Source organism: Oncorhynchus tshawytscha, linkage group LG13 (assembly GCF_018296145.1).
Source record: "Oncorhynchus tshawytscha isolate Ot180627B linkage group LG13, Otsh_v2.0, whole genome shotgun sequence".
Taxonomy (NCBI): domain Eukaryota; kingdom Metazoa; phylum Chordata; class Actinopteri; order Salmoniformes; family Salmonidae; genus Oncorhynchus; species Oncorhynchus tshawytscha.
The window spans coordinates 24,833,006-24,971,933 of NC_056441.1; the positions used below are offsets into that span (position 1 = coordinate 24,833,006).

General features: G+C 45.0%; 1 protein-coding gene across 7 annotated transcripts; it reads left to right on the forward strand.

The window, feature by feature from the left end:
• The first annotated feature begins 13,983 nt into the window (after positions 1-13,983).
• On the forward strand, positions 13,984-121,043 carry LOC112264585 (PHD finger protein 14). 7 transcript variants are annotated; one of them, XM_024441286.1, is made up of 21 exons: positions 13,984-14,091; positions 14,810-14,926; positions 16,081-16,395; positions 16,493-16,935; positions 17,561-17,708; positions 25,939-26,098; positions 28,070-28,181; positions 28,850-28,987; positions 31,703-31,849; positions 32,351-32,526; positions 34,151-34,257; positions 34,688-34,794; positions 39,887-39,982; positions 43,532-43,638; positions 45,284-45,415; positions 49,565-49,727; positions 50,236-50,298; positions 54,584-54,646; positions 54,858-54,982; positions 82,709-82,826; positions 119,522-121,043. In XM_024441286.1, coding segments are annotated over exons 1-21 (2,922 nt in total). In that variant the 5' UTR covers positions 13,984-14,090; the 3' UTR covers positions 119,606-121,043. The 7 variants fall into 7 exon arrangements, with proteins under 7 accessions (XP_024297054.1, XP_024297056.1, XP_024297057.1 ...); XM_024441288.1 differs by having other exon boundaries at positions 49,565-49,715; XM_024441289.1 differs by having other exon boundaries at positions 32,363-32,526.
• Positions 121,044-138,928: the final 17,885 nt, after the last annotated feature.

Genomic DNA, 138,928 nt, shown 5'->3' on the forward strand with positions numbered 1-138,928 from the left:
ACATTCTGAGTAGCGTAGTGCGCTAGCTAGGCTAGTCCATATACAGCTAGAGTCCTGCTAGAGCCCTGCCAAGCCAGCGCATTACCAGCCCTAATCCCACAAGCTGAAGCAGGGGATCTTACATCTGAGAACAATGGCTCTCCTTCCCAAATCTGACAGAGGCACAGGCACAGCAGACACAGATTTGTGGAGACAGCATTAGGGTTGGCAGGGAGGGAGGGTTCATGGGGAGGAATGGAGGGGTGATGGATGGAGGTGAGGGAGAAGGAGCTAGCTACTAATAGACACAAACAGTGCTGCGAGAGTTGGGATAATCCACGGTGAACAACTGACCAACTATAGTAACAGATATCTCTATGTTATTAAAGGAAGAGGTTCTTTGTCTAGTCAATAGAAAAGGACCAGTTGACTAATCATACAGCACTATTAGAACACCTGAATACATGAGACATGCTCCAACTGAGTGCTTGAACAACCTAATGAAATGACTGGACATGTAAGCCAGACAAAGTGTGGAATGGACTTATGCTTGATCATGTTTTTATCTGTGTTGGCATAGTCTATTGTAACATGCTTAGCAAAACCTAGTAGCTGGCCAGGAAGCATGTGAGATTTTGTTCTGGGTGCCAAGATTAGTTTTAGCAATCCGAACTAGCTACAAGCTCTTTTGCAGATTGTCGATGGATACCTGTATTCACGGAGTATAGAAATGTGATGTTCAGACTAAAGCCCAAGCATGCAGATTTTCTTCTTTCAAACGTGTGTCTCATATCATCCCTCTCTCTTATTTCACAGAACTTGTGGAACAGAAATGTATGATGTGTGGCGTGCCAAGGACCTAATTTGCCGTGGTACAGACATCTGGCAGAAGTGATACCTGTTTTGATATTGAAGTAAATGGTTGGTGTTGTATGTGTTTGAGGGGCTGGAGGAAACATGCCTTTTATGCACGCACACCTCACACACACACACACACATTCCACACAATCTCTGCAGTGTGTGCAACAGATGGATTTTCCCCTCCAGGAGCTGACTGAACAAAAAGAACATTCAATATGTAATTACCTTCCTTCTCTCCATACACACAGCAGCCAGTCACGCTGTTGTAGAGAATTCAATATGCACCCATGACACTTCCTAGTGTAATGCCATGGAAATAAATGTTTGTTTTGCTACTGTGTGTGTGGAGGAGGGAGAAAGCCACCTGCATTGTTAATCATGAGATGTGGGTTGTCCGTCGAACGCTAGCCAAACGCAAGACTGCACGGCTGGTTGGTGAGGGAACATGTGATGTTGGCTCTTGTAGAGAGCCACCGCCGAGAAGATGGAGTTTCTTTAATACCAAACTTTTCCCTGCAGATGTTTCCATGCAGTATTTTTATGGTTGCATGAGCAAACTTCACTCACAATATTTTGTATTCTTATTAACTGCTTGGGTACAATTTACTGTCCTCTAAGGCGATGGAGGTGGTTGGGAGAGGGAGAGGGAGAGGGGGACTCTGGTCGGAGCTGATAAGCCGCTGCTCACAAGCAGGCCTGCTGGAGGGACCAGATTTTCCAGGAAGACAATGTCCACTAGGTCAAACACACACATACAGGCGAGTGTGAGCGCGAGCAAACACACACACACACACACACCAAATTGTTCAGACACATACACACGTCACATAGGCCCTAGCCTGACAACTCACACTAAATTGTTCCGCTGCTCTGTTGTTCACTACATTCTTTAGACTGAGACTGCTATCGTTGACGTCGTTTGTGGTGACGAGGGTCTCTAACCAATCAGCATATCAAAGCCAATGACACAATTTCAAACCGCAGATTTACCCGCGTGTGTTATGGCTCTGGCCCTACCCATCGGTTTCTGTGTTTGCATTCGGTGAAGGGTCGAAGGGGTACTCAGATCCAGACTCATTGAGGAGAATAAACTAACGTCCGTGTCCGTGGCATAGCGTTTGGCTGGAGCATGGAGTCTGGGTAGCCAGGCAACATAGGAACCGCATAGCACTACACACACAAACACTCACGGCTCTACCCAACACACACACAGACTCCCGTTTCCAGCCTCACACACTACATCCACACATGATAATACAAATACCCATGTACTGTAATTACCCTCTATAATATAACTAACAGAGTAATGATGATTATAATACACTGCACGTGAACGACATCAAAGCGAAAGTTGAAAACAGAAAAAAATGATGATATTCTGTCCCTTCTAGTTGCTGTGTGTTGGTGCTTATATCTGGGAGACTGGGGAAGGAAACGGCAGGGTAGCGATAAGGGGAGAAAAACGATGGTGGCTCAGCGGTGAGCTGGGCTGGGATCCACTCCACAGTGCAGACAAGAGCACAGCAGAGACGTGCGTCTATAAAGTAAAAGAAGCACCTTTCTGTGGGGATATGACAGCCAATCCATCAGGGGAAATGGAGCCTCTGTCTCTGGCACCAAGGAGAGAGGCCCCCAAGCTTTAGAAATAGTTGCGCATTTTTAAAGGAAATTGGAAGTTGTCAGACATATGCCATCCTCTTAGATTTTTTTTTTTAGGATCTCTCCTTCTAGACTTGTTGACGTGCGGCTCGGGGGAACATGATAGAAACATCACAGAATACCAAGTAGCAAGGGTTTGAAAGGCTAACCTGCAAGGTGCTGAATCTCCTTGGAGCAGGAAGATGAGTGTATTCCTGGTCAAATGCCACCATGTCAAGGAGTGGCACTCTAGTCGGGCTGGAAAATAGAGTTTTACTGCATTTTGTAGTGTCTCCTTTTCAGAGCTTCAGCTTCGTTGCATTATGGTGGTGTGTGTGTGTGTGTGTGTGTGTGTGTGTGTGTGTGTGTGTGTGTGTGTGTGTGTGTGTGTGTGTGTGTGTGTATGTGTGTGTGTGTGTGTGTGTGTGAGATCCTGCTAAGTACAGTTGAAGTCGGAAGTTTACGTACACCTTAGCCAAATACATTTAAACTCAGTTTTTCACAATTTCTGACATTTAGTCCTGGTAAAAATTCCCTGTCTTAGGTCAGTTAGGATCACCACTTAATTTTAAGAATGTGAAATGTCAGAATAATTGTAGAGAGAATGATTTATTTCAGCTTTTATTTCTTTCATCACATTCCCAGTGTGCCAGATATTTACATACACTCAATTAGTATTTGGTAGCATTGCCTTTAAATTGTTTAACTTGTGTCACACGTTTCGGGTAGCCTTCCACAAGCTTCCCACAATAAGTTGGGTGAATTTTGGCCTATTCCTCCTGACAGAGCTGGTGTAACTGAGTCATGTTTGTAGGCCTCCTTGCTCGCACATGCTTTTTCAGATCTGCCCAAAAATCTTCTATTGGATTGAGGTCAGGGCTTTGTGATGACCACTCCAATACCTTGACTTTGTTGTCCTTAAGCCATTGTGCCACAACTGTGGAAAAGCTTAAAAATTCCTGACTGATGTCTTGAGATTGCTTCAATATATCCACATAATTTTCTTACCTCATGATCCCATCTACTGTGAAGTGCACCAGCCCCTCCTGCAGCAAAGTTATATTAGTATTTCATCAGATCAGAGGACATTTATTCAAAAAGTACGATATTTGTCCCCATGTGCAGTTGAAAACCGTAGTCTGGCTTTTTTATGGAAGTTTTGGAGCAGTGGCTTCTCCCTTGCTGAGCGTCCTTATAGGACTCATTTTACTGTGGACATAGATACTTTTGTACCTGTTTCCTCCAGCATCTTCACAAGGTCCTTTGTTGTTATTCTGGGATTGATTTGCAATTTTCGCACCAAAGTATGTTTGTCACGCCCTGACAGTAGAGATCTTTTTATTCTCTATTTGGTTGGTCAGGGTGTGACTCGGGTGGGAAACTCTATGTTCTTTGTTTCTATGTTTTGGCCGGGTATGGCTCTCAATCAGGGACAGCTGTCTATCGTTGTCTCTGATTGGGAATCATACTTGGGCAGCCTGTTTTGTGGGATGTTGTTTTTGTACAGCTCTGTGTAACCTACCGAACGTTACGTTCTCTTTCCTTTTGTTGATCATTTTTAATAAAGATAAAATGTACGCCTACAACGCTGCACCTTGGTCCGATCATTTCGACGAGCGTAACAGAACATCCCACCAAAGAAGGACCAAGCAGCGTGGACAGGACGAGTGGACGTGGGAGGAGATCCTGGACGGTAAAGGACCCTGGACGCAGGCTGGAAAATATCGCCGTCCAAAGAAGGAGATAGAGGCAGCGAAGGAGGATCGGCGACGATATGAGAAGGCAAGTCATCGATGGAAGCCCGAGGAGCCACTCCCCCCAGAAAATTTTGGGGGGCACACGGGGAGGTTGGCGGAGCGAACTCCCCGTGCTCACGGAAAGGAGTGTGGTACTGGTCACGCACTGTGTTATGAGGTAAAGGGTACGGTGTCTCCAGTGCGCGTGCACAGCCTGGTGCGCTTGAGCCAGCTCTCTGCAAGTGCCACGCTAGAGTTGGCATCCAGCCAAGGAAGATTGTGCCAGCTCAGCGCTCTTGGTCTCCCGTTTCGGCCCAGGGTATCCTGCGCCGGCTCTGCGCACTGTGTCTCCGGTTCTAAGCACCAGATCTCCAGTGCTCCCCACAGCCCGGTTTGACCTGTGCCTGCACTCTGGAGGTGCTGGGCTAAAGTGGGCATTCAGCCTGGAAGAGTGGTGCCAAGGATAAGCACCAGATCTCCAGTGCTCCCCCACAGCCCGGTTCATCCTGTGCCTGCTCCACGGACCAGGCCTCCAGTAGGTCTCCCCAGCCTGGTGAGTCCTGTGCCTGCTCCACAGGTCAGTCTGTGGAGAGGGTCCCCAGTCCGGGGCTTGCAACGAGGGTCCCCAGTCCGGGGCAGGCAACGAGAGTCCCCAGTCTGGGGCCTGCAGAGAGGGTCCCCGCTCCAGAGGCGCCACCAAACTGGGGGAGCCAGAGGTGGAGCGGGGTCTGCGTCCCGCACCGAAGCCGTCACCAGGATAGATGCCCACCCAGACCCTCCCCTATAGTGTCAGGTTTGCGGCCGGAGTCCGTACCTTTGGGGGGGGGGTACTGTCACGTTCTGACCATAGAGATCTTTTCATTCTCTATGTTTGGTTGGTCAGGGTGTGACTTGGGTGGGAAACTCTATGTTCTTTGTTTCTATGTTTTGGCTGGGTATGGTTCTCTGATTAGGAATCATACTTAGGCAGCCTGTTTTGCCACTTTCGTTTTGTGGGATGTTGTTTTTGTACAGCTCTGTGTAGCCTACCGAACGTTACATTCGTTTTCCTTTTGTTGTTTTTAGGTGTTCATTTTTAATAAAGATAAAATGTACGCCTACCACGCTGCACCCTGGTCTGATCATTTCGACGAGCGTAACAACATTCATCTCTAGGAGACAGAACGCGTCTCCTTCCTGAGCGGTATGACATCTGCATGGTCCCATGGTGTTTATACTTGCATACTATTGTTTGTACAGATGAACGTGGTACCTTCAGCCATTTGGAAATTGCTCCCAATTATTTTTCTGAGGTCTTAGCTGATTTCTTTTGATTTTCCCATGATGTCAAGCAAAGAGGCACTACGTTTGAAGGTAGGCCTTGAAATACATCCACAGGTACACCTCCAATTGACTCAAATGATGTCAATTAGCCTATCAGAAGCTTCTAAAGCCATGACATAATTTTCTGGAATTTTCTAAGCTGCTTAAAGGCTCAGTCAACATATGTATGTAAACTTCTGACCCACCGGAATTGTGATACAGTGAATGATAAGTGAAATGATCTGTCTCTAAACAATTGTTGGAAAAATGACTTGTGTCATACACAAAGTAGATGTCCTAACCGACTTGCCAAAACAATAGTTTGTTAACAAGAAATGTGTGGAGTGGTTGAAAAACGGGTTTTAATGACTCCAACCTAAGTGTATAAACTTCCGACTTCAACTGTACACATGTCAATCACAATGTGCTACAACTACATGCAGTGAATAATCAGTCTAAATACTCATACCAGAGATAGTTTCAGCATGGATTCTGAATTCCATCATGCCTTTAGGTTACTGAAAACCAATGGTCATTGTGAAGGTAAATTCGGGAAGGACTCCCAATGTTGAACTTCAAAGAGGCAGTGCACTGTGTCTAATTCAGATGATAATGTCGGTCGGAGTGGTTGATTAAAGTTTGCTTTCGCTGCACATGGAAATGGCAGGGGGTCTGTATGAGTGGCCTTCATGCTGAGAGAGATGAGAGGAGGTATAGCCAGAGGGCTCAGACAGAATGTCCTGTATGGATCTGTAGTCTTCCTCCCCTTTCATCTCTCGTGTAGTGGAACAAGCCACAGACACAGAGACAAGGAACATCCTACAGAGAGAGTCCTTTACACTCAGAATCATAGTGGAACAACCTGTTGTACACTCTCTGGGTATTCAGTGTCTCATTACGCCATGCGGACTGGGCATCTGACACACACAAAAAAACACAAATAAATCATTGTAAATCATACTATGAATGTAAATGGCATTGAATCATCTGTGAGAGTGAGATCACCATTATCATTATACTTTCTTTTTTTTGTTGATCACATGCACAGGGTCACAGATGTAGTTGCATTGTATAGTGAAATACTTAATGTTCAAGCTCCAACACTGCAGGTGTGAATGAAACAATGATGTCCAAAGCAGCAGGACGACAGGGGGAGCAGCAGGAAGACAGTGGGAGCAGCAGGAAGACAGGGGGAGCAGCAGAAAGACAGGGGTGAAGCAGGAAGACAGGGGGAGCAGCAGGAAGACAGGGGGAGCAGCAGAAAGACAGGGGTGAAGCAGGAAGACAGGGGGAGCAGCCGGAAGACAGGGGTGAAGCAGGAAGACGGGGAGCAGCAGGAAGACAGGGGTGAAGCAGGAAGACAGGGGGAGCAGCAGGAAGACAGGGGGAGCAGCAGGAAGACAGGGGGAGCAGCAAAAAGACAGGGGTGAAGCAGGAAGACAGGGGAGCAGCCGGAAGACAGGGGTGAAGCAGGAAGACGGGGAGCAGCAGGAAGACAGGGGTGAAGCAGGAAGACAGGGGGAGCAGCAGGAAGACAGAGGGAGCAGCAGTAAGACAGGGGGAGCAGCAGGAAGACAGGGGAGAAGCAGGAAGACAGGGGGAGCAGCCGGAAGACAGGGGTGAAGCAGGAAGACGGGGTGCAGCAAAGACAGGGGTGAAGCAGGAAGACAGGGGGAGCAGCAGGAAGACAGGGGGAGCAGCAGGAAGACAGGGGAGCAGCAGGAAGACAGGGGTGAAGCAGGAAGACAGGGGAGCCGCAGGAAGACAGGGGTGGGAGCAAGACAGGAAGACAGGGGGAGCAGCAGAAGACAGGGGTGAAGAAGACAGGGGAGCAGCAGGAAGACAGGGGAGCAGCAGGAAGACAGTGGGAGCAGCAGGAAGACAGGGGCAGCAGGAGCAGCAGAAAGACAGTGGGAGCAGCAGGAAGACAGTGGGAGCAGCAGGAAGACAGTGGGAGCAGCAGGAAGACAGTGGGAGCAGCAGGAAGACAGGGGGAGCAGCAGGAAGACAGTGGGAGCAGCAGGAAGACAGGGGGAGCAGCAGGAAGACAGGGGTGAAGCAACAAGACGGGGAGCAGCAGGAAGATAGGGGTGAAGCAGGAGGACAGGGGGAGCAGCGGGAAGACAGGGGGAGCAGCAGGAAGACAGGGGGAGCAGCTGGAAGACAGGGGTGAAGCAGGAAGACAGGGGGATCAGGTAGCTGACTAGTGCCTTGCGGTCAGTGGTGGTGGAGTTACCATACCAGGCTGTGATGCAGCCCAACAATATGCTCTCGGTGGTGCTCCTGTAGAACACTGTAAGGGGCCCTCGGGACAGTACAGATTTCTTCAGCCTCCTGAGGTTAAAGAGTCGCTGTCGTGCTTTTCTCACCATGTTGTCCGTGCTGTTTAACCATTTCAGCTCCTTGGAGATGTGTACGCTGAGGAACTGAGGAAATTTGTTGACCATCTCCGGGGCGGACCATTGATGAGGATGGTTGCATGCCCAGCATACATTTTTGTCTGAAGTCCACAATCAGCTCCTTTGTTTTGCTGACGTTGAGGGAGAGCGCCTCCTCCCTGTAGGCCGTCTCATCGTTATTGATAATCAGGTCTACTACTGTCGTGTCGTCAGCGAACTTGATGATAGAGTTGGAACTGTGCCACTTTTCTACTTACAAACGTACAATAATTGCAAAAAGCCAGAAAAAAACATATAATTGAGCCAGTGTGCATCAGTCGCATTCGTAGCTTAGATTTGCTCCTGCCCAAGGTGAAAATAACCTGTAATAATACTTGAAATGACAATTAATCTGTCCGTAGTGAGGAGAGGAACATTAAGATAACACTTGATAACATCTCCTGTCGCCTCTCACAACGAGTCACTGTGTTGGTAATCACATTTCCCCACATTTCTTTGCAGATCTAAGCTACGGAGGTGGGGAGAAAGAGAGAGAGGGAGAAGCAGAAAGGCAAAGAGAGTCTCAGGGAGGTAAAGATAAATGCTACAGACTATGTTGTCACATGATTTGCAAAGTAAGAATGGATAAATATTTCAATTTAAATGCAAAACGCTGGTGGTAGTGGGGGGTTGTATCAACTGCTGCATTTCAGTTACATGCTACTGGAGGATTCATAAATAATAATTCACTGTAATTATTCCTATTCAAATGAGGTTTTAAGCCTTCTGTGGCATGCAGTGTTCTTTACAGTAATGTTTTTATTTCCTAAACCCTGTGCTGTTCTTGTTCTTAATGTAATTGATTCTGTCCTCTGGCTCATCGAGTTGACAGATATCTGCAGCGGGACAATTTCTCAAGATCCCAGCAGGAACACACTCAGACGTAAGGGGCCTGTGTGTGTGTGTGTGTGTTTCCTTCCAGAGGCCAGTGAACCCCTCTACCTCCTCCTCCTCCACTCCTAAATCACCCTCTACACTCCCCACACCTCATCTCCTAACCTGGTTTATCAACATCAACCACCTCTAGCCTCCACCATTTCTGCTTTCTGATGTTTATGCAGTTTGTCCTGTCTAAGAGAGAGAGAGGGAGATATAGCCTACAGAGTGCTGACTTGGTGAGAATCTTTGTGATGGTATAGTATTTTATTATACTTTGACTGACTTATGAGAGGGGTACTGTGGAAAGGTTTGCAGCATGGGGTCACAGTCAGGATCCAATAAGACATGCTTTACAACTCCTCTCCATAGCCGTAAATATATGTTCAAATGTGACATGACTGCCTTTGTCAGGGCCATATATCTCTATATGGCTCAGGCCTTTGTACATTCTCTAGGCTTACCTATAGTGCCTACGATTCCAGTTACCTCTCATCATCCAGAAAGTCAAGGCTTTCATATGATTCCTTTCTAGGACTGAATATAGAGCCTACAATTCAACTTACCCAATCTGTGAAAACAAAGCTTCCAGAAAGTAAGGGATTCCATATGATTCCCTCTCTAGGCCTACATACACTGAACACCTTCCTAATATTGAGTTGCCTTCAAAACAGCCTCAATTCGTTGGGGCATGGACTCTACAAGGTGTTGAAAGCGTTCCACAGGGATGCTGGCTCATGTTGACTCCAATGTTTCCCACAGTTGTGTCAAGTTGGCTGGATGTTCTTTGGGTGGTGGACCATTCTTGGTACACACGGGAAAAAGTTGAGCTTGAAAAACCCAGCAGTGTTGCAGTTCTTGACACAAAACGGTGCGCTTGGCACCTACTACCATAGCCCTTTCAAAGGTACTTAAATCTTTTGTCTTGCCCATTCACCCTCCGACAGACAAACATACACAATCCATGTTTCAATTGTCTCAGTGCTTAAAAATCCTTCTTTAACCTGTCTCCTCTCCTTTATCTACACTGATTGAAGTGGATTTAACAAGTGACATCAATAAGGGATCATAGCTTTCACCTGGATTCACCTGGTCAGTTTATGTCATGGAAAGATTTGGGGTGGAATTATATGACATTTAATCCATAGAAGGTCCTTTGAAGGAAGGATTGCGCACATATATTTGACATTTGTATATTACAGCATAATTGAGAAATAATTTGTATGTAGTTGGAGCATTTGATAAATATTGGCCTTCCTCAGGCCTCCTTTAAGACTCCATGCATAAAGTTTCATCTGTCATACCGCTTGCTCCGTAATAGGAAAAGTATTTTGATTTTTAATTTCTTACAATAATTGTTCAATATTGACAAATATAAACATGAATATTGAAAATAAAAAATGTTTATGCAATAATACAAACTAAACTTACACAATAACACAATAACTACATAATCAGGCCAAAATGGCTCCCTTGTTGTTTTACCAACTATAGCAATGAGGTCAGAATAAAGGATTGTTCTGGGCATATTCATATTATCATATTGTATTGACCTTGACTAGTTTAGTGTGAATTCTTTTCACTTCTTCACTTCAGTCAACAAATGCACATAGGATGTATGAGTGAAACAAAACAGTGTGGAAATAGGGAGAATGGTGACAATGTTGATGTCATTGATGATGACGCTGGTGGTTATGATGATATCCCAGAAGTGTTTTGATGCCAGGCAATAGATACAAATCTAGGGCTTTAGAGACACGATACAGTGCCATTTGTCATCGGCGGGCAAGGACAGCCATAATCATCCTTTCCGCTCACCTCCCCCATCAGTCTTCCCCTCGCCGTATATCAGGATCAATCTAGGCTCATTTATTTTAATCATCTCCTGTTTGCTAAACTGCCAAAGTCAAAGGAGGACAATAGAAACAAACCTGTCTGCAAACAAGCCAAAACAGGCTTTTATTAGCCTGTGTTTGCTATTTTTACATTTTAATTGTAACCTTTATTTAACTAGGCAACTCAGTTAAGAACAAATTCTTATTTACAATGACGGCCTACACCGGCCAAACCTGGACGACGCTGGGCCAATTGTGCACCGCCCTATGGGACTCCCAATCACAGCCGGTTGCCATACAGCCTGGAATTGAGCATGGGTGTCGGTAGTGACGCCTCTAGCACTGAGATGCAGTGCTTTGGACCGCTGTGCCACTCGGGAGCCCGCTATTCAGGTGACAATTTTTTCGAGAATATGGCTTAGGTTGAACTAAGACATGAAATAATCTAATGTTGTTGCTATTGGCATTTCTGACATAGAGTTAAATGATATTTTAAATTAATGTAGCTATTACAGTGTCTGCGGTTGTGATAACTTGTCAAAAATGTCATGTTTAAATAGAAATGATATAACCAATGTTGGTTTTTTAAATTAAACAGCTCGCCACCCGCAGGCAGGAAAAACCTTTTAAATGTAATGCATATTTGATATTAATCACTCAACACACAACATGCTTTCCCCAAATGGCACCCTATTCCCTATGTACCGCATTACTTTTGATCAGGGCCCACAGTGTTTTGGTCAAAAATAGTGCAGTATATAAGAAATAGGGTGTCATTTTGGAAAGCAGACCTAGCCTACTGGAAGTCTGTGAAATTATGTGACAGGCCTAAATCTCAAGTCATTTATCCTTCAATATCCCTCATCAGTTGACAGTAAGAGAGACACTCATGTGGAGAGAATGAGAGAGTGAGAGATAAGGCAATCACCAGCGGACCCTATTGACTCCCACATCTTATTTTGGTGGCGACAGGTTGTGCAAACACGGGAGGCCAGTAATCATGATACATCAGAACTCTCAGGACCTGCTCTTTAAGTTGATTGCCAAAAGCAATTAAAGTGAAGATCAAATCCAAAGTACACTCAACAAAACTATAAAGGGAACATGTAAAGTGTTGGTCCCATGTTTCATGAGCTGAAATAAAAGATCCCAGAAATCATAAAAAAGCTTATTTCTCTCAAATCTTGTGCACAAATTTGTTTACATCCCTGTTAGTGAGCATTTCTCCTTTGTCAAGAAAATCCATCCACCTGACAGGTGTGGCATATCAAGAAGCTGATTAAACAGCATGATCATGGGCCTCCCGAATGGTACAGTGGTCTAAGGCACTGCATCGCAGTGCTAGCTGTGCCACTACAGATTCTAGGTTTGAGTCCAGGCTCCGGGAGACCCATGGGGCGGCGCACAATTGGCCCAGCATTGTTCGGGTTAGGGGAGGATTTGGCCGGCAGGGATGTCCTTGTCCCATCGAAAAATAGTGAATCCTGTAGCGGTCCGTGCACACTGACATGGTCAGCAGGTGCATGGTGTTTCCTCCGACACATTGGTGCTGCTGGCTTCCGGGTTAAGTGGGCATTGTGTCTGTAGTATCTGGGATCTACATCTGTTTATTTTAGTTACTGTGCTGTTACTAAGCAGTAATGCATTACGGCAGTGTTACGTTACTACAACTAATAGGAAATGCACATGCGCACTGGGGTGCCGGGAACTGTAGAGCACGAGAGGTTTTGACTAAACGAAAACTAACTGTACTCCCGTCTCCTGCCTGGTCATTTCTCCACAACACAAATATTACAGTGTCAAGAAGCAGTGCGGCTTGGTTGGGTTGTGTTTCGGAGGACGCACGGCTCTCGACCTTCGCCTCTCCCTAGTCCGTATGGGAGTTGCAGCGATGAGACAAGACTGTAACTACCAATTGGATACCATGAAAATGGGGTAAAAATAAATAAATAAAAACAAATAAGAGCATGATCATTACACAGATGCACCTTGTGCTGGGGACAATAAAATGCCAATCTAACCTGTTCCATTTTGGCACACAATGCCACAGATGTCTGAAGTTTTGAAGAACTGCAACATTTACCTGGGGGTAACTCTGCAAATAGCACTGCTTGATGATTTAAAAAGTCATAGTCAATCGATTAATAGGTGTCACCTGTTTTCCCCATTAGTCCCTGGGTATGTATTCCTGTGTTCTCTGTTTGTCTGTTGCCAGTTGGTCTTGTCTTGTCAAGTCAACAAGTGTGGTTTTCTGTGCTCTTGCTTTTCCTTATCGCCATTTTTCTAGTCCTCCCGGGTTTTGACCCTTGCCTGCCCTGACTCTGAGCCCGCCTGCCTGACCATTCTGCCTGCCCTGACCTCGAGCCTGCCTGCCATTCTGTATCTCCTGGACTCTGACCTGTTTAAGATATTTTGCCTGTCCATGACCCGTCTCTAGCCTGCCCTTTGGATTATAATAAACATTGAAGAGGAGTAGGACAACATTCCACAGGCCACAATCAACAGCCTGATCAACTCTATGCGAAGGAGGTGTGTCGTGCTGCATGTGGAAAATGGTGGTCACACCAGATACTGACTGGTTTTCTGATCCACGCCCCTACTTTTAAAAAAAAGGTATCTTTGACCAGCAGATGCATATCTGTATTCTCAGTTATGTGAAATCCATAGATTAGGGCCTAATTTATTTATTTTAATTTCCTTATATGAACTGTAACTCAGTAAAATCTTTGAAATCGTTTCATGTTGTGTTTATATTTTTGTTCAGTATAATATGCATCTAACCAACCAGCACCAACACAGTCATGTATGGTCCATCAACAGAAAAAGAAAAGCATCTGGTACCTTCAGGAAGACTTGCTCAGAGAGTTGTTTCTCTACCTACTCACCATCAACTCAGAAATAATCATTCATAAGTTAATATGAATGTCAGAGAATAAGGTTAACGAAGAAGAGGGTACATGAGAGTTGTAGTATTTGTTCCCCCACAACATTCTGCTTAACCCAGATAAAGATATGGTGGTTTTGTTCTATCAGATCTGGTTTTGACAGACAAAATGTTGGTGCCAATGTGACATATTGGCAGGACTTTGGTTTAAAGTAACATCACTGAGGTGTATTTGATCCTATCAAAGAAAATACTGCCTACAATGTTGAACATATTTTTTCATGACTATTGAGGGTTATGGGTTTATGTCAAATGCCATTTAAAAAAAACAACGTATTTGTGTTATCTCATCATACTCTACCCTCGATCATTTACACACGTTTTCTTCATAATCTGAGACACCGTTCGACGGCTACCATGGTTACAACATCACTTTGTGCCGAACGTCACCACTTCTTGTGGCTAACGTTGTGCACATAACATGTTGAGGAGGCGTTCTTTGTGCCATTGTTCAATCAAGTAAAAACGAGAAAACGGATAAAGTGAGTGATAATTTCAATATAAGGAATAATTGACAAAATAAAGTAGTATGCTTTTATGCAGAGAAGCCCACACAATTTGTTTTATTGTCTGAAGATAATAAATACTACTAGCGGGTCGAGTCATTGCTAGCTAGTTGAATGCTGTTTAGCTAACTAGCCAATTTATAAACAATATAGTTATCTACTGAGCTAGCTAATGTTAGTTACATGTTTACTGGACGAGCAATTCCGCTAATGTTACAGTTGTAACTAATAGCTATGTATTTCCATTACCTGTCAAAACGTGTTCCCGAAAGCAGCTAGCGTTAGCATTGTTCCCATAACAATTGAATGGATAATGCTAGCTAGCTAGTTTAGCTAGCTATATCCCTGCAGGTCAGGCTGTGATGCCTGCATAGCAACATGTACTTTACTCTTGTCTCAACCACCACAGCCACTATCATTGTGACTAGTTAGTTATGTGCATTGCTATGATTATCAACACCACGACACCTGCTTGCATAGGCTAGCCTATATTCATATTATATGTCTGATACCGAGATCATGGCAATTACTGCAATATGGCTTTTGATCAGTATAAAATAGCAAAGGAAGGCAATGGCAGCTGAAAATTTGCAGCAAAATCCAATTCATTGTTGATTTGGTTTGTTGAGCGTAGAGGAAGGTGGTGGTACTTCTCTACCATGGCACTGAATCTCCTCTGTTCTCCTCTTCCCAGTGGACCGTGGGTCGAAGCACAGGCAGGTGAAGCCTCTGGCTGCCTCTCTGCTGGACGCCTTAGATTATGACAGCTCAGACGACAGTGATTTCGAAGTGGGAGACGCAGATGCCTCAGGTAACCAACCGCAGTGGGGGTCCTCTTCCATCCACTCCCCCTGTAAATGACACCTTTTCTTCCCCCACACACTCAGTTCATTCCTGTTATGTTCTTCTGTCAGTTCAGATAGAACTGGAGAAGAGAAAGATGGAGCTCAGAATTAATTATTCAAACCAACTTGAAATATACCCAAAAGCAAGGCATGGTTTTCTATTGTTGTTTGTTGCTATTTGGTTGTGTATCCCTTTTAGAAGTTGGCCATCATGGACTACTCATAGTCATGAAGGCTCTATTTAGCTGTGGCTTGAATAGCTTTAAATGACACTTCAATGTCCATCTTTGAGATTTTCCTAGCTGTGATATTCTCCATGTCAACACAGCTTTCAGAAGACTATCTCCACCATTACTTTCTGCCCGGTCCGTCTGTCAGTGCCGCCCCACTCTCAGATGCAGGCATTCCAAGGTTTAGATGAAATCCTCATCACCCTGCTTGTCTGTGTCTTGTAGTGACCTTGTAGAGCGGTGTTTCTCACTGACTCGGCATGATCTAGAGAGGCTGTGGCCGCTGAGGTGATCTCGGGCCTGCCACTCTGCCTGGGCTGGATTTATCACTCTGTTGGCCCTGAGGTCTTCATCCACCCTATCTGAAACACACACACTGAAGCCAGAAGCTGATAATGAGATTCTACAGTACCGTGAACCTCCTGGGCTCTGTGGTGTTGGAGTGTTGGACTCTGGACCTGTCACCTGACACCTTGAAATCCAACAGCTCATGTTAATCTGCATTGCAGATTAGACTACATGATATAATGTTAGAGAGCTGAATTCAACTTTGTTTTTATCACTTAGCAACATGATTTGATCATGTTAATCTTTATTTAAAGTGTCAATACAAATGAGATTAAGACAGCAGACATGCCCTCATTCATACTCCATGTTGAACATGCCCTCATTCATACTCTTATGTTGAACATGCCCTCATTCATACTCTTATGTTGAACATGCCCTCATTCATACTTCATGTTGAACATGCCCTCATTCATACTCCATGTTGAACATGCCCTCATTCATACTCCATGTTGAACATGCCCTCATTCATACTCCATGTTGAACATGCCCTCATTCATACTTCATGTTGAACATGCCCTCTGTCCTTCTCTCCTCTGTTCTAGGGTCAGAGGGTAGTGCCATTGGGAGTGATGAGGAGGGGTCCAAGGAGGAGAGCGCTGCTGAGGACTCTGACAACGACAGCGACTCTGACAACATCGGCTATGCAATGGACGGTGAGGAACAGACCAAGGAACTGACAGGTGACGACACCCCCACAGAGGAAGAGGAGAGGACCAAGGAAGAGCAGCCGTCCTCTGACACTAGCATCACCACCACTAAAGACCCTGCTCAATCAGGGGTGCCCAGGGGCCGACGGAGGAGAGAGGAGAAGGCCTCGGACACAGAGGCTGGGAGTGGAGGAAGTGGGAGTGGCACAGGTAGGCTATGTTTTAAAATGTTTTTGTTACATTCATGTTTTGAAATAATAATATTTTTATAAACGTGAAAAATAAAAACCCTTGAACCTTGATCCAGGTCGTGGTAATGTGGGTAGTGGTAATGCGGTAGTGGTAATGCGGAGGACGGCCACGACACAGGAGCCCAAGAAGTGGAACCTGCGTTGTAAACGCCCCATGCTGGACTTCACCACCATGGAAGAGCTCAACGAGATGGACGACTACGACAGCGAAGACGACAATGACTGGAGGCCCACCTCCGGCAAGAAGAAAGCCAAGACGGCGGCCACTCAGAGAGGAGGAAGCGAGGGAGAGGAGGAGGCGGAGGAGGAAGATGCCGACGGAGGGAGCGGTAGTGAGGATGATGACAACGATGGTGGTGATGATGAAGATGAGAACGAAGAAGGGAGCAGTAGCGACAGTGATAAAGAGGTGAAGAAACCCAATAAGAAAGTGATAAGCAGCAGTGTGTTTGACAAGGAGCTGACCAATGACAGCATGTCACAGGGAAAGAGCAACAAGGTAAACGCAACTTTATGTCCTCTGTATCACACTTTATTGTTCGCAAACTGCCTCTCGCCCTCAGCATTTAGCATGTAGTCCTGAAAGTTGTTAGTGAAGTTTATATAACTCTCTGATCCCTTCATTGGATCCAGTGTGTTAGCCAGCCCAGCGCTGTGTTGCTATGTGCCACAGAGTTATCATATAATCCAATGAGGAGATTGGATGGTATCAGAGTGAGAGAACCACAGAGACTGCTAGAGAGATACAGCTTTGTGTTAGGCTAATCGACTTAGCTTAAGAGTCCATCCGTGTGAATGGGATTTAGCCTACTGCTGTCTATCAATAACGATCTGTGGTCAGATGAGAGGGGAGATTGTGAGAGGCTTTAGATTTAGGACTTGGAGGAACTTTGTTTGCAGAGTCTGGAAACTTTATTTTTTGCGGTCTGTTGTATACAAGCATATTAGAATCACATGTAATAGTGTATTACATTCAGAAACGGAGATGAAGACATTCGAGACCTATACATTCCACCTAGTTAAAAACAGAACATGTGTACAACAGCCGCAATATAGTGTATAAGGGTGCATTGATAATGGTTTTACTGAAACTTTACTGTGTCTCCCACTTCCTGTCTACCCAGGATGCCCTGCTGGAGCGTGCCCAGGCGTGGAGCGCGGTGGCCCAGAGGATGGAACACATCCTGATCTGCTGCGTGTGTCTGGGAGACAACAGCGAGGACGCTGACGAGATCATCCAGTGTGACAACTGTGGTGTGACTGTACACGAAGGTAAGAGATATGTAGCTTTTTCCTGTTTTACTTCTACGGTAAGCACAGGTCAGAAACACAGCTGTTCAGAAGGGCTATAGGAGTACCTTGGTAGCTGTTCAGGTTTGGGTCAGAAGGTTTGTGTTTTTTCTGTAAGGCAGAGATTTAAAGATGAGCTGGTGTTTTGGGTGCCAGGTTGGGTTTTGGTACCATGTTCCATATACCCACAACCAGAAACAAACACTAAATTATCACCACTTCACTGTCTACACCACACCTAAACATAGCAGGGAAACCAGAAAACCAGAAGTGCATTCTCCCCATACAGCTCTGGCTGGGGAACTAACAGACTAACCCTATTCCTCTTCATCTAGCATTATTAGCTCATTGTGTCTCCCTCTGACTGGTTGGAAACAAAATCAATGGCTTCTTAAATCGTGTCTCAGATGTGGCCTTCTCCTCTGGACAGGCGTGGTAACGCTGCCCATGCACACCCCTGAATCAATGTGACAGCGCTAATTTTCAATTACAATCACTTTATTTATTTATTTAGATGTTTTACTGATTTTAAACCACCTATAAATGGAATGCATGCAGGCACAGGGTCTTTCAAGTGCATCCCCACTCTCTCTCTCCGCCTCAGTTCTCATTCTCACCCCAACACAACACACACCTCACACATACACACACACTTATCTCTCCCTCCCTGTGTTAATAAGTGCCTGGTCAAACACTGCATATTCTTGTTCTACTATTCTACAGTGCCACAGAACAAGTTGTGCTCCATAAGAAAATGCAAGACTACAAATGTTTTTGCTTTTACTAACATGCAGCATCTAATTATTTGGGTCCATTTATTCCTAATGTCTTGCTCAATTACAGTTGATGCCAACCACCAAGCAGACTTTCTCCAGGTATTATGAAATGTATTTAATCAGAATTGCACGCATCAGGCAAACGGCTTGTATTACAAGCTTTCCTTTTCTTTCTGTTGCAATGAGAGATGGAGAGGATGCAAGTTTTGAGAGAGAGAGATAAAGGGAGTGGGAGGACTGTAGAAAAGGCACAGTAAGACACGCATAGAGGTTGGAGGACTGTAGAAAAGGCACAGTAAGACATGCATAGAGGTTGGAGGACTGTAGAAAAGGCACAGTAAGACACGCATAGAGGTTGGAGGACTGTAGAAAAGGCACAGTAAGACACGCATAGAGGTTGGAGGACTGTAGAAATGGCACAGTAAGACACGCATAGAGGTTGGAGGACTGTAGAAAAGGCACAGTAAGACATGCATAGAGGTTGGAGGACTGTAGAAAAGGCACAGTAAGACATGCATAGAGGTTGGAGGACTGTAGAAAAGGCACAGTAAGACATGCATAGAGGTTGGAGGACTGTAGAAAAGGCACAGTAAGACACGCATAGAGGTTGGAGGACTGTAGAAAAGGCACAGTAAGACATGCATAGAGGTTGGAGGACTGTAGAAAAGGCACAGTAAGACATGCATAGAGGTTGGAGGACTGTAGGAATGGCACAGTAAGACACGGAGGTTGGAGGACTGTAGAAAAGGCACAGTAAGACATGCATAGAGGTTGGAGGACTGTAGAAAAGGCACAGTAAGACATGCATAGAGGTTGGAGGACTGTAGAAAAGGCACAGTAAGACATGCATAGAGGTTGGAGGACTGTAGAAATGGCACAGTAAGACACGCATAGAGGTTGGAGGACTGTAGAAAAGGCACAGTAAGACATGCATAGAGGTTGGAGGACTGTAGAAAAGGCACAGTAAGACATGCATAGAGGTTGGAGGACTGTAGAAAAGGCACAGTAAGACATGCATAGAGGTTGGAGGACTGTAGAAGAGCAAGAAAGTGACAAGTAGGAACTCTTTCTCCTTCATTAGCCTCACAGGCATTTTCTCCTCCCGTGGTGGAGAGAGGCTGGCAGGTAGGAGTGTTGTGTCCGCCCCCTGACTGAACAGACAGCTGTTCCATACTGAGCACTGCCCCTCCCTCGCAAGCCATTTCTTAGACCCCCCTCTCTTGAGCCAGCAGCACCACAGTGCCAGGCGCCCTGAGGGAGAGGGAGGTTGGTTGATTCAGGAGAGGGTTGGCCCACACGGTTGCCTTCATGTCTCACCTGCAGCTCTGCGCAGCAGCTCAGAAAGTTGACACACACACACACACACATCAAGGCAGAACCTTTAAATTACCCAATTTTCCCCAAGCCTTTATAATCTATCGTCTAGTTAGGCTATAACATGTCATATGCATGGGATGGTGCTGGCATGAAATGGGAATAGCCAGGGCCTTTCTACAGATTCTGTGCCCAGTGACCTACGCACCCTGATGAGAGGAGGGTGAGCTGGTGTTTTGTCAACTCAGGAGTTTCAACTGTAGTGGGAGGAAGAGAGGATGCTGGATGCTAAAGCTATGCATGGATTGTTCTGTTAGCCTTTTTGGCTCCAACTAGCTCATGTTTAGCTCATCGTTTTGCGGTCAAAAGGTGCTGGGTTATCCTCCATCCTCCTCTGGGCTTTAGAGGCACAGTGCTCTTTGTGATGTTCCTGACTCACTATTCTGAGAAAATAAGAGAGTGAGGGTGGAGGGAGAGCAAGGGATTGTAACAGGAAAGAGAGCGAGAAAACTAGGGAGTGACTGTGAGGAAGAGATGAGAGATGAGCTGTCATTATCTGCATTTTGGTTGAGTCGTCCGACCACCTCGTCTCTCTGCTTGACTCCAGAACTCTTTGTTCACATTCCCTCGTTCAGACAGACACTCTCCTCCTCAGACCAGAGGGAAGGAAGGATGGATGAAAGGAGAAGATGCATGAAGTCCAGTGCAGGGGGGGGGGTAGGTAGAGGGTAGAGGGGGAGAGAGAGATCAAAAGCCTTGGAGAGCACAGCAGAGGCTCAGATAGCCAGTTGTCTGTACAGACACAGCCTGTATCTGTCACCGCCCTGCAACCTGCAGACTAGCTGCTTTTGATTAGCATGGGCTATTGTGTGTTGAATGATCACAGACATCATTAACTGCACCGCCATTAAAAAAGCTCTGATTCTTTCTCCCTCTCTGTGTCTCTCTCTCTCTCTGTCTCTCTCTCTCTCTCTCTCTCTCTCTTGCTCTCTGTGTGTCTCTCTCTCGCTCTCTGTGTGTCTCGCTCTCTGTGTGTCTCTCTCTCGCTCTCTGTGTGTCTCTCTCTCGCTCTCTCTCTGTCTCTCTCTCTCTCTCTCTCTCTCTCTGTGTTTCTCTCTCTCAAGCCTAAATGCTCCTTCTAGCTTTTCAGTAGAGAAGACACTCACTTCTTGATTGTTTTTATGTCCCTTTACAATTTCTAGTCTCTTTTGTTTTGCAGTTTTCCTGTTTCAGCAGTGTGCTGGTATCCCAGTGTAATTTTAAAGCAGCGTGGCTGTTAAAATGCTCTCCCCTAATATAAGAACATGACATTGTCATTAATAGGCCTTGCTTGCATCCCAAATGGCACCCTATTCCCTACATAGGGCTCTGGTCAAAAGTAGTGCACTAATAAGGAATAGGGTGCCATTTGGGACATACATCATTCCACCACCAATTAAATCCCTGTGCTATTGATTTCACTCGGCTACCTAACGAGTTCTGGACCGTAAAGTTAATTATTTTCTCAAATGTGCTTAATTCATTTAGGCGCTACTGTTTGGGCTCATTTGTTTAAATGCATATTCAGTAGGAAACTATCTTTAGGAGCGCTGTTTTTTGTTGTCGCTGCGATGGACAGCGACAATGTGTGACTAACTGGTCTGGCGTGTGTCATACCGTAGTACCAGCAGATGACACAGGTCCTCTCTCTCTGACACTCTGACAGTGTCCTTGGGGCCTACTACTGTAAAACAGATCCAATTCAAGGCACAAATCATACACTGTTTCCTTCTATCCCCCTTCACTGTAAGGGTGCTAGTGTATGGCTGCGTGTGAAATGGCACCTCATTTCCTATGTATTGCATTACATTCAACCCGTGGTCCATTTCATATGACATCGTTTAGTCTGTTACAGAACTGTAAAGAGCCTACCCTTCGTACTGTTTGAAGTATAGGCCTGGTAGCTTTAGCATCGTCAATACCCGCTCTTGTTGTTTCTCTGTCACGCAGTCCTCTTAGTAGTGCCATTTGAAGGCAGCCTTGCCTTAGACGAAGTTCATGAAGTTCTTAGTGCTTAGCAGACATATGGCCTTATCCATGGCAGTGAGATGCCTTCTGTACATCCTCCGTATCTCCTGTTATACACCAGGGTAATTATCACATTCATGTGGGTTAAGAGCTCAGCTCAAGGTTAAAAACCATGTTTTCCCTCATGCTGTTTCAACTAACTGCAGAGACCTTAGTGCCTCAAGGGCAGCTCCCGAAGCCCCTGAAATGCATTTAAAGGTCCACACCTTAATAAAATAATGACAAGATGCCAGCCCTGCTACTTGATTTTCTATAATGAGGCTGGAGAAATGTGGCCTAACCACTCTGAAATTCATAGTAAATATCACAGAGTGAGCCTTTAAGTGATCCACAACATATTAAGCTGGTATTGTGTTTATATCCAGTGTTTTCAGATGAATTCAATCCTAGAGGAGAAGTGCAGATGATGAATGAATGAATGGGACCCATAGAAGAAAACAATGCATTGTGAAGCTGCTTATTGACAGTTCATTTTTATTTTAGAAAAAGCGTTGTAATCCATTATCAGGCCTTTGTCAGACGAGAACATTGAATTATACTTATTATTGAATTACTCCACTCTTTCTCCCCCTCTCTGTCTTTCGCTCTCCCTCTCTCTGTCTTCCTTTCAAAACAGGTTTGGAATGTCCAATTGAAATGAAAACGCTATCAAGCCGTAGCAGCCTTTTGGTTTTTCTCCCCCTTACAACGAGGAAATGATTTATTCTATGGTTTACTGGCCATGAGAATGATTGCATTGTTTTTAAAAAGGAGCAGAATAAAGTCATGTTTTGAGAGATCGGTCTCCATCTTATTATGGAGTTTTAATTCAGTGCCGGTGATTTAGAGGAAGACAGCTGGCAGTTGTTTTCTGCTCATTCCATCTGAAAACACACACACACATCTGTCATGAAAACCGTCAATTACATCATATGTAATTGGTGTTATTTAGTGAGATCTGGGCTCTGTGTGTGTGGGTGTTGTCTCTGTGATGCTTCATTTTGCACATAGGCTCTGCTTATATGAGTGCTTTTGAATAGGTCCACTTAATCGTGGAATCGAAAGTGTAACCATTGAGGGAGAAATTGAATTGAACTAATCTAAGAGCATCCACCTTGAAAACGCTGGATGCTGGAGTTTTTATTTCTGGGGGGAGAAAAGGAAATATTTTGACAGGTAGCCACAGAGTGAATAGATGAGATGGAGATTAGAATAGAGGACATTTGACTTAAACCTCATTAGTTAAATGGCAAAAAGATTCTCTTTTCAGACCTGGTTTTACATAGGATATTAGTTTATTGAGTTGTTTTTACCTAGGATATTAGTTTATTAAGTTGTTTTTACATAGGATATTAGTTTATTGAGTTGTTTTTACATAGGATATTAGTTTATTGAGTTGTTTTTACATAGGATATTAGTTTATTGAGTTGTTTTTAAATAGGATATTAGTTTATTGAGTTGTTTTTAAATAGGATATTAGTTTATTGAGTTGTTTTTAAATAGGATATTAGTTTATTGAGTTGTTTTTAAATAGAATATTAGTTTGAGTTGTTTTTACCTAGGATATTAGTTTATTGAGTTGTTTTTACCTAGGATATTAGTTTAAGTTGTTTTTACCTAGGATATTAGTTTATTAAGTTGTTTTTACTTAGGATATTAGTTTATTGAGTTGTTTTTACCTAGGATATTAGTTTATTGAGTTGTTTTTACCTAGGATATTAGTTTATTGAGTTGTTTTTACATAGGATATTAGTTTATTGAGTTGTTTTTAAATAGGATATTAGTTTATTGAGTTTTTACCTAGGATATTAGTTTATTGAGTTGTTTTTACGTAGGATATTAGTTTATTGAGTTGTTTTTAAATAGGATATTAGTTTGAGTTGTTTTTACCTAGGATATTGGTTTATTTAATTGATTAAACAATTAATTAACTGCATGTATGAAGAGACAGCTGTTATGTACATTTCTCACAATATTCAAACAATATTGATTTGTTCGACTTCCATCTGAAATAATTTGTGTCTGAAATCTAAATGAGATGTACTGATGGAACAGTTAAGACTGAAGCAGCATCGATAACACTGAACTGAATTCCCCTTTAATGGCGCTGCTCTGACAGGTGTGTAGGTGTTCTCTCTCCACCTCACTCTCAGGAGGAGGCAGAGATGGACATTATGTTGGGTGTGTTGAGAACCGTACAGAGATGATTAGTGTGACATCGCTGCCAACATGAAAATAGGAACCCATCTCTGCACTGTCAAAATAACTGATTGCTCTCTCACCAAAATGATGTGTGCCTATTAGTTTGATCCTGGGGAAAAAGAAAAACACCCATCTTCATATTAGAACAGATGGAGATTCAGAACCACACACGCACTCATATTCACACTTATATGTTAACACCTAATGTCTTGTAAGCACTACTGCATCCTTCCTTCCTCAGCAGCACCATATACCCAGTGAGACCTTTCATTCACTTTAAAATCGTAATACAGTTCAAATGACTTCTTCTTCTCTTGATTTAGTCAACACTATACCCTACCCCCTATAACCTCTTTAACTGCCAAGCTCGTCATTTGTGACAAGGATAATCTTCACTTGGAGGATTATGAAGCTACCCCGTAGTCATCACTTTTGGTCAGCTTAGCTCACATTAGCCAGCACCCCATGGCTTAGTGCTTCCAGCTTTGTATCTCGGTTCAAAAGGAACATCGGAGATTTGCGGCGACGGTTCAGCCGTAAGTCGGTAAAACCAGCGTGGTTATCGTTCACAGCTCCCGGTTCCCTTGGTTCAAAGCACCAATCACTATTAAGCACCCAACTGTTGCCAGCAGTATTTTCAGTAATATCTTTTTTTTTGTGGAAAATAAACCTTGAGCTATATTGGAGCACCTGGGGACTTAGCCTCTTGCCCTTGCCTACATACTGTGGGGGGAATCATTGAGAAAGGACATTTATTGTAGTTTGTTGTAGTTAAATGTGAGGCAGAGATCGTAGTTTGGAGGTCAGGATGAAGCTCCAGCTGTGTACTCATTGCCCTATTGAAATAATCAGTGCTTGATTGATTGTAATTCTGATTTAGACTTCCTGACCTGGTCATAAATAATCCTGCTGTAAATTGAACCTTTATTTAACTAGGCAAGTCAGTTAATTAAGAACAAATTCTTATTTACAATGACGACCTGGATACAGCAGTACCCTATATAACCCGCCTATTTTCCACACAGACAAACATTGTTTTCAAGCCACTCTAACCTATCTGTTCACTGTGATGCAAAGCAAATGGTCAAAATCAGAGAGCACATATAGAGGACATGTATGCACTGAGAGAAAAAACAACATACAACTGAATAAACATTGCCGTCTAGTGTGGCTTCTCATTGTTTGCCGTCGGTTGGTCGTCTGACTCGACTGATTCCCGAGTGTGGTCCAGAGTGACAAGCATGCAGAGCATGTACAACATAGACGTTTGATTTGTGAGTCTCCCATCGCTCAGAGAGCCTGGAGGCTGGTTGACTGAATTAGGAGCCAGTGTGTTATCTCTCCAATGGAAGGCAGAGAGGCTGATTGCTGCCCTCATTTGTAGCATGGACCACGTTTGGCCAGTGTAATAGCAGCCATAGAAACCGCATCAACGAAAGTAATTGTTTTGGGAACCCTGGAAAAAATATTAGCGTGCTTTGCGTGTGGCTTCTCTCTCTCTCTTAGTCTGAGGCCTCGACAATATGATAAAATATTCCCTCTTAGAACGCTGGAGTAAAAAGTTTTAGAGTAGACTGAAAGCTCTCTGGAGGTTTTAGGGGAAACAAGTAAACACATTGTGTGCTTGTTCTCGGTCCTAGGTGTGACTCACACCTTTTAAGAAGATCCACCACCTTGTTGTTAGACAATGTAATGGATTCTGCAACCCTTACTCTGATAGAGCTATTGCATGATAGATGTATGATAGTTAGTCATTGAATGTTCGCAGCAAACGTAAAAGCTAATGGAATATGTTAACTGTTCTCAGCTACCGATCAGCATTATTGAAAGCACCTCTGACGATGTGACTGACAGACGTTCTACATGTGTTCCAGGTTGCTATGGAGTGGACGGGGAGAGCGATTCCATCATGAGTTCTGCCTCTGAGAACTCTACGGAACCGTGGTTCTGTGATGCCTGCAAGAACGGAGTCACGCCCAACTGTGAGCTCTGCCCCAATCAGGACGGGATCTTCAAAGAGACTGACGCTGGGAGGTGGGCCATGATTCTACACACAGATTTTATGATTTTTCACATGATTTAATTTGCTCATTTGGGTGAATTACATTGGACCAATCACGCACACTCTTGAAATTGCAATCAACACACTATAGGAATTGCCTACACTATAGGAATTGCCTACTCTATAGGAATTGCCTTCAACCACATCAACAAAAGTAGTTGGCCGTTAATGGCAATTCATTGTAGGCGACCTAAAGCCTCTCTCCATTTAAATTGTGCATGCATTCAGCTTTGGAGAAAGTATAGCAGGTGGAGAGAGGGAAAGAGAAGAGAGGGAAGACCGGGAGAGAGAGAATGAGAGGGAGGGTTAGGGGAAGAAAAAGAGAGAAGGGTAGGGAATGGAGAGAGGGAAAGAAGGCAAGTGAGGGAAGAAGAGAAAGATAGGAGGGGGGAGAAAAAGAGAGGAGAGACAGTGAGGGATAGAGAGAGAGAAAGTGTGTTATGTGAAGCGTGGAGACTCCAGCCACGCTGTCGCTGATAAGGCTCCTCAGCCAGCCTGCACCCGAATTTACTACTTCACTAGAGCATGAAAAACACAGCAAATTAAACTGTGGAGCGCTCGCTTGCTTGCTGGAGATGGATATCTTTATATTGGACTTCGGATTCTCGTCCCCAAAGTCCGCATGTGAAAATGTGTCACACCAAACTGATGCTCAGTCAGAGAGTGTGGCTTGGGCTGCTGAAATCAACTACTGAAGTTTTAAAAGCTTTTTAAGTGTTTAAGTGATTCATTTCTGTTCATTATCTGAGTGAAGTTTTCATATTTTGCTATGTTTACATTTTCAAATTTTGCAGTACCTAATTTAATAGAGCTTTGTCAGCACACATTTACTTGTATAACTTAAAGATGCTTTATAAAGGTTTTGTATAATTTCAGCCAGTAGTGTACAACGTCATACATTTCATATTATATGTTACGTCCTGCAAAAAAAAAATATATATATAGTACCAGTCAAAAGTTTGGACACACCTACTCATTCAAGGGTTTTTCTTTCTTTTTACTATTTTCTACATTGTAGAATAATAGTGAAGACATAACAACTATGAAATAACACACAACACAAAATATATTTTAGATTTTATGTTCTTCAAAGTAGCCACCCTTTGTCTTGATTACAGCTTTGCACACCCTTGACATTATCTCAACCAGCTTCACGAGGAATGCTTTTCCAACACTCTTGAAGGAGTTCCCACAAATGCTGAACTCTTGTTGGCTGCTTTTCCTTCACTCTGTGGTCCAACTCATCCCAAACCATCTCAGTTGGGTTGAGGTCGGGTAATTGTCAAATTCATGGTCAAATAGCCCGTACACAGCCTGGAGGTGTGTTTTGGGTCATTGTCCTGTTGAAAAACAAATTATAGTCTAACTAAGCGCAAACCAGATGGGATGGCTTATCACTGCAGAATGCTGTGGTAGCCATGATGGTTAATTGTTCCTTGAATTTTAAATAAATCAAGACAGTGTCAAGTAATGATGGACTGTTGTTTCTCTTTTGCTTATTCGAACTGTTCTTGCTATAATATGGACTTGGTCTTTTACCAAATAGGGCTATCTTCTGTTTATCACCCCGACCTTGTCACAACACAACTGATTGGCTCAAATGCATTGGCTCAAATGCAAGAAGGAAAGAAATTCCACAAATTAACTGTTAAAAAGGCACACCTGTTAATTGAAATGCATTCCAGGTGATTACCTCATGAAGCTGGTTGAGAGAATACCAAGAGTATGCAAAGCTGTCGTCAATGCAAGGGGTGGCTACTTTTGAAGAATTTTGGTTACTACATATGTGTTATTTCATAGTTTTGATGTCTGCACTATTATTCTACAATGTAGAAAATAGTAAAAACAAAGAAAAACCATTGAATGAGTAGGTGTAGTAGGCACATGCTTCAAATAGCGCCTTTGCTAATGTATCCTTGTTTCTTTTCATGTGTATTTTCTAGATGGGTCCATGTGGTTTGTGCGCTCTACGTCCCTGGTGTAGCGTTTGGGGACATTGATAAACTACGACCAGTGACTCTCACAGAGATGAATTACTCCAAGTATGGGGCCAAGGCAAGTACAAATGACATGTTTTTATATGTTTCAAAGAATAAAGATGATGTAAATCGTGTGGAACAAAATCAATCCATATTACTTCCAACATGCTTTTTCACAGTGGAAGACTGAGGAATGGGTTTTAGATTTTTGGACTCCCTGTTTTTGACAACACAGACAATAGACTTCCGTTGTCTGTGATGAATTAGTCTGGTTTATGAGGAGCAGCACAGTTAAGACAGTAATAAAATGACTCTTGTGTGGTTAGTTTCTGTCAAACTTTACATCCAACTATACAATCAGTGGAGTGATCAATCAGTGGAGTCACTCTGACATTCATTCTAGATAGAACCCTTTTGAGGGTCACTAAGCCAATAGAAGACTTTTGTGGAGGAGAATGATTTTTAGAAGCACTTGAAAAGGCTTCCTGCTGTGGTTCACGGCCTTTTCAAACGGAAAATGAATTGCTGCTGGAAGACTGGTATTACTATATTTGTGAGGAGAATAATTAAAGCATTTGCAATTTTCTCCATGTGGTCACTTTGTTTGTTTGATTGAACTGAGGGAAGTCATTGTCGAAGGTTTCTGAACCTTTTATGGTCTCCTTTGTCCCTGAGTGCAGTTTCTGAGCTCTCTATTGCATAAATGGGGTTTCTGACCAATGTTTTTGCTTCCTCTGTGTCCAGGAGTGCAGTTTCTGCGAGGACACCCGGTTCGCCCGGACAGGCGTGTGTATCAGTTGTGATGCTGGCATGTGCCGATCCTACTTCCATGTGACCTGTGCTCAGAGGGAGGGGCTTCTCTCCGAGGCAGCTGCGGAAGAGGTAAGAGAAGAAAACAGGACATGAATCATGTGACCCTGTGTTTTTTTTTTTTTTGTCAAATTCCTCACATATGGTGTCAGAAGTGGGATTTTATTAAATCTCAGTCTGTTTTCAAAGACCCTGTTATGCGTTTCAACAACATAGCGGGGGTGAGGATGTTCTTAGAGCAGGATAACCATCAGATCACAGTTTCCAGACCTCCCATCAGTAGCCTTAATTCATCTGATCAATTGATTGACTTCCTTACTTGGAATCAGTTTGTCAATGAGACAGTAAGGTATTCATTTACTGTAAGTTCCTCTGGTCCCAAACGAGTAGTCCTTTAAAACAGTCTCTAAAACTGGCCCTGGCTCCTACACCAACCTCCTGCTTACATGGAAATTGTAATGACAAATCTAAGTCTGTATAAGTCTGTACACTATAACGGTCTGGTTATAGTTAGTATTCAGGATCCTTCTGCAGTGCAGCTCATATGCGAATCGCCTCACTTATTTCGGCGGCATAAAGGTGGCCGGCGCACCGATAAACCCAGCCGGCGCACCGATAAACCCAGCCCAGAAAGTGCCTACTCACCGTTATCCACTTAATCCAGTGAGCTGTGGCAAAGGGCCCCTATCAACAGGTGAAGCCTCTGATAAAATCCGCCGAAACACCTTAAGCCTAAACGGTTCTAGGGGAGCCAGGGGCCTGCCTGGGAAATGGCCGGCGGGTTTTGTAGTGTGTTTTATCCCTATGACGGAGGATGAAGAGGAAAGAGCGAGATGAATGTTTTAGGACCTTGAAGGTGAGCTGTATGGTTGTTGTGGATATGGAATATAATTAAGAAATACAGGCTATTATTGTAATTCACTGTTTTCTTACCTGGAATTTGGAAGACCATTACTGAGAAAAAAATCCCCATCGCCATACTCCGTTGTAGGAATAAGATGCACTCTTCTTCACCAGTGAGCACAGTTCATCACTCTATGGGAGCACTACATTGATGTTATTTTGATATCGGATAACAATGAAACCATTAGTATTTGTTAGTTTCTAATTCTCAGAGTAAAAACTCTACAGACACTATGAAAGCTTAACCAAGTTTATTCTTCCCAGAGGGTCAATACAGCTGCATTAGACAAAACATGTTTCCACCAACACTAGTATATATATATATATATATATATATATATATATATATATATATATATATATATATATATATACTATATATACTCAATTTAGATGCACTCTTCCTCTCCAACCCTTACATCTGTTATGGTTTGACAGGAAGACAAAGTGATGGGGTAATAAACCATTCCTTCTCACTTAAGGTGACCTGACCTCAACCCCCTTGATGTCTAATCCAAAGTTCTCCACCCGTTTCACCTATAGCACTCCCTTAAAACCACTTAGGATAGGGGATGGTTGCGTCCCACTTGGGCAAAAAAACAGGGAAAATGCAGCGTGGCAAATTCATTTAAAAAAAATCTAAATCAAACTTTCATTAAATCACACATGTAAGATACTCAATTAAAGCTACACTCGTGAATCCAGCCAACATGTCAGATTTTAAAAAGGCTTTTCAGCCAAAGCATAAGAAGCTATTATCTGATGATAGCACAATAGTAAACAAAGAGAGTAGCATATTTCAACCCTGCAGGCGCTACACAAAACGCAGAAATAAAATATAAACCACCTTACCTTTGACGAGCTTCTTTTGTTGGCACTCCAATATGTCCCATAAACATCACAAATGGTCCTTTTGTTCGATTAATTCCGTCCATATATATCCAAATGTCCATTTATTTGACGCGTTTGATCCAGAAAAAAACAGCTTCCAAAAAACTCAACGTCACCACAAAATATTTCAAAAGTTGCCTATAAACTTTGCCAAAATATTTCAAAATACTTTTGTAATACAACTTTAGGTATTTTTAAATGATCAAATTGTAGACGGGTCTATCTGTGTTCAATACAGGAAGATAACAAACCATGCTACTTTTCACGTCTTGCGCACTCTCAACAGTGTTACCCAGTTCCTAGATGGCCTACTTCTTCATTGCACAAATGAATAACCACAACCAAATTCCAAACACTGGTGACATCCAGTGGAAGCGGTAGGAACTGAAAACAGGTTCCTAAGAAATATCATTTGCCAATGAGAAGTCAGTGAACAGACAGAGACCAAAAAATAAAAATTCTGAACGGTTAGTCCTCTGGGTTTTGCCTGCTATATAAGTTCTGTTATACTCACAGACATGATTCAAACAGTTTTAGAAACTTCAGAGTGTTTTCTATGCAAATCTACTAATAATATGCATATCTTATATTCCTGGCATGAGTAGCAGGAAGTCGAAATTGGGCATGTGATTTCTCCAAAAGTGAAAATGCTGCCCCCTATACCTTAAGAAGTTAACTGCCTCCCGTCCATCCAGCACATTCCAAAGCCATCTGGCTCCTACAGATAACCATTGATGTAAAAAAAAAAAAAAACAGTCTCTATCACTCCTCAGGTACTATAGTATTACTTCTGATGTATCATGTCTCTAGTATAACAGTGTTCCATGTTTAACCCAGAATCTAACATGTTATTTTGAATGTAATTGACTGTATTTTACACAGGGAAATTGATCTCTCGACTTAAGAGTGCTGAAAGGCATGGCATACACGGTACACAAGGAACAATGTTGACATGTGGTCGATCGTGTTTTGAACACGTGTGTGTTTCCCCAGGACATAGCCGATCCCTTCTTTGCGTACTGTAAGCAGCATGCGGACCGCTATGACAGGAAGTGGAAGAGGAAGAACTACCTGGCTCTCCAGTCCTACTGCAAGGCGTCTCTACAGGACAAAGAGAAGCAGCTGGCCCCCGAGGCACAGGTGAGAGGTCAAGACTGGCTCAGACTCACACTGTAAATAAATAGAAATGCTTGTCAGTGTTTGCGTCATTGATTCTTGTACATAGAACAATGACCTGTCTTCGACAGTAAGTTATCCATATATCACTTATTTACTTTTATTTTACATTTACATTTGACATTTTAATCATTTATCAGACGCTCTTATGCAGAGCGACTTACAGTAGTGAGTGCATAAATGTTGGTACTTTTTCATACTGGTCCCTCATGGGAATTGAACTCATAACCCTGGCATTGCAAGCTCCATGTTCTACCAACTGAGCCAGGCAGGAGTGAATTGAAGGAGAACCCAGCAGCAACAATCTGGGGAGGTTTTAAGTTGTAATTTCTGCGTCTAAGATGGCGTCCTATTCCCTATATAGTGCACTCCTTTTGACCAGGACCTATAGGGAATAGAGTACCATTTGGGACGCAGTCAAACTGTCATTAGATAATGAAGTGTGTGTTTTTTTGTGTTGTGTTGAACCCCTGGCAGGCCCGTATTACCACCCGGCTGCAGCAGTACCGGTCCAGGGCAGAGCTGTCCCGTAACACCCGGCCCCAGGCCTGGGTCCCCCGGGAAAAGCTGCCGCGACCCCTGACCTCCAGCGCCTCCGCCATCAGGAAACTCATGAGGAAGGCTGAGCTCATGGGCATCAGGTAGGAGTTAAAACCTATTAATTGATCCAACTCTTTTATTTTAATTTTCGCCTAAAAGTGTCATACCCAAATCTAACTGCCTGTAGCTCAGGACCTGAAGCAAGGATATGCATATTATTGATACCATTTGAAAGGAAACACTTTGAAGTTTGTGGAAATGTGAAATTAATGTAGGAGACTATAACACATTAGATCTGGTAAAATATAATACCATCATCTTTGAAATGCAAGAGAAAGGCCATAATGTATTATTCCAGCCCAGGCGCAATTTAGATTTTGACCAATAGATGGCAGCAGTGTATGTGCAAAGTGTTAGACTGATCCAATGAACCATTGTATATCTGTTCAAAATGTTGTGTCAAGACTGCCCAAATGTGCCTAATTGGTTTATTTATACATTTTTAAGTTCAAAACTGTGCACTCTCCTCAAACAATAGCATGGTATTATTTCACTGTAATAGCTACTGTAAATTGGACAGTGCAGTTAGATTAACAAGAATTTAAGCTTTCTGCCCATATCAGATATGTCCTGGGTAATTTTAATGTTACTTACAACCTCATGCTTATCACATTAGCCTACGTTAGCTTAACCGTCCCGTGGGGGGGACATCGTTCCTGAAGAGGATTTATGTCTGCGGGAAAAGACAGTGTTCAGATCGACCAATAGCTGAGGTGTAGCCCAAATGTAGAATTTACTAGGGTTGTGCCAACATGGCAGTACTCATATTCATAATCGTATCCTTAAATTGACAGTTGATATTCGGATCGGATGATACTCGTGATAGGAAAAAACGTGTTTTATTATGCCTAAATAGGTATTGGCAAAATACCTCCCTGCATGTTCTCACTGAAAAAAAGCTGCAAATTAGGAGCAGTGCCCGGAGGAGTGTGTGTGTGTGTGTGTGTGTCTGTGTGTGTGTGTCTGTGTGTGTGTCTGTGTCCTCAACGTGCAGTGGACCATCAAGTTTGCTGTCACTCAGTCAGAATGTGCATCAGTTTATTGCATCAGTTTATCAGCATATTTTTTCCCTACCCTTGCCCCAATTTTGAGAGATTATGCACATTGATAGCTTGATAGCAAATGTTCTCACCATGTGATTTATCATAGTAGCAGGCAGCAGCAATCTAAATCATCAGACTGAAAACATGCAAGGTAAAGTTAAAATAAAGGTTAAATAAAAAATGTAAAAATAAAGTAATCCAGTGAAATTATCCAATCAGAGCAGCAGGATCAACGTACAGCACGCCCTTCTATTTACAGACAGACAAACTAGCCAGTTGAGTAATTTAGACTACACACATGACTGAATCAAAGACAGTATCTGAATGACATGAGAAAGATGCTTGCTGGCAGCGAAAATAACTGTTTTTCCAATCACGGATAATAACAAAAAATACTCCGATCATAATCGTATCCATAAATTGGCCAAATCAGTTACAATACTCGTTTTGTCCGACTACTCGGCACACCCCTAGAATTCACAAAGATTAGTTTTAACTGGAAGTGCGAGAGCTGCACCTTTTTCCCCTCATCAGGGAGGGGCTTAGAGGTTAGAGAGGTGGACCGGCAACCAGAGGGTTGTCGGTTCAAATCCCGGGTCTGCCCTGTTTTTCTCTTCTTCAGCACGGACATCTTCCCCGTAGACACGTCAGACATCAGCGCCAGTGTGGACGGACGCAGGAAACACAAGCAGCCCGCCCTCACTGCAGACTTCGTCAACTATTACCTGGGTGAGCAGGGAAACCATCTGACGGAGGGCGACATAGACTTACATTACCAACCTAATACACGATTATACTTCATGTTGTTACTAAACGTGAACTGTCTTTGAGAGTCTGTGCCAGAGTTCTATAGGCTCTCAGCATGCATCCCTGGAAAAAAATACATTTTCTCCCCCAAAAGGAATGATGATGATGCCATTGCCAGATGTGTGTTTGCGGGTGTGCGTGAATGTGTGCGCTCGCACGTGTTTGTGTGACGACACAGCGTGCCAGTAACCTTGAACAACATCCCCTAGCTATCTCCCATCAGATCAGTACACCCTGTTTCTCATGTGCCTTTTCCTGTATATAGATGGAGATAGATTGGGATCGGTCCTATTGATGTGTGTGTATAGATTGGGATGGTGGTTTATTGATTGGTGTCCTTATTGCTATGCAGAGAGGAACATGAAGATGGTGCAGATCCAGGACAATATCTCTGAGCAGAAGAGCCTCAAAGACAAGCTGGAGAGTGAGCAGGAGAAGCTGCACGTCGACTACAACAAGGTTAGTAGGGGTACAAGCCTTAAAAACTACCGTGAAAAAATGCTTGCTTGACTGCTCTGTGGTAGTAGACACGGCCAGGGAGATGGTGGACAAAATGTTAATCCATACTGTTATCAACCAGTCACTAGGGGTTTACCAGTGATTCTCCAGCAGCGTTGCTCTGAGTCCTCACACTGAAGCTGTGCTATGTCTTTGTACGACATGGCCTCTGGTCTTCAGAAACACAGACAGTGCGTCATTCATAAACCGACAATGACACATTAACCACTGTTTTACTACATACCGTGAAAAATGGCATTTTAAGAGCGTTCTTGTTCCTCCTCCGTCTAGCTCTCGCCATCTCTCATCTCTGTCTCTCGCTCTATCCATCTCGTTCTCCCTCAATCTCTTGTCCATTGCCTTTTCTCTCTCTCGCTCTGTCTCTCCATCTACCTCCTTTCATCTGTCCTCCCCATGTGACCTGGGTACGGTGGCGCAGGGCAGCTTCGCTCCATCAGGCCCGATGAAGAAGGGAATAAAATAGCGGAGTAAAAGTCAGAGGAGTTAATGTTGCGTTCAGTCTTTCTGCCACACGTATTAGGCGTTATTAATGGAGTGTGTGTTGCTAATTGCACCGCTCGACTTGCTTTTACATGGAGATGGAAAGAGAAAAACAGAGAAGGAGCGAGAAGCGGCCCTGGGAGAGATGGAGAAACACAGAGAGGGAAAGAGGGAGAAGTGGCCCTGGGAGAGATGGAGAAACACAGAGAGGGAAAGAGGGAGAAGTGGCCCTGGGAGAGATGGAGAAACACAGAGAGGGAAAGAGGGAGAAGTGGGAGAGATGGAGAAACACAGAGAGGGAAAGAGGGAGAAGCGGCCCTGGGAGAGATGGAGAAACACAGAGAGGGAAAGAGGGAGAAGCGGCCCTGGGAGAGATGGAGAAACACAGAGAGGGAAAGAGGGAGAAGCGGCCCTGGGAGAGATGGAGAAACACAGAGAGGGAAAGAGGGAAAAGTGGCCCTGGGAGAGATGGAGAAACACAGAGAGGGAAAGAGGGAGAAGTGGCCCTGGGAGAGATGGAGAAACACAGAGAGGGAAAGAGGGAGAAGCGGCCCTGGGAGAGATGGAGAAACACAGAGAGGGAAAGAGGGAGAAGCGGCCCTGGGAGAGATGGAGAAACACAGAGAGGGAAAGAGGGAGAAGTGGCCCTGGGAGAGATGGAGAAACACAGAGAGGGAAAGAGGGAAAAGTGGCCCTGGGAGAGATGGAGAAACACAGAGGGAAAGAGGGAGAAGTGGCCCTGGGAGAGATGGAGAAACACAGAGAGGGAAAGAGGGAGAAGCGGCCCTGGGAGAGATGGAGAAACACAGAGAGGGAAAGAGGGAGAAGTGGCCCTGGGAGAGATGGAGAAACACAGAGAGGGAAAGAGGGAGAAGCAGAGATGGAGAAACACAGAGAGGGAAAGAGGGAGAAGCGGCCCTGGGAGAGATGGAGAAACACAGAGAGGGAAAGAGGGAGAAGCGGCCCTGGGAGAGATGGAGAAACACAGAGAGGGAAAGAGGGAGAAGCGGCCCTGGGAGAGATGGAGAAACACAGAGAGGGAAAGAGGGAAAAGTGGCCCTGGGAGAGATGGAGAAACACAGAGAGGGAAAGAGGGAGAAGTGGCCCTGGGAGAGATGGAGAAACACAGAGAGGGAACTGGGAGAGATGGAGAAACACAGAGAGGGAAAGAGGGAGAAGCGGCCCTGGGAGAGATGGAGAAACACAGAGAGGGAAAGAGGGAGAAGTGGCCCTGGGAGAGATGGAGAAACACAGAGAGGGAAAGAGGGAGAAGTGGCCCTGGGAGAGATGGAGAAACACAGAGAGGGAAAGAGGGAGAAGCGGCCCTGGGAGAGATGGAGAAACACAGAGAGGGAAAGAGGGAGAAGCTGGGAGAGATGGAGAAACACAGAGAGGGAAAGAGGGAGAAGCGGCCCTGGGAGAGATGGAGAAACACAGAGAGGGAAAGAGGGAGAAGGATAATTAAGATTAGAAGTCCCTGACAAGGGGGGGTGTTTGGAGGAGAATGTAGACTCAGTCATCTCTGGGAGATAATGTGAGGTGTTAGTGAACGTTTTCCTTTCACCTCCTCTGGCAGAGCTGATTAAGTAAAGTCCAGAGAGAGGTGGAGAAAGAGGGGGAGGAAGAGAGGGAAGGAGCCAGACAGAGTAATGGAGAAAGAGAGGGGGAGGAAGAGAGAGGAGACAGACAGAGAAATGGAGAAAGAGAGGGGGAGGAAGAGAAAGGAGTCAGACAGAATTACAGAAAGATGGAGAGGAAGAGAGAAGGAGACAGACAGAGAATTACAGAGAGATGGAGGGGGGAGAAGGAGACAGACAGACAGAGAATTACAGAGAGATGGGGGGGAGGAAGAGAGAGGAGGAGTCAGACAGACAGAATTACAGAGAGGTGGAGAGGAAGAGACAGAGAAATGGAGAGGAAGAGACAGACAATTACAGAGAAATAGAGAGGGAGGGAGAGGGAGAAGGAGACAGAGAATTACAGAGAGATGGAGAGGAAGAGACAGGAGACAGACTGACAGACAGAGAATTACAGAGAGATGGAGGGGGAGGGAGAAGGAGACAGACAGACAGAGAATTACAGAGAGATGGAGAGGAAGAGACAGGAGACAGACTGACAGAGAATACAGAGAGATAGAGGGGGAGACAGAAGGAGACAGAGAGATGGAGAGGAAGAGACAGAAGGAGACAGGCAGACAGAGAATTACAGAGCGATAGAGGGGGAGGAAGAGGGAGAAGGAGACAGACAGACAGAGAGATGGAGAGGAAGAGACAGAAGAAGACAGAGAGATGGAGAGGAAGAGACAGAAGGAGACAGACAGACAGAGAGATGGATAGGAAGAGACAGAAGGAGACAGGCAGACAGAGAGATGGAGAGGAAGAGACAGAAGGAGACAGACAGACAGAGAGATGGAGAGGAAGAGACAGAAGGAGACAGGCAGACAGAGAGATGAGGAAGAGACAGAAGGAGACAGAGAGATGGAGAGGAAGAGACAGAAGGAGACAGAGAGATGGAGAGGAAGAGACAGAAGGAGACAGACAGACAGAGAGATGGAGAGGAAGAGACAGAAGGAGACAGAGAGATGGAGAGGAAGAGACAGAAGGAGACAGGCAGACAGAGAGATGGAGAGGAAGAGACAGAAGGAGACAGAGAGATGGAGAGGAAGAGACAGAAGGAGACAGACAGACAGAAGATGGAGAGGAAGAGACAGAAGGAGACAGAGAGATGGAGAGGAAGAGACAGAAGGAGACAGGCAGACAGAGAGATGGAGAGGAAGAGACAGAAGGAGACAGAGAGATGGAGAGGAAGAGACAGAAGAAGACAGAGAGATGGAGAGGAAGAGACAGAAGGAGACAGACAGACAGAGAGATGGATAGGAAGAGACAGAAGGAGACAGGCAGACAGAGAGATGGAGAGGAAGAGACAGAAGGAGACAGAGAGATGGAGAAGAAGAGACAGAAGAAGACAGACAGAGAGATGGAGAGGAAGAGACAGAAGGAGACAGACAGAGAGATGGAGAGGAAGAGACAGAAGAAGACAGACAGAGAGATGGAGAGGAAGAGACAGAAGGAGACAGAGAGATGGAGAGGAAGAGACAGAAGAAGACAGACAGAGAGATGGAGAGGAAGAGACAGAAGGAGACAGACAGAGAGATGGAGAGGAAGAGAGAAGAAGACAGACAGAGAGATGGAGAGGAAGAGACAGAAGAAGACAGACAGAGAGATGGAGAGGAAGAGACAGAAGAAGACAGACAGAGAGATGGAGAGGAAGAGACAGAAGGAGACAGACAGACAGACAGAGAGATGGAGAGGAAGAGACAGAGAGATGGAGAGGAAGAGACAGAAGAAGACAGACAGAGAGATGGAGAGGAAGAGACAGAAGAAGACAGACAGAGAGATGGAGAGGAAGAGACAGAAGGAGACAGAGAGATGGAGAGGAAGAGACAGAAGAAGACAGACAGAGAGATGGAGAGGAAGAGACAGAAGGAGACAGACAGAGAGATGGAGAGGAAGAGACAGAAGGAGACAGACAGAGAGATGGAGAGGAAGAGACAGAAGAAGACAGACAGAGAGATGGAGAGGAAGAGACAGAAGAAGACAGACAGAGAGATGGAGAGGAAGAGACAGAAGAAGACAGACAGAAAGATGGAGAGGAAGAGACCGAAGGAGACAGAGAGATGGAGAGGAAGAGACAGAAGAAGACAGACAGAGAGATGGAGAGGAAGAGACAGAAGAGACAGACAGAGAGATGGAGAGGAAGAGACAGAAGAAGACAGACAGAGAGATGGAGAGGAAGAGACAGAAGAAGACAGACAGAGAGATGGAGAGGAAGAGACAGAAGGAGACAGACAGAGAGATGGAGAGGAAGAGACAGAAGAAGACAGACAGAGAGATGGAGAGGAAGAGACAGAGAGATGGAAGGAAGAGACAGAAGAAGACAGACAGAGAGATGGAGAGGAAGAGACAGAAGAAGACAGACAGAGAGATGGAGAGGAAGAGACAGAAGGAGACAGAGAGATGGAGAGGAAGAGACAGAAGAAGACAGACAGAGAGATGGAGAGGAAGAGACAGAAGGAGACAGACAGAGAGATGGAGAGGAAGAGACAGAAGAAGACAGACAGAGAGATGGAGAGGAAGAGACAGAAGGAGACAGACAGAGAGATGGAGAGGAAGAGACAGAAGAAGACAGACAGAAAGATGGAGAGGAAGAGAGAAGGAGACAGAGAGATGGAGAGGAAGAGACAGAAGAAGACAGACAGAGAGATGGAGAGGAAGAGACAGAAGGAGACAGACAGAGAATTACAGTACTTGAGATTCACATCCAGTTAATAATACTCACCTCTTCTCCTCCTCTCATCTCTCTGAGGAGCTTCACGTCTTATCTATTGTCTGTCTTCAAATATAGACATGACAGGTGTTTTTACGTGTGTGTGTCCTTTGATGTTTCTCTTTGTATGAGTATGTAAGGGGGAGTACAAGGGTATGTGTGTGCATCTCTCTCTCACACTCACACATACACACAACATAACCTGTCTGTCTCTCCCTTTCTGTAGCTGTGTGAGTCTCTGGAGGACCTGCAGAATGTCAACGGTGTTCTGAGGAGTGAGGGCCAGGTCATATGGACCATGCTGGGAGGAATCCTAGGACAGGTCTGTTAATATCACACCACTTTCTCCTCTTCCTCCCCTCCTTCCCTCTTCCTCCTCTGTCCACTTTCTCATTCTCCTCCTATCTTTCTTTTTGAATGTTTATTCGTGAGTTGGCAACCCTCCCACTAAACCAAGCTCCAGCACCGGTCCTTCGTTTGTTGTTTCCTCACGCATACGCAGAACAGAAACGTTGGTTAGAAAGTCAGAGGACTAAACTCCAACCGGACAGGTCTCCCTGCAACATGCCCAGGAGCTGGTGATGATGAGGGATTGAGAGGAATCTAGATTGGCCATAGCAACCCGCCGTAGCAACCCACAAAGTTACCGTGGGGTAATTCTGCAGCCCGTAATGGGCTCCTGTAAAAAACAACATCTTTCATTTACACTAAGTGATTGACCTGTCATTTGCCATAAAGGCAGACCAGACCTGGCTCTGCTTCACTCTAAATGAAGTTAGACACGGTCCGCTTGCTTTCTATCACGTTCCCACTTGCCATGGCAACCAAATCGCCAAGGTGCGTCGCCACGGGTGATGGGTCGTTTAATGAGTGCGAAATGCGGCTCTACAGAAATTGCTCTGTGAGACCTTTTTACTTTTTTAAGTAGCAGAGCCTGTTTGGAAGTGCCATTAAACAATATTTTATTCAGACATTCTGTCCAAAGCAACAGCCATTGAAACATTATTCACACTCAGGTAGTGTGTGGAATGACTGAATCCAAGATGATCGAAATTCAAACGGCGCCCAAGTCAACAATGTTATGTGATAACTGGAACTTAAACATGCAGATATAAACAGGGACAGAAGAGATGAAGAGATGAATAACCAGACAGGCTCTGTACTGTGAGAGGGGAGACAGCAGGGTAATGTACTGACACTGAAGAGGTGAATAACCAGACAGGCTCTGTACTGTGAGAGGGGAGACAGCAGGGTAATGTACTGACACTGAAGAGATGAATAACCAGACAGGCTCTGTACTGTGAGAGGGGAGACAGCAGGGTAATGTACTGACACTGAAGAGATGAATAACCAGACAGGCTCTGTACTGTGAGAGGGGAGACAGCAGGGTAATGTACTGACACTGAAGAGATGAATAACCAGACAGGCTCTGTGCTGTGAGAGGGGAGACAGCATGGTAATGTACTGACACTGAAGAGATGAATAACCAGACAGGCTCTGTGCTGTGAGAGAGGAGACAGCAGGGTAATGTACTGACACTGAAGAGATGAATAACCAGACAGGCTCTGTACTGTGAGAGAGGAGACAGCAGGGTAATGTACTGACACTGAAGATATGAATAACCAGACAGGCTCTGTGTTGTGAGAGAGGAGACAGCAGGGTAATGTACTGACACTGAAGATATGAATAACCAGACAGGCTCTGTGTTGTGAGAGAGGAGACAGCAGGGTAATGTACTGACACTGAAGAGATGAATAACCAGACAGGCTCTGTACTGTGAGAGAGGAGACAGCATGGTAATGTACTGACACTGAAGAGATGAAGAGATGAATAACCAGACAGGCTCTGTACTGTGAGAGGGGAGACAGCAGGGTAATGTACTAACACTGAAGAGATGAATAACCAGACAGGCTCTGTACTGTGAGAGAGGAGACAGCATGGTATTGTACTGACACTGAAGAGATGAATAACCAGACAGGCTCTGTGCTGTGAGAGAGGAGACAGCAGGGTAATGTACTGACACTGAAGAGATGAATAACCAGACAGGCTCTGTACTGTGAGAGAGGAGACAGCAGGGTAATGTACTGACACTGAAGAGATGAATAACCAGACAGGCTCTGTGCTGTGAGAGAGGAGACAGCAGGGTAATGTACTGACACTGACGCAGTCTCAGACAGCCTCTCTCACATGACACTATGGAAACGACAAGGTTTGTGTGAGGTGTGTGTGTGTGTGTGTGTGTGTGTGTGTAAGGTGTCTGTGCGAGGTGTGTGTGTATCTGTGCGAGGTTTGCGTGTGTGTGTGAGGTGTGTGTTGTGCTGTGTTTAGGTGAGAATGAGAACTGAGGCGGAGAGGCCTGCAGAGAGCTGGTGTTCTGACAGGATGCTATAGCTGTACACAGACACCCCTCTGGTTACACCCAGTCTCTCCAAGGTTAGGGGGTAGTCCTAGATAAGACAATCATACAGTTGCCCGTAGACTGCATATGTAATCAGCCCTTTAGAAATCTACGTAAGCGGCTAAGTGAATGCATGATGCTTGATTAAAAGTGTGGCTTGCGATAGGGGTGCGATGGGGGCTGTCTTCAGATAAATGGATGGAGCGATATAACTAGAGGATGTGAAGAAAGAAAGACTGGAAGGAAAGAACCACGTGAATCTGCAACAACCTCCATACATCCCATAATTAGAAACGTAGAAAGGTTTAAGTGGCTACATCAGTCACGTCCCTGAGTTGCTTTGTCATGTATCTGATCCCTTTTCATTTCCTATTTCCCCTGCTTCCGCCCGACCCATCCCTTACATTACCAGAAATGACTGCTGTCCGCAGCCCCAGCCCTCATCCCAGACACTGACTCAGTGTTGTCGTTGTGGGGGACGCCTCGGAGAGAGAGGTACTCTCTAAAAGTGAAGCCATTGTGCAACTTAAAACACCTCGGTCACAGCTTTTTAACCATTGAGATACTTCATTAACATTGCCAGGCAGTGTTCCGTTTGGCACGGAGGTAAAGCATCCCATTTGAAATGCTGTGCACGTGTGTGTCGCACACCGAGACTCTTCCTTGAAGTGTGCCAATCAGCTGACCCTTCCCAGGGTGCCGTTTGTGTGTGTGCTGTGTGTGTTTAGGCTGTGTTAGTGTGTGTGTGTGTGCTCGCCGCTCAGTCCCCCACTGCCTCAGAGCCTGTCTGACTCCCAGTATGAACCAGACAGATGGCCTGAGGCTGTGCTGGTTCTCACTCCCTGTCTCCAATTCTTATTTTAGCAGATACCTTCACACACATACACACACATCTCTTTGATATTAACTCTAACTGACAGGGGACTTCCCTCTATCAGTAGTGGAGGGATTTTTTACTCACTGAGCTATTGCACCAGGAGACTGTGGTCCACAATTAGTAGATAACACACTCCAGACAAACACACACACACCCTGGGGTCCTGTGGCCCTGGCCCCTCTCTCTTAGGTCCCCCTATAGGACCGGTCCCTGGGAGCCGTGGGCGGCGGCGTACTGAGCGTGCTCAGATTAGAACTGCCCAAGTGAGAAGCCTGTCTGTTTAGTGGCCCACCAGTTCCCCAGTAGCTCCCTAACAGATCCGTTTTCTAATTAACCTGCGACAGACTGTAGCCACCATGCAGCCAAAGAGATGCTGGGGAGAAATAGACCCACATCTGACATATGTCGTGCTGTCTGTCTGTCTACTGACCAACAATAGGTTCCCACTCTCTCTCTCTCTCTCTCTCCCCCCCATCCCTCCGTCCCGCTCCCTCCTCTCTGTGGACACCTTTGACCTCTCTGTCCTTCACTGCTTCTCTCTGATGTCTCAACTACTCCTTTGAGTTGATTGTGGGACGTGTCTCTCTCCGTGACAGAAACTGAACTCCCCGTCGGTCCTGAAAGCCCCTAAAGAGAGGAAGCCCAGCAAGAAGGAGGGAGGAGCTCCTGGGAAGTCCTCCAACCTACCAGCTGTCCTCTACAGGTAAACAAACAAACATTCAAACAACAGGCATTACAAACAAGTAAAAGTCTCATATTGAGTGGCTGGGCAATCAGAGAGGTCCCAGTATTCAACCCTGGGGCACTCCAACACTCTACAACCATCACTATTCCTAAGGAGTATGTATTATCATACCTGTTTTCTTTATATGCTCTTTATATCTAGCTTCTCATCTGAGAACTATCCACTTAGAGTTGATTTTGATGTATTTCCTGTATGTACAGGAAATAGACAGTTTGGACACAGATACTCACTCAAGGGTTTTATTTATTTGTACTATTTTCTACATTGTAGAATAATAGTGAAGACATAAACACATATGGAGTCATGTTGTAACCAAAAAAGTGTTAAACAAATCAAATTGAGATTTTACATTCTTCAAAGTAGCCACCCTTGATGACAGCTTTGCACACTCTTGGCATTCTCTCAAACAGCTTCATGAGGAATGCTTTTCCAACAGTCTTGAAGGAGTTCCCACATATGCTGAGCACTTGTTGGCTGCTTTTCCTTCACTCTGTGGCCCAACTCATCCCAAACCATCTCAATTGGGTTGAGGTCGGATGATTGTGGAGGCCTTCTTGGTCAAATAGCCCTTACACAGCCTGGAGGTGTGTTGGGTCATTGTCCTGTTGAAAAACAAATGATAGTCCCACTAAGTGAAAACCAGATGGGATGGCTTATCACTGCAGAATGCTGTGGTAGCCATGCTGGTTAAGTGTGCCTTGAATTCTAAATAAATGTCAGGTAATGTCACCAGAAAAGCACCATCACACCTCGTCCTCCATATTGTACTTCACGGTGGGGACCACACATGCAGAGATCATCCATTCACCTACTCTACGTCTCAAAAAGACACGGCGGTTGGAACCAAAAATCTCAAATTTCGACTCATCAGACCAAAGGACAGATTTACACTGGTCTACTGTCCATTGCTCGTGTTTCCTACCCCAAGAAAGTATCTTCTTCTTATTGGTGTCCTTTAGTAGTGGTTTCTTTGCAGCAATTCTATTCTACCATGAAGGCCTGATTCATGCAGTCTCTGAACAGTTGATGTTGAGATGTGTCTGTTACTTGAACTTTGTGAAGCATTTATTTGGGGTGCAATCTGAGGTGCAGTTAACTCTATCTAATGAATGTATCCTCTGCAGCAGAGGTAACTCTGGGTCTTCCTTTCCTGTGGCGGTCCTCATGAGAGCCAGTTTCATTATAGAGCTTGATGGTTTTTGCGACTGCACTTTCCAGATTGGCTTACATTCATGTCTTAAGGTAATGATGGACTGTCATTTCTCTTTGCTTATTTGAGCTGTTCATGCCATAATATGGACTTGGTATTTTACCAAATAGGGCTATCTTCTGTATACCACCCCTACCTTGTCACAACACAACTGATTGACTCAAACACATTAAGAAGGAAATTCCACAAATTAACTTTTAACAAGGCACACCTGTTAATTGAAATGCATTCCAGGTGATTGCCTCATGAAGCTGGTTGAGAGAATGCCAAGAGTGTGCAAAACTGTCATCAAGGCAAAGGATGGTTACTTTGAAGAATCTAAAATATTAAAAATATAAAGATTTTTTTAAAACACCTTTGACTGGTACTGTATGTGTGTGTGTTCCTATTTAGCTGTGGGATCTGTAAGAAAAACCAGGACCAGCATCTCCTGCTCCTGTGTGACACCTGCAAGCTCTACTACCATCTGGGCTGTCTGGAGCCTCCGCTGACACGCATGCCCAAGAAGACCAAGAACAGCTACTGGTGAGGGAGGGAGAGAGAGAGACTGAGGGAGGTAGATGGGGAAGAAAGAGAGGGACTGGGGGAAGTGGATGGGGAAGAAAGAGAGGGACTGGGGGAAGTGGATGGGGAAGAAAGAGAGGGACTGGGGGAAGTGGATGGGGATGAAAGAGAGAGACTGGGGGAAGTGGATGGGGAAGAAAGAGAGAGACTGGGGAAGTGGATGGGGAAGAAAGAGAGGGACTGGGGGAAGTGGATGGGGAAGAAAGAGAGAGACTGGGGGAAGTGGATGGGGAAGAAAGAGAGGGACTGGGGGAAGTGGATGGGGAAGAAAGAGAGAGACTGAGGGACGTAAATGGGGAAGAAAGAGAGGGACTGGGGGAAGTGGATGGGGAAGAAAGAGAGAGACTGAGGGAGGTAGATGGGGAAGAAAGAGAGGGACTGGGGGAAGTGGATGGGGAAGAAAGAGAGAGACTGGGGGAAGTGGATGGGGAAGAAAGAGAGGGACTGGGGGAAGTGGATGGGGAAGAAAGAGAGAGACTGAGGGACGTAAATGGGGAAGAAAGAGAGGGACTGGGGGAAGTGGATGGGGAAGAAAGAGAGGGTAAGAAGAAGGGGGGAGATGGGGAAGAGAGAGAGGGACTGGGGGAAGTGGATGGGGAAGAGAGAGAGGGACTGGGGGAAGTGGATGGGGAAGAAAGAGAGGGACTGGGGGAAGTGGATGGGGAAGAGAGAGAGGGACTGGGGGAAGTGGATGGGGAAGAAAGAGAGGGACTGGGGGAAGTGGATGGGGAAGAAAGAGAGAGACTGAGGGAGGTAGATGGGGAAGAAAGAGAGGGACTGGGGGAAGTGGATGGGGAAGAAAGAGAGGGACTGAGGGAAGTGGATGGGGAAGAAAGAGAGGGACTGGGGGAAGTGGATGGGGAAGAAAGAGAGGGACTGGGGGAAGTGGATGGGGAAGAAAGAGGGTAAGAAGAAGAGGGGGGAGATGGGGAAGAGAGAGAGGGACTGGGGGAAGTGGATGGGGAAGAGAGAGAGGGACTGGGGGAGGTAGATGGGGAAGAAAGAGAGGGACTGGGGGAAGTGGATGGGGAAGAAAGAGAGACTGAGGGAGGTAGATGGGGAAGAAAGAGAGGGACTGGGGGAAGTGGATGGGGAAGAAAGAGAGGGACTGGGGGAAGTGGATGGGGAAGAAAGAGAGGGACTGGGGGAAGTGGATGGGGAAGAAAGAGAGGGACTGGGGGAAGTGGATGGGGAAGAAAGAGAGGGACTGGGGGAAGTGGATGGGGAAGAAAGAGAGAGACTGAGGGAAGTGGATGGGGAAGAAAGAGAGAGACTGAGGGAAGTGGATGGGCAAGAAAGAGAGAGACTGAGGGAAGTGGATGGGGAAGAAAGAGAGAGACTGAGGGAAGTGGATGGGGAAGAAAGAGAGAGACTGAGGGAAGTGGATGGGGAAGAAAGAGAGAGACTGGGGAAGTGGATGGGGAAGAAAGAGAGAGACTGAGGGAAGTGGATGGGGAAGAAAGAGAGAGACTGAGGGAAGTGGATGGGCAAGAAAGAGAGGGACTGGGGGAAGTGGATGGGGAAGAAAGAGAGGGACTGGAGGAAGTGGATGGGGAAGAAAGAGAGGGACTGGGGGAAGTGGATGGGGAAGAAAGAGAGGGACTGGGGGAAGTGGTTGGGGAAGAAAGAGAGGGTAAGAAGAAGAGGGGGGGAGATGGGGAAGAGAGAGAGAGAACATGTGAATGGGTGCTAGAGGACTCGGTGGTACAAGAGTTGCCAAAGTTGGATCAAGTGCTGTCCATAGCACAAACACACAACCCATCGCAATGACATTCTGCACTGTAAATCTGGTATGACATTGTTTTACCGTTGTTGTATAAAAACATGTCATTTAAGCAATAAGCAATGAGAACCCGGGGATTATTGTGTGATAATTCCCGATTTAGGGCAGTTCTTAGGACTGAGGTGAAGCCAAGAGCTGTGAACAGCCCTTAGGAGGCAGTTATCACACAATAATCTCCTGGTTAGAGGGCCTTATTGCTTTTATAAAACACTTGTCAACATATTTATACAGATATTAATGAAATGTTTTCATTAAAAACATTATTTTAACGAATACATTTGTTTTTGCATTCTGAAGTTGCTACCGAAGCGGGCTGGTCGTTAGATCTTCTCTCATGTTTGACCCAGTCATTAGTTCTAATCATTCTATTCGTTTGACGTGGCTACGCAAATCATTGGCTTGTAGCTAGCTAGCAAAGATTCAATGATGATGACACAAGAACTTCAATAAATAATGATTTAAAAAATATCCAATAGTCCTACGTAGGCAACAACTATCATGGTTGGCGAGTCCCAACTAACCAAGCTAGTTGGTGATGTTAATAGTGACTTCGATGGAAGGACTGTCCGTGGACCTGGCGCTGGTTGGTGACAGCCAGTGCTTGCCTCTTCTTTGGCGGGGAATGGGACGCTCACGTCTTTGCCAGCTAAAATGGCACTCCAGCACTTTCTGTTCTCCATGTTAGAGGCTGCCAATAACTCTTGAGTGAGCTCTCACATCGATGGCCACTCACAGCCATTATTTCCCATGCCTCCAGGCCCACATTGGATAACTTTTGCATTCTGTTCATACGCTAAACAAATCATTGGCATGTAGCTAGCTAGCAGAGATTCTATGATGATGAGAGACAGGAACTTCAATATATCAAATAGGCCGACACAGGCCGCTCTGCGTTGGTTAATGAATTAATGGAATTCTGTGTGTTTACGGTTTCCATGGTGAATTATTAGTTTTCCCAACTGTTGCAAACCAATTAGTAGCATGGGAAAATAATGTGTAGATGCTTTCTTCCCCGAGGGAGATGAAGTTTAGGAATTTCCTGTCTGGGCTGCGGGACAGTGGATTGATGAGATTAACACGTCATGGTATTTTGCGAAGGTTGTCCCACAACTCCCGCATATCAACCAATCAGGATCCAAACAACCCGTTTTACAATAACTTGTAGTAGGAGATGCATTAATGTCCACCATTTATTTATTTATATTTAGTGTGACATTTCAGCTTACTCAGTGGCAGTAGATTTATCAGATAGAGAATGCAGAGATGGTGGAAATGTCCCACTTCACACAGAGCTAGATGTCCTTATCTGGATAGATAGATAGAGGAGCTCTTTTGTGTATCTGTCTCAATAGTTTCAATAGTATTCCATCTCTGTCGCTTAGTGAGATACTTCCACAGTGAGTTATCTCCATAGAGCAGCTAGTCTAATCTTTTTACTTCCGAAGTGAAGGAGGATGGGGGATTGTAGTGTGTGTACATGCGTTTGCATATACGTGTGTGTGTGTGTGTGTGTGTGTGTGTGTGTGTGTGTGTGTGTGTGTGTGCGCATATGCACGTCTTAAATGTGTGTATTGTTTGTTTCTGTGGCACCTCAACCTGCACGTTCCTCGTGTCTGTGATTGGGAGTAATTCATTTAACTATGAAAAAGAGAGGGTGGTGGCGTTCTGCTCCAGCGGGCGGAAATTAGAAAGCATTTGGATGGATGAAATTGTGTGGAGCTGAGGCCAAGTCATAGCCTACCTTATTATCAGGATCTGCACGGCAGGAATCTCACAGAGGCAGAAAGGAAGGTGCAGACTGGGCTTCTCAGTCAGAATCAGAAACACATACAGGATCCACAAGTTCACTTTATCTTCACTTATAATACTGATATTAACCTTTTAAGACTGGTATTAACTTTGTTTAACTTATAATACTGATAGAAACCCATGTCACAGTCTTACGCTTTGCTTGGGTCAGCAGAAACCCCTTTCCTCAAATCCAGTGTCGGACCTCGAGGCTCAGATTTCAGTGCTTTGGGAAACCAGTATTTTTCATAAATTTCAACAGACATTACAGAACAAAGTCTTAGTGTCAGTGTTTTGTTTTTCTCCCCAATATAATTAGCAGCATATAGGTCCTGTTGTTCAGACATGGATAGTAATCAGAGAGAAAGGCTTCCCAAACCTATTTTCCATGCATAAGATGTTCACAGATAGTAAAATCAATACACCTGCATAGGAGAGAACAGTTTCTGGGCCCTGAAACATCTATTTCTTACTCTCTCCCTCCCTTTCTTTTTATCTCTCCCTCCCTCCTATCTCTCTACCTCCCTCCATCTCCTCAGGCAATGTTCAGAGTGTGACCAGGCCAGTAGCGATGATGCCGACATTGCCATGGAGACCCTGCCCGACGGCACCAAAAGGTCTCGGAGACAGATTAAAGGACCAATCAAATTCATCCCTCAGGAGATGTCCCCAGAGCCCAAGAAACGAGATGTGAGGGGCACGGTGTGTAATAACACACACTTTTAAAAAATTAAATTTTTTATTTACAGTGCCTTCAGGAAGTATTCACACCCCTTCACTTTTTACACATTTTGTTGTTACAAAGTGTAATTAAAATAGATTTAATTGTCATTTTTTTGTCAACGATCGAGAGAAAATACTCTGTCAAATACTGTTTTATTTTTTATTAATGGAAAATAAAACACTAATATAGTTTGATTAGATAAGTATTCAACCCCCTGAGTCAATACATGTTAGAATCATCTTTGGCAGCGATTACAGCTGTGAGTCTTCCTGGGTGTGTCTCTAAGAGCTGTGCAAACCTAGATGGTAGAATATTTTTTTAATTCTTCAAGCTCTGTCAAGTTGGTTGTTGATCATTGCTAGACATTTTCTAGTCTTGCCATAGATTTTCAAGCCAATTTAAGTCAAAACTGTAACTAAGCCACTAGGAAACATTCAATGTCGTCTTGGTAAGTAACTCCAGTGTATATTTGGCCTTGCGTTTTAGGTTATTGTCCTGCTGAATGGTGGATTTGTCTCCCAGTGTCTATTGGAAAGCAGACTGAACCAGGTATTCAATGTCTGCTTTTTTATTAGTTTATTTTTTACCCATATTCCTTGTGAGGCATGTAAAACCTCCCTGATCTTTGTCATTGAATCTGTGCTTGAAATTCACTGCTCGACAGAAGGACCTTACATTTGTATTTGCGCGGTACAGAGATGGGGTAGTCATTAAGTAATCATGTTAAACACTGTTATTGCCCACAAATACCCCATGCAACTTATTATGTGACACATTTTTACTCCTGAAGTTCATTAGGCTTGTCATAACAAAGGGTTTGAATATTTATTTACATAAGACATTTCAGCTTGACTTTTTTTAATGAATTTGTAAAAATTTATAAAAACATAATTCCACTTTGACATTATGAGGTGATTAGTGACACACAATCCAAATGTATTCCATTTTAAATTTGGGCTGTAACACAACAAAATGTGGACAAAGTCAAGGGGTGTGAATACTTTCTGAAGGCACTGTATTATTATAAAAAAATATTATTTTGTTTACACAAGCCCGTATAATTGCTAAAAGCATGCTAGTAGATACCCATAGACTTTCAGTCATTGTGCTAACGCTAGTTAGCATTTGTTTGTGAAATGACCTCTAACTTCCTTCATACTGGACACAGAGACATATACAGATAAAGGCATTAATCCTGGGTTTTAAATGCCTCCACTTTGCTAGTTTAGGGGTTGATTGGGTTGATATTTCTGGGGTAGCCATCTACTATATAATCCTGATTTGGAGAAACAGACAGTAATCTGTTAACCTATACCTGGGGTTAAATGTACTCCATCATAGGATGTGTATATCCGGCCAGATTAACAGAGCCCAACAGATATACCAGGCCTGACTAACTGAACCTAACAGATTTGTCAGACTAATAGAGCCCAACAGATAGCCCAGGCCAGACTAACAGAGCCCAACAGATAGCCCAGGCCAGACTAACCGAACCAAACCGATAGATAGCCTAGGCCAGACTAACAGATAGATATACCAGTTCAGACCAACAGAGCCCAACAGATAGCCCAGGCCAGACTAATAAAGCCCAACAGATAGCCCAGGCCAGACTAATAGAGCCCAACAGATATAGATCATAACAGGCCAGACTCACGGGCTAATGGCTGGCCATTCAGCACACATAGGTAACGCTGCTGTACTAAACAGGATTGCTACTGGACATGCCAGTAAACTAGAGCTGGTGGATCCAAACACACACTTCCTCTGGTGTTCATCCCCAAACACCCCCCCGCTGGCTCATTGTTTCAGGTCCGCCATCAGATTCAAACTGATCCAAATGGACGGAACTATTTCCAATCTACAATCATGTAAGAGGAAGTTTAACAAATATTAACAAAGGGGGGAATCAAACATCTCCTTGTTGTTCCTGACACGAGCGAACGAATGATGGAGCCGGGTTGTATGTTTTGTTTTAAAGGAGGAAGAAAAATCAACAACATATTTAAACAGATTGTGAAAACAATTCCATCTGTTGCCTTTGGCTCCTCTGCCACCACTTGGCAGATGGAGCGCGTACCATTAGAAATGCTAACTGCTAAATGCTAGAACCACAGCTACTTGGCTCCTTCACTTCAGCCCTCCCTCCTTCCACTAGCTCCCTCCCTCTCTTCCTTCCTCACGACCCTTCTAAGCCACTTCTGCCTGCCTGCGACGGGTGAGCGGGTGGCACCACCTTACAAAGGGCCCAGAGTATGAGTTTATTTAACTGTTTGGTTTCTATAGTGGTTGACTCCATTAAGGTAATCTATGATTGGCCAGGGAAAGATCAACACATCCAATGCGGAGTTCAGTGCAATGCAGACTAAGGTTAAAAATAAATAAGATATAAGGTAAAGTGTGCAAACACACACACACACACACAGCATACCTAATCAGGGTCTCTGTTCAGGTGAGGAAATTAAAACTGGGGGCAGTTTGTACGACTGAGCTAAATCAATCTTTTAATTAAGTACATCATTGCATCTTTAACAGCCATGAATCATGTCACAGCACCATGCAGGATTAGAGAAGTTAACGGAGCAGAGGACCCAGCAGTAACTAGATGTAGTAACTTCATTCTCATCATCATTCTCACTAGACTAATGGCATATGTTCATACAGGATGTTCCTGTGTAATCATGGAGGGGTGTTGCAGCAGGGCCATGTTTAATCACCACCCCATTACACACACTGTCACACAGAAGATTCTAGAAGAAGAAGCAATGACAACCAAGCCTCCTTGAAAATGCAGGATGGTTTTGGTCTGCAATTATTCTTTTTCGAGATAATAATTAGACATCTTGGCAGTAGATTCTACTAGAAGAAGCAAATACCAAGCTTCCTTGAAAATTAGTTACAGTTTGGGTCCAGGAACTGATGGTTCTGAGATGTAATCATTCAATGAGTGTTGAAAGTAGTGATGCGTTATGGGGTATAGCTGTCAAGCGGTGTGTAGGATGTCTAACAGATATCCTCCACACTCTGTGACCTTGAGGGCACATGTTGAGTTAGAAGAGGGCACTACCCTGCAGTAGGCAGTGTACTCAGTCAGCAGGTCCTGAACAAGGGCCAGAGGAGGCTGAGCTGCACCACAGAGTGGCAGTGGGCCATCTTACCCCTGTGGCCCCGCACACACATACACACACTCCAACACTCGTCCCCATGCAGGGGCCAGCGGGAGGTCGATTAGCCAGCCCTGATAAATTGAAACAGGGCTTTAGAGCGGTGCCAGCGCTAGGGTGCCCTGGTAAAAGCATTAAAAATGCAAAGCAGGGCCCTTTCAGCAGCTGCCCTCGCATTTGAAGATAAATGCAGCATTGAAGCTCCTCGACTGGAGCGGACGCGGCGAGAGGAAATCAGAAAAAGCTGGCTTAATCCCTGAGTACTTCCAGCAGCAGGGTCCTCAGGCCAGCGTACTTCTGGGCACTCTGCTTTAGACGCGCTAACAGAAAAACTCATTAACCCAGACTCACCGCCACAGCACTCTACACCACCTCCCTCTACACCACCTTCCTCTCTCCATCCTCCCTTCACCACCTCCTCCCACTCCCCTCTATCCCTCCTGCCTTTCTCCATCCCTCTCTGAGAGAACATACAGAGAGTGAAAACCTCCAGAAGGAGTAGAAGACGTCTATGGTTGTTTATTATTTATTTTTTATATACTTTTTTTTTGTATTAAGGAGTAGCAGGGTGTTTTGGGGTGTTATCTAAGATGGCGACAGCCAGCCAGCCAACCAGACAGACGCTGGGCTATTCTCTGACTCTTGCCCTTCAGTGAGTGGCCACAGAGAATGAGTGTTCCTCAGGCTTTCTCCTTCCAGGTGTGGAGGGGGTTGGTTATTGACAGTCTAAAAACAAAAGACTGGGGGGAAATAAAATGGAAGAGGACTGGAGAGTGTTTTTCTCCCTTCTTCTCTGATGAATATCTGTTATGTTTTTTTCGGGGAGCTGAGACTGGGAGGGAGAATAGGGAGGCGGGGGGGGAAGCAGGGCTGGGGTGGTATATCGGAGGAGGATCAGGGTATGGTGGCTGTAGATAAGTGGGTTCCATGAAGAGGTGGAGGGAGAAAGGGAGTGAGGGAGGGAGCAGCCATATCGCCACAGCTCTTTCTCTCCCTTCTCTCTCTCTATCGCTCTGTCTATCCCACCCCTCTCTTTCTCACTCTCTCTCGTGCAGTTGAATAGAACCTAGTCCACAGACAGCACTGTGTGGCTCTCCTGTCTTGTATGTCCAGAGGTAAAACAAAACACCAGCCTCACTGGGCAGTAGAGGATTAAATACAGGACAAACAAAACATGTATTTGGAAACAGTTTATGCTTTCTGTTGTATTGTAGCAAAAGGCAGAGACCACAGTGGCTTTTCTTTGTTTGACAATCTGATTAATCAGCTGAGGGAGCAGACGGCGTCATAAACAAACTTCCACTGACTCCAGAATCTTTTCGAGAACAGGAAAGCTACAAATAAAATTAGATTTTTCTGATGCTGCTAATAGCTTGTGGAGCATATCTCTAATTAAGTCAAATTATTATTTTGACAGATTCCCACAGACAAAATACCAAAAACTAAAGATTTGCCTTACCACTCAACAACTCAAAGTAGAGAAATATTGCGACCTTGTTGTGACCTTGTGCCTTGCATGGCTAGCTGATAACCTTTCACAAGGATCATGAGACTGACCAGAGCCCAGGTCAATTATCTCTCATCAATTCACACAGATCAATCAATTAGCACAAAAATCTAGCTTCGTTAAAAGGGTCCGAAATGAACCTAACATGCTGTTCTGTATTCCACAGAGAACCAGAGGGCAGAAGAGGAAGAGGGTGTCCGTCTGTGAAGAAGAAAAGTTTGAGGTGCAGGTATGTAATTGGTCTAAATATGTTACTAAACATTCCTACATCTTCTAACCTCCCTAACACACTCAGAACTAATACATACACATCCCCTGTGTTACTTACGGGACTACTCTATTCACTCTATTAGCCTGCATAGTACTCTTTCTTCCCAGCCATTACCACACACACACACACATGGCAGTGTTGGGTCTAATCAGCCTGTGTGTTTCCATAGGAACCGGCTCTACGGGAGCGGCATCAGCGCCAGTCTGCGATGCAGAAGAAGACACCTAAAGCAGACGACACTAGGACCGACTGTACATCCTGCAAAGGACCTGGGGACAACGAGAACCTCGTCAGGTGGGTCACTGCGTGTGTTTGTGTGTACCAGTCAAACGTTTGGACACACCTTCTCATTCAAGGTTTTTTCTTTATTTTTACTTTTTTCTACATTGTGTAATAATAGTGAAGACATCAAAACTATGAAATAACACATATGGAATCGTGTAGTAACCAAAAAAAGTGTTAAATAAATCAAAATATATTTAATTTCTGAGATTCTTCAAAGTAGCCACCCTTTGCATTGATGACAGCTTTGCACACTCTTGGCGTTCTCTCAACCAGTTTCATGAGGTAGTCGCATGGAATGCATTTCAATTAACAGGTGTGCCTTGTTAAAAGTTAATTTGTGGAATGTCTTTCCTTCTTAATGCATTTGAGTCAATCAGTTGTGTCGTGACAAGGTAGGGGTGGTACACAGAAGACAGCCCTATTTGGTAAAAGACCAAGTCCATATTATGGGAAGAACAGCTCAAATAAGCAAAGAGAAACGACAGTCCATCATCATGAAGGTCAGTCAATACGTAACATTTCAAGAAAGTTTATTCAAGTGCAGTCGCAAAAACCATCAAGTACTGAAACTGGCTCTCATGAGGACCGCCACAGGAAAGGAAGACCCAGAGTTACCTCTTCTGCAGAAGATAAGTTCATTAGAGTTAACTGCACCTCAGATTGCAGCCCAAATAAATGCTTCACAGAGTTCAAGTAACAGACACATCTCAACATCAACTGTTCAGAGGAGACTGTGTGCATCACGCCTTCATGGTCGAATTGCTACAAAGAAACCACTACTAAAGGACACCAATAAGAAGAAGAGACTTATTTGGGACAAGAAACATGAGCAATGGACAGTAGACCAGTGGAAATATGTCCTTTGGTCTGATGAGGCTGTGTCTTTGTGAGATGTAGAGTAGGTGAATGTGTGGTTGTGTGGTTCCCACTGTGAAGCATGGAGGATGAGGTGTGACTGTGTGGGGGTGCTTTGCTGGTGACACTGTCTAGGATTTATTTAGAATCCAAGGCACACGTAACCATCATGGCTACCACAGCATTCTGCAGCGATAAGCCATCCCATCTGGTTTGTGGGACTATAATTTGTTTTTCATCAGGACAGTGACCCAAAACACACCTCCAGGCTCTGTAAGGGCTATTTGACCATGAAGGAGAGTAATGGAGTCATGCATCAGATGACCTGGCTTCCACAATCACCCGACCTCAACCCAAATGAGATGGTTTGGGATGAATTGGACCGCAGAGTGAAAAAGCAGCCAACAAGTGCTCAGTATATGTGGGAACTCCTTCAAGACTGTTGGAAAATATTCCTCATGAAGCTGGTTGAGAGAATGCCAAGAGTGTGGAAAGCTGTCATCAAGGCAACGGGTGGCTACTTTGAAGAATCTAAAATATATTTTGATTTGTTTAACACTTTTTTTGTTACTACATGATTCCCTAGTGTTGATGTCTGGACTTTTATTCTACAATGTAGAAAATATAAAATAGTAAATATAAAATAGTAAAAATAAAGAAAAACTCTTGAATGAGTAGGTGTGTCAACTTTTGACTGGTACTGTATGTGAAAAGGCTGGTGTGTGGGATAATGTGGGTGTCGCCATGGAATGGGAGGTTGGAAGGGTGTGTGTGTGTGCGTGCGTGTGTGTGTGTGGAACCATATCCTCCTGATGATTTAATGTTCAGTCTGCATTAGTAGGCCTTGGTTGCCTTGCGTAGGCAGAAGGCTACGATGAGGGGGGCTGAGGCCAGCAGCTCTGTAGAACACCTTTATTGAACAACCACCTACATTTACACACTTCATCAAGATGTAGTGAACAGTCTAATCTGCCCTGATCTCCTATCAGAGATTCAGCGGTCTCCCGCTGCTTCAACAGGACCAATGCTCTACTAGATCCCTCAGTAGTGTGTGAATTACAGCAGTCAGCATTTACACACTGTAGACTGACTGATTCATCAGAGTGTATTTATTTATGAGGTAGACCACCCTTAATTGCGTTATATTTGGCTTACAAACTGGCACTGTCATTGGCTCATTTCAACAGAAACTGTATGCTTTATTCACTTAATAATTTGTTAGAATTGACTTAATTTATCCACTTAATGTAGGGTTCTTTATGTGAGCTGTATTTGGTATTATTAGTATATGTAAGGTTGAGCTAATAATGTGTGGTTCTGTCAGTGTTTTATAGGTTAAGGAGGTCGGGGCTGTGAGGTGTGCTGCCTGCCCTGACTCTTTCTATCTTTGCCTTGCACAGGTTGTGAGAGCCGGGGCAGACACCTCTCCTCACCTCCCCACACCTAGACACTGCTGGACAGATGAGAGAGAGAGAAGCAGACCTTTGGCTTAGAGACAGAGAGGGACTTAATTACGTGGAAGAATTACAGCTGCGGTGTGGGATCAGATGGCCATCTTTGACCTTCCAACCACGGTTTTCTTCGTGACCCAAATTGGACCTTCTACTGGCCGTCCAATTAAAATTGAGGGAGAGAGGCAGAAATGGACATGAACTTTGATGAATTCTAAAATACTTGTTGAAATTAGCAAATTAAGTTCTGGAAGGTTCAGTATTACTGAACTGGTCATTCTTGGAAGAAAAAACAGGCCCTTTATGATCATCACTGCCAACTCTAAGAGTCCATCTCTAAGGACTAAGGTCTATCTAGAGTAAGGAGTGATTCTGAAACTGAACAATATTACTAGAAGCATCTCATTGGTTACCTGTCTGTCTGCTCCTCTCTATTCCTCTAACAATGGTGCTTCTTCTCTTCCCCTTTTTTGTCTCCCTTGTTCCCTTTTCTGTTTCTCTACCCCTGTCTCTTCACTCTCTCCTCAGCCCCCTTCCCTCTCTCATCCATTCTATGTTGGCACTTCACTCCTTTGACCTCCCTAAGCATCTTATCACCACATCCAATCAGTTGTATTGACTTGAGTCATTTGTGGTCCAATCACATAGTGTTTTCCTCAGTAAAGGCCTTTAATTGGAGATGCACTTGAACTTAAGCTCTCATCATTTTCTTCTAGTGTTGTGTTGTCGTCAAGTAGAACTTTCTAGAGTAGAGGAAAAGTAGTGATTTTTAGTAGAATGATTTTCCTTTCTGGTGTTTGAGAAGTACTGTAAGTAGCTGCTTAGATAAGGTTTAACATATTGAAAATAGCAACATTCGTAGTAATGGTTATTGTAACTTCTAATGTGAATGTGTGTGTACAGTAGGTTTTTAGTCTCCCTTCCTTCCTCTCTTTAATATTTTTAAAGTGACAGTTTAACTCTGAGTTCTATTGGAAGTGTGTGTGTGCACGCGCCTCCCCAGTGCCCCATAGTGAGTGCTGTCAACTGAGCAGCTGCCATGTGGTCTGTCTGTCAGGGTCCTTGACAGAAGTGTCACAGTTTGCCCTCACATGTCACTCCTCCGCTCATCTCCCCCATCCCAGGACCCTCTATGTCACTACTCCTCTCTTCTGCCCATCTGTCTGGGGACCCTATATCCATGGCTCTGGGAGCTGCCAAACCTCACATAATGCTTAGGTCCACTGGAAAATCTGCTGAGGAAATAAATATGGTGGTTTGGTAGTTTTCCTGTGGAGATTAGAGATGCCTGTACAGGATGACCTGGTTACTCACCACGTCATGTCACCCCCACGAGCCCTCATCCCTCATCCTTCTCATCCTCTTCTGTCTCCTCCTCAAAAAAAATTAGAGGACAGCCTCTAGCTAACCCTACTACAGCTAACCAGCTAACCCTACTACAGCTAACCCTACTACAGATAACCCTACTCCAGCTAACCCTAATGCAACTAACCCTACTGCAGTTAACCCTAATTTCAGCTAATCCTATTCCAGTTAACCCTACTAAAGCCAACCCTACTACAGCCAACCCTACTCCAACTAACCCTACCCTACTACAGCTAACTAGCTAACCTTACTCCAGCTAAACCTACTCCAGCTAACCTTATTCCAGTTAACCCTACTAAAGCCAACCCTACTACAGCTAACCCTACTCCAACTAACCCTACCCTACTACAGCTAACCCTACTAAAGCCAACCCTACTACAGCTAACCCTACTCCAACTAACCCTACCCTACTACAGCTAACCAGCTACCCCTACTCCAGCTAACCCTACTAAAGCAAACCCTACTCCAACTAACCCTACCCTACTACAGCTAACCAGCTACCCCTACTCCAGCTAACTAGATACTCCAGCTAATCCTACCCTACTACAGCTAACCCTACCTTACTCCAGCTAACCAGCTACCCTTACTCCAGCTAACCCTACCCTACTCCAACCCTACCCTACCCAGCTAACCCTACCCTACAGCTAACCCTACCCTACTCCAGCTAACCCTACCCTACTACAGCTAACCAGCTAACCCTACTACAGCTAACCAGCTAACCCTACTCCAGCTAACCCTACTCTACTACAGCTAACTAGCTAACCCTACTACAGCTAACCAGCTAACCCTACTCCAGCTAACCCTAACCTACTCCAGCTAACCAGCTAACCCTACTCCAGCTAACCCTAACCTACTCCAGCTAACCCCACTCCAGCTAACCCTACCCTACTACAGCTAACCAGCTAACCCTACCCTACTACAGCTAACCAGCTATCCCTACCTCTACTAACCTTAGCTCTGGTTCTGTATATATATAACCATCAGACCAAGGGTTAGGCTATGGCCAACTGTGTATCTGACTGTAGCCTACAGTAAATGTACTTTTAACATGGCAATACATGGTGTGTTCCATCCGTTTAGAGTGTGTGAATGAACACCTGGTAGCTGTGTTGTGTGATCGGTGTGTACAGTATTTATTGATTGATTGAAATCCATGTCTTTTATTTGTGCATTCATTCTTGATTTTATATCGCAATACGCCTTTTGTTATTACTGTATTGTGAAGAAATTGAGTTAAGCTCACTTTTGTGTAGGAACCTTAAAGGACTCCTTGCTAGTCATATTAATTGTTTACATATTTGTTTACAATACATGCCTTTATGCTACTATTTGTTTACACACATGCCTATATGTGATTAGTATTATTTGTATATTTCTATATGTAATTATTTCTAACATGATGTGGTATTACCACATTTGGTAGAAGTTCATACAGTAACTGTGATATACTGTATGGAGTAAGAATGTTGCTGCTCTCATGATATGTGTGAATGTGAAGTATCCCGAACTCCCAGCCCTTATGGCCCTCAGCATTACAGCGGAGCTTTAATAAACTCTTGACTTTTTCACCTTATTGCCATAGTGATAAATGAGAGTTAGACAGCTAATTAATTGTTGTAAAGGTGTGTCGGCGGCCATGTCGATGGCGGGCAGCGGTCCGTTTGTGCGTCTAACGCCCTCTGCCATCTCTGATTTATCACGGGGGAAGTGCCCCCTCGTCGGCTGCTGACCGTTAACAGGCCAGTAGAGCTGGTGAGAAGAAGAGAGTGGGCGGTGGTCTCTTTCTCTCCCTCTCTTTCTCTCCTTCTCTTCGAGACAAAGTTGATCTGTTTATTTCAGCTAAGCCCCGATTCTGTGGCCTCTCCTGTTCCTGCACCAATTCACCGCTCTCTCTTCTCTCTTTCTCCCTCACACACAGTGCCAGATAGAGAGGGAGAATAGAGGCTTTTGTGTACAATCTGGTTAACAAAAGCCTCCACGGTGTCTGGCACTAGACGGATAGGCAGCAGCAACAGAAAATAGTCAGAGAGATACTCTCCATGCTGGGCCCAGACCTGAATTCAATAGAGATGGGTTTAATTGAGCTTGCCTGGCTTATTGGACCAATAGAATAGTTCCAAAAGTGCAAACCCTGCCCATCTGGCACTCTAGGAAGGCTACAGCAAACGCTGAAGTATTTCAAACATTTCCAATGGTATTTGAATACAGGACTGGAGGGTAAGTACCCTGTGTTGGGCCCAGTAGAAAGACAGACAGACAGGCAGCTGTCTCACATTGAGGTTGAGACTCAGAGAGATGGAATCAGCACAGCGTGGAGAACTGTAAGTGCCCCAATCCCTCATTGCTGCAGCCTTCTCTCAGCCCCTCTCAGCCCAGGGTCCACAGAGACACAAGGGGAGCAGGCCTTGGCAGAGGGATTGAGTGAGGAAGGGTTGCTACAGCTGTGTTCCGACCATGGGGATGAGTGAATTTGAGACGGGCACTGGGTGATGAAGGGAGAGAGGGGAAGGATGGAGAGAAAGGAGGGAGGTTCTGGAAGAGCAGTAACCTTTGGGATGATGAGTGTGTTTCCCATTACCGTCCTGACACAGGATCCACTGAGATGATTTAATGGTGGCATTTTGTTTTTGCTGACTTCACTTTTTCTCTCTACTACCATTAAAAGAGAATAGAAAAGGCATAGGGCTGAGCTGTGCTGCTGTGTGGGTAGAGAAGCCATGCAGCTCCAGTCTATTACTCCCCTGCTAGCCAGCCAGCTAGCTTCTTCCTTCTCTTATCCCACTGATTCCGCCGCAGTGTGTCCCCGCTCCGCTCACTTCCTGATTGCACTTTCTTCCTCTTATTCTTCTCTCCTTTTTTATTCCCTTTTTCCTCTGCAGTGCAGTTGTGGCCCCTCCCACCTCCCCACCTATGGCTCAGTGACTACACACTAAGATTTATCACCCAACCCCCAGAGGTGCCTTATATCCTAATTAGTGTGGGGTTTGCCCCAGCACACAGACAGATGTACACTGTTAAGGGGTGTGTGTACCATAGACAATATCTTTCCTTCCTGTAACATAACATAAGGCCAAGGGGAGACAGCACATGGAGAGGCCCTCAGTGAGCAGGCTGGGGCCTTAGTTAGGTCAGTCAGGGGCTAGAGGGGTCAGGCTCTACCTGGTGCTACTGCTCAAGTCCACACACACACACACACACACACACACACACACTCTGCCTGGCTCTGTATCTGTATGTCTGAGCTCAGCCCACTGAGGCCCCCTACTGTTGAACTAGGGGAATAGCTCCAGACCTGTCTCACAGTTACATTCAGCATTTGCTTGTCTGCCTAGAGTGACAACTGGGTGGGGGTTACACTGTTCTATTGGTTACGTTGCTCCAGGCAGAGTATGAGAACTAGGGCTGACCCCATTTAGTTGACTGTTTTTTTTTTTTTTTTTTAGGGGTGATAACCTGTTGGTCAACCAAGATTTAATTAGTTTGCTTAAACAATAAATAGGCCTACACCCTTCCATTTCGGAAAGTGCATTCACGAATGAATGTGACTATTTTTAGTGTCGTTTGTGTTGTTTACATTGTTCCAAACGGTCAGAAAAAATATATTGTAATCTAGCAGCACCTGTTTGGGATGCATAGCCCTAATATTCACGCAGCGCTTGTCCATTCCTTCTTTTAAATATTCTTTGTCACGTCCTCTGCATCCATTTTGTTTACGGTGTTTGTCACGTGTTACGGTGTTCAGAGTTTGTTCTAACCAATTTATTGATGTGATTAGGATATGCTATAGGTCAGGCCCTAATGGTCACGTGCATTCGAAGCATACATGTGTCACATAAAGAGAGCAAGGGTTGAGGGAATGTTTTTCCTAAACTAATTAGGGATTTCAGTAACATAACTTTTCAGTCAAAAATGGCTGTATTCATGTTGGAGCTGCAGCAGAGAGGACAGGGCTATACACACTGTTATGTGGTGGTCACTACAGCAGAGAGGACAGGGTTATACACACTGTTATGTGGTGGTCACTACAGCAGAGAGGACAGGGCTATACACACTGTTATGTGGTGGTCACTACAGCAGAGAGGACAGGGCTATACACGCTGTTATGTGGTGGTCACTACAGCAGAGAGGACAGGGTTATACACACTGTTATGTGGTGGTCACTACAGCAGAGAGGACAGGGTTATACACTTATGTGGTGGTCACTACAGCAGAGAGGACAGGGTTATACACTGTTATGTGGTGGTCACTACAGCAGAGAGGACAGGGTTATACACACTGTTATGTGGTGGTCACTACAGCAGAGAGGACAGGGTTATACACTTATGTGGTGGTCACTATGGGTTATACACTGTTATGTGGTCACTACAGCAGAGAGGACAGGGTTATACACACTGTTATGTGGTGGTCACTACAGCAGAGAGGACAGGGTTATACACACTGTTATGTGGTGGTCACTACAGCAGAGAGGACAGGGCTATACACACTGTTATGTGGTGGTCACTACAGCAGAGAGGACAGGGCTATACACGCTGTTATGTGGTGGTCACTACAGCAGAGAGGACAGGGTTATACACACTGTTATGTGGTGGTCACTACAGCAGAGAGGACAGGGTTATACACACTGTTATGTGGTGGTCACTACAGCAGAGAGGACAGGGCTATACACACTGTTATGTGGTGGTCACTACAGCAGAGAGGACAGGGTTATACACTTATGTGGTGGTCACTGCAGAGAGGACAGGGTTATACACTGTTATGTGGTCACTCACTACAGCAGAGAGGACAGGGCTATACACTGTTATGTGGTGGTCACTACAGCAGAGAGGACAGGGCTATACACTTATGTGGTGGTCACTACAGCAGAGAGGACAGGGCTATACACTTATGTGGTGGTCACTACAGCAGAGAGGACAGGGCTATACACACTGTTATGTGGTGGTCACTACAGCAGAGAGGACAGGGTTATACACTGTTATGTGGTGGTCACTACAGCAGAGAGGACAGGGCTATACACACTTATGTGGTGGTCACTACAGCAGAGAGGACAGGGCTATACACTGTTATGTGGTGGTCACTACAGCAGAGAGGACAGGGCTATACACTGTTATGTGGTGGTCACTACAGCAGAGAGGACAGGGCTATACACTGTTATGTGGTGGTCACTACAGCAGAGAGGACAGGGCTATACACTTATGTGGTGGTCACTACAGCAGAGAGGACAGGGCTATACACTGTTATGTGGTGGTCACTACAGCAGAGAGGACAGGGCTATACACTGTTATGGGTGGTCACTACAGCAGAGAGGAGAGGGCACTGTTATGTGGTGGTCACAGCAGAGAGGGCAGGGCTATACACTGTTATGTGGTGGTCACTACAGCAGAGGGACAGGGTTATACACTGTTATGTGGTGGTCACTACAGCAGAGAGGACAGGGCTATACACTGTTATGTGGTGGTCACTACAGCAGAGAGGAGAGGGCTATACACTGTTATGTGGTGGTCACTACAGCAGAGAGGACAGGGTTATACACTGTTATGTGGTGGTCACTACAGCAGAGAGGACAGGGCTATACACTGTTATGTGGTGGTCACTACAGCAGAGAGGACAGGGCTATACACTGTTATGTGGTGGTCACTACAGCAGAGAGGACAGGGCTATACACTGTTATGTGGTGGTCACTACAGCAGAGAGGACAGGGCTATACACTGTTATGTGGTGGTCACTACAGCAGAGAGGACAGGGCTATACACACTGTTATGTGGTGGTCACTACAGGAGCTATACACTGTTATGTGGTGGTCACTACAGCAGAGAGGACAGGGCTATACACTTATGTGGTGGTCACTAGGGAGGACAGGGCTACACTGTTATGTGGTGGTCACTACAGCAGAGAGGACAGGGCTATACACTGTTATGTGGTGGTCACTACAGCAGAGAGGACAGGGCTATACACTGTTATGTGGTGGTCACTACAGCAGAGAGGACAGGGCTATACACTGTTATGTGGTGGTCACTACAGCAGAGAGGACAGGGCTATACACTGTTATGTGGTGGTCACTACAGCAGAGAGGACAGGGCTATACACTGTTATGTGGTGGTCACTACAGCAGAGAGGACAGGGCTATACACTGTTATGTGGTGGTCACTACAGCAGAGAGGACAGGGCTATACACTTATGTGGTGGTCACTACAGCAGAGAGGACAGGGCTATACACTGTTATGTGGTGGTCACTACAGCAGAGAGGACAGGGCTATACACACTGTTATGTGGTGGTCACTACAGCAGAGAGGACAGGGCTATACACTGTGTTTGGTCACTACAGCAGTGAGGACAGGGCAATACACTGTTATGTGGTGGTCACTACAGCAGAGGACAGGGCTATACACTGTTATGTGGTGGTCACTACAGCAGAGAGGAGAGGGCTATACACTGTTATGTGGTGGTCACTACAGCAGAGGGGACAGGGCTATACACTGTTATGTGGTGGTCATTACAGCAGAGAGGGCAGGGCTATACACTGTTATGTGGTGGTCACTACAGCAGAGAGGACAGGGCTATACACTGTTATGTGGTGGTCACTACAGCAGAGAGGAGAGGGCTCTACCAAATCAAATCAAATTTTATTTGTCACATACATATGGTTAGCAGATGTTAATGCGAGTGTAGCGAAATGCTTGTGCTTCTAGTTCCGACAATGCAAATCAAATCAAATCAAATTTTATTTGTAATAATGTTAATGCCAACAAGTTCCGAAATGCAGTAGCTAACAATTCCAAAACAACTACCTTATAGACACAAGTGTAAGGGGATAAAGAATATGTACTTAAAGATATATGAGTGAGTGATGGTACAGAGCGGCATAGGCAAGATACAGTAGATGGTATTGAGTGCAGTATATACAAATGAGATGAGTATGTAAACAAAGTGGCATAGTTAAAGTGGCTAGTGATACATGTATTACATAAAGATGCAGTAGATGATATAGAGTACAGTATATACATATACATATGAGATTAATAATGTAGGGTATGTAAACATTATATTAGGTAGCATTGTTTAAAGTGGCTAGTGATATATTTTACATCATTTCCCATCAATTCCCATTATTAAAGTGGCTGGAGTTGAGTCAGTGTGTTGGCAGCAGCCACTCAATGTTAGTGGTGGCTGTTTAACAGTCTGATGGCCTTGAGATAGAAGCTGTTTTTCAGTCTCTCGGTCCCAGCTTTGATGCACCTGTACCCACCTCGCCTTCTGGATGATAGCGGGGTGAACAGGCAGTGGCTCGGGTGGTTGTTGTCCTTGATGATCTTTATGGCCTTCCTGTGACATCAGGTGGTGTAGGTGTCCTGGAGGGCAGGTAGTTTGCCCCGGTGATGCGTTGTGCAGACCTCACTACCCTCTGGAGAGCCTTACGGTTGTGGGCGGAGCAGTTGCCGTACCAGGCGGTGATACAGCCCGACAGGATGCTCTCGATTGTGCATCTGTAGAAGTTTGTGAGTGCTTTTGGTGACAAGCTGAATTTCTTCAGCCTCCTGAGGTTGAAGAGGCGCTGCTGCTCCTTCTTCACGATGCTGTCTGTGTGGGTGGACCAATTCAGTTTGTCTGTGATGTGTACGCCGAGGAACTTAAAACTTACTACCCTCTCCACTACTGTTCCATCAATGTGGATAGGGGGGTGTTCCCTCTGCTGTTTCCTGAAGTCCACAATCATCTCCTTAGTTTTGTTGACGTTGAGTGTGAGGTTATTTTCCTGACACCACACTCCGAGGGCCCTCACCTCCTCCCTGTAGGCCGTCTCGTCGTTGTTGGTAATCAAGCCTACCACTGTTGTGTCGTCCGCAAACTTGATGATTGAGTTGGAGGCGTGCGTGGCCACGCAGTCGTGGGTGAACAGGGAGTACAGGAGAGGGCTCAGAACGCACCCTTGTGGGGCCCCAGTGTTGAGGATCAGCGGGGTGGAAATGTTGTTCCCTACCCTCACCACCTGGGGGCGGCCCGTCAGGAAGTCCAGTACCCAGTTGCACAGGGCGGGGTCGAGACCCAGTGTCTCGAGCTTGATGACGAGCTTGGAGGGCACTATGGTGTTAAATGCCGAGCTGTAGTCGATGAACAGCATTCTCACTATACACTGTTATGTGGTGGTCACTGCAGCAGAGAGGACAGGGCTATACACACTTATGTGGTGGTCATTACAGCAGAGAGGACAGGGCTATACACACTTATGTGGTGGTCACTACAGCAGAGAGGACAGGGCTATACACACTGTTATGTGGTGGTCACTACAGCAGAGAGGAGAGGGCTATACACTGTTATGTGGTGGTCACTACAGCAGAGAGGACAGGGCTAAACACTGTTATGTGGTGGTCACTGCAGCAGAGAGGGCAGGGTTATACACTGTTATGTGGTGGTCACTACAGCAGAGAGGACAGGGCTATACACACTGTTATGTGGTGGTCACTGCAGCAGAGAGGACAGGGCTATACACACTGTTATGTGGTGGTCAGCAGGGAGGAGAGCGAGACAGGTCCGACCAAGCTGACTCCATACTCCAAGACTGCTTCCATCACGTGGACTGGGATATGTTTCGTATTGCGCCAGTTAACAATATTGACGAATACGCTGATTCGGTGTGCGAGTTCATTAGAACGTGCGTTGAAGATGTCGTTCCCATAGCAACGATTAAAACATTCCCTAACCAGAAACCGTGGATTGATGGCAGCATTCGCGTGAAACTGAAAGCGCGAACCACTGCTTTTAATCAGGGCAAGGTGTCTGGTAACATGACTGAATACAAACAGTGCAGCTATTCCCTCTGCAAGGCTATCAAACAAGCTAAGCGTCAGTACAGAGACAAAGTAGAATCTCAATTCAACGGCTCAGACACAAGAGGCATGTGGCAGGGTCTACAGTCAATCACGGACTACAGGAAGAAATCCAGCCCAGTCACGGACCAGGATGTCTTGCTCCCAGGCAGACTAAATAACTTTTTGCCCGCTTTGAGGACAATACAGTGCCACTGACACGGCCTGCAACGAAAACATGCGGTCTCTCCTTCACTGCAGCCGAGGTGAGTAAGACATTTAAACGTGTTAACCCTCGCAAGGCTGCAGGCCCAGACGGCATCCCCAGCCGCGCCCTCAGAGCATGCGCAGACCAGCTGGCCGGTGTGTTTACAGACATATTCAATCAATCCCTATACCAGTCTACTGTTCCCACATGCTTCAAGAGGGCCACCATTGTTCCTGTTCCCAAGAAAGCTAAGGTAACTGAGCTAAATGACTACCGCCGCGTAGCACTCACTTCCGTCATCATGAAGTGCTTTGAGAGACTAGTCAAGGACCATATCACCTCCACCCTACCTGACACCCTAGACCCACTCCAATTTGCTTACCGTCCAAATAGTTCCACAGACGATGCAATCTCAACCACACTGCACACTGCCCTAACCCATCTGGACAAGAGGAATACCTATGTGAGAATGCTGTTCATCGACTACAGCTCGGCATTCAACACCATAGTACCCTCCAAGCTCATCATCAAGCTCGAGACCCTGGGTCTCGACCCCGCCCTGTGCCACTGGGTACTGGACTTCCTGACGGGCCGCCCCCAGGTGGTGAGGGTAGGCAACAACATCTCCTCCCCGCTGATCCTCAACACTGGGGCCCCACAAGGGTGCGTTCTGAGCCCTCTCCTGTACTCCCTGTTCACCCAAGACTGCGTGGCCATGCACGCCTCCAACTCAATCATCAAGTTTGCGGACGACACAACAGTGGTAGGCTTGATTACCAACAACGACGAGACGGCCTACAGGGAGTAGGTGAGGGCCCTCGGAGTGTGGTGTCAGGAAAATAACCTCACACTCAACGTCAACAAAACTAAGGAGATGATTGTGGACTTCAGGAAACAGCAGAGGGAACACGCTATCCACATCGATGGAACAGTAGTGGAGAGGGTAGCAAGTTTTAAGTTCCTCGGCATACACATCACAGACAAACTGAATTGGTCCACTCACACAGACAGCATCGTGAAGAAGGCGCAGCAGCGCCTCTTCAACCTCAGGAGGCTGAAGAAATTCGGCTTGTCACCAAAAGCACTCACAAACTTCTACAGATGCACAATCGAGAGCATCCTGGCGGGCTGTATCACCGCCTGGTACGGCATACTGCTCTGCCTTCAACCGTAAGGCTCTCCAGAGGGTAGTGAGGTCTGCACAACGCATCACCAGGGGCAAACTACCTGCCCTCCAGGACACCTACACCACCCGATGTTACAGGAAGGCCATAAAGATCATCAAGGACATCAACCACCCGAGCCACTGCCTGTTCACCCAGCTGTCATCCAGAAGGCGAGGTCAGTACAGGTGCATCAAAGCTGGGACCAAGAGACTGAAAAACAGCTTCTATCTCAAGGCCATCAGACTGTTAAACAGCCACCACTAACATTGAGTGGCTGCTGCCAACACACTGACACTGACAACTCCAGCCACTTTAATAATGGGAATTGATGGGAAATGATGTAAATGTATCACTAGCCACTTTAAACAATGCTACCTTATATAATGTTACTTACCCTACATTATTCATCTCATATGCATACGTATATACTGTACTCTATATCATCGACTGTATCCTTATGTAATACATGTATCACTAGCCACTTTAACTATGCCACTTTGTTTACATACTCATCTCATATGTATATACTGTACTCGATACCATCTACTGTATCTTGCCTACGCTGCTCTGTACCATCACTCATTCATATATCCTTATGTACATATTCGTTATCCCCTTACACTGTGTATAAAACAGTAGTTTTGGAATTGTTAGTTAGATTACTTGTTGGTTATTACTGCATTGTCGGAACTAGAAGCACAAGCATTTCGCTACACTCGCATTAACATCTGCTAACCATGTGTATGTGACAAATAACATTTGATTTGATGATTTGATTTGATTTGAGACAATGGGTGCTAGTAACACAAGTCTGAGCCAGGCGGCACAATCAAATCAATTGCGGTCGGACGCCCGCTAGTCATTTGTGTGTCTTAATTTTTTAATCAAACGGTTTGCTTAAAGCATCAGACAAGCTCAGTGCATATAGTGGATATGATTAAAACACATAGGATGTGTCTATATGTGGAAAAATACACGGTATAGTATTTTGGTTAAACATCAATTGGTTGAAAGAACCGACGACTCTTGGTCGACCACTATTTTATTTTGTCAGGGACAGTCCTAATTTGAACCAGGTTGTAGGCAGCTATGCTACGGTGTCCTATGTTCTAGTACTATGCTACAGTGTCCTATGTTCTAGTACTATGCTACAGTGTCCTATGTTCTAGTACTATGCTACAGTGTCCTATGTTCTAGTACTATGCTACAGTGTCCTATGTTATTGTACTATGCTACAGTGTCCTATGTTCTAGTACTATGCTACGGTGTCCTATGTTCTAGTGCTACGGTGTCCTATGTTCTAGTACTATGCTACAGTGTCCTATGTTCTAGTACTATGCTACAGTGTCCTATGTTCTAGTACTATGCTACAGTGTCCTATGTTATTGTACTATGCTACAGTGTCCTATGTTCTAGTACTATGCTACAGTGTCCTATGTTCTAGTACTATGCTACAGTGTCCTATGTTCTAGTACTACGCTACGGTATCCTGTCTCCTTGTAGTGTGTGAGTTGTTCTAATGAGCTTGTAAATGCCTTGCAATGGTCTCTCTTTCTCTCTTTCTTTCTCTGTCTCTCCCCATTCATTACCTCCTCTTGACCACCTTGTAAAACAATGCCTCTTTAATAATATCTCGGTACCGTTCTACCGCCCGACACTAAATCAAAAAGTGGGAGGCTATAGGAGAATTCCCATAATCCGCTCCCACCATTTCTATAGAGAAAATTCACAGAACTACTTTGTCACGGGGTGGGATGCGGGAGTCAATGGCTGAGTGCTTTGTGGCGTATTGATCTCCCGTCACGTGAACACCCTCCATGTAATTGCACTGCCCTCTTGTGATAAATTCAATGCCGTTGTTTCGGACACTCCCAAGGCACCACACCGCAAGGCCTGTGCTGGCCCGGGAAGAAGAGAGAGTTGCGACTGTTCCATAAATGGACGACTCTTTCTCTTTGCATGTGGTGCAACAAAGACGTTGTAAAGAAATCCCATATCAAAGGATCCCCGGCCCGGATTTGATGTGTTCATGGGGTTATTTGTTGCTTGTTTGACATTATTTTAACCAAAGGATGACTTTGTCAATGTGTTTGACAATAGTGATGGTTGTGATGATGAGAATGTTGTTGTTGATGATGATCATCTTGGAGTGTGTTATTCAAGGCCAACCGACGTCGTGTTGTTTTCCATTTAGTTCATCTACAAAGAGGCTAATCAAAGTACTGCATGAGGATTAATCCCCAAACAAGTAAACAACATTTATTCACCACTAACAAACATGGAGAAAATGTCTATTTTCTTGACTTGACTCATTGAAGTGTTTTTCATCTATCTGATTTACACTACAGCACATGTTATGTTGCACTTTGGTTGTCCAGCAGCTGTACCACAACCACTTAGTATCACTCTCCCCAGAGCAGAACCCTGCATGTGTGTACTGTAAGTGGATTCTTTTTTTCTCAAATCTTCTTATGACCATGTATGTGTGTACATTTACGTACACTGTAGATTAAATACTTCCATTTTGGATCCCAGCTCCAACCTTGTTGTCTAATCCAATGGTCTTACCTCAATTGAGTTAGGGTTTGCAGATGCTTAAAGTACGGATGAAAAGTTGCCTTCAGTTTCATGCTGATCTCATTTGGATTAAACAACTCTAATTGCTCTGATTCCTTTTAATATCCAATTATAACTCACTTGGCTTAAGTACCTCGGGAATCAATCGGATCTGACTCCCTCCCAATGTATCTATGGTAAAAAACTGATGATTAAATGAAATGAACATTGATCTAGGTTACATCTTCACGCTAGCCCATGTACTGCCTTCTGGCTTAAACACATCCTTTTAACTTTAAACCCTGTGAATCCTTTTTCTTACTTTGTTTCATATCTGTCTAATCTCTAAAATGCCCTTTGATTTCATTGAGTCGTGTGTGTTTGTGTGTGAGGCATCGGCTGTGATTGCCTGTGGGGGAGGAGAAACAAGGGAACAAGTCTATGAGGACCCCTATAGAGGCCACACACTCCAGACCCTTTGAAGAGGGGAAATGTAATGTGAAGTTGTGAGACCTGTGATGAGAGCAGATCAAACCACGGCTAAGCCACCTGCTTGTCATCCCACTGAGAGGGAGACAGAGGGAGGGAGACGGAGAGAGGGGAATGGGGAAAGGAAAAGAGAGAGAGGGTACAGGGGAGGATGTGGCAGAGAGGAGGGCCACTAAGAACTCCTGTCAGAGATTAAACAGCAGATGAAAGGGGATATTAGTCGCCCGCCGAAAGCAACATGTGTAGCAGACAAAACCAATCAATCGCCTACCTCATGCCCAATAAGATTACATCAATCAATAACTGCACTTTTGAGTGATTGGATTCTGTCTCCTTCCAGAGGAGAGTTGAGGAGGGAGAGATGGAGAAGGGGGGGACGAGCGAGCGTCTACATTTTCCCAATGATTAAAGCGGAGACAAATTGGTTTGATAACATCAAGGACCTTGCTGTGGCGAGGTCTATAAGGGCAGTGTTCAGTGCTGATAGAGGTTGAGTGACCACGTACGATGGACACAGTACGTGAAGAGGATGGTGGGGCTACTGCATCACCTAACTCTCAGACCAGGTAGCCAAGGACTGGCCTGCGCCACTGATAATGTATATAAGCTCAGTGAGGAAGAACTGGAAAACAAGTGGTAGCATATACAATGAAGGAGTAGTGGGCCTAAAACTGATCCTTGAGGGACACCATAGATAACTATTGTCATACAGCACCTGTTGTCATTGTCTTCAGAAAGTATTCACACCCCTTGACTTTTTCCTCATTTTGTTGTGTTAGTCTGAATTTAAAATGGATGACATTTAGATTTTGTGCCACTGATCTACACACAATACTAAAAAATGTAAAGCTAAAATGTATTGTCAATAAGTATTCAACCCTTTTGTTATGGCAAGCAACCATGTGCTTAACAAGTCACAAAAGTGCAAGAAAAGTGTTAACATTATTTTTAAATGACTACCCCATCTTTGTACCCCATACATATAATTATCTGTAAGGTCCTTCAGTCAAGCAGTGAATTTCAAGCACAGATTCAACCAAAAAGACCAGGGAGATTTTCCAATGACTTGCAAAGAAGGGCACCAATTGGTAGATGGGTAAAAATAACACGTTGGATGTTATATCAATACACCCAGTCACTACAAAGATACAGGTGTCCTTCCTAACTCAGTTACCGGAGAGCAAGGAAAATGCTCAGGGATTTCCACAAGGCCAATGGTGACTAAATTGAGTTACAGAGTTGGCTCCCAAGTAGCGTAGCGGTCACTACAGCCTGGGGTTCGATCTCAGGATGTGTCACAGCTGGCAGTGACCGGGAGTCCCATAGGGCGGCACACAATTGGCCCAGAGTCGTCCGGGTTAGGGGAGGGTTTGGCCAGGGAGTCTTTCCTAGTCACATCGTGCTCTAGCGACTCCTTGTGGAGGGCCGGGTGCCTGCAAGCTGACTTCAGTAGTCAGTTGGATAGTGTTTCCTCCGACACATTAGTGCGGGTGACTTCCGGGTTAAGTGAGCAGGTGTTAAGCAGCAGCACGTCTTGGTGGGTCATGTTTGGGAGGACGCATTACTTGACCTTCACCTCTCCCGTTGGAGAATTTCAGAGATGAGACAGGATCGTAACTACCAATTAGATATCACGAAATTGGGGAGAAGGTGAGAAGGGTGGAGTAAAATAAACTGTTAGAGTTTAACTATTGTCATAGGAGAAAACTGAGGATGGATCACCAACATTGTAGTTACTCCACAATACTAACCTAAATGACAGAGTGAAAAGAAGGAAACCTGTACATAATACAAATATTCTAAAACATGCATCCTTTTTGCAATAAGGCACTAAAGAAATGCTGCAAGTACGGCAAATTCAACATATCACTGAGTACTACTCCTCATATTCTCAAGCATATTGGTGGCAAGAATAATGGGCAAATATTGTGCAATCTAGGTATGCAAAGCTCTTAGGGTGTTTACCCAGAAAGACTGTAATTGCTACCAAAGGTGATTCTAACATGTATTGACACAGGGGATTGAATACTTATCTAATCAAGATATATTACCATTTTATTTTCCATTAATAAAAAATAAAAATAAACCATTTTCTTCCACTTTGATATTAGAGTATTTTGCGTTGACAAAAAAAATCCACTTTAATCCCACTAACACAATAAAATGAGGAAAAAGTCAAGGGGTGTGAATACTTTCTGAAGGCACTTTGTAATGTACAAATTGTGAAAATAACATAGGATGTTTGTGTGTTGTACAATGTTAAAGAAATACTCATAAATATAAATGTTTTGATAAAAGATTCTGACTGAAATTGAAAGAAGTGGAAAACAGAAGGCGATCCAGTAGAACCGAAAGGAAATGTTTCTTCCTCTTGAACGTATTGCAAAATGCAGGACTCGTCATTTTGAATTTGAATGAACTAATAATCATCAACCAGCAGCCAGGCGGCTGGGTCAGCATCATGAGCAGTGTTTTAATTCAAAGATGCTCACCGAGATACACAACACAATAGGTTCATTAAAACAGATGTAATGGCAAAATGTAGATTTCCTCCTAAATATACATACCCAAAAGTAACTGCTATTCATGTGTGGTTACATGTCAACATTTGGTATATTTGGAAAGAAGACATCTGGGAGATTATGAGGAAATGATCAGAAAATATATAGGAGTCACATAGTTCAGAATACACAAGATCAAGCACACACAAAATAACCATTTTTATTAATTTATTTTTTTAAATAGTATTTCATTGACAAGCTAGAAGTGAATTATTGATGCCTAGAGTTGGAAACGCATCATTTGGCTTCCACAATATTGAACAATATCAGGAAAAAAATGTGATTGATGTATATATGTGAACCCCTCCAAAGTGTCAAATGACTGTAAATTAGATCATTACAGTGCTATTACATATTTGCAATCCCTAAATGCTATTTGTTCAGTATAAAAACACAATTTCTACCATATCAACCTCACTCAAACATTGTGGTGGTGTTATGGGGTATCCAGGGTACATTCAAGTGTCCTTTCAACCTCTCCGAAGTGTCCAAATGTAGTAATTGCACTGTTTTTGCACACTTGATGTGCCTAAAAGTTATTGTTCACTAGAAAATCTAACAAGTGTGCAAAGATATAGTGACTTGGTGTCCATTCGATGTTGCCATGAAGTCATACATCATCAGATAACATTGACAATAGGCTAGATTTGTTTTTACCAACCTAAGGATGAATTTAATATTCTCCATGTAGCTACAGCTCAAACACAGACCAAATTGAAGCTTACCTTGTAAGATGTTTGCTGTTTGGTGATAACGTTGTGTAAAATAAAAATGTTGACTCTCGGGGCTGGTGGTCAATAACGGTAGGTTACAAGCAGACAAATAAGACATCTTCATGATCTGTGGAGTCCCAGCTTTTGGTGTGTCTAGATGTACTTCGTGTTTATTTTATATATGCTTCACAACGCTAATCAGAATGTAGGTAGCAGCCATCTTGAAATGAGGTCATCGGCTCGGCCTGACCGTATACATTTGTATGCCCGTATATGGTAGTAAGTCACACCAAAGAAGGCACAGATCAGATACTCAGCTTTCCGTCCACACCCTGCTTCTGTAGATAGGGGCTACCGTTCTCATACCAGACTGAATTGAAATGTAAAAAATCAAATAAGGTCCCCAAATATGGGGATGTTACATTTAAGAGGTTTTAAGGTCAAGTAATTAAAATAAGTAAGCAGGGCTAAGTGTCGTGTGCACACACACACACAAATAAACACACACGCACTCGCCTAATAAAAGTTTTGGGAGGTGTTTCAAGTGTGTTTTTGTGTGTGCGCGTGTGTGTGTGTGTTGTGTGTGTGTGCATGTCTCCGGCAGAGGAGTCTACCTCCTCCTCTCTTGGCCCTGTAGAGGAGATTCATGGTTAATCAATTGGTGATTGTGTGCCACAATAGGAGGGTAACTTATTAGCGCCGCAGACACACTTGTGGTCATTTGTCTTCTTTTCACTGATGAGGCCAGAGGGTGCTTTAAATTCCCCCTTGTTTCCTAGACAGATATGCCTGCTCAGCCCATCTAGTGTGGGTGTGGTGTGTGTCTCTGCGTCCGTGTGTGTGTGGACCACCTGCCTCTGCTGGTTCCCTGCTGATGTGCACCAGCTGTTCGTCTCTGCTTCTACAACTTAGTACGGCGTTTCCCAACCGTGGTCCTCAAGTACCCTCAACAGTTTGTATTGTAGCTCTGGACACGCTCACCTGATTCATCTTGTCAACTAATCATCAAGCCCTGAACGTAGGTGTTTTTGTCCAGGGCTACAACAAAAATGTGTAATGTTGGGGATACTGGAGGACCAAGGTTGGGAAACACTGACTTAGTAAGATACCAATTATCTATGAATTGAATTGTTACTCTGGTTTCAGTCAATCTAACAGGCTTAGGGGCTGACACATAATATGCTTGGTCCTGGACTAAAAACATGGAATAAGTCCAGGAAACCAGGTCTTGATGTGCACATAGAAGACATTTCATCCACACCCCATTCTCAACCCCTAAACCTCCCCTACTGCATATTCCCTATTCCCAATCACCAGTCACACTCTCTCATATGATGTTAATGGACTTAATTCCAGACCCTAAACTAAATGATTTACACTTCGTTAGTTAAAGAGGATGATGAACTGGGCGGACTTTAACACCCATTAGCTATTCCACTACCGATTTGAATAGGTTGAATAGGATGTGAACAAAGCAGTGGTTACCGGTTTCCTCTGATGGCGTCTCCTTTAACTGCAGATCATGTAAGAGAAGCTGTTCTGAGCTGACAGTCTGCTGTCGACGGCAACACGTTTCTACATTGCCCTGTCACAGTGAATATATGGAGGAGATAGGGACAGAGGAGAGGCAATAGACGAATACAGACACAACTACTGTAGTATGTAAAATATTGCCTGCCGTGGAATAAATTCACATTGATATATGTACACGGTTGTTTTAATGTTTAATACCTCAGGGTTATGAAAGATAACCTATTTTACTTGAGGTGAACACCATGGTAGCAAAAAGATGTCCTCTGGCCACGCTTTCCGGGAAGCGGTGTTGGATGTTTTACATTTTATCTTCTAGTCGTAATGTGTTTGTTATTTACTGTCTGTATCAGTGAAGGCACAGGGATTGTAGATGTCTTACCTTTTAGTTATCAGTGTTCATGGTATGGCTGCTGCACTAGTATCTTATTGGTTGTACTATGACTTCGCACACAGGACAGTTGGTAGACTTTATTAATCAGTACTTGTTTTTTTCACACTACAGCATGCAGTCTTTCAACAGATGCTGCTTCTTTGCGTTATTGGCAGTAGCCTTTTTGTTCATACTGTGTACATTCATATTCAGATATTCACATCAACGTGGGAAGGTTGCCTTCTCCATTTCCTTCTGGTTTGACTACATGAAGCAGAATTCATTTGTAGGAGCGGTGACTGAACACCCATAGATTTCACAATAAACCCCTGCTCAGTATATTGACAGAGAATTGGAACAGATAGATTATGTTGGGGGGCTTAGCTTAGAACGATCCCCAGTGGTGGTTGATCCTGTGGGAATAGTGGGATTGGAAATAGCCTTGCCTGTCTGGAAGAGATAGGCCACTGTATGTGTTCAAGAAACACAGTGACTCTGCTGTGGCAATATGTGTTGTGACAACAACACTTATAACAGTCACCTACAGTCCTGTGTGACGGGGTCAAGGGGAGATGTCCATATGGTTGGGTTACTTCCTCATTAGTCTGTGAAGTAGACTAAGGCCTTCATTCATAATAGGTTCTTTAATTAGAATAGCGGTTCCTGGTAGTTGTTGTGGTGAAAAGGGCTCCTCTGACAGGAGGTGCTGGGTTCAACCCTCCGGAACTTCACCAGTTGTCATCACAACTTCACTGGGACTTAAATACACGTCTGGCTCTGTTTCGATATGCTGTTGTGTTACAGTCTCTCTATCCTAGACAAGTACAGCCATGTCTATTGGACTTTCAGGTAGCCTAAATCATGCATAGATATCCATGAGACATTTGCACAGAAATCGATCTTCATCCTATGTGGTTCACCTTCCCCAAGTCCCTCTCCCCCTCCTCCTCCCCTCCTCCCCCTCCTCTCCTCTTCCCCTCCTCCCCTCTCCTCTCCTTTTCCCCTCCTCCCCCTCCTCTCCTCTTCCCCTCCTCCTCCCCTCCTCTCCTCCTCCCCTCCTCCCCCCTCCTCCCTCTTCCCCTCCTCCCCTCTTCCCCTCTTCCCCTCCTCCCCTCTCCTCTCCTTTTCCCCTCCTCCACCCTCCTCCCTCTTCCTCCTCCCCCTCCTCTCCTCTTCCCCTCCTCCCCTCTCCTCTCCTTTTCCCCTCCTCCCCTCTCCTCTCCTTTTCCCCTCCTCCCCTCTCCTCTCCTTTTCCCCTCCTCTCCTCTTCCCTTCCACCCCCTCTCCTCCTCTTCCCTTCCACCCCCCTCTCCTCCTCTTCCCCTCCCCCTCTCCTCTTCCCCGTCTCCCCCTCCCCTCATCCTCTCCTGTCCCCCCTCCTCCCCCTCCTCTCCTCTCCCCCTCCCGTAATAGAGATGAGAAGAGCGAATTAACAGATTGATCTCCCTGGGCTGGTATCTGGTTGATCAGATTTTCATTGAAAAATCTGAATCTCCCACATTGATTAGGACATAATTAGTTGATCATGGACTGGAAGGAGAGGAGGGAGAGAAGGATGGATGGACTGAAGGGCATTCAGGCTCAACCACTGGAATCTCATGAATGCTACATTGAGTTTTAGTTGTCTCATTCTGTTTCCAACACAGAAAAACTCACTCAGGTAAACACTCGCACACACCACACACACACAAAACCATATTGATGTGTGTGATAGTCGATATTCATATTTAGTTTTTTACTGCCTGTACTGTAAGGTTGCAAAACCCCGTTGCCTGACCCGAGGACACTATGGTAGGACGGTTAACTGGCTTGTGTAATGATAAAGCTGTCTGGCTAGCCAAACTATACAAATAGCTATGCTCATAGTATGACACGTGTGTAAGGTCAAGGGAAGGAGTAGTAACAGTGTGGTTTGATTTCATAATCATCTAATCCCTGACAACTACCTGCCCTGTCATGATCTGTCATTCTTAGTGTGTGTGTTTGTTTAGTTGATTAGGATCCCCAGTAACTACTGCACATGCAGCAGCTACTCTTCCTGGGCTCCACACAAAACGTACAAATACATGACAAAGTACAGAACAGTTGTAGACAAGAACAACATAAGATATTACATCCAATTCAAATAAGAGTTATATATTGGAAACAAAGAGAAAAAGAAAAATACTATACACACTATTCATATCTACATTAAAGTAGATCTTGAGGATCTTGAAGACCTTGCTTTTTGCCTGTGTAACCTCTGGTGACAGATCATTCCATGATGACATGGCTCTATACAGAACTGAGCGACACATTACATCTGTTTTTGGTTTGGGTACACTGAGGAAACCCGTAGTGGCCTGTCTGGTGGGTTATGGATGTTTGTTTGAAGTGTATGCAAATAGATTATACAAGTGGTTAGGCATTTTCAACACACAAATGTTTCTTTAGTAGAGAAGTAGACAATTTGTCCTCAACCATGAAAGACTATGATGCATGTTGTTAATGTTAGTAGTGTCTGTGCGGTTAAAGACGTGCTGCTTTATTTTGAGTCAGCTGCAGCTTCTTTACTGTACCTGACTATATTACCTCTATATTACCAGACAGGAATCAAGATGGGGAAACGATCAGAGCCTGAATATCTAGGACAGTTTATTTGTGTGTCAAAAACAAAGCAGACATGCCCTCCCCATCTTCACAACAACTTTGTCAATATGGCTTGACCATGATAACTGACCATCCAATGTTACTCCTAGGAGTTCAGCTGCTTCACCTTGTTCAATGGTCACACCCTTTACACATATCTCCAGTAGAGGTTTAGGTCTACGAGAATGCTTTGAACCAAATGCAATGCTTTTGGTTTTAGAGGTATTTAAGACCAGTTTATTGATAATTACCAGTTCTGACACTGACCTTAACTCATTGCTATTTTTTTTAAATGTATTTCTTTATTTCACCTTTATTTAACCAGGTAGACTAGTTGAGAACAAGTTCTCATTTACAACTGCGACCTGGCCAAGATAAAGCAAAGCACTGCGACACAAACAACAACAGAGTTACACGTGGAATAAACAGTCAATAACACAATAGAGACAAAATAAAGGCCATAGTAGCGAAGTAATTACAATTTAGCAAATCAACACTGGAGTGATAGATGATGATGTGCAAGTAGAAATACTGGTGTGCAAAAGAGCAGAAGAGTAAATAAAAACAATATGGGGATGAGGTAGGTAGATTGGATGCACTATTTACAGATGGGCTGTGTACAGCTGCAGCGATCGATTAGCTGCTCAGATAGCTGATGTTTAAAGTTAGTGAGGGAAATATAATACTCCAGCTTCAGAGATTTTTGCAATTGGTTCCAGTCAGTGGCAGCAGAGAACTGGAAGGAAAGGCGGCCAAAGGAGGTTATCACTTTGGGGATGACCAGTGAGATATACCTGCTGGAGTGCGTACTACGGGTGGGTGTTGTTATCGTGACCAGTGAGCTGAGATAAGGCGGAGCTTTACCTAACATAGACTTATAGATGACCTGGAGCCAGTGGGTCTGGCGACGAATATGTAGCGAGGGACAGCCGACTAGAGCATACAGGTTGCAGTGTTTGGTAGTATATGGGGCTTTGGTGACAAAATGGATGGCACTGTGATAGATGGCATCCAGTTTGCTGAGTAAAGTATTGGAGGCTATCTTGTAAATGACATCGCTAAAGTCGAGGACCGGTAGGATAGTCAGTTTTACGAGGGTATGTTTGGTGGCATGAGTGAAGGAGGCTTTGTTACGAAATAGGAAGATGATTCTCGATTTCATTTTGGATTGGAGATGTTTAATATGAGTCTGGAAGGAGAGTTTACAGTCTAGCCAGACACCTAGGTATTTGTATTTGTCCACATATTCTAAGTCAGAACCATCCAGAGTAGTGATGTTAGTCGGGCGGGCAGGTGCAGGCAGTGAACGGTTGAAAAGCATTCATTTGGTTTTACTAGCGTTTAAGAGCAGTTGGAGGCCACGGAAGGAGTGTTGTATGGCATTGAAGCTCGTTTGGAGGTTAGTTAACACAGTGTCCTAAGAAGGGCCAGAAGTATACAGAATGTTGTCGTCTGTGTAGAGGTGGATCAGGGAATCACCCGCAGCATTGATATATATACAGAGAAAAGAGTTGGGCCGAAAATTGAACCGTGTGGCTCCCCCATAGAGACTGCCAGCGGTCCGGACAACAGGCCCTCTGATTTGACACACTGAACTCTATCTGAGAAGTAGTTGGTGAACCAGGCGAGGCAGTCATTTGAGAAACCAAGGCTGTTGAGTCTGCCGATAAGAATACAGTGATTGACAGAGTCGAAAGCCTTGGACAGGTCGATGAAGACGGCTGCACAGTACCGTATTTTATCAATGGAGGTTATGATATCGTTTAGTACCTTGAGCGTGGCTGAGGTGCACCTGTGACCAGCTCGGAAACTGGATTGCACAGCGGAGAAGGTACGTGGGATACAAAATGGTCGGTGATCTGTTTTATTAAGTTGTCTTTCGAAGACTTTAGAAAGGCAGGGCAGGATGGATATAGGTCTATAACAGTTTGGGTCTAGAGTGTCACCCCTTTGAAGAGGGGGATGACCACGGCAGCTTTCCAGTCTTTAGGCATCTTGGATGATATGAAAGAGAGGTTGAACAGACTGGTAATAGGGGTAGCAAAAATTGCAGCGGATAATTTTAGAAGGAGAGTCCAGATTTTCAAGCCCAGCTGATTTGTACGGGTCCAGGTTTGCAGCTCTTTCAGAACATCTGCTATCAGGATTTGGGTGAAGGAGAAGGTGGGAGGCTTGGGAAAGTAGCTGGGGGTTGCAGAGCTGTTGGCCGGGGTTGGGATAGCCAGGAGGAAAGCATGGCCAGCCGTAAAGAAATGCTTATTGAAATTCTTGATTATCTTAGATTTATCGGCGGTGACAGTGTTACCTAGCCTCAGTGCAGTGGGCAGCTGGGAGGAGGTGCTCTTATTCTCCATGGACTTTACAGTGTCCCAAAACCTTTTGGAGTTAGAGCTACAGGATGCAAATTTCTGTTTGAAAAAGCTAGCCTTTGCTTTCCTGACTGACTGCATGTATTGGTTCCTGACTTCCCTGAAAAGTTGCATATCGCTGGGACTATTCGATGCTAGTGCAGTCCGCCACAGGATGGTTTTGTGCTGGTCGAGGGCAGTCAGGTCTGGAGTGAATCAAGGGCTATATCTGTTCTTAGTTCTACATTTTTTGAAAGGGGCATGCTTATTTAAGATGGTGAGGAAATTACTTTTAAAGAACAACCAGGCATCCTCGACTGACGGGATGACATCCTTCCAGGATACCCCAGCCAGGTCGATTAGAATGGCCTGCTCGCAGAAGTGTTTTAGGGAGCGTTCGACAGTGATGACTCTCAGTGAACTTACTGGCTGTAGGTGCTGATGTGTGGAGTGTGCAATCATCAGCCTACATAGTCATTTTAGCTTCTTGTAAGACAAGTGGCAAATCATTCGTAAAAATAGAAAAGAGCAGCGGCCCAAGGTAACTGCCCTGACGGACACCGCACTGCATATCTGATGTTAAACAAGCTTCCATTGAAGAATACTCTGAGTTCTATTGGAATTGTGTGTGTGTGTGTGTGTGTGTGTTCCACTGTATGTGACACCTTCCCCACCTCTCTCTCTCCTGTAGGTGTGATGAGTGTTGTCTGTGCTACCACTTTGGCTGTCTGGACCCTCCCCTGAAGAAGTCTCCCAAGCAGACAGGATACGGCTGGATCTGCCAGGAGTGTGACACTTCCTCCTCCAAGGTGTGTGTGTGGGCACACAGGGTGGTGGTGATGACGTCTTCTTTTGGCTTATTCTGACGCCATCACATTATTGAAGCAGCAGTTAAACAGCTGAATTTGAACCTACAACACATCTTACAAGGCATCTATAGTTATATGAGTATTAAGGATCGATGGGATTGAAGCACGTGTTTGAAGTGGTAAGAGACTAGTGTTGACAACAGTCATGGCTTCACTTAAATTCCCCAATCTGCTTCCCGGGCTGTGGTATCTCTGTGAGCGACAGGGTGAAGTTCGTATGACATGACAGCAGAAACATGCATCTATGTGTCTTTTTTTACCTTGAAACCGAACCTGACAGCGGGCCAAAATGGCCGCTACCATCACCAGTGTCCTCATAGTTGCTCCATTGTCATACATTTTCATTTGAAATGTCCCTAACTGAAAATGGCAGGTCCCACCAGAAGGGCTTTTTTATTATTTTCCTTTATCTGCATTTGAAATAATGTTTTTCTTATTGAATTACAGTGTAATCAAGGGTAGCGTGCGGTAGCTTGTGAACCTAATTAAGTTGATAAATGTAAAGCACATTTCAATTTCTCCGGGAAAGGTCAGCCTGTCCTATTGGCTCTATGTGCGTGGAAAATGGGGGTTAATTGATGTTGCAGAAGGAGGAAGAGAAACATAAAAGCCTGTGGCATACTGAAAACGCTGCATGCTGGGAATGATACGTTAAATTACAGGCAAAATGTAAAGGTTAAAGCTCAGTTAAAATGTTAGATAGCAGCGTTAGTGGAGGGTTAAAATGGTAGATAGCAGAGTTAGTGGAGGGTTAAAATGGTAGATAGCAGAGTTAGTGGAGGGTTACAATGTTAGATAGCAGAGTTAGTGGAGGGTTACAATGTTAGATAGCAGAGTTAGTGGAGGGTTAAAATGGTAGATAGCAGAGTTAGTGGAGGGTTACAATGTTAGATAGCAGAGTTAGTGGAGGGTTAAAATGGTAGATAGCAGAGTTAGTGGAGGGTTAAAATGTTAGATAGCAGAGTTAGTGGAGGGTTACAATGTTAGATAGCAGAGTTAGTGGAGGGTTACAATGTTAGATAGCAGAGTTAGTGGAGGGTTAAAATGGTAGATAGCAGAGTTAGTGGAGGGTTACAATGTTAGATAGCAGAGTTAGTGGAGGGTTAAAATGGTAGATAGCAGAGTTAGTGGAGGGTTAAAATGGTAGATAGCAGAGTTAGTGGAGGGTTAAAATGGTAGATAGCAGAGTTAGTGGAGGGTTACAATGTTAGATAGCAGAGTTAGTGGAGGGTTAAAATGGTAGATAGCAGAGTTAGTGGAGGGTTAAAATGGTAGATAGCAGAGTTAGTGGAGGGTTAAAATGGTAGATAGCAGAGTTAGTGGAGGGTTAAAATGGTAGATAGCAGAGTTAGTGGAGGGTTAAAATGGTAGATAGCAGAGTTAGTGGAGGGTTAAAATGGTAGATAGCAGAGTTAGTGGAGGGTTACAATGTTAGATAGCAGAGTTAGTGGAGGGTTAAAATGGTAGATAGCAGAGTTAGTGGAGGGTTACAATGGTAGATAGCAGAGTTAGTGGAGGGTTAAAATGGTAGATAGCAGAGTTAGTGGAGGGTTACAATGGTAGATAGCAGAGTTAGTGGAGGGTTAAAATGTTAGATAGCAGAGTTAGTGGAGGGTTACAATGTTAGATAGCAGAGTTAGTGGAGGGTTACAATGTTAGATAGCAGAGTTAGTGGAGGGTTAAAATGGTAGATAGCAGAGTTAGTGGAGGGTTACAATGTTAGATAGCAGAGTTAGTGGAGGGTTACAATGTTAGATAGCAGAGTTAGTGGAGGGTTAAAATGGTAGATAGCAGAGTTAGTGGAGGGTTACAATGTTAGATAGCAGAGTTAGTGGAGGGTTACAATGTTAGATAGCAGAGTTAGTGGAGGGTTAAAATGGTAGATAGCAGAGTTAGTGGAGGGTTACAATGGTAGATAGCAGAGTTAGTGGAGGGTTAAAATGGTAGATAGCAGAGTTAGTGGAGGGTTACAATGTTAGATAGCAGAGTTAGTGGAGGGTTAAAATGGTAGATAGCAGAGTTAGTGGAGGGTTACAATGGTAGATAGCAGAGTTAGTGGAGGGTTAAAATGGTAGATAGCAGAGTTAGTGGAGGGTTAAAATGGTAGATAGCAGAGTTAGTGGAGGGTTAAAATGTTAGATAGCAGAGTTAGTGGAGGGTTAAAATGGTAGATAGCAGAGTTAGTGGAGGGTTAAAATGGTAGATAGCAGAGTTAGTGGAGGGTTACAATGGTAGATAGCAGAGTTAGTGGAGGGTTAAAATGTTAGATAGCAGCATTAGTAGAGGGTTAAAATGTTAGATAGCAGCGTTAGTGGAGGGTTACAATGGTAGATAGCAGAGTTAGTGGAGGGTTAAAATGTTAGATAGCAGAGTTAGTGGAGGGTTACAATGGTAGATAGCAGAGTTAGTGGAGGGTTACAATGTTAGAGAGCAGAGTTAGTGGAGGGTTAAAATGTTAGATAGCAGCGTTAATGGAGGGTTACAATGGTAGATAGCAGAGTTAGTGGAGGGTTAAAATGGTAGATAGCAGAGTTAGTGGAGGGTTATAATGGTAGATAGCAGAGTTAGTGGAGGGTTACAATGTTAGATAGCAGCGTTAGTGGAGGGTTAAAATGGTAGACAGCAGAGTTAGTGGAGGGTTAAAATGGTAGATAGCAGAGTTAGTGGAGGGTTACAATGTTAGATAGCAGAGTTAGTGGAGGGGTAAAATGGTAGATAGCAGAGTTAGTGGAGGGTTAAAATGGTAGATAGCAGAGTTAGTGGAGGGTTACAATGTTAGATAGCAGAGTTAGTGGAGGGTTAAAATGGTAGATAGCAGAGTTAGTGGAGGGTTAAAATGTTAGATAGCAGAGTTAGTGGAGGGTTACAATGTTAGATAGCAGAGTTAGTGGAGGGTTACAATGTTAGATAGCAGAGTTAGTGGAGGGTTAAAATGGTAGATAGCAGAGTTAGTGGAGGGTTACAATGGTAGATAGCAGAGTTAGTGGAGGGTTAAAATGGTAGATAGCAGAGTTAGTGGAGGGTTATAATGGTAGATAGCAGAGTTAGTGGAGGGTTACAATGTTAGATAGCAGCGTTAGTGGAGGGTTAAAATGGTAGACAGCAGAGTTAGTGGAGGGTTAAAATGGTAGATAGCAGAGTTAGTGGAGGGTTACAATGGTAGATAGCAGAGTTAGTGGAGGGTTACAATGGTAGATAGCAGAGTTAGTGGAGGGTTAAAATGGTAGATAGCAGAGTTAGTGGAGGGTTAAAATGGTAGATAGCAGAGTTAGTGGAGGGTTAAAATGGTAGATAGCAGAGTTAGTGGAGGGTTACAATGGTAGATAGCAGAGTTAGTGGAGGGTTACAATGGTAGATAGCAGAGTTAGTGGAGGGTTAAAATGGTAGATAGCAGAGTTAGTGGAGGGTTACAATGGTAGATAGCAGAGTTAGTGGAGGGTTAAAATGGTAGATAGCAGAGTTAGTGGAGGGTTACAATGGTAGATAGCAGAGTTAGTGGAGGGTTAAAATGGTAGATAGCAGAGTTAGTGGAGGGTTAAAATGGTAGATAGCAGAGTTAGTGGAGGGTTACAATGGTAGATAGCAGAGTTAGTGGAGGGTTAAAATGGTAGATAGCAGAGTTAGTGGAGGGTTAAAATGGTAGATAGCAGAGTTAGTGGAGGGTTAAAATGGTAGATAGCAGAGTTAGTGGAGGGTTACAATGTTTGCGGACTGTGAATGTAAAATGTTAGGTAGCAGACTGGAGACTTGTAGTTGTACTTGTAGCGTGTTGCTATAGCGCTGTTGGGAAGGGTTCATGAATATGCATCGGTGTACATGATCAACAACTATCCTTGGCTTTCTGCAACAACAGATTGAACTGTCGTTGTTTCTGCCCAACATTAAAGTCCTGCATATTTATATTGTTCTCATAGCTGTCTTGTTCAAGCAGGCCCATGCTTGTTCACAAAGAGATAATACACATGAATTTAACCCAAATAGTTTTTACAAAGCCTTAATGGAGAGGAAGCTTATTTCCATACATAGAGCTGAACTCTGATAATAAAGAGCCCTGTGGAGAACATTAGTCGCTATAATATACTGTCTGTGTCTACTGTCTGTGTCTACTGCTCTGCCTGTGTCTACTGTCTGTGTCTACTGCTCTGCCTGTGTCTACTGTCTGTGTCTACTGCTCTGCCTGTGTCTACTGCTCTGCCTGTGTCTACTGCTCTGCCTGTGTCTACTGCTCTGCCTGTGTCTACTGCCCTGTCTGTGTCTACTGCTCTGCCTGTGTCTACTGCTCTGTCTGTGTCTACTGCTCTGTCTGTGTCTACTGCTCTGTCTGTGTCTACTGCTCTGCCTGTGTCTACTGCTCTGCCTGTGTCTACTGTCTGTGTCTACTGCTCTGCCTGTGTCTACTGCTCTGCCAGTGTCTACTGTCTGTGTCTACTGCTCTGTCTGTGTCTACTGCTCTGTCTGTGTCTACTGCTCTGTCTGTGTCTACTGCTCTGCCTGTGTCTACTGCTCTGCCTGTGTCTACTGTCTGTGTCTACTGCTCTGTCTGTGTCTACTGTCTGTGTCTACTGCTCTGTCTGTCTACTGCTCTGCCTGTGTCTACTGCTCTGTCTGTGTCTACTGCTCTGCCTACTGCTCTGTCTGTGTCTACTGCTCTGCCTGTGTCTACTGCTCTGTCTGTGTCTACTGCTCTGTCTGTGTCTACTGCTCTTCCTGTGTCTACGGCTCTGCCTACTGCTCTGTCTGTGTCTACTGCTCTGCCTGTGTCTACTGCTCTGTCTGTGTCTACTGCTCTGTCTGTGTCTACTGCTCTGCCTACTGCTCTGTCTGTGTCTACTGCTCTGCCTGTGTCTACTGCTCTGTCTGTGTCTACTGCTCTGTCTGTGTCTACGGCTCTGCCTGTGTCTACTGTCTGTGCCTACTGCTCTGCCTGTGTCTACTGCCTGTGTCTACTGCTCTGCCTGTGTCTACTGCTCTGCCTGTGTCTACTGCTCTGTCTGTGTCTACTGCTCTGTCTGTGTCTACTGCTCTGCCTACTGCTCTAACTGTGTCTACTGCTCTGCCTGTGTCTACTGTTCTGCCTCTGTCTACTGCTGTGTCTGTGTCTACTGCTGTGTCTACTGCTCTGCCTGTGTCTACTGCTCTTCCTGTGTCTACTAATCTGCCTGTGTCTACTGCTCTGTCTGTGCCTACTGCTCTGTCTGTGTCTACTGCTGTGTCTCTGTCTACTGCTCTGCCTGTGTCTACTGTCTGTGTCTACTGCTCTGCCTGTGTCTACTGCTCTGTTCTGCCTGTGTCTACTGCTCTGCTCTGCCTGTGTCTACTGCTCTGCTCTGCCTGTGTCTACTGCTCTGTCTGTGTCTACTGCTCTGCCTGTGTCTACTGCTCTGCCTGTGTCTACTGCTCTGCCTGTGTCTACTGATCTGCCTACTACTCTGTCTGTGTCTACTGCTCTACCTACTGCTCTGCCTGTGTCTACTGCTCTGCATGTGTCTACTGCTCTGTGTGTGTCTACTGCTCTGCGTGTGTCTACTGCTCTGCCTGTGTCTACTGCTCTGCCTACTGCTCTGTGTGTGTCTACTGCTCTGCCTGTGTCTACTGCTCTGCCTGTGTCTACTGCTCTGCCTACTGCTCTGCCTGTGTCTACTGCTCTGCCTGTGTCTACTGCTCTGCCTGTGTCTACTGCTTTGTGTGTGTCTACTGCTCTGCCTGTGTCTACTGCTCTGCCTACTGCTCTGTCTGTGTCTACTGCTCTGTCTGTGTCTACTGCTCCCTACTGCTCTGCCTGTGTCTACTGCTCTGCCTGTGTCTACTGCCCTGCCTGTGTCTACTGCTCTGCCTGTGTCTACTGCTCTGCCTACTGCTCTGTCTGTGTCTACTGCTCTGCCTACTGCTCTGCCTGTGTCTACTGTCTGTGTCTACTGCTCTGTCTGTGTCTACTGCTCTGTATGTGTTTACTGCTCTGCCTGTGTCTACTGCTCTGTCTGTGTCTACTGCTCTGTCTGTGTCTACTGCTCTGCCTGTGTCTACTGCTCTGCCTACTGCTCTGTCTGTCTACTGCTCTGTCTGTGTCTACTGCTCTGCCTGTGTCTACTGCTCTGCCTACTGCTCTGTCTGTGTCTACTGCTCTGCCTGTTTCTACTGTCTGTTTCTACTGTCTGTGTCTACTGCTCTGTCTGTGTCTACTGCTCTGCCTGTGTCTACTGCTCTGCCTACTGCTCTGTCTGTGTCTACTGCTCTGTCTGTTTCTACTGTCTGTTTCTACTGTCTGTGTCTACTGCTCTGTATGTGTTTACTGCTCTGCCTGTGTCTACTGCTCTGCCTACTGCTCTGTCTGTGTCTACTGCTCTGCCTACTGCTCTGCCTGTGTCTACTGCTCTGCCTGTGTCTACTGCTCTGTCTGTGTCTACTGCTCTGTCTGTGTCTACTGCTCTGCCTACTGCTCTGTCTGTGTCTACTGCTCTGCCTGTTTCTACTGTCTGTTTCTACTGTCTGTGTCTACTGCTCTGTCTATGTCTACTGCTCTGTATGTGTTTACTGCTCTGCCTGTGTCTACTGCTCTGCCTGTGTCTACTGCTCTGCCTGTGTCTACTGCTCTGCCTACTGCTCTGTCTGTGTCTACTGCTCTGCCTACTGCTCTGCCTGTGTCTACTCCTCTGCCTGTGTCTACTGCTCTGCCTGTGTCTACTGCTCTGCCTGTATCTACTGCTCTGTCTGTGTCTACTGCTCTGTATGTGTTTACTGCTCTGTATGTGTTTACTGCTCTGCCTGTGTCTACTCCTCTGTCTGTGTCTACTGCTCTGCCTGTGTATACTGCTCTGTCTGTGTCTACTGCTCTGTCTGTGTCTACTGCTCTGTCTGTGTCTACTGCTCTGCCTACTGCTCTGTCTGTGTCTACTGTTCTGTCTGTGTCTACTGCTCTGCCTACTGCTCTGCCTGTGTCTACTGCTCTGCCTGTGTCTACTGTCTGTGTCTACTGGTCTGTCTGTGTCTACTGCTCTGTATGTGTCTACTGCTCTGTCTGTGTCTACTGCTCTGTCTGTGTCTACTGCTCTGCCTGTGTCTACTGCTCTGCCTGTGTCTATTGCTCTGTCTGTGTCTACTGCTCTGCCTGTTTCTACTGTCTGTGTCTACTGTCTGTGTCTACTGCTCTGCCTACTGCTCTAACTGTGTCTACTGCTCTGCCTGTGTCTACTGTTCTGCCTGTGTCTACTGCTCTGCCTGTGTCTACTGTCTGTGCCTACTGCTCTGCCTGTGTCTACTGTCTGTGCCTACTGCTCTGCCTGTGTCTACTGTCTGTGTCTACTGCTCTGCCTGTGTCTACTGCTCTGTATGTGTTTACTGCTCTGCCTGTGTCTACTGCTCTGTCTGTGTCTACTGCTCTGCCTGTGTCTACTGCTCTGCCTACTGCTCTGTCTGTGTCTACTGCTCTGTCTGTGTCTACTGCTCTGCCTGTGTCTACTGCTCTGTCTGTGTCTACTGCTCTGCCTGTTTCTACTGTCTGTGTCTACTGTCTGTGTCTGTCTACTGCTCTGCCTACTGCTCTAACTGTGTCTACTGCTCTGCCTGTGTCTACTGTTCTGCCTGTGTCTACTGCTCTGCCTGTGTCTACTGTCTGTGCCTACTGCTCTGCCTGTGTCTACTGTCTGTGCCTACTGCTCTGCCTGTGTCTACTGTCTGTGTCTACTGCTCTGCCTGTGTCTACTGCTCTGTATGTGTTTACTGCTCTGCCTGTGTCTACTGCTCTGTCTGTGTCTACTGCTCTGTCTGTGTCTACTGCTCTGCTTACTGCTCTGTCTGTGTCTACTGCTCTGCCTGTGTCTACTGCTCTGTCTGTGTCTACTGCTCTGCCTGTTTCTACTGTCTGTGCCTACTGCTCTGCCTGTGTCTACTGTCTGTGCCTACTGCTCTGCCTGTGTCTACTGTCTGTGTCTACTGCTCTGCCTGTGTCTACTGCTCTGTATGTGTTTACTGCTCTGCCTGTGTCTACTGCTCTGTCTGTGTCTACTGCTCTGCCTGTGTCTACTGTCTGTGCCTACTGCTCTGCCTGTGTCTACTGTCTGTGCCTACTGCTCTGCCTGTGTCTACTGTCTGTGTCTACTGCTCTGCCTACTGCTCTGTCTGTGTCTACTGCTCTGCCTACTGCTCTGTCTGTGTCTACTGCTCTGCCTGTGTCTACTGCTCTGCCTGTGTCTACTGCTCTGCCTGTGTCTACTGCTCTGCCTGTGTCTACTGCTCTGTATGTTTTTACTGCTCTGTATGTGTTTACTGCTCTGCCTGTGTCTACTCCTCTGTCTGTGTCTACTGCTCTGCCTGTGTATACTGCTCTGTCTGTGTCTTCTGCTCTGTCTGTGTCTACTGCTCTGTCTGTGTCTACTGCTCTGCCTACTGCTCTGTCTGTGTCTACTGCTCTGTCTGTGTCTACTGCTCTGCCTACTGCTCTGTCTGTGTCTACTGCTCTGCCTGTGTCTACTGCTCTGCCTACTGCTCTGTCTGTGTCTACTGCTCTGCCTACTGCTCTGCCTGTGTCTACTGCTCTGCCTGTGTCTACTGCTCTGCCTACTGCTCTGTGTGTGTCTACTGCTCTGCCTACTGCTCTGCCTGTGTCTACTGCTCTGCCTACTGCTCTGTCTGTGACTACTGCTCTGTCTGTGTCTACTGCTCTGCCTACTGCTCTGCCTGTGTCTACTGCTCTGCCTGTGTCTACTGCTCTGCCTACTGCTCTGTGTGTGTCTACTGCTCTGCCTACTGCTCTGCCTGTGTCTACTGCTCTGCCTGTGTCTACTGTCTGTGTCTACTGCTCTGTCTGTGTCTACTGCTCTGTATGTGTTTACTGCTCTGCCTGTGTCTACTGCTCTCTCTGTGTCTACTGCTCTGTCTGTGTCTACTGCTCTGCCTGTGTCTACTGCTCTGCCTACTGCTCTGTCTGTGTCTACTGCTCTGTCTGTGTCTACTGCTCTGCCTGTGTCTACTGCTCTGCCTGTTTCTACTGTCTGTGTCTACTGTCTGTGGCTACTGCTCTGCCTACTTCTCTAACTGTGTCTACTGCTCTGCCTGTGTCTACTGTTCTGCCTGTGTCTACTGCTCTGCCTGTGTCTACTGTCTGTGCCTACTGCTCTAACTGTGTCTACTGTCTGTGCCTACTGCTCTGCCTGTGCCTACTGTCTGTGTCTACTGCTCTGCCTGTGTCTACTGCTCTGTATGTGTTTACTGCTCTGCCTGTGTCTACTGCTCTGTCTGTGTCTACTGCTCTGTCTGTGTCTACTGCTCTGCCTGTGTCTACTGCTCTGCCTACTGCTCTGTCTGTGTCTACTGCTCTGCCTGTGTCTACTGCTCTGTCTGTGTCTACTGCTCTGCCTGTTTCTACTGTCTGTGCCTACTGCTCTGCCTGTGTCTACTGTCTGTGCCTACTGCTCTGCCTGTGTCTACTGTCTGTGTCTACTGCTCTGCCTGTGTCTACTGTCTGTGTCTACTGCTCTGCCTTTGTCTACTGTCTGTGTCTACTGCTCTGCCTTTGTCTACTGTCTGTGTCTACTGCTCTGCCTGTGTCTACTGTCTGTGCCTACTGCTCTGCCTGTGTCTACTGTCTGTGTCTACTGCTCTGCCTGTGTCTACTGTCTGTGTCTACTGCTCTGCCTGTGTCTACTGTCTGTGTCTACTGCTCTGCCTTTGTCTACTGTCTGTGTCTACTGCTCTGCCTTTGTCTACTGTCTGTGCCTACTGCTCTGCCTGTGTCTACTGTCTGTGTCTACTGCTCTGCCTGTGTCTACTGCTCTGTCTGTGTCTACTGCTCTGTCTGTGTCTACTGCTCTGCCTGTGTCTTCTGCTCTGCCTACTGCTCTGTCTGTGTCTACTGCTCTGTCTGTGTCTACTGCTCTGCCTGTGTCTACTGCTCTGTCTGTGTCTACTGCTCTGCCTGTGTCTACTGCTCTGTCTGTGTCTACTGTCTGTGTCTACTGCTCTGCCTACTGCTCTAACTGTGTCTACTGCTCTGCCTGTGTTACTGTTCTGCCTGTGTCTACTGCTCTGCCTGTGTCTACTGTCTGTGCCTACTGCTCTGCCTGTGTCTACTGTCTGTGCCTACTGCTCTGCCTGTGTCTACTGTCTGTGTCTACTGCTCTGCCTGTGTCTACTGCTCTGCCTGTGTCTACTGCTCTGTCTGTGTCTACTGCTCTGTCTGTGTCTACTGCTCTGCCTGTGTCTACTGCTCTGCCTGTGTCTACTGCTCTGTCTGTGTCTACTGTTCTGCCTGTGTCTACTGCTCTGCCTGTGTCTACTGCTCTGCCTGTGTCTACTGCTCTGCCTGTGTCTACTGCTCTGCCTACTGCTCTGTCTGTGTCTACTGCTCTGTCTGTGTCTACTGCTCTGTTTGTGTCTACTGCTCTGCCTACTGCTCTGTCTGTGTCTACTGCTCTGCCTGTGTCTACGGCTCTGCCTGTGTCTACTGCTCTGCCTGTGTCTACTGTCTGTGCCTACTGCTCTGCCTGTGTCTACTGTCTGTGTCTACTGCTCTGCCTGTGTCTACTGCTCTGCCTGTGTCTACTCCTCTGTCTGTGTCTACTGCTCTGTCTGTGTCTACTGCTCTTTCTGTGTCTACTGCTCTGCCTGTGTCTACTGCCCTGCCTACTGCTCTGTCTGTGTCTACTGCTCTGTCTGTGTCTACTGCTCTGCCTACTGCTCTGCCTGTGTCTACTGCTCTGCCTGTGTCTACTGCTCTGCCTACTGCTCTGTGTGTGTCTACTGCTCTGCCTACTGCTCTGTCTGTGTCTACTGCTCTGCCTGTGTCTACGGCTCTGCCTACTGCTCTGTCTGTGTCTACTGCTCTGCCTGTGTCTACTGCTCTTTCTGTGTCTACTGCTCTGCCTGTGTCTACTGCTCTGTCTGTCTAATGCTCTGTCTGTGTCTACTGTCTGTGTCTACTGCTCTGTCTGTGTCTACTGCTCTGCCTGTGTCTACTGCTCTGCCTACTGCTCTGTCTGTGTCTACTGCTCTGCCTGTGTCTACTACTCTGCCTGTGTCTACTGCTCTGCCTGTATCTACTGCTCTGCCTGTATCTACTGCTCTGCCTGTATCTACTGCTCTGCCTTTGTCTACTGCTCTGCCTGTGTCTACTGTCTGTCTACTGCCCTGTCTGTGTCTACTGCTCTGCCTGTGTCTACTGCTCTGTCTGTGTCTACTGCTCTGCCTACTGCTCTAACGGTGTCTACTGCTCTGCCTGTGTCTACTGTTCTGCCTGTGTCTTCTGCTCTGCCTGTGTCTACTGCTCTGCCTACTGCTCTGTCTGTGTCTACTGCTCTGCCTGTGTCTACTACTCTGCCTGTGTCTACTGCTCTGCCTGTATCTACTGCTCTGCCTGTATCTACTGCTCTGCCTGTATCTACTGCTCTGCCTGTATCTACTGCTCTGCCTGTATCTACTGCTCTGCCTTTGTCTACTGCTCTGCCTGTGTCTACTGTCTGTCTACTGCCCTGTCTGTGTCTACTGCTCTGCCTGTGTCTACTGCTCTGTCTGTGTCTACTGCTCTGCCTACTGCTCTAACTGTGTCTACTGCTCTGCCTGTGTCTACTGTTCTGCCTGTGTCTTCTGCTCTGCCTGTGTCTACTGTCTGTGCCTACTGCTCTGCCTGTGTCTACTGTCTGTGCCTACTGCTCTGCCTGTGTCTACTGCCTGTGTCTACTGCTCTGCCTGTGTCTACTGCTCTGCCTGTGTCTACTGCTCTGTCTGTGTCTACTGCTCTGCCTGTTTCTACTGCTCTGCCTGTTTCTACTGCTCTGCCTGTGTCTACTGCTCTGTCTGTGTCTACTGCTCTGCCTACTGCTCTAACTGTGTCTACTGCTCTACCTGTGTCTACTGTTCTGCCTGTGTCTACTGCTCTGCCTGTGTCTACTGTCTGTGCCTACTGCTCTGCCTGTGTCTACTGCTCTGTCTGTGTCTACTGCTCTGCCTGTGTCTACTGCTCTGCCTGTGTCTACTGTCTGTGCCTACTGCTCTGCCTGTGTCTACTGCTCTGTCTGTGTCTACTGCTCTGTATGTGTTTACTGCTCTGCCTGTGTCTACTCCTCTGTCTGTGTCTACTGCTCTGTATGTGTTTACTGCTCTGTCTGTGTCTACTGCTCTGTATGTGTCTACTGCTCTGTATGTGTCTACTGCTCTGTCTGTGTCTACTGCTCTGTATGTGTTTACTGCTCTGTCTGTGTCTACTGCTCTGTCTGTGTCTACTGCTCTGTATGTGTTTACTGCTCTGCCTGTGTCTACTGCTCTGCCTGTGTCTACTGCTCTGTCTGTGTTTACTGCTCTGTATGTGTTTACTGCTCTGTATGTGTCTACTGCTCTGTCTGTGTCTACTGCTCTGTATGTGTTTACTGCTCTGTATGTGTTTACTGCTCTGTCTGTGTCTACTGCTCTGTCTGTGTCTACTGCTCTGTTTGTGTCTACTGCTCTGCCTACTGCTCTGTCTGTGTCTACTGCTCTGCCTGTGTCTACGGCTCTGCCTGTGTCTACGGCTCTGCCTGTGTCTACTGCTCTGCCTGTGTCTACTGTCTGTGCCTACTGCTCTGTCTGTGTCTACTGCTCTGCTTACTCCTCTGCCTGTGTCTACTGCTCTTTCTGTGTCTACTGCTCTGCCTGTGTCTACTGCTCTGCCTACTGCTCTGTCTGTGTCTACTGCTCTGCCTGTGTCTACGGCTCTGCCTACTGCTCTGTCTGTGTCTACTGCTCTGCCTGTGTCTACTGCTCTTTCTGTGTCTACTGCTCTGCCTGTGTCTACTGCTCTGTCTGTCTAATGCTCTGTCTGTGTCTACTGTCTGTGTCTACTGCTCTGTCTGTGTCTACTGCTCTGCCTGTGTCTACTGCTCTGCCTACTGCTCTGTCTGTGTCTACTGCTCTGCCTGTGTCTACTACTCTGCCTGTGTCTACTGCTCTGCCTGTATCTACTGCTCTGCCTGTATCTACTGCTCTGCCTGTATCTACTGCTCTGCCTGTATCTACTGCTCTGCCTTTGTCTACTGCTCTGCCTGTGTCTACTGTCTGTCTACTGCCCTGTCTGTGTCTACTGCTCTGCCTGTGTCTACTGCTCTGTCTGTGTCTACTGCTCTGCCTACTGCTCTAACTGTGTCTACTGCTCTGCCTGTGTCTACTGTTCTGCCTGTGTCTTCTGCTCTGCCTGTGTCTACTGCTCTGCCTACTGCTCTGTCTGTGTCTACTGCTCTGCCTGTGTCTACTACTCTGCCTGTGTCTACTGCTCTGCCTGTATCTACTGCTCTGCCTGTATCTACTGCTCTGCCTGTATCTACTGCTCTGCCTGTATCTACTGCTCTGCCTGTATCTACTGCTATAACTGTATCTACTGCTCTGCCTTTGTCTACTGCTCTGCCTGTGTCTACTGTCTGTCTACTGCCCTGTCTGTGTCTACTGCTCTGCCTGTGTCTACTGCTCTGTCTGTGTCTACTGCTCTGCCTACTGCTCTAACTGTGTCTACTGCTCTGCCTGTGTCTACTGTTCTGCCTGTGTCTTCTGCTCTGCCTGTGTCTACTGTCTGTGCCTACTGCTCTGCCTGTGTCTACTGTCTGTGCCTACTGCTCTGCCTGTGTCTACTGCCTGTGTCTACTGCTCTGCCTGTGTCTACTGCTCTGCCTGTGTCTACTGCTCTGTCTGTGTCTACTGCTCTGCCTGTTTCTACTGCTCTGCCTGTTTCTACTGCTCTGCCTGTGTCTACTGCTCTGTCTGTGTCTACTGCTCTGCCTACTGCTCTAACTGTGTCTACTGCTCTGCCTGTGTCTACTGTTCTGCCTGTGTCTTCTGCTCTGCCTGTGTCTACTGCTCTGCCTACTGCTCTGTCTGTGTCTACTGCTCTGCCTGTGTCTACTACTCTGCCTGTGTCTACTGCTCTGCCTGTATCTACTGCTCTGCCTGTATCTACTGCTCTGCCTGTATCTACTGCTCTGCCTGTATCTACTGCTATAACTGTATCTACTGCTCTGCCTTTGTCTACTGCTCTGCCTGTGTCTACTGTCTGTCTACTGCCCTGTCTGTGTCTACTGCTCTGCCTGTGTCTACTGCTCTGTCTGTGTCTACTGCTCTGCCTACTGCTCTAACTGTGTCTACTGCTCTGCCTGTGTCTACTGTTCTGCCTGTGTCTTCTGCTCTGCCTGTGTCTACTGTCTGTGCCTACTGCTCTGCCTGTGTCTACTGTCTGTGCCTACTGCTCTGCCTGTGTCTACTGCCTGTGTCTACTGCTCTGCCTGTGTCTACTGCTCTGCCTGTGTCTACTGCTCTGTCTGTGTCTACTGCTCTGCCTGTTTCTACTGCTCTGCCTGTTTCTACTGCTCTGCCTGTGTCTACTGCTCTGTCTGTGTCTACTGCTCTGCCTACTGCTCTAACTGTGTCTACTGCTCTACCTGTGTCTACTGTTCTGCCTGTGTCTACTGCTCTGCCTGTGTCTACTGTCTGTGCCTACTGCTCTGCCTGTGTCTACTGCTCTGTCTGTGTCTACTGCTCTGCCTGTGTCTACTGCTCTGCCTGTGTCTACTGTCTGTGCCTACTGCTCTGCCTGTGTCTACTGCTCTGTCTGTGTCTACTGCTCTGTCTGTGTTTACTGCTCTGTATGTGTTTACTGCTCTGCCTGTGTCTACTGCTCTGTCTGTGTTTACTGCTCTGTATGTGTTTACTGCTCTGTATGTGTCTACTGCTCTGTCTGTGTCTACTGCTCTGTATGTGTTTACTGCTCTGTATGTGTTTACTGCTCTGCCTGTGTCTACTGCTCTGTATGTGTTTACTGCTCTGTATGTGTTTACTGCTCTGCCTGTGTTTACTGCTCTGTATGTGTCTACTGCTTTGTCTGTGTCTACTGCTCTGTATGTGTTTACTGCTCTGTCTGTGATTACTGCTCTGTATGTGTCTACTGCTCTGTCTGTGTCTACTGCTCTGTATGTGTCTACTGCTCTGTATGTGTTTACTGCTCTGCCTGTGTCTACTGCTCTGCCTGTGTCTACTGCTCTGCCTGTGTCTACTGCTCTGCCTGTGTCTACTGCTCTGCCTGTGTCTACTGCTCTGCCTGTGTCTACTGCTCTGCCTGTGTCTACTGCTCTGCCTGTGGCTACTGCTCTGCCTGTGTCTACTGCTCTGCCTGTGTCTACTGCTCTGCCTGTGTCTACTGCTCTGCCTGTGTCTACTGCTCTGCCTGTGTCTACTGCTCTGCCAGTGTCTACTGCTCTGCCTGTGTCTACTGCTCTGCCTGTGTCTACTGCTCTGCCTGTGTCTACTGCTCTGCCTGTGTCTACTGCTCTGCCTGTGTCTACTGCTCTGCCTGTGTCTACTGCTCTGCCTGTGTCTACTGCTCTGCCTGTGTCTACTGCTCTGCCTGTGTCTACTGCTCTGCCTGTGTCTACTGCTCTGCCTGTGTCTACTGCTCTGCCAGTGTCTACTGCTCTGCCAGTGTCTACTGCTCTGCCTGTGTCTACTGATCTGCCTGTGTCTACTGCTCTGCCTGTGTCTACTGCTCTGCCTGTGTCTACTGCTCTGCCTGTGTCTACTGCTCTGCCTGTGTCTACTGCTCTGCCTGTGTCTACTGCTCTGCCTGTGTCTACTGCTCTGCCTGTGTCTACTGCTCTGCCAGTGTCTACTGCTCTGCCAGTGTCTACTGCTCTGCCTGTGTCTACTGCTCTGTATGTGTCTACTGCTCTGCCTGTGTCTACTGCTCTGCCTGTGTCTACTGCTCTGTATGTGTCTACTGCTCTGTCTGTGTCTACTGCTCTGCCTGTGTCTACTGCTCTGCCTGTGTCTACTGCTCTAGTGTAAATAGTATTAGTCAAAGGGGAGAAGACAGACTCCTGCTGTTAGTGTGTGTGGAGTGTGTTGATCTGAACTGAGGCTGTGGGAGGACACACACTCACTGGAAGAAACACACACACACAAACAATGGAAAGGAGATTTTCAAGGTTGGTAGGTGGGAAAGAAGGGAATGGAAAGGGAAGGGGGGCACACAGGGATTAAACAAGTCTCTTATTAAAAGTGCTGCTGTTGGCAGCCTGCTGAGAGAGAGAGAGAGAGAGAGAGAGAGAGAGAGAGAGAGAGAGAGAGAGAGAGAGAGAGAGAGAGAGAGAGAGAGAGAGAGAGAGAGAGAGAGAGAGAGAGAGAGAGAGAGAGAGAGAGAGAGAGAGAGAGAGAGAGAGAGAGAGAGAGAGAGAGAGAGAGAGAGAGAGAGAGAGAGAGAGAGAGAGAGAGAGAGAGAGAGAGAGACCCCCAGACCCAATCCTCTTTAATCACCCCCGTGCAACACACACTGGAACAAACAAAACACATACACAACCAGGCAAACACACACTAGAATACTTGTCCTGCACACACACAGCATCTCTTACATGAACATACTGTCACACACAGACACATCCATCTGATATAGACACAGACACATCCATCTGATATAGCACACAGCGTGCACACACACACACACACTTGCCCTCTCTCTTGTTACACACACTTCTGAAATCGTTTCATCCCCCCGGAGTATCTTGTCCTCATCCTCCCCTTCCCTCCCTCCCACCTCTCTCTACATCACTGTGTAAACCTTGGCAGTGGCGGCTCCCTCTCTGTGCCCCAAGGCAGACAAAAGCAGGGTTGAGGAGTTGGGTGTTAGTAGAGGGGACTTTTACTCTGCTCCGCTTCAGCAGACAATAGTGGAGTTAGTAGAGGGGACTTTTCCTCTGCTCCTCTTCAGCAGACAATAGTGGAGTTAGTAGAGGGGACTTTTACTCTGCTCCTCTTCAGCAGACAATAGTGGAGTTAGTAGAGGGGACTTTTACTCTGCTCCTCTTCAGCAGACAATAGTGGAGTTAGTAGAGGGGACTTTTACTCTGCTCCTCTTCAGTAGACAATAGTGGGGTTAGCTCCTCTTCAGTAGACAATAGTGGAGTTACTTTTACTCTGCTCCTCTTCAGTAGACAATAGTGGAGTTAGTAGAGGGGACTTTTACTCTGCTCCTCTTCAGTAGACAATAGTGGAGTTAGTAGAGGGGACTTTTACTCTGCTCCTCTTCAGTAGACAATAGTGGAGTTAGTAGAGGGGACTTTTACTCTGCTCCTCTTCAGCAGACAATAGTGGAGTTAGTAGAGGGGACTTTTACTCTGCTCCTCTTCAGCAGACAATAGTGGAGTTAGTAGAGGGGACTTTTACTCTGCTCCTCTTCAGCAGACAATAGTGGAGTTAGTAGAGGGGACTTTTACTCTGCTCCTCTTCAGCAGACAATAGTGGAGTTAGTAGAGGGGACTTTTACTCTGCTCCTCTTCAGCAGACAATAGTGGAGTTAGTAGAGGGGACTTTTACTCTGCTCCTCTTCAGTAGACAATAGTGGAGTTAGTAGAGGGGACTTTTACTCTGCTCCTCTTCAGCAGACAATAGTGGAGTTAGTAGAGGGGACTTTTACTCTGCTCCTCTTCAGCAGACAATAGTGGAGTTAGTAGAGGGGACTTTTACTCTGCTCCTCTTCAGTAGACAATAGTGGAGTTAGTAGAGGGGACTTTTACTCTGCTCCTCTTCAGCAGACAATAGTGGAGTTAGTAGAGGGGACTTTTACTCTGCTCCTCTTCAGCAGACAATAGTGGAGTTAGTAGAGGGGACTTTTACTCTGCTCCTCTTCAGCAGACAATAGTGGAGTTAGTAGAGGGGACTTTTACTCTGCTCCTCTTCAGCAGACAATAGTGGAGTTAGTGTTTGTCAAAACATCTTACAATCATTACGTACATTCAGCTTGTTTGTACAAATACCACAATGTCCTATTTTTGATAAATGGTACACAAACGGTTAAAAAACCTTCCAATGTGTTTTAAGGTTTTACGGCAGTAATAGACGGAACTGGAAGTGCGTGTTGGAGATAATTTCCTCGACTTTGCACTCTGGGAGATGAGAGCAGTATTTAAGGAAAGTTATTCTGTAATATGGAGCTTGTAAATGCCAAGCCGTTGCTGCCTGCTGCGAAATCGCTTGTGCCTGTGGGATAGCAATGTTGCTTTAAATGCCAACTTTAAGTGCAACTGAATCGTACCTGACCAAACGTCTCAACGGTGATTTACCTGTGAGAGGAGAGAGGAGAGGAGCTAGTGGGTGTGGGTGGGTGGGTCACACAGAGCTGTGTCAGCCTGTTGGTCTGACAGTGGGGGAGGATGAACAGAACGTGCTGCAACGTGGATGATGATTTGTGTCCGTCCTCGCCCTGGCTGACTGGTAGCTGAGTGGAAGGAACATAGTTAAGGAAAGATAGTTGGGAGGTAGGTTGGGAGCGAGGACACTGGTGCCAGCGAGTGAGTCAAAGTAAATTGGATGTAAGTTGAGGTAACACAATATGAAGCTTGATTAAGCTTGAAATAGTCAATGAACTTTTAAACTTATTTTGTTTTTGTGTGACCAACAAATATTTGTGTTACAGTGCAGTGTGCCCTGTTCATGCCTTCACCGTCCTTAAATAAAGCACACAGATATGCCTGTGAACCGTTTGTCTGGTCCAAACATTGGGTTGAAGTAGTACAGCAGCAAGATTTCACTCGATGATGAGTCTGGTCCATGATATTGTGGAGCCCACATGTAGTCACTCTGTCTACCTTCCATCCATCAATCCTCTCTCTGTGTTTCAGAGTGTTTCTCTCTCTCTAAAGGTCACAGTAAATAAGGTACTGCCTCTGAGCTCTTGATTAATTCTGAAATCTCTCTCCGAGGATGATTTGTCTGTTTCGATTATAACATGGAATGCGTTATGAATGGTCTTTCCCTGCGTCGCCATCGCTCTCCGGTTGCATGTAGGAATGCGCCTGTTGGTGTCGGCAGTCGCACACATTTCTGTTTGTGTGTGTGTGAGCGCGGCTAGGACAGGGTAATAAAAGTCTTTATTAGACAGCCAGGAGTTCATTACAGAGGCTCTGTTTCTCCCTGCCTGCCTGGCTTAGATAAACCTGTGGCCTGACCAAGGCCAGATCCCTCCTGACATCCCTGCCTCCCCCATCACTCCAGGTCCTGGCCCAATAGATCCCAGTATTAAACTGACAGTCTTACCGTAACATACAGATGGCCTTTAATTTCAGAGCCCGTTACTCGGCAGCCACGGTGCCGGGAGGGGCTTGTTTAAAGCTTTATTTCCACCCCGCATCGTGGCCATGTCTCTACCGGCCGGCCTGCTCTCTATCTAGACGCCTCTGTAATGTATTGGGCCTGGGGATGTGGAGAGGAGAGGGGGTGGAGGGCTTTGAAATGCCAGCAGCTTCAAGTTGCCCAGGCAGCAGTTAAAGCAGTTGGAACGCTCTGCCGTGGATGGACGGAGGGTTAGTGTGTGGGCAGAGCTTCTTTAGATACACTTGGGACTTTTCTTGTCATCAAAAGACTTCTAACTGTCCATGAAAGAGTGATGATTTTGTCCTTCTTTTTTTTACCAAGAAATGACCAAGTTCAAAATGGCGTAATTTGTTTGTAGCGTGACCTTGAAGTTCAACACTACTTGTGTGTTTAAAGTTGTCAACGTTGGTGGTTTCGTGCGCGTGCGTTACTGTGTTTCCTTTGATGGTATGAGCCGTTAATGAGTCAGACCTACTCTAGTGTTTTGTCCTTGTTTATTGGGGTTTACAATTAATGTGCTTTTTGATGCAGTTTCTCAGGAATTCTAAATGGCGGCCTATTCTCTATGTGGGCCCTGGTCGAACAGATTCATCTGTAGGGAATAGGGTACCATTTGGGATGCACACTAAGTGTTTTGTAATTGTTTACAGGGTTGCAGTTAATGTGCGTTTGGATGTTGTTTTGATGTTCTACCCGATTCGGAGGACGATTACCTTCTACACGCGGCGCCATCAATCAGGAGGCTTTGCGCTTGACCTGTGAAGGTAGCTAATTAAGTTAGCCTAATTAACTTAATGACTTGTCACACACCGGTGGCTTTACTAGAGGAGAGGGAATTGAAAGAAAAATAGGAATCATTACTCATCGGATGGAATGACATTTATAACGCTCACGTCTGATATGAGAGATGGGGGAGACAATGTTTCACCAACTAACATCAGATCAGGTTTTATCTCAGAAAAATAAAAACATTTCAGTTAGTATTGTGCTGATTTTGCTATTGACAATCCTTTCCCACTCAGTTTGAATTTCAACCTATTTGTTTTTTGAGGCCAGGAAGGAGCTGGTACGATGTACATTACTGTCGGTTCTACAGTTTAGTGATGTTATATATATGCAGGCCTCAGCCACTACCCTGAGAGCCCTTGATTCAGTGTATCATGCAGCCCTCAGGTTCATTACAAATCAGAAACGTCTAACACATCATTGTGAGTTCTACAGCGCTGTTGGCTGGTTGTCATTGACCTTGCCTAGGCTAAAACACTGGTATACACTGATTTATATGGCCATATTGGGTAAAATGACATTTTATCTCTGTTCTTTTTTAGTCAGGTCAGTAAATATATATCAATTACGGTCCCATTCTGATTTGCTTCTAACATACCAAAAATTAGAACAGGACATGGTAGAAATAGTTTTAGTTACTTAGCAACGTGGTCCTGGAATTCTCTCCTGAACTTTTTAAAATGTGGTGATCTAGTTTTGTTGGTGGAGTTTAAACACTTGATCAATGTATAGATCATAGAAAAGTGTAATTGTTTTTAGGCCAGCTGTTTTTAGTCAAGATGTTTGTGTTTTTGATATACAATGTTTTTGTTGTACTGTTTGTGTGTTTATAGTTTTGTTTATTGTTGTGTTAGTGTATTGTTGTTTTGTCTGAAACGTTCTTCCCCCTGCTGCTATTGGACCAGGTCTCTCTTGGAAAAGAGATGTTATCTCAATGAGAAAAAACCTGTATAAAAAAAGGTCAAATAAAATAGTTTGGTCCAGCATAGTTGAAGACAAGAATCTCTGTACTAGTGTGTGATCCCTACACCGTAAGGACACCTGCATGCCTTAAAGACTTACCAGATCAATAACAAGCCACTCCTTCTCAATCCAACCAAAGCCTGATGAACTCATAAACGGAGGTTGTGTTTCACATACGGCCCAAGTTTAACCACAGTTTAGTGTGATTTAAAGGCTAGAGGGGACGGCTAAACTCGACTGTGGGGACTGCCGTATCAGCGGTCCGCGGCCCAGGGTGGCCGAGTAGGCTGGGAGAGAGGCTGAACTGAAGACGGAGGGAAAATCAATGACCAGACGTCACCTCCATCACTTTAACTAAGCCACCACGGGCCTCCGGCCGCCCCTCTCAGGGGCCAATTTGCAGAAAGTAAACAGCATTGTGTGACCTGTGATTGCTGTTCTGCTGGGGTCCCCTGTGACCACCGCCATAGGAGCATTACTCAGGAGCCAAGTAATAACCCTGTTACATGGTGGCCACTTCACTACTGGGACCCCTACAGTACAATACCTGCTGTATGGCCATGAATTAATAGACTCTCAGACTGGAGCAGACCATGAAGATATGATGAAAATGGGAATACGCCACCACTCCCTGAAATGTGCTGAGGCGGCATAATAACCCTGTTACATGGTGGCAACTCAGAACCAGCTCCACTACATACTGGATGTGTACTCAGCTCCCAGGACCAGCTCCACTACATACTGGATGTGTACTCAGCTCCCAGGACCAGCTCCACTACATACTGGATGTGTACTCAGCTCCCAGGACCAGCTCCACTACATACTGGATGTGTACTCAGCTCCCAGGACCACCTCCACTACATACTGGATGTGTACTCAGCTCTCAGGACCTGCTCCACTACATACTGGATGTGTACTCAGCTCCCAGGACCAGCTCCACTACATACTGGATGTGTACTCAGCTCTCAGGACCAGCTCCACTACATACTGGATGTGTACTCAGCTCCCAGGACCACCTCCACTACATACTGGATGTGTACTCAGCTCTCAGGACCAGCTCCACTACATACTGGATGTGTACTCAGCTCCCAGGACCACCTCCACTACATCCTGGATGTGTACTCAGCTCTCAGGACCAGCTCCACTACATACTGGATGTGTACTCAGCTCCCAGGACCAGCTCCACTACATACTGGATGTGTACTCAGCTCCCAGGACCAGCTCCACTACATACTGGATGTGTACTCAGCTCCCAGGACCAGCTCCACTACATACTGGATGTGTACTCAGCTCTCAGGACCAGCTCCACTACATACTGGATGTGTACTCAGCTCTCAGGACCAGCTCCACTACATACTGGATGTGTACTCAGCTCCCAGGACCACCTCCACTACATCCTGGATGTGTACTCTATGAAGACTGTGGGAGCAGCAGACACAAAGACAGAAAAGATTGCACATGCCACCACTCTCTGAGACCTGCTGATGCAGCTTATAACCTCTTTGCGATGCCGTTTTGTTGTTGGTGGAAGTAAAGCAATGGTCTTCCATTAGGTGAGTTCAGCTCATCTTTTGATAATGGCCTTTTTCAAACGTGGCCAGATTTAATTGCAAGTGAAAATCAAAAACAAACATTTTGTGGCTACAACATGTATGACCAGGACACGTAAAGGTAAAGTAGGAACAATCACGAGTGTTTGGGCTCAGCATCTTTTATGTGGCTAAGCAAATACAGTCTAGTGACTGTGGCGGGCCGGGCGCAGTGCACGCTGACACGGTCGCCAGGTGTACAGTGTTTCCTCTGAAACATTGGTGCGGCTGACTTCCGAGTTAAGCAAGCAGTGTGTCAAGAAGCAGTGTGGCGGGGTCATGTTTCGGAGGACGCACGGCTCTCGACCTTCGCCTCTCCCGAGTCCGTACGGCAGTTGCAGCTACCAATTGGATATCACGAAATTGGGGGAAAAAATGGGTTAAAAAATTAAATAAAAGACAAAGTGTGGAGGAATTGGTTTGGAGAAAAAGTTGTCAACCCTCCAGATGACAAGAAGACTGCAGGAGAATAGCTAGAGTCTCTCCCTCGCTTCCTCCCAGCATCTCTCTCTCTCCCTACTTCTCTCCCTCCCTTCCTCCCAGCATCTCTCTGTCTCTCCCTCCCTTCCTCCCAGCATCTCTCTGTCTCTCCCTCCCTTCCTCCCAGCATCTCTCTGTCTCTCCCTATTTCTCTCCCTCCCTTCCTCCCAGCATCTCTCTGTCTCTCCCTACTTCTCTCCCTCCCTTCCTCCCAGCATCTCTCTGTCTCTCCCTCCCTTCCTCCCAGCATCTCTCTGTCTCTCCCTCCCTTCCTCCCAGCATCTCTCTGTCTCTCCCTATTTCTCTCCCTCCCTTCCTCCCAGCATCTCTCTGTCTCTCCCTCTTACCCAAGCATCTCTCTCTATCTCTCTGTCCCCCTTCTCTCTCGTGCTCTCCTTCTCTCCCTCCCTTCCTCCCAGCACCTCTCCCAAGTATTTGTCTCTCTCTCTCTCCCCTTCTCTCTCCTTCTCTCCCTCCCTTCCTCCCAGCATCTCTCCCTCTCTCTCCCAAGTATCTCTCTCTCTCTGTGTCTCTCTCTCTCTCTCTGTCTCTCTCCCCCTTCTCTCTCCCGCTTCTCTCTTCTTCTCTCTCCCCCCTTCTCTCTCCTTCTCTCTCCCCCTTCTCTCTCCTTCTCTCTCCCCCCTCTCTCTCCAGCATCTGTAGCTTCCCAGACAGACAATGCATTATTAATAGAGCTAACTTATCAGCAACACAAAGGTGACATTGAGTATCCCTATGTACACACACCTGATGTTGATGCAACTAAGGTCCATTGGCTAGATCTAACTGGGCCTCTTGTGTATTTCATTACATTTCTTCAAATTACTTTGAGTTTGATGGCTGTTTCTCCAACGTGGTTTAAATGGAATTGTTTTAAATGGGGAGGGGGTCTAACTTGGGTGGAGGAGTGTGTCTCATCAATGCCATAAATCACACTAATGGGGATCAGGGGAGAGAGAGGGCCTCCTGTATACTGTATCTTCCCCTTTATAAAAGTCTGTATTTTACTCTCATGTTATAATATAATAGTCTAGAGAGAGAGAGACTGTACTCTCATGTTATAATATAATAGTCTAGAGAGAGAGAGACTGTACTCTCATGTTATAATATAATAGTCTAGAGAGAGAGAGACTGTACTCTCATGTTATAATATAATAGTCTAGAGAGAGAGAGACTGTACTCTCATGTTATAATATAATAGTCTAGAGAGAGAGACTGTACTCTCATGTTATAATATAATAGTCTAGAGAGAGAGAGACTGTACTCTCATGTCCATAATATAATAGTCTAGAGAGAGAGACTGTACTCTCATGTCCATAATATAATAGTCTAGAGAGAGAGAGAGACTGTACTCTCCTGTCCATAATATAATAGTCTAGAGAGAGACTGTACTCTCATGTCCATAATATAATAGTCTAGAGAGAGAGACTGTACTCTCATGTCCATAATATAATAGTCTAGAGAGAGAGAGACTGTACTCTCCTGTCCATAATATAATAGTCTAGAGAGAGACTGTACTCTCCTGTCCATAATATAATAGTCTAGAGAGAGACTGTACTCTCCTGTCCATAATATAATAGTCTAGAGAGAGACTGTACTCTCATGTCCATAATATAATAGTCTAGAGAGAGAGACTGTACTCTCATGTCCATAATATAATAGTCTAGAGAGAGAGACTGTACTCTCATGTCCATAATAGAATAGTCTAGAGAGAAAGAGAGACTGTACTCTCATGTCACAATATAATAGTCTAGAGAGAGAGAGAGAGACTGTACTCTCATGTCATAATATAATAGTCTAGAGAGAGAGAGAGACTGTACTCTCATGTCCATAATATAATAGTCTAGAGAGAGACTGTACTCTCATGTCCATAATATAATAGTCTAGAGAGAGAGACTGTACTCTCATGTCCATAATAGAATAGTCTAGAGAGAGAGAGAGAGAGAGACTGTACTCTCATGTCATAATATAATAGTCTAGAGAGAGAGAGAGAGACTGTACTCTCATATCCATAATATAATAGTCTAGAGAGAGACTGTACTCTCAAGTCCATAATATAATCGTCGAGAGAGAGACTGTACTCTCATGTCCATAATATAATAGTCTAGAGAGAGAGACTGTAGTCCATAATATAATAGTCTAGAGAGAGAGACTGTACTCTCATGTCCATAATATAATAGTCTAGAGAGAGAGAGAGAGACTGTACTCTCATGTCCATAATATAATAGTCTAGAGAGAGAGAGACTGTACTCTCATGTCCATAATATAATAGTCTAGAGAGAATTAGACTGTACTCTCATGTCCATAATATAATAACTAAAAAGATAATTCATGTCCATTGGAAAGAATTAACAAAAAAAACAGAGCAAACTAGAATGCTATTTGGCCCTACACAGAGAGTACACAGCGGCAGAATACCTGACCACTATGACTGACCCAAAATTAAGGAAAGCTTTGACTATGTAAGACTCAGTGAGCATAGCCTTGCTATTGAGAGGCAGACCTGGCTTTCAAGAGAAGACAGGCTATGTGCTCACTGCCCACAAAATGAGGTGGAAACTGAGCTGCACTTCCTAACCTCCTGCCCAATGTATGACCATATTAGAGAGACATATTTCCCTCAGATTACACAGATCCATAAAGAATTCGAAAACAAATGAAAAACTCCCATATCTACTGGGTGAAATTCCACAGTGTGCCATCACAGCAGTGAGATTTGTGACCTGTTGCCACGAGAAAAGGGCAACCAGTGAAGAACTGGTAAATACAACCCATATTTATGCTTATTTATTTTATCTTGTGTCCTTTACCATTTGTACATTGTTAAAACACTGTATATATAATATGACATTTGTAATGTCTTTAGTTTTGAAACTTCTGTATGTGTAATGTTTACTGTTATTCTTTATTGTTTATTTCACTCACATATATTATCTATAATAGTCTGTACCTGTCACAATATAATAGAGAGAGACGACTGGTGAACTTCTGTATGTGTAATGACTTACTGTTGTCCATAATATTATTGTCTAGAGACTGTACTCTCATGTCCATAATATAATAGTCTAGAGAGAGAGACTGTACTCTCATGTCCATAATATAATAGTCTAGAGAAGACTGTACTCTCATGTCCATAATATAATAGTCTAGAGAGAGAGAAGACTGTACTCTCATGTCCATAATATAATAGTCTAGAGAGAGAGACTGTACTCTCATGTCCATAATATAATAGTCTAGAGAGAGAGAAATAGTCTAGAGAGACTGTACTCTCATGTCCATAATATAATAGTCTAGAGAGAGAGAGACTGTACTGTCTCATGTCTAGAGATAATATAAATAGTCTAGAGAGAGAGACTGTACTCTCATGTCCATAATATAATAGTCTAGAGAGAGAGAGAGAGAGACTGTACTCTCATGTCCATAATATAATAGTCTAGAGAGAGACTGTACTCTCATGTCACAATATAATAGTCTAGAGAGAGACTGTACTCTCATGTCACAATATAATAGTCTAGAGAGAGAGAAAGAGAGACTGTACTCTCATGTCCATAATATAATAGTCTAGAGAGAGAGACTGTACTCTCATGTCCATAATATAATAGTCTAGAGAGAGAGAGAGACTGTACTCTCATGTCCATAATATAATAGTCTAGAGAGAGAGAGAGACTGTACTCTCATGTCCATAATATAATAGTCTAGAGAGATAGAGACTGTACTCTCATGTCCATAATATAATAGTCTAGAGAGAGAGACTGTACTCTCATGTCCATAATATAATAGTCTAGAGAGAAAGAGAGACTGTACTCTCATGTCCATAATATAATAGTCTAGAGAGAGAGACTGTACTCTCTTGTCCATAATATAATAGTCTAGAGAGAGAGACTGTACTCTCATGTCATAATATAATAGTCTAGAGAGAGAGAGAGAGACTGTACTCTCATGTCCATAATATAATAGTCTAGAGAGAGAGACTGTACTCTCCTGTCCATAATATAATAGTCTAGAGAGAGAGAGAGACTGTACTCTCATGTACATAATATAATAGTCTAGAGAGAGAGAGAGACTGTACTCTCCTGTCCATAATATAATAGTCTAGAGAGAGAGAGAGACTGTACTCTCCTGTCCATAATATAATAGTCTAGAGAGAGAGACTGTACTCTCATGTCCATAATATAATAGTCTAGAGAGAGAGACTGTACTCTCATGTCCATAATATAATAGTCTAGAGAGAGAGAGACTGTACTCTCATGTCCATAATATAATAGTCTAGAGAGAGAGACTGTACTCTCATGTCCATAATATAATAGTCTAGAGAGAGAGAGAGAGAGACTGCACTCTCATGTCCATAATATAATAGTCTAGAGAGAGAGAGACTGTACTCTCATGTCCATAATATAATAGTCTAGAGAGAGAGACTGTACTCTCATGTCCATAATATAATAGTCTAGAGAGAGAGAGAGAGACTGTACTCTCATGTCCATAATATCATAGTCTAGAGAGAGACTGTACTCTCATGTCCATAATATAATAGTCGAGAGAGAGACTGTACTCTCATGTCCATAATATAATAGTCTAGAGAGAGAGAGAGACTGTACTCTCATGTCCATAATATAATAGTCTAGAGAGAGAGAGAGACTGTACTCTCCTGTCCATAATATAATAGTCTAGAGAGAGACTGTACTCTCCTGTCCATAATATAATAGTCTAGAGAGAGACTGTACTCTCATGTCCATAATATAATAGTCTAGAGAGAGAGACTGCCCCAACTAGACCTACAGGCCCCCGCTTCATTTCGGCGGCAATGACTCTGTACTGTATCTTCCTGTAGTTAGATGACCAGTCAACAGTACAGTACCTCTCTAGTGTCCTGTAGTTAGATGACCAGTCAACAGTACAGTACCTCTCTAGTGTAGTGTCCTGTAGTTAGATAACCGGTCAACAGTACAGTACCTCTCTAGTGTCCTGTAGTTAGATGACCAGTCAACAGTACAGTACCTCTCTCTAGTGTCCTGTAGTTAGATGACCAGTAGTGTCCTATAGTTAGATGATCACTCAAAAGTACAGCACCTATCTCTAGTGTCCTGTAATTAGATGACCAGTCAACAGTACAATACCTCTCTAGTGTCCTGTAGTTAGATGACCAGTAGTGTCCTATAGTTAGATGACCAGTCAAGAGTACAGTACCTCTCTCATGTGTCCTGTAGTTAGATGACCAGTCAACAGTACAGTACCACTCTCTAGTGTCCTGTAGTTAGATGACCAGTCAACAGTACAGTACCTCTCATGTGTCCTGTAGTTAGATGACCAGTCAACAGTACAGTACCTCTCTAGTGTCCTGTAGTTAGATGACCAGTCAACAGTACAGTACCTCTCTCTAGTGTCCTGTAGTTAGATGACCAGTCAACAGACCAGTCAACCTCTTTAGTGTCATGTAGTTAGATGACTAGTCAACAGACCACTACCTCTTTAGTGTCCTGTAGTTAGATGACCAGTCAACAGACCAGTCAACCTCTTTAGTGTCGTGTAGTTAGATGACCAGTCAACAGACCAGTCAACCTCTTTAGTGTCCTGTAGTTAGATGACCAGTCAACAGTACAGTACCTCTCTAGTGTCCTGTAGTTAGATGACCAGTCAACAGTACAGTACCTCTCTCTAGTGTCCTGTAGTTAGATGACCAGTCAACAGACCAGTCAACCTCTTTAGTGTCATGTAGTTAGATGACTAGTCAACAGACCACTCAACCTCTTTAGTGTCGTGTAGTTAGATGACCATTCAACAGACCAGTCAACCTCTTTAGTGTCGTGTAGTTAGATGACCAGTCAACAGACCAGTCAACCTCTTTAGTGTCGTGTAGTTAGATGACCAGTCAACAGTACAGTACCTCTCTAGTGTCGTGTAGTTAGATGACCAGTCAACAGACCAGTCAACCTCTTTAGTGTCGTGTAGTTAGATGACCAGTCAACAGTACAGTACCTCTCTAGTGTCGTGTAGTTAGATGACCAGTCAACAGTACAGTACCTCTCTAGTGTCCTGTAGTTAGATGACCGGTCAACAGTACAGTACCTCTCTCTAGTGTCGTGTAGTTAGATGACCAGTCGACAGACCAGTCAACCTCTTTAGTGTCGTGTAGTTAGATGACCAGTCAACAGACCAGTCAACCTCTTTAGTGTACAGTCCTGTAGTTTAATCACCATATATTACCTCTCTAGGGCTATTTCCCAATATGAATCATTCCTCCTGACGTGTTCACTACTTGCGACAGTCATTTCCTGTCAAATACGTGGAGGGAAGTGAACAAGTGCACAAGAGAAAGAAGAGATTATTGGAATGCATCTTAGTGCTCTTTCCAGTCCTTCATAGCCACATTCAGCAGTCAACAATCTCTCAAGCTGCCAGGCTTCTCATTGGCTTGTCCTCTGGTCTCTCATGTTCCGCTTCTTTGATGTTTCTGTTGTTTTTATTAGTTCCTGATTTGTTTCTCCTCTCCAGCACTCAGAGATAATGGAGGAGGCACTTGGGCCAATTTGGCCTGCAGATTCCTACCAAGCACTTTAGCCGCTATTTATGATTCCGTGCCACTTTTTAAATGGTTGAAATTGGAAACAGAGAGAAATGACTTCTCTTCCCACCACCACCATATACATTCCCTGTGAGCATCAGCGCTTATCAAACAGAGGATAAAAAACCTCCCGCTTGTGCATTTTACCTCTGATTAAATTAGACCTGGCCTGGTAGGCTCACCTCAGTATCTGTCACGGCTCACTAAAATGAAATTCCACTTCTCGGAAAAGAAGGGAGATTAATGAATGCCCTTTGTAATAAATGAAATGGGAATCACAAATATGCCCAGTCATGAAATGTAATTGTGCTGCTTTCTGGTAACTGGTTTGGCTGGGTGGTGGTGTGTAGGGAGCAATGGAGAGGAAGACATTAGGAGAGGGAGAAGAGTAGGGAAGAGAGGAGAGGGGAGGGAAAAGTGAGGGAGAAGAGGACCGGAGAAGAGAAGAGCGAGGTAGAGGAGGGGAGAGAGGAGAAGAGGCGGAGTGTGTGAGTGAGAGGGGGTTAAATGTAGCGCGTAACGCACAGTCTGAGCAAGCTAATGAAGCGACTGTTTATGACCCAACCAATGCTATTGTGTCCTCACCTGAATGGCAAAAGAGGCTTTAAAACACACCAGTGCACACACACACACACACATTCGCGCTCATAACCTCCCACTCTCATACACACACACACGTATACCCATATTCACACACATTCATGCTCAAACACTGACACACATGCACACACGACTCATCAGACACACAGCTCTTCACACACAGGCACACAGCTCTTCACACACAGGCACACAGCTCTTCACACAGACACACAACTTCACACACACACAACTTTTCACACACAGACACACAGCTCTTCACACACAGGCACACAGCTCTTCACACACAGCTCTTCACACACAGGCACACAGCTCTTCAGGCACACAACTCTTCGCACACAGGCACACCGCTCTTCACACACAGGCACACCGCTCTTCACACACAGGCACACCGCTCTTCACACACAGGCACACAGCTCTTCACACACAGGCACACCGCTCTTCACACACAGGCACACAGCTCTTCAGGCACACAGGCTCTTCACACACAGGCACACAGCTCTTCAGGCACACAGCTCTTCACACAGGCACACAGCTCTTCAGGCACACAGCTCTTCACACACAGGCACACAGCTCTTCACACACAGCTCTTCACACACAGGCACACAGCTCTTCAGGCACACAGCTCTTCACACACAGGCACACAGCTCTTCAGGCACACAGCTCTTCACACACAGGCACACAGCTCTTCAGGCACACCGCTCTTCACACAGGCACACAGCAGGCACACAGCTCTTCACACACAGGCACACAGCTCTTCACACACAGGCACACAGCTCTTCAGGCACACAGCTCTTCGCACACAGGCACACAGCTCTTCACACACAGGCACACAGACACACGCCTCTTCACACACAGACACACAACTTCACACACAGACACACAACTCTTCACACAGACACACAACTTCACACACAGGCACACAGCTCTTCACACAGACACACAACTTCACACACAGGCACACAGCTCTTCACACAGACACACGATTCTTCACACAGACACACAGCTCTTCACACAGACACACGACTCTGCACACAGGCACACAGCTCTTCACACACAGACACACAGCTCTTCACACAGACACACGACTCTGCACACAGACACACAGCTCTTCACACACAGGCACACAGCTCTTCACACAGACACACGCCTCTTCACACACAGACACACAGCTCTCACACACAGGCACACAGCTCTTCACACAGACACACGCCTCTTCACACACAGACACACAACTTCACACACAGACACACAGCTCTTCACACAGCTCTTCACACACAGACACACAACTTCACACACAGGCACACAGCTCTTCACACAGACACACGCCTCTTCACACACAGACACACAACTTCACACACAAGCACACAGCTCTTCACACACAGACACACAACTTCACACACAGGCACACAGCTCTTCACACAGACACACAACTCTTCACACACAGACACACAACTTCACACACAGGCACACAGCTCTTCACACAGACACACAAATCTTCATTGGCTTAATCCATTTGTTTTGTGCCATTGGAATTGAATCTGTCCCTTTCAAAATGACTAAACATCTTTATGAAAAAATAATGTTGGATGACCATTAATACACACAGGGCTTCACACCAGTGTCTGTCTGTGTGTGCTCTTTTTTGGTCTTTAGTTTGGGTCACATGAGGTGTTTTGATCGGTAGTTATTTGTGTGCTTTAATGTTGTTCACACTGTGGGTGTTTTCATGTGGCTCTAGGAGCATCAATACCTTGCTGGGATGCTGTGAACCCCCCAGAACCACCCAGCAGCACCTATCAAAGAAACCCAGTACCATAACACTGCTTCCTCCACCACACACACACACACACACAGTGCACCACAGACAACCACACTACTAAATACAATAAAAGCAGAAAACACGATAAGGAAAATAAGTCATACTAATTAGCTGCTAATTCTTTTGAGGACTGCGCCGGCTTGATAAAGGACCAGTGCTAAAGCTCATTAAAGAATGAGACATGCAGCGTTGGACATTTACATTTTCTTTTACAGCATTATTTTTAATCCCGCTTTATGAAGTTGCCTGCATGGCGTGTGTGGGCGGGAGGGAGGGAGGGAGGGAGGGAGGAGGGGGGGGTGCTTCACTCGTCTTTTAGAGCAATGTCGTTCTTCCTACCAGGCAGCGGGGGTCTCAGCCTCACGCACATTAGCAGCTCCATGAGCCTTTGTTGCCACCTAGGGTTCACTTCTGTCCTCTCTTCGCTCTCCTCCTCCTCCCCCTCTCCTCCTTGCTCTCCTTGTGGGGGGAGTAGTCTCCCTGTTTCTCTCTCTTCCCCTCCTCTCTACCCTCGTTCTTTCCTCTCCTCCTCCTCTCTTTCTACTGTGTGGGGGGAGTAGTCTCCCTGTTTCTCTCTCTCCCCCTCCTCTCTACCCACCTTCTCTCCTCTCCTCCTCCTCTCCTTCCAGACTCACATGTTGAGAGCAGCAGTAGCAGTGTGTGAGAAAACAGGAGCGCGGTGGACGACAGGCTCTGCATGCCCTTTAAGAACACCAAACTCAATTAGAATAAAAAGTATGGCATTTCATTATCATCTGTATATGCTGCTGGTGCCAGAGGGCTGGGGACCCATGGAGAGCTCTCCCTTCCTGTCTCTCTCTTTCCCCCATCCCCTCCATCCCCATCTCCCCCTACCTCTCTTCCAGAGGGGAGGGATGGAGATATGCCAGAGCCTGTCAGTTTCTCCCTCTTATCCCCTCTTCCTCCACTGCTCTCTCCCTTTCGCCAGGCCCTCTGAGACATCTTTCTGGTGGCTCTCTGCCTCTCCATTCTGCTCCTCACAGAGCAAATATCACTCTGTCTGTCAGGGACCCTGACACAAGGCTGGACCCACTATCTCACTCTCCTGTTTCTGTTACGGAACAGGCCCAGGGTTTCTCCTAGCCTGGTGCCAGATCTAATGGCCGTGGTCATAATGGAAAGGGTACACCACAGCATAGAGTTGTGGTTAGTTACTTGTCATTGTTCATGTCCTCCATTTCCAATGGCGTCTCTAATGAATCCCACAGCAGTGATAGTAATGATCATATCAGCACGTTTCTATGTTTCTATTGGCCATCTCTCTCCTTAGCTCCTTCAGTGTATATTGTGTAGTGCCGTCATACTCCTGGGAGGGAGGTGGATGGAGGGGAGAGGAGGAGATTAGCAGCAGGCCCTGCAAATCAGTCCCCAAGAGGCCAGGAACAGGGGTGTCTCCCCTCCCCCTTCTCTCCAGGGACAGACACTACATCAAGGAAGGAGAAAGAGGGAGAGCGAGAGGGAGGGAGAGAGAGATCTGCCTGGGGATGTGATAGTGAATGGTACCACAGGTAATTGGAAAATTGGCAGGCTTGTCAGAGAGATTTGGTGGATGGCACAGGCCGATATGTACGGCGGCCGGGGTTCACAACATGTCATCCCCGGCAACGATAGATTTATATCGGCCCACAAGGACCGGGCGGAGGAGGGATGTAGAGAAGTATCCTGAGTTCAGGAAAAAGTAAGGCATTTTTCACCAGGGGCAGGCTGCATATCAAAAGTGTGTCCAGAGAGGTGCAGACACAGACAAGGTTTGTGTGAGTTACAGGGTGATATATGAACCAGAACTAAACTCTGGCCCCTGGTTGATTTATGACTCCACAGTTACTGTCTTATAGTTAACAAGCCTGGGGGATCCTGCTACGTAGTTAGGCTGCATCCCAATTGGCACCCTAGTCCCAGTTCACCCTATTCACTGGGCCAATAGGGAGGGCCCATAGGGCTCTGGTCAAAAGTAGTGTACTAGATAGCTGAAAGGGTGCCATTTGGGATGCATCCTTAGATACTGTATGTGGCGAGAGATACTCTGAATACCTGGGAGGGGGCTTGATGTTTAGATACTCAATTTGCCCAATTAGCTGCTGTTGAAATGCACTTGGGAGGTTTGGGAGATTTGCTCTTGTGTTATAATAAATACCATAGGAAATAGGGTTATGGATGAAGACTCATAAAAACAAAATAACCGTCACAACAATGTTTTTTTTGTGGAACGAACAGATGACTGAACGGCCGGGCCGAGTCCAAACTTTGTTGCTCCTTGCTGAAACAAGCAAGGTGTTGTAGCAAACCAGTCTTCGGTTGCCTAGACAATGCCCCCCTCCCTACAGCAGCAGCACATGAATTCAGGAACTGAGGAGAGGAGAGAATGTGCATCTTAGAAAGAAAATATATATCCAGTACCAGTCAAAAGTTTGGACACACCTTCTCATTCAAGGGTTTTTCTTTATTTTTTACTATTTTCTACATAGTAGAATAATAGTGAAGACATCAAAACTATGAAATAACACATATGGATTCAAGTAGTAAGCAAAAAAGTGTTAAATAAATCTAAATATATTTAATATTTGAGATTCTTCAAAGTAGCCACCCTTTGCCTTGATGACAGCTTTAAACACTCTTGGCATTCTCTCAACCAGCTTCATGAGGTAATCACCTGGAATGCATTTAAATGAACAGGTGTGCCTTGTTAAAAGTTAATTGGGGCAAAAAGTATTTAGTCAGCCACCAATTGTGCAAGTTCTCCCACTTAAAAAGATGAGAGGCCTGTAATTGTCATCATAGGTACACTTCAACTATGACAGATGAAATGAGAAAATCCAGAAAATCACATTGTATGATTTTTAATGAATTTATTTGCAAATGATGGTGGAAAATAAGTATTTGGTCAACAACAAAAGTTTATCTCGATACTTTGCCAACAAAGGGTATATAACAATGACAGAGGTCAAATGTTTTCTGTAAATCTTCACAAGTTTTTCACACACTGTTGCTGGTATTTTGGCCCATTTCTCCATGCAGATCTCCTCTAGAGCAGTGATGTTTTGGGGCTGTTGCTGTGTTGCTGGGCAACACAAACTTTCAACTCCCTCCAAAGATTTTCTATGGGGTTGAGACCTGGAGACTGGCTAGGCCACTCCAGGACCTTGAAATGCTTCTTACGAAGCCACTCCTTCGTTGCCCGGGCGGTGTGTTTGGGATCATTGTCATGCTGAAAGACCTAGCCACGTTTCATCTTCAATGCCCTTGCTGATGGAAGGAGGTTTTCACTAAAAATCTCACGATACATGGCCCCATTCATTCTTTCCTTTACACGGATCAGTCATCCTGGTCCCTTTGCAGAAAAACAGCCCCAAAGCATGATGTTTCCACCCCCATGCTTCACAGTATTCTTTGTCCTCCAAACACGACGAGTTGAGTTTTTACCAAAAGGTTCTATTTTGGTTTCATCTGACCATATGACATTCTCCCAATCTTCTTCTGGATCATCCAAAGGCATTCTAGCAAACTTCAGTCTGGCACTGCAGGATTTGAGTCCCTGGCGGCGTAGTGTATTGCTGATGGTAGGCTTTGTTACTTTGGTCCCAGCTCTCTGCAGGTCATTCACTAGGTCCCCCCGTGTGGTTCTGGGATTTTTGCTCACCGTTCTTGTGATCATTTTGACCCCATGGGGTGAGATCTTGCCCAGATCGAGGGAGATTATCAGTGGTTATCAGCTAATCAGTGGTCTAATAATTGCTCCCACAGTTGATTTCTTCAAACCAAGCTGCTTACCTATTGCAGATTCAGTCAGCCTGGTGCAGGTCTACAATTTTGTTTCTGGTGTCCTTTGACAGCTCTTTGGTCTTGGCCATAGTGGAGTTTGGAGTGTGACTGTTTGAGGTTGTGGACAGGTGTCTTTTATATTGATAACAAGTTCAAACAGGTGCCATTAATACAGGTAACGAGTGGAGGACAGAGGAGCTTCTTAAAGAAGAAGTTACAGGTCTGTGAGAGCCAGAAATCTTGCTTGTTTGTAGGTGACCAAATACTTATTTTCCACCATAATTTGCAAATAAATTCATTAAAAATCCTATAATGTGATTTTCTGGATTTTTTTCCCTCATTTTGTCTGTCATAGTTGAAGTGTACCTATGATGAAAATTACAGGCCTCTCTCATCTTTTTAAGTGGGAGAACTTGCACAATTGGTGGCTGACTAAATACTTTTTTGCACCACTGTACATACACACGAACGTGCAGATGGACAGACCTACATGAGGTGTAGGCCTAGTGTAGATTCTTGGTGTGGATGTAAAGGCCCGCTGTTTCTAACAGTGTGTATAGTGTGTAGATGTGGTTCTAACTCAGTGTGTATATTAACCTCTAGAGGTGGAGATAATTGCATCTGTCAGAGTCGTTTAGTCACTGTTGCTGCTGTCGCTTGCCCCCTCTGGGCCCAGCCTCTCTACAGCTCTATGTTTTAATAGGAAATGGCTGCTGAGCAATGTTGTTAGCAGGGAAGTCACCACTAACTAACACTGGCACAACACTAACCTACCAACACTAACTACTTATCCCTGTTGGTATTTTGACAGACCTTTCTAAAAATCTAATTTGTGGTTGTGAGTTAGGATGTGATTTGTCCAACTATGGTCTAAAGGACTTTGATATGTCTCACCTTCTACAGACCCATTTTGGGGACCCAGGTGAGGAAAATACCGTGCCTGAATATTCTGTGTTGTTTTATGTTTCAGGAGGAACATGAGGAGGACGAAGAGGACGATTCTGTCCAAGAGGAAACGTCAGAGCACAAATTCCCAACCGAAATTCCCAACTGAAACAAAAACAACAGTTTTACCATATCTTGAGCACAATGATCAAATGTTAGTGGTCACCGGATGGTCAGTGTCGTCAATTCCGCTTGAAAGATCTGTAGCAAACAGGACAGTCTGCAGTGTCTCACCGTTTTACTGCCATTACTGCTCATCACTAGCCTGGTCCCAGATCTGTTTGTGCTTTCTTGCAGCTAATGACTACACAACCACAAGATGGCCCAAACATATCTGGGACCATGCTAACTCATCTTTTCTCTTCAGTAAGATATGGGGCAGAGCACAGAGGTACTACCCACGTTAGTTTTGTAGCCAGAGGAACAGTATATTTTAGAGAACAGAATGCATTTGGTTATCTTTTAGAGGGAATAGTATGTATTTTCAAATGGGACAGGGCTGAACCCTCACACTCGCTATGGTAACTGGAGATGTCACTGATATGTAGGTTTTATCATATAAATATACAATCTAGAATCTATTCTAGGTTCTATATTCTAAAATGTTTTTCTATGATTTGTATATAAGAACTTAATGAAAAAGCACATCAATGTATTCTGACAGAGAAGGTTTTCATTCAGTGGGGCCCAGTAATAGATTTGTGTATTCAGGGGCATCCATCCTGGATTTAATTTGCAGCAGAGATGAAATCAAATAAATATAAAACCCAGGGAAAGTGCCTGGCGGGACCAGTCCAGTCAGACTGTTAAAGGATATGTACCTGCTTGATGTTTTTATGAACTTGACCAACCAAACTTTTCCCCTCAGATCTATTTTCATACACTAATCAGAATACAGTATGATGTTCTCAGTAGTCTGTTCCCAGATCTGTTTGTGCTGTCACAAACAAGAAGAGTTGGCTGCATAGCACCAACAGATCTGGGATCTGTCTATATTTTCAATGCCCGGCTTACATACACTGTATGTCGAGTATTCAGTGGTGTCGAGTATTTCTTATACAATCTCTCATCACCGTTGAATTGAAATAGTTTTGTCGTACAGGTCTTGTATCACTTTTGTTTTGGTGCTATTTGGTCTAGTTTTAGTTTTATATTTGTATGCATTTATGTTCATACTGTCTGACATGTCAGTAACCTTATACACATGATGTGGCCTGTTGGTAGCACAATCCATTTGACGTCAGCGATCCTCTTTGTTTGTGGCCGCTCTACAAGTCAAAGGAAACAAACACAAGTAGGATTTCTTAGGCTTTTAACACAGGCTGTCTAGAAAGTACAATCCAAGGCAACACGTTTTGCCTTGGATTTGCCTGTTTAAGTGCTACCAATGTATTATTCTATGTTTTGATTTAACATGAACGCATCAAGGAAAATGTTGTTTTTTCTGGGGGGATATGCATTTGCCAAGAGTATGTATTTAGATACTTTGGAAATGTTTAAATGCCAATTAACTTCATTTCCACAAATATATTATGGTTTTAATATCGTCTCTGTCTCTATGACATTCATTCAATTTGACTTTGTCAACATCCAAAAAGAACCCTCCTTATACAAAGCTTTGGGACAACGGCAGTCTGGGTCAACTGCAGTCATAAAAATGAGAAAGGAAATTGCAACCATTCTGCTTGATCATTTTACATTAAATATATATAGGGAATAGGGTGCCAGTTGGGATCCATGCTAGATCCTAGCCTACAGTAATGGAGTGTTGCGTAGGACCAGAGACAGCACAGTGACTCCTCTGTGTTCCTTGGGTCATAATGTGTTGCTCTATATTATTTATCCTCACAAAGGACTCAGCCCCATTTAAACTGCAGTCATGTGCCAGCACTAGTAGGGGGCGGTGCTCCACACACACTCATGCTTATCTTTACAATCCTCCGAACATTTATACACAAAACGCACACTCTTCCTCTTCCTTCCTTCAGTCTCTCTTTCTTTTCTCCTTTCTGTCTGCTTCTCTGTCCCTCTCACACACATTCATATACAAAAAGATTGAAAAATGAAACGCTGTCAGATGGATCTTTATATTTTATCGCCTCACAAACCCCTGTCCCCATCCCCCATGTCAAGGCGGGGAGAAGCATCCAGGCATTAATTCATTGAGGGGTGTAATGCCAATTTGTTTCAAAAAGGAACTATTCATTTTCCCATGTCAGGGAGGCAGGAGGGAACCCCTGTACAGCCGCTGAACCGTGAAAGACATTATCTGGAGGGCCTGTGTCTCTCCTTTTTGTGGGAGGAAAAGAGAGAGAAGAGTGTGTGTGTGTGTCCCTCGTTCAGGAAAAGGAAGAGACATGTTACACTGCTCTTTGATGGGAGGGGCGGCTGGTGCCGGCAGACGATAGAGCCGGGCCTCCCGCCTCCGTTTTCCCAGCATGCCGTCTGAGAAGGATGTCATTAGGCCTGCAATAACAGCGATGGGCACGTTAATGACAGTGGCCCGCTCCGTCGCCTCTTGCTCCGCCAATCTGTGTGCGTGCCCCGCCAATCTCTCATCTACACTCCTATCTACAGTCGCAGCACAGGTCTTAAAAGTCCTTATACAGATCAACAGCCAGCTGTCTAGAGCAAAAGAGAAGAATGAACAAAGCACTCATGTATTAATGTTTCTTTATGTGTGGCCATACATAGATGGCGGATTTCAGACATTTGAAAAGGTCCTGAGAACAACGATATATGCAGGGGTGCAACTTTCACTGGGAACGGGGGGAGGAATGCCCCTCCCCAACACATTCTGAAATTGCCTTTTGGTCCCCACAGTTTTATCATTGGAATGTGATACAAAACAAGGCAACAGTGTGATTTAGGACCATGCGGACACCTCCGAGCAGTCGGGTGTTTATCGGACTGGATAAAAATAAAATGTAAATAAAATGTATAATTATGTTCCCGCAGTTTCTTAAATCAAACTTGCGCCCCTGAATATATGCCTTCCTTGGTGCTCACAAAGAATAGAATAAATGATTGCCCAGCACTGGGCACAAACTCGTGATGCTCAGAGTAAGAGGGCACTACTTAGACCACTGCACCAACACAATTCACAATGCTCTAGCAAGCCATGAGAATAGTTGATGATAGTTGATGGAAACAGCACTTTGTTTTTCATTATTTTGTTTTAAGCCTTCCCCAAACCATAGCCCTAACCTTAACCACTAGGAATTAATACCTAAACTTAACCATTTGAGTTGTTTCTGTTTTAACCCTGAAACCAGGTGGAATTAATGCAACAAAAAAATTATCTTATTGAGGCCATACACAGGGCCAAGGAGATGTGATCCCACACCCTGTTTCTTTATACTGTATATGTCCTCTTTATGAAGGGATGTTTTCTTGACGTTGAACAGCTTATAGACAACAGGGCTGCTTAAGTTGATGTGCTGATCTATGATTATAACAAAATGCTACAATGTAGAAGTAGTATTTCAGGTTTTAGATGCTTTGATATCCTTCTTATTTGCCTGTCATTAATACACTTCTTGCAGAAACAACTGGGTGAAAGGTTTCTTAGCTTAGCAGTAAAAAGTGGACAAACTGGCTGTGCTTCTCCTCTCCAGTTAGCCCTAGTATTTATATTTATGACATGTCACACATTAATCAGGTAGATCTATGTTTTGACAGCGTTGGCCTCAACACACACATACACATTAGTGTTGCGTAGGTCAGGTGTTTGTTAACCCGCAACCGTCCGCAATTGCTAATAACCCATCAGCAACCACAAGACATTATGTGATCAAGTGAAAATCTGAGGCCTGCACCCAACCCTCACCCACTAATATAGAAAATGTGCTGTAGGCTACAGTCAAAGACAGCAAAAACAAATTGACATGGGGTGCAGGATTTTTTGGTTTTGCCTGATTTAGATATGTTTCTGATTATAATTTCTGAAATTTGGGTAGGCTATTTGTTAGTCAGCTTCTCTTTTGTCATTATATGTTGACCGAGAAGACTAAATAAACCCTTGCTCAACAAAATGATGTAATAGGTCAATAGAATGAATACTTCAATCTACTACTAGGCAAAGTTTTCTCTGTCAACTTATTTCGCGGAGCAAAGATGTTTAAGGACTGGGGAGAAAATACAATATGTAAAAAATAAAAAATTGAAAGATTTTCTGTGCAAAATGTCCAAATGATCAGCTTAACCGGTTGTAGGAATATAGAAGCTATGAAAATGACCCAAAGTGTTTCTGTTAAGATTTCAATTCGGCTTCAATGCATATTTTGTGGTTGAAATAATATCAGCTTTTATGATGCTGACAGCATCTCAAGATGCAGAAAGAAAGAAATTATATTTCTCCGCTCCTGTTCCCAAGTCCAAATGTAGCCTACATTCCCCAGATCCTCAAAAAGTTCTACATCTGCACCATCGAGAGCATCCTGATGGGTTGCATCACCGCCTGGTATGGCAACTGCTCGGCATCTGACCGTAAGGCGCTACAGAGGGCAGTGCGTACAGCCCAGCACATCACTGGGGCCAAGATTCCTGCCATCCAGGACATATCTACTAGGCGCTGTCAGAGGAAGGCCCAAAAAATTGTCAAAGACTCCAATCACCCAAGTCATAAATGTGACATACAATTGGATTTGACATTGGCCATATAGAGTACCACAAACCTCCGAGGTGCCTTATTGCTGTTAGAGCAGGAAAATCAATATTTTGACATGGTATATGGTCTGACATACCACAGCTGTCAGCCAATCAGCATTCAGGGCTTAAACCACCCAGGTTATAATTGTAAATAAATCCCCTTTGCACATGCGCATAACTATAGATAAATCAGACAGGAGAGTTTGAGTGATGAAAGCTGGACAGTAGTTTTTTAAAAATCTGAGCAAGAAACACTTGGATGAACATAAAACACTATTTTTAATTGTGTTGTTATTATGTTCTAGATGTTAAGACTACAAACGGTTATAAATGGCCCATTTGCGAGATTGACTTGTCATTTCAATAGACAAAGGCTACAGTCTAAAATCTGGGTTTATGATTTTAATAACATTTTTCCATAGTTTGCTTAGATAAAGGCAGGTAGCCTATAGCCCCTGATAGGCCTACATCTCATTTCAGATAGTCTACAGTAGCCTAGATAAGATGTAAACTGAACGATTTAGCAGCTTGCTTAGCTCAAATTAACAGACTAATTTATTCAACATGAATAGCGAGGCGAAGAAGTGCTCATTTTTCCCAATAGCTTACTGGAATAGGCTACTGAGGATGTGTTCATAATTTAAATCACTGAATGAAATATTAATAGTATATTTATGAACTGAATATGCTTGTCAACAGCCAGTGTTTATTTTTTTTCATTTGTTTTACCTGTAGCCTAATCTGACTACTTAGCCGTGGTATATTGGCCATAACCACACCTCCTCAGGCCTTATTGCTTAAATAGGCTACTTGATGGCCAACAGAGGCAAATGTATAATTATTCACTTTTAGCCTAAAGTCCATTTCATTGAGGACTTTTCCGCATAAAAAGAACCACGCGAGGGAGTTCCACAACTTCCACTTCCAATGTCCACTCAGGCAGCCCCTGAGACTGAAGAACTGAGCATGCATAAAGCACTTCGCTTGATACAGTTTTCTTTAAGCAGTCAACATTAGAATGCAGTTTAAACCATCTCCAAGGGATTCATGTAGTGCGCCCAAAGTCGTTTTCCAGTTCTTTGTTTCTATTATTTATTGATGTGCATCACTTCTAGCGTATGAACGTGTTTTATGGAAAAATATAAGGAAATAGGTGTCTCCATAACCCCATAACAGGTAAAAAGTGCATGTGTGCTGCTCTCTCGCCTCTCGCTCAAGTGACTCAGCCAATAACTGTATTGCTCCCTCAACACACACACCCACACCCACCCGTCCAGCCCTCCTAACCACTCACTCACTCATCCACTCACACGGCAACAGCTTGCCTCACTGCCTGACAGTCAGCAGCAGGTCACAGTGAAATGTACACTACCGTTCAAAAGTTCGGTGTCACAAATGTCCTTGTTTTTGAAAGAAAAGCAAAAAAAATGTCCATTAAAATAACATCAAATTGATCAGAAATACAGTGTAGACAATGTTAATGGTGTAAATGACTATTGTAGCTGGAAACAGCAGATTTTTTAATGGAATATCTACATAGGCATACAGAGGCCCATTATCAGCAACCATCACTCCTGTGCTCCAATGGCACGTTGTGTTAGCTAATCCAAGTTTATAATTTTAAAAGGCTCATTGATCATTAGGAAACCCTTTTGCAATTATGTTACAGCTGAAAACTGTTGTTCTGATTAAATAAGCAATAAAACTGTCCTTCTTTAGACTAGTTGAGTATCTGGAGCAACAGCATTTGTGGGTTTGATTACAGGCTCAAATTGTCCAGAAACAAATAACTTTCTTCTGAAATTCGTCAGTCTATTCTAGTTCTGAGAAGGCTATTCCATGCGAGAAATAGACAAGAAACTGAAGATTTGGTACAACGCTGTGTACTGCTCCCTTCACAGAACAGTGCAAACTGGCCCTAACCAGAATAGAAAGAGGAGTGGGAGTCCCCGGTGCACAACTGAGCAAGAGGACAAGTACATTAGATGTCTAGTTTGAGAAACAGACGCCTCACAAGTCCTCTACTGGCTGCTTCATTAAATAGTACCCACAAAACACCAGTCTCAATGTCAACAGTGAAGAGGCGACTCCGGGATGCTGGCCTTCTAGGTAGAGTTGCAAAGGAAAAGCCATATCTCAGACTGGCCAATAAAAAGAAAAGTTTAAGATGGGCAAAAGAACACAGACACTGGACAGAGGAAGATTGGAAAAAGGTGTTACGGACAGACAAATCTATGTTTGAGGTGTTGGGATCACAAAGAAGAACATTTGTGAGACGCAGAAAAAATGAAAATATGCTGGAGGAGTGCTTGACGCCATCTGTCAATCATGGTGGAGGCAATGTGATGGTTTGGGAGTGCTTTGGTGGTTTGGAAAGTGGGAGATTTGTACAGGGTAAAAGGGATCTTGAAGAAGGAAGGCTATCACTCCATTTTGCAACGCCATGCCATACCCTGTGGACGGCACTTAATTGGAGCCAATTTCCTCCTACAACAGGACAATGACCCAAAGCATAGCTCCAAACTATGCAATAACTATTTAGGGAAGAAGCAGTCAGCTGGTATTCTGTCTATAATGGAGTGTCCAGCACAGTCACCGGATCTCAAACCTATTGATCTGTTGTGGGAGCAGCTTGACCGTATGGTACGTAAGAAGTGCCCATCAAGCCAATCCAACTTGTGGGAGGAGCTTCAGGAAGCATGGGGTGGAATCTCTTCAGATTACCTCAACAAATTGACAACTAGAATGCCAAAGGTCTGCAATGCTGTAATTGCTGCAAATGGAGGATTCTTTTATGAGTGCAAAGGTCGAAGGAAACAATTATTATTTAAATAAAAAGTCATTGTTTATTACCTTGTCAACATTTTGACTATATTTTCCATTAATTTTGCAAATCATTTCATGTATGTTTTCTTGGAAAACAAGGGCATTTCTAAGTGACCCCAAACGTTTGAGCGGTAGCATATATATTTTTAAGAGAAATGCCAATGGCGACCGCGGTGCAACTTAGAAATAGCCCAAAAACCTGCAAACCCACGAACAATATATCATCACCCATGACATCGTTTTCAAAGTAGCCCAATTTGCCTGGAAATCAGCGAACATGGCAAAACGGTATGTAGGCTATTTTGCACATGCACAGATGAGCCCTGGAGTTTAGGCTTATGCACTAATGCCTGATAGTCTAAAATAATGAAAGAAAACCTCAATGTAGCCTGTAGATTTAAATTACACAATAATTATACATTTACAGATATTTTTAAGGTACAGTGTATTCCGAAAGTATTCAGACCCCTTGACTTTATCCACATTTTGTTACATTATGGCCTTCTACTGAAATGGATGACATGTTTTTTTCCCTCAGCAATCTACACACAATACCCCATAATGACAAAGCAAAAACTTCTAGCAACAATAACAAAAAAACGAAATATCACATTTACATAAGTATTCAGACCTTTTACTCAGTACTTTGTTGAAGCACCTTTGGCAGTGATTACAGCCTCAAGTCTTCTTGGGTATGACGCTACAAGCTTGGCACACCTGTATATGGGGAGTTTCTCCCATTCTTCTCTGCAGATCCTCTCAAACTCTGTCAGGTTGGATGGGGAGCGTCGATGCACAGCTATTTTCAGGTCTCTACAGAGATGTTTGATCAGGTTCAAGTCTGGGCTCTGGCTGGGCCACTCGAGGACATTCAGAGACTTGTTTCACCGTAGGGATGGTATTGGCCAGGTCATGAGAGGTGCCTGGTTTCCAAAACATGTCCAATCAATTGAATTGACCACAGGTGGACTCCAATCAAGTTGTAGAAACATCTCAAGGATGATCAATGGGAACAGGATGCACCGGAGCTACATTTCGAGTTTCATAGCAACGGGTCTGAATACTTATGTAAATAAAATGAGCAAAAATATTTGTAAAAACTGTTTTCACTTTGTCATTATGGGGTATAGCGTGTAGATTGATGAGAAAAAAATCCAGAGGGTGAATGGGCAAGTGGCTTTGAACAGGGTATGGTAGTAGGTCCCAGACGCACTAGTTTGTGTCATGAACTGCAACGCCGCCGGGTTTTTAGCATTCAACAGTTTCCCATGTGTATCGATAAGGCCCCCCACCCAAAGAACATCAAGCCAAGTTGACACAATGGAGGCAACATGGGCCAGCATCCACAACTGTGGAACGCAGGAATGGAATACTCATTGTACACACAGGAGCGAGGGTGGCTTGAGGGTGGACAAAATAAATTTGCATTTTTTTCAAACACCTGAAACAGCATTTTCCTGCAATCTAGAATCATAATCATTATGTTTAATACTATATAAAATATATATATATAATATACCTCTTGAACTGTTTTTATCTTCCTGACTTGTTTATTTTGTAAGAAACTAAATATGGTTCTCTGCCTTTCTGCTAAAATGTAGGTAAAAGATTGAAAGGAATGTTTGTTTCCTTCAGTACATTTAGTTATTTCTTGCTTTTCTAAAGTCTATCAACTTTGCCAGCAGGCATGTCTAAGATATAGACAAGCTAGCTACTCTAACTAGATTGGTAGCCTGCAATGGCTTCTTGGTATCTAGTTATGAGGTTGGCAGATTGGGAAACCTATCTGGGCTAGCTAAAGGCAACTTCATAAAATAGATAGGTGGCTAGTAGTATTACAGAAAAACAACAAATAAATACAAAAAAAATGTTGAGGGGGTACGTGCCCCTGTGTCCCTTATGGGAATGACTTCTCTGCACACACACTCCACCCCAGCAGTATGACTAATATCCAGTCAGTTTGCCCTGGAGATATTACAGTAAAGATTTACTTAAGTGGCTCTGTGACATTTACAAGGAGATTTGAATATTTTACTCTGCTCCTTCCTTCCTTCCTTCCTTCCTTCCTTCCTTCCTTCCTTCCTTCCTTCCTTCCTTCCTTCCTTCCTTCCTTCCGCTTCCTTCCGCCCCTTCCTCTCTCTCTCCTCTCTCTCACTCTCGCTTTCCTTCTCTCTCCCTCTCTCTCTCTCTCTCTCTCTCCCTCTCTAAGTTTTAATTGCTGTGGATAATTCCTAAGATATCATCTCAGTATGGAAGAGGTGCTTGAGTGACCTTTTCCAGGCTTACCGTGTTATGACAGTTTTTCTCCCTCTTTATTGCTGTGTGTGTGTGTGTGTGTGTGTGTGTGTGCATGTGTCTGTGTGTGTGTCTCTGTGTGTGTGTGTGTGTGTGTGTGTGTGTGTGTGTGGATAAAGACACTCATTATGAGAGAAACTCCTGAAAAGGTTCCTAACACCATCAAGTTTCCCTCTTCACACAGCCACGTTAATGACTCTCTCACACACAATCACACACACGCACTCGCACACGCACACACACACTAGTTCATTCTGATACCTGGTTGTTGTGACAGCTGGAACAAGGAGCTGTTTAGATTAAAACACGGAGGAAGAAGATGGTAAAAATTCTCATCTATTTACATTTAGGCACAAATAGCCCACCCAATCTACCTACCTCATCCCTATACTGTTTTGATTTACTTTTCTGCTCTTTTGCACAACAGTATCTCTACTTGCACATCATCATCTGCTCATTTATCACTCCAGTGTTAATCTGCTAAATTGTAATTATTCGCTCCTATGGCCTATTTATTGCCTACCTCCTCATGCCTTTTGCACACACTGTGTATAGACCTTTTTTTCTACTGTGTCATTGACTTGTTTATTGTGTTATTGGCTTGTTTATTGTTTATTCCATGTTTAACTCTGTGTTGTTGTCTGTGTCACACTGCTTTGCTTTATCTTGGCCAGGTCACAGTTGTAAACGAGAACTTGTTCTCAACTAGCCTACCTGGTTAAATAAAGGTGAAATAAAAATAAATGTCATAAAATAGGCAGGAGTTTCTGTCTGTTGTGTAATGTGTTGTGTAAGATTCAGTTTATGTTGACAAAAGACAGGAGAATATTAGTCCAACCTTTTCGCCATGCTTGCAAAATTCCATAGAAAGGACGTGAATTAGACCTTTAAAAAAAATCTCTCAGTTCCAGTATATTACTCTGTGTTTAGAGTTGTGCTTCATACTCACACGAAGAGGTTCTGTCCTTTGTGCTACCTGTCAAATTTACGACCTCATGAAAAGGTAAATACATTGAGGTACAAGGCCATCCTGATACAGGCTACTGATGGTCTTCCTATTGAAGCTTTATGACAGGAGTAATTCACAGGCTACACAGGACCATCTACACACATACCCGTGTGTGTGTGTGTGTGTGTGTGTGTGTGTGTGTGTGTGTGTGTGTGTGTGTGTGTGTGTGTGTGTGTGTGTGTGTGTGTGTGTGTGTGTGTGTGTGTGTGTGTGTGTGTGTGTATTCATGTGTGTGCGCGTGCGTGTGTGTGTCTCTCCCAGGGCCACATTCACTTGCTGCCTTGTCCAGTAATGGGCCTTACATCCAGATGAAGCAGATTGTAAGATACATATACAGTGGGGCAAAAAAGTATTTAGTCAGCCACCAATTGTGCAAGTTCTCCCACTTAAAAAGATGAGAGAGGCCTGTAATCTTCATCATAGGTACACTTCAACTATGACAGACAAAATGAGAAAAAAAATCCCAAAAATCACATTGTAGGATTTTTTATGAATTTATTTGCAAATTATGGTGGAAAATAAGTATTTGGTCAATAACAAAAGTTTATCTCAATACTATACCCTTTGTTGGCAATGACAGAGGTCAAATGTTTTCTGTAAGTCTTCACAAGGTTTTCACACACTGTTGCTGGTATTTTGGCCCATTCCTCCATGCAGATCTCCCTCTTTTATTTTTGCTCACCGTACTTGTGATCATTTTGAACCCATGGGGTGAGATCTTGCGTGGAGCCCCAGATCGAGGGAGATTATCAGTGGTCTTGTATGTCTTCCATTTCCTAATAATTGCTCCCACAGTTGATTCCTTCAAAACAAGCTGCTTACCTATTGCAGATTTCAGTCTTCCCAGCCTGGTGCAGGTCTACAATTTTGTTTCTGGTGTCCTTTGACAGCTCTTTGGTCTTGGCCATAGTGGAGTTTGGAGTGTGACTGTTTGAGGTTGTGGACAGCTGTCTTTTATACTGATAACAAGTTTAAACAGGTGCCATTAATACAGGTAACGAGTGGAGGACAGAGGAGCCTCTTAAAGAAGAAGTTACAGGTCTGTGAGAGCCAGAAATCTTGCTTGTTTGTAGGTGACCAAATACTTATTTTCCACCTTAATTTGTAAATAAATAAATTTAAAATCCTACAATGTGATTTTCTGGATATTTCCCCCTCATTTTGTCTGTCATAGTGGAAGTGTACCTATGATGAATATTACAGGCCTCTCTCATCTTTTTAAGTAGGAGAACTTGCACAATTGGTGGCTGACTAAATACTTTTTTCCCCCACTGTATATGGTGTTGATCTGTTGTAGCAGGTCCTGTTTACAGCCTCTTATGCAATTATACACTGCTCAAAAAAATTAAGGGAACACTAAAATAACACATCCTAGATCTGAATTAATGAAATATTCTTATTAAATACTTTTTTCTTTACATAGTTGAATGTGCTGACAACAAAATCACACAAAAATTATCAATGGAAATCAAATTTATCAACCCATGGAGGTCTGGATTTGGAGTCACACTCAAAATTAAAGTGGAAAACCACACTACAGGCTTATCCAACTTTGATGTAATGCCCTTAAAACAAGTCAAAATGAGGCTCAGTAGTGTGTGTGGCCTCCACGTGCCTGTACGACCTCCCTACAACGCCTGGGCATGCTCCTGATGAGGTGGCGGATGGTCTCCTTAGGGATCTCCTCCCAGACCTGGACTAAAGCATCCGCCAAATCCTGGACAGTCTGTGGTGCAACGTGGCGTTGGTGGATGGAGCGAGACATGATGTCCCAGATGTGCTCAATTGGATTCAGTTCTCGGGAACGGGCGGGCCAGTCCATAGCATCAATGCCTTCCTCTTGCAGGAACTGCTGACACACTCCAGCCACATGAGGTCTAGCATTGTCTTGCATTAGGAGGAACCCAGGGCCAACCACACCAGCATATGGTCTCACAAGGGGTCTGAGGATCTCATCTCGGTACCTAATGGCAGTCAGGCTACCTCTGGTGAGCACATGGAGGGCTGTGCGGCCCCCCAAAGAAATAGCACCCCACACCATGACTGACCCACCGCCAAACCGGTCATGCTGGAGGATGTTGCAGGCAGCAGAACGTTCTCCACGGCGTCTCCAGACTGTCACGTCTGTCACATGTGCTCAGTGTGACCCTGCTTTCATCTGTGAAGAGCACAGGGCGCCAGTGGCGAATTTGCCAATCTTGGTGTTCTCTGGAAAATGCCAAATGTCCTGCACGGTGTTGGGCTGTAAGCACAACCCCCACCTGTGGACGTTGGGCCCTCATACCACCCTCATGGAGTCTGTTTCTGACCGTTTTAGCAGACACATGCACATTTGTGGCCTGCTGGAGGTCATTTTGCAGGGCTCTGGCAGTGCTCCTCCTGCTCCTCCTTGCACAAAGGCGGAGGTAGCGGCCCTGCTGCTGGGTTGTTGCCCTCCTACGGTCTCCTCCACGTCTCCTGATGTACTGGTCTGTCTCCTGGAAGCGCCTCCATGCTCTGGACACTACGCTGACAGACACAGCAAACCTTCTTGCCACATCTCGCATTGATGTGCCATCCTGGATGAGCTGCACTACCAGAGCCACTTGTGTGGGTTGTAGACTCCGTCTCATGCTACCACTAGAGTGAAAGCACCGCCAGCATTCAAAAGTGACCAAAACATCAGCCAGGAAGCATAGGAACTGAGAAGTGGTCTGTGGTCCCCACCTGCAGAACCACTACTTTATTGGGGGTGTCTTGCTAAATGCCTATAATTTCCACCTGTTGTCTATTCCATTTGCACAACAGCATGTGAAATGTATTGTCAATCAGTGTTGCTTCCTAAGTGGACAGTTTGATTTCACAGAAGTGCGATTGACTTGGAGTTACATTGTGTTGTTTAAGTGTTCCCTTTATTTTTTTGAGCAGTGTATGTTTCACAAAAAAAGCAACTGTAATGCTGATAATGCATAGCCATCAAATATCCAGGGGTGGCTGTCGCTAAGTACAAACACAAACTGTGGATTGCTGACTTTCAAGGTATGTGAAAATAATATTCAAATGTGTCTGAGCTGCCTCTGTAAGAGAACAACATGGCATAATTTCTTCACAACAGTAGGCCATGAGTCCAAGCCTATGTTCTATGTCTATTTCTATGGTTATCTATCTATACTACAAAATGTACTGTCCACACACAGACACGTGCACACGCACACGCACACACACACACACACACACACACACACACACACACACACACACACACACACACACACACACACACACACACACACACACACACACACACACACACACACACACACACACACACACACACACACACACGGCCTTCAGGAAGCTGATTGATAAATGCATGCTGGAGTGTGTTTGTGCGCGCGCTCGTGTGTGTGTGTGATTGTCATTTAGGGACACTATCTCCTGCAGGGACATAAAGCAGTCACCTCAGAAAGGACACTGTGCAGCGCACCCAACCACCAAACACCATCTTTCTCATCCCACCAAGGACAGCAGCATGACTTATGTCACCTCCACTTCCTCTTCTCCTTTTCTCTTTTCTCATCTCTCCTTCTTCCCTTCTCCTGCCCTAGTGCTTTAGCTTCCCTCAGCAAGAAGGCAGCAGCGAATCCCAAAGAAACCAACAAGCCTTCATAGCGTACTGCACTGTGTTCTTACTGTGTAACAACAGTTTCACACTGTTAATGTACCTGCCTGTTTGTGTTAAATGGTGCTGAGAAAAAAAGCTACCGAGTTATCATGCTAGAGCTCAAAGTGAGTGCCAATGCCCTCTGCTTCTACACAGCACACAGCAGAGAAATACGATTTCTATCAGCAGATTGATACTCCTCTCTCTCTCTGCCTCTGCTCTTGTTATCTTAGTCTACATTTCTCTCTATTTTCCCTCAGTCTATCTCTCGATATTTCTTCTCTGTATCCTTTCAATAACAGACATATTTGAATTCCCCAAACTACTTTCAACAGTTAAGTTCCAGGTTATGCAGCACTTTCAGGTACACACTTTAAAGGTTACATTCTTACGTCATTGCTGGAAGAGTCTTGCAAAGGCCAATGGTCTGTTCCTGTAGTTAGCTATACCAAACTATCCACATTAATTCATTCACATAGTTCTAGAACCTGTGTTGCCTTAGTACAGCCTTATACTTGTTTCTGTGCATCTCAGAGGCTTGCAATGCCTCATTGCTTACAGCGATCCCTGTCTGTCCAAGTTCCCTAGTTGACGTATGACTAGTTTAAGGGAGCTATAGTATGCTGCCATAATGCAGCTATACTAGCCCTTATGTGTGTGCAGAGTCTCAGAGTCATGACGAAGTTACTCTGTCTCACTTTCATTTTCCTCCTGCCAGCCGTTTGCCTTAGCACTGTTATTAAATTGCCGTGGCAACGTGGGGTTCTAGCTTCTCTCCATGACCTGTCTTTGATAACAGATCTTTTTGCAATAAATTTCCCCCCGTCACACACACACACACACCCTCCCTAATACCATCTGCTGGCCCGGCAGTAGCACGCCCACTCACAACCTCTAAAAGTAGGCCGTTTGATTGACTTTCGAAGAGAAGGGGGTCCACATCACACCCCCGGCATAAAAACCCTTCAACACTCATACATAATTCAATCTCTCAGGGTGTAGGTTATCGCTGTTTTCACCTCCTTCCCATCCCAAACACTCCACACAAGTCATTTCACTAATTTGGTGCAAATCTAATGAAGCTGGTGTGTGTGTGTGTGTGTGTGTGTGTGTGTAAGAGAAAGATAGATGGAGAGAAAAAAGAGAAAGGTAGAAAATATTGAGAGGGTGAAGGAAACTGATAACTTTCTCATTCGAAAATCTCTCCCATGTTGGACGGATGCATGGAGCACATTCCATATAATTGGCTCCTGGCTGCTTGTTTTACAGCCCTGCTTCATCACGCTGTGATTGGTCAGGTGCAGATTTATAATTTGCTGATTGGTCAGGTGCTGATTTGAGGGGTGGTGCTTTTCAAAGTTCATGTAGTGGGCTGCAGTGTGAGGTATGAGTAGTGTAGGTAGAGATGTTGGACCCTGAGGCATATATTTGAAGTCTGGTTAGACAGATGTTAAAGCTAAGTGGTTGAGTTTCTGTTAGGAGGTGGAGATAGTTATAGAAGACCACAGAGAGTTATTGTTTATTTTATTAGGATCCCTATTAGCTGTTGCAAATGCAGCATCTACTTCATAACACATGCTCACAGCTGCATGTGTGCAGGGACAACAGACACCCCCATTGCCACTACAAATAGTTTTAACTACTCTTAAAAGAACAAAAACAGCTTTAGACCTACACTTGAATGTGATTTGATGTGTACTAAGAGTAAATGTCATTTTAGTTTCCAATATGTTTGTCACTGTACTCTACTGTCCCTTAAACGACCCTTGTAGACTACTGTGTTGGAAACGCTGATATTTCAGTGCCCTCCAAAGTGCAGCAGAACTTTTTCATATCCATGCAATGATGCCGATAAAACAGCGAGCTCCTTTGAAAAAAGCTGAAGAAATCTATTACAATCTCCTTCTAGCCAGAGCCCATATCTGCACACCAGCTCGGCTCTCTCTGCACATATTTAAAGGTCATCTCTAGATTTACAAGGGAAGGTTGTTCCTATGTTTCCATGAATTGGCTGATCTGTCAAGGAGGGCTTGTTTATGAGCCTTTTGTTCCTCCTGCTGCTCCCTATACCGCTCCTGCTGCTCCTGCCTGCTCCCCATACCGCTCCTGCTGCTCCTGCCTGCTCCCCATACCGCTCCTGCTGCTCCTGCCTGCTCCCCATACCGCTCCTTCTGCTCCTGCCTGCCCCCATACCGCTCCTGCTGCTCCTGCCTGCTCCCCATAGCGCTCCTGCTGCTCCTGCCTGCTCCCCATACCGCTCCTTCTGCTCCTGCCTGCTCCCCATACCGCTCCTTCTGCTCCTGCCTGCTCCCCATACCGCTCCTTCTGCTCCTGCCTACTCCCCATACCCTCCTTCTGCTCCTGCCTGCTCCCCATACCGCTCCTTCTGCTCCTGCCTGCTCCCCATACCGCTCCTGCTGCTCCTGCCTGCTCCCCATACCACTCCTGCTGCTCCTGCCTGCTCCCCATACCACTCCTGCTGCTCCTGCCTGCTCCCCATACCGCTCCTGCTGCTCCTGCCTGCTCCCCATAGCGCTCCTGCTGCTCCTGCCTGCTCCCCATAGCGCTCCTGCTGCTCCTGCCTGCTCACCATAGCGCTCCTGCTGCCTGCCTGCTCACCATACCGCTCCTGCTGCTCCTGCCTGCTCCCCATACTGCTCCTGCTGCTCCTGCCTGCTCCCCATACCGCTCCTGCTGCTCCTGCCTGCTCCCCATAGCGCTCCTGCAGCTCCTGCCTGCTCCCCATACTGCTCCTGTATCATTCCCACCAGCACGCGCTGCTCCCGGATGCACCACCAGAGCTCATTCCATTGGTCGTAAAATTGCTCCGATTCATCACTGAATTAGTTGGAGCCTGACAGACCACTGCCAAGCCCAGCCGCAGGGCTGTGGATCGGTGATCCAGTTAGGGCTACAGTCACAAACTATTATTATAATAACTGATTAGCAAAGACTGTCCTGTCAACCCTGGCCTGGGCAGCTAACTCTGGCTTGAGCTATGCACTGTGCTATCACATGCCAGAGTCTGGTGGGAGTGGGCAGGAGCATAGACCATTGTCATGACATTGGCCTGGGGGGTAGGTTTATGACAGTCATAAATACAACTTTCCCCCTTTTTCCTCTCTCTACCCTACTGATGCTACATTTGCAAACCCCTGGTTAACATAGAGATTCTGGGAACATCAGAAGGTGGGGGGAAATTAACAATATTCTGGTATTCTGACCGACCAATTGAACATATATGCAGTGGTACTTAATGAATATGATGTCAGTTCGGTTGTCATCTGAGACATTCTCATCAATGATAAGATGACATAAACTGTCATGGAAAGTCTGAGTTATCATTCTCATCAATGATAAATGATGAAATTATTCAATGAAATGTGATTTTAGCTCTAAAATGTGAGTTTGGAAAGATAGGGCTTTGCTCAATCAGTGACCCGCCCCTGTAAAGGGACATGGGCTATAAAACTTTTCAAACACACCCTCCTCTCCCTTCCTATATAAGCCCTTGACGACAATGTAACCTCCTGTTCCGAGGAAGTGAGGACGACGGTCCTATGTCAGAATGGTTCAGATAATAACTACAGAACGAAGCCAACATCAGCGTGAACCTTGGTTGCGAATGGTATGAACTTTGAACTCTTATTCACTACAGAAGTGATACCTCCTAGCCGTTGAGTTAGCAACCGCAGCTGCAAACGCAGGTTAGGAAGGAACAGACAGAGTATCCCGTCTACCACACAACGACGTTACTACAACGTATTCTATTTACCAGCAGAGACATTCTTCAAAGGACTCGGTTGGGCAACACGGCCTTCCATCAACCACCAACCTAGCGAAGCGCAGCTCAGAGTAAATATTTCTTGAATTTTCCTTTTCCAAATGGGCGGTAATTTAGAATGCATTAGATACTGTATTTACGATAGCACAGCTTCTCCCTGTGTCCCTCAGTCTTCCTGCTCTTTCACTCAAACCCAGACCCTTTTCTTTTGTGTAACAAGCTGTCATATCTGTTCCGCACGCTAGGGACTTTTTTCTTTATGACGTCATTTGTAATCAAGTTATGATTTAATTATGTGTAATTCTGTGTGATTAGTTAGGTATTTAGTAAATAAATAATTAAACCCAATTTTGTATTGCTGGTTCAACTTGTTAGCCAGGGTTCGTGCTGACAACCAAGAACTTATAACTTTCAGATGAGACTGAATTAAGATGACGATTAATATTGACTGGTATTGATGTAAAATATTACTAGGTCTTTAAGAGTTTATTCGGAAGATAACAGCTCTATAAATATTATTTTGTGGTGCCCGACTCACTAGTTAATTACATTTACATGATTAACTCAATCAGGTAATATTAATTACGGATAAATGATTTTATAGAATTTTATTTTTTATTTAACTAGGCAAGTCAGTTAAGAACAAATTCTTATTTTCAATGACGGCCTAGGAACAGTGGGTTAACTGCCTGTTCAGGGGCAGAACGACAGATTTGTACCTTGTCAGCTCAGGGGTTTGAACTTGCAACCCTCCGGTTACTAGTCCAACGCTCTAACCACTAGGCTACCCCCGTCATATCACTTAATCCGGCATAGCCAAAGACACGACACCATGCTATACTATACTATACTTAAGCAATAAGGCCTGAGGAGGTGTGGTATAAGGCCAATATACCAAGGCTAAGGGCTGTTCTAAAGAACGACGCAACGCAAGCCCTGAATGCTGATTGGCATTCAGGGCTTGAACCACCCAGTTTATACTGACTACACTATACTATACTGTACATTACTTATACTATACTAGTACTAATACTATACTTTACTTATACCATACTAGGTAACATGTTACTTGACACCCAGCTTCATGACACATTATAGCATGGTCATAACCATGTCATAAATGCAGCTAGCATTTGGGCAGCAGGTAGCCTAGTGGTTAGAGCGTTGGTCTAGTAACCGAAAGATCAAATCCCCGAGCTGACAAGGTACAAATCTGTTGTTCTGC

Coding starts and splice junctions, on each gene's coding strand:
- LOC112264585 (XM_024441286.1), top strand. Junction 26,099..28,069: donor AAAGAGACTGACGCTGGGAG/GTGGGCCATGAT, acceptor TGTATTTTCTAG/ATGGGTCCATGTGGTTTGTG. Junction 39,983..43,531: donor TGGGAGGAATCCTAGGACAG/GTCTGTTAATAT, acceptor TCTCCGTGACAG/AAACTGAACTCCCCGTCGGT.